Source organism: Plectropomus leopardus, chromosome 14 (assembly GCF_008729295.1).
Source record: "Plectropomus leopardus isolate mb chromosome 14, YSFRI_Pleo_2.0, whole genome shotgun sequence".
NCBI lineage: Eukaryota > Metazoa > Chordata > Actinopteri > Perciformes > Serranidae > Plectropomus > Plectropomus leopardus.
The window spans coordinates 20664773-20808951 of record NC_056476.1 but is presented as its reverse complement, the minus strand read 5'-3'; the positions used below and the strand labels follow the sequence as shown (position 1 = coordinate 20808951).

Sequence of the window (144179 nt, the reverse complement as noted above, 5' to 3'; positions counted from 1 at the left end):
TAACTTTGAGCTAATGTACTAACTGTAGCTGTGAAAGAATCACACACAGCCTGAGCTATGAGGGATTATTATCACGATTAAATCAATTAAATGATTCTCTGTAATTTGCACTGTGATTTCTTCACCTCAAAGATAGAGTAGTTTTAAGGGGCATTGTTCCTTTAATAAAAATATCACCATATATTTTATGAAAGAATAAACATCAAAATCATGATAAATTATCTAGTGCACTGTTTTTGATATCAAACGTAATTTATGGCAGCATATCCCAGCAACCCAAGAGGAACAAGACATATATTACAGTGAGGTAATAGCCTTTAAATCACAGGAAAACATTCAACCCTAATCTGGCTGCTTGTTGACTTGTTTACAACCTGTATGATTGTCTGAATGCTCTATCTGACTTCAGTGTGTCAATGTTGCCTTGTTCCCATACATTGGCAGCTGATGAGAACAATGTTATCATGACAAATAGAAAATAGTGGTCAATGCTACGAAAATAAGACCTAAGTAGTAATAAACTGCAATGACCACAAAATGCCAAACCAATAGAAATATTTCAATAGAGTGAAATGACTTCAGTGCAGATACACTTGCTTGTTGTTGTTTGTTGCAGTGCATCATTTTCTTGATGATTGCAATTCATCAGTGTCATTTAAGTGACAACATTGCATTTAAAATGCTAACAATATTCATAACAAAATTAGGTGCTTGTGATGATATACATTCAGAAGTCAGAATAGAGATTTTTTTTTTTTTTTTACTTGAGGCCCAAACGCACTGAAAGCATCTGACACATCTAATGTTTTAAATGTCCAAACACACAACAAAAAGTCTTATGAGGTGCAGTCAACTGTTTTGATGAAGACCCCCAAAGCTGTTTTTTGCAATCACAGTACCTACTTCGATAATAGGGATAAAAATATAAAGATTTTTCCCCTAGATGACGAGAATAATAAAAAAAAATTATTGATAATAATAGTAGCATCAGTCCATTTTCTGCAACTGCTTTTCATGTTCAGAGTTGCGAATGGGCTGGAGCCTATCCCAGCTGTCATTGGACGAGACGCAGGGCGCATCCTGGACAGGTTGCCAGCCTATTAAAGGGCTGACATGTAGTGACAGACAACTATTTACATCTACGGCCAATTTAGAATCAACAATTCATCTGACCTGCAAGGCTTTGAACTGTGGCAGGAAGCCGGAGAACCCACAGAAAACCTACAGTGACACATGCAAACTTCACACAGAACGGACCAAGCCACCAAGAGGGTTTGAACATGGAACGTTCTTAACCTCTGCACCATCCATAATCAGAAACTGAGCATACACAATATACTGCAAATGAACACTGACTACAGTGAGGTGAGCCAGAGAAGCGGACATGCAGCAGAGTGAACAACAGGGACATTATTCAAATAGAAATGTATAGAAAATTAATCTGGGTGCCTGTAATATACGAAATTTCTGCATAAATAGTGAGTGTTTCCTGAAACACTGCTTGTTCTGTGGTGCTGGCATTTCAAATCTGACGCCTGCAGCGCACCATAGGAGCATCAGTTGACACGTGTCAAATGAGGCGCGTCAATTATCACTTTCAGCGTGTTTGCCCCTTTACACATCCCAGTTCTAAAACTTTGGCTGTTTCGTGTAAATTGTGTTATGCAAAGTGTTGAATACCAAGCAGCAAAAAAAGTCCCATTCATTTCCTTTTTACACCTCCGTCTTGATCTACTATCCACGCTTTCCTGTTCCAAAGTGCAAACTGCCCCACAGACACCCTGCCAGCCTATATATAGACTGACAGCCCAATGATGTCACTGAGGGAGTCTGTCCAGCGGGCTGGTGGGGGCGGCAGGGGGTGGAGAGGGTGTGTGTGTGTGTGTGTAGTTGTGGTGGTGTTGGGGTGTGGGGGAGTGATTAATGAGGACTGGAATGTAGAACGTAAACAAACTCGACCTCGCCGTCACCTTTCATTCACAAAACTGGCTCGGCTGACTGACTTTTTTTTTTTTTTTTCTCCCCCCCTTAACCACTACCACCCCTTTGGATTATGTCACCCGCTGACACACACAGCCTCTCGTGTGCACACACATCAAACGTCAGCCACATGCCTCTCACACACACACACACTCACACACTTTTTTTCCTCCTCTTGCCTCCTCTGTCATTCTTTTCTCCCTCTAAATGTGGAGCAGAGGGCACTTGAGTTCACGCTTTCCTCCACCTCCCCTCCATCTTCGTAACCCCCTCTGCTTGGTATTATGTATCTGTCTGTCTGCCCGCCTGCTCTTGAGGAATGGTAAACCTCTTAACCTTGGCTAACCCCGCCATTGTTTGCACTCCACGTGTGAGTGCGCGCGCGTCCGTATTCGTCTGAAGCAGGCATATCGCAGGAAGTGAAGAATCCCTAATGCTCGCTGCCCCTTCCTTGCCCCTCTCCTACCTCTGCTCATCATCATGGGATAACCATCTCTCCCTTTCTCTCTCTCTTTTTCTCTTTCTCTCCGTCTCCTATGATGTAGAGGCAGGAGGTATCATTGAATAATTCAGAATTTGCATGAATTTTTAAAGCCTACGTCTTTCTTTTTTTTTCCCGTGGAAACGTGCGGTGCAGGGAAAGGCCACTGAGGCTGTTCCAGAGAAACTCTTCTTACGCTAAATGCTCATTAGGACACTTTCATATTCTCTCTTCCTCCGTCTTTGTCTTCTTTTAGCTGGAACCATCCACACTTTCCCATTAAAACGGCTTCTGGGAATTTGTATCCCCTGGTTTTATCTGGTTGGGGTTTTTTGTGTGTTGGGCTCTTGTTGCTCAGCTCTCTTATAATTTTCTAGTCATCTGAACTGAGAAATTCACAGAAATATGGTGTCATAACAAGAGAGCACACTAACCCAATTTTAACTCCAGCTGGAGTCTCTGTGTGAAGTGATGTATTGTTTTATGGGAGGTCGTTCTCAGGCTCCTCACTTATATTTAGGGGACATAATAGCTCTCACATAATCTGATTTTATAGAAACACTAATAGTAGACATATACACTATAATTTCTTCAAATAGATCTTCGGCCTCCAGCTCTGTATCAACCCCTCATCAAGTCTGTGGCAAACCTTAAGATTGCCAGCTTTAGCTGTTTTTCATCTTCCTAATAGCGATTCTGATAACTGAACTTACATACTGGTCGATACATAGTACCAATACTATTAGTATAATACTATCCAATACTATTTGGTAAAATAAAATAAAAAAAACAGCTGTATACTACTAACCCTGAATGGATGTGAACTGATCTTTATCACTGAGCATGTTTGCTTGCACAGCAGTTTAGTTTTAGCCCTTATTCTGAAAAGACAATATTCCTTCTAAGCTGTTTACATGGCTACTGAAAAATAATAATATTTATCACATCAAAATATAGAACAGTTAGGTCGCTTGTGCCACTTTTCTGCATTATGTTTTTCACAGGGGGCGGACTTGTTTGACCGTATGCACAAAGCCTCCCTCCTTCATTTCCTCAACCACCCTCTTGAAAAGGTTGGTGCAATGATATTTGCACATATCCAAAAACCTCTTAATATCAAAGACTTTCATAAAGTTTAAAAGAATGTTTCCTCTTCTGACCAGAAATGTTGGCTTTTCATTTGGGCATGCATCTCTGCCACCACGCCTTGCAAAGCCATGTGTTGCAAACTCCAGTAAAAACTCTGAAAACTATTCCGAATTGGCTGTATAAATGTCCAAAGAATGCTATTAAATCTGAATAATATCAGCATATTCCACATGTTTTAATTGGAAAACGCTACATTCGGAAAAAGGTCAAATTCAGAATATCTAAATAGAGTATGCCGTTTACATGACTCATTTAAATTCAGAATATTTTCATATTCTGAATAATAGTTGAACAATAGTGTGCATGTGAACGAAGCCACTGTTGTATGAATGGCTTTTTGTTGAATGGTTTTACAAGATTGCTGGTGACAAAATTGGCCACACTGGTGCCACACCTCTACACTTTCCAGTGTCAAATCATTTAAAATTGCAGATATTTGCTGATGTTACACTATTTTGTGGAAATAAGTTCCTTTTCACTGTGCTAAAACAGTAGTTGCCAGTGGCAGCAAAGAAGAATTCATTTCTGGGTCTGTAACTACTTTAAGTGTGTTAATAAATTACGCTGCATCATATCTGTACATAGACTTGCATAATCACCAATACCCGATCCAGCATTTTAGGCAGTGTCAGAGGTATTTACAATACTGGTGTTGATACCAGAATAACTTTATTCCAAATAAAGAGCTGTTGTGCGACTGCTCCTGTGGACAATTCCCCCTGTGAAATCCTTCCCTTCTCTTCATCCTTACCTCCTGCCTTCTTTCCCTCCTCCTCTTCCTTCTTTAAGCAGTCCCTCCGTACTCATCTTCCCTGCCCTCGCACAGGCTGTTTGCTCGAGCTCACTTCTCATGTAGGGTAACACTTAGTGCTTTGGCCTTAAGTCCAAAGTTATCTCTCTAATACAGCACTTTGCTGCAGCGAAAAGCCCCACTATGGCCGCTCTTACTCAAACCAGCTTCAAGATCATATCTGAAGACGGGTGAGCCCCACGGTCTTCATGTGTTACAGTTTTTTTGCTGTGAATTTGGAATCGTGTCTAGCTAGAATGATAATAAAAAGGATACTTGTGTCTTCTAGCTAATTCCGGCGGCTCCCTCCAAGGCCCCCAGACGCCACAGTCCTCGGGCAGCAGCTCTACAGCGGAGGCAGCGGGAGATCTGAAACCCCCCACACCTGCCACCACCCCTCTGGGACAGGTCACACCGCTGCCCCCTAACAGGTACCACACACACATACTGCACTACTAACACTGCTCCTGCTTCATGTGATGCTGCTGCTTTTTTTTTTAAATACTGCACTACTATTACTATTATTACTATTACTGCTTCTGCCGTTCTTGCTAAAAACAGTAGTAGTCTCATATTTTCTATGATCAATTTTGTCGATTCTGTGAAACGATTTGCAGTAGGATATTCATTTCATTCAGCACAAATTGTTCCTTGTGTATTAACAAGGGTTTTATGTTCATATATGCGATAAAGCTACGGTAGTGTAATGAAGCAGGTTTTAATTAACCTTAATCCTAACACCTGGATCAACATCAGTTTTCTTCACCAGCGTTTAAACCCCTAAAACATGAAAAAACTTGTTTCATTTTCCATTAGATAATATCAAAAACATGTCAAAAAATGTCAAGAAAACTCTATTTACAATTCTCTAAGTTATATATTTAAAATCATGTAACAGGAAAAAATACATATTAATTCTTATTTAGAACCCTCTTTAGGGGTCATTTGCTTTTCCTTTTTCTATTTTTTCCCTTATTTTTCAGGTAATTTTCTTGTGACGTTTTTTTGGCCATTTCCTGCTCGTCACTATCCCATGTTTTTGACAGAAATCAAACCGATTTGTTCAGGCATCAGAGGGTTTAAAGGCAAAGCTCTTTGTGTGCACCATTATGTTCAGACACATTTTTAAAGCGATTTAGCTGAGATTGAAGACAAAATCTGTATTGTGTGGTGTCGCTTTTTACATGATGTTTTGAAGGCTTTTACTTTTTTTGGATAATGTCCTTCATTTCTGCTGATTACTTGTTGTGTGATTATAAAGGATGGGGGCCTTTTTTGTGGCAGATTTTATTTGCAGGCTGGGAGAGAAGACACAGTTCTTTGTTTGCTTTGTCTGTGATATTATGTGTGAGAAGTTGTATTCTTAACAAGTGGTCTTTTTATCATTGCAGTTGAGTATTTGGTGTCTTTTAAGCTCATGTTGGCAGGCCACTTGTACATGCATGACACAAATCAAATGAAAACACACACAGTGGTGGAAAGTAGCAATATAGATTTATCCAAGTACTGTGCTTAAGTTTTTTGAGATGCTTGTACTTTAATTTAGTATTTCTATTTAGTGATACTTCACTCCACTACATTTACTGGATAGCTGCTTTTAAGATCAGCGCTTTACATACACACATATTATCAGTTTATAAAATATGATACGCTGCATTGATTTCACTGCGTAACAGTACAAGTCGTTAAAAAGCGCTTTACTTTTTACCAGATGAAACATAAAGTGCTGCATATAGGCTTACAGTAATGCGTCTGTAATAATAATCCAATACTATCTCACTGACCAGTGTCATTTTGCACCAGGACGTTTAATACATTAAGTGCATTTTGTGCCTAGTACTTTTTTTATTTTAAGTTATTTGAATGCAACAGTAACAACAGCTACTGTTTAAGTACATCTTCCACCACCTTTGATTTTACTACTAATTTGACTATTTGGCTATATTCTTACACTATCTGAAGTATTTCACATCTAAATGAAACATCCATCATTTAAACAAATAAAAAAATGACAACACAAAATTATCTTTTTCAAAATAAAAGCATAGAATCCCTTCGCAGCACACATCATATCCATATTTTCAGTGTGTGTGATCCATGGTCTCCACCTCCTCTCTCAAACACTTTCTCCACTCTCTCTCCTCCCTGTCTCTCCATCCCTGTTTGTCTGGTCCAGGAGCAGCGTGAGCGTACAGGACCCCTTCTCGGAGGTGAGCGACCCGGCCTTCCAGAAGCGCGCTACCTCCCTCCCCCCCTCAGCTCCTTACCAGCAGGGCCTCAGCATGCCTGACATGATGATGAGGATGCAGTACGACACCAAGGACCCCTTCGCCGGGATGAGGAAGAGTGAGTGAGGCACCTGCTGTGACACCCTTTCACCTAAACACCAAGCCCTACACCTAAAGCGTATATAAAGATGGACGGCATGACAGCTCCCCGAAAGTGAAGCCAAAGCATATTGAGCGGCCCCTGGTGGCTGGCTGCAGTATAGACCATAAACTCTGCCCCCTCCATGATAGCGGCTGAGACGAACTGAAAACTTAAAGTGCACCTCAGTAACATTTTGGAGGATGGTTTCTTTCATTTTAGGTTGTTATCACCCTGCTGTTTGTTCAAGTGTTTGCTCATCTGATAAGTTTAGTTTCATCAGTTTTTAATGTGGAAAAAAAAGATGTGTGAAAAAAATAGAGGTCCACACACTGGGGAGCACCCCTTAAAGGATTTTATTCAGCGAAAATAAGTGATGCTTCGAGCTAAAAACCGCTCTTCCTCAGACTTAAGTTTATTAACTTGAAACGTCACATATTTTCGCGGATAAAATTCTTTAAGGGGAGCTCCCCAGTATACGAACCTTTATTTTTTTCACATTTTGGTTTATCTTGCATCCAGCACTCACTACAGGATGTGCGTATCTTTTTGAATCTCTTTGAAAAAAAGGATGTGTGACATGATCGAAAGCTGTCTGTGCCACTCAACATGTGCCAATTGATCGGACGGGTGTGTCGGCAGGAACATGATACCACAGCTTCACTTCCCTATTGCTTCTGCACAGACTTTGGCTCCAAATGACGTCACATGCGCAAGATGGTAGCGCCCGTATCTGGGATATTTTGGCTTCATTTTTGTACAGTGGGATGAAGTGGAGTCTTGTTGTCCATCTTTATATACAGTCATTGCCCTAGACACATTTCCCTAGTTTCACAGAAAATTTTGAGACTCACAGGAATCAACTATTTTGTATTATCATAAAAACTTTAAATGATTTAAATTTCAAACTTCATCATAAAACTTTACATAAACTTACATGGCACTTTGTCAAAATGACTCATGTATCCCAAGGCCATTGTTCTTTCGTCTGACGCGTTGGTCTAATTCATTGTCTTGTCAGGACAGATGTGTGTGTGTTTTACCACCAGAACTATGAAAGGAGATGAGAACTGTTTGTTACGCCACACATCCCTTTATCGGAAAAAAACGCACCGGTGCGTCTGATGTTCTTGTAGCTTAGCCTTCGTCTCATCCTAACTTTGTTCGTCCTTTTCATCCTCCTCGCTCTCAACCTTTCATCCTTTCCATCCTGCTGAGAAGCACCTGTTTTGACCAACTCGTGCGGTTTAGTTTTCAGAACAAACAGTAGTTTTAGAAAGGATGGCGGCTCCTCTGAAGGCTGGAGAGAATGGAGTCTGAATGAATAATATGGTGGATGTTAGCTGCATAACAACAGTTGCAGCCCCAGAACAATAGGTTTAATCACCAAGAGTGGTGAATATTCAAAGAGAAATGCTGCCACCTGGTGCTCAACAGAAAATACGTTTCATGCATATGAAAGAAACGTTAAGCCTCTGTTGCATGGTTGCAGGGAATCATAGTAAGTTGCTTGTTAAAATAAAATCTTTTTTCTTTTCCATTTCGTTCATGATAATATTAGATAATTTATCATGCCTTTACCTTATTTGCTTTCTTTCTTTACAGTGGCAGGAGCCGATCCCTACATACCAGGCCAGATGCCCGGTGGGGGCATGCAGGACATGTATGGTCGACCCCCGTCAGCCTTGAGCATGAGCCAGAGGTCGCAATATCCATACGGGCCTGGCTACGACAGGAGGTAGGCACACAAGTCAGAGCAGAGGAAGGTGAACCTGTAAAATCTCTTTATTTCTTTGAATTTTCCCTAACATGAGCCCTGTAGTGTGGAATTTAAAAAATGTAAAACATTCAAAAGGTCCTTTCCAACCTCTATTAAGATTTGGATACCCTTTTTGGATTGTTTTCATTTGCTACAAGAACCCCTTGATAAAGAGTAGATTGGTACCAGTAAACGTTTCATTACAGTAGAAAGCCGTTTTGCTTTGTCATTTTGTTTATCTATTTATTTAAATATATTTTATATATATATACGTATATACTTTCCCCTCTCTTTCTGCTTTTGTTTGAGCAATTTGTACAATTATTTGATGAAGTTGTGCTGTTTTCCCTCCTTCACCTGGATGTATTTTGTAACCTGTAGTCCTGTGGGTGGGTGAGCAGGCTGGCAGGGAAGGAACGGTCGGGGGGACGAATGATTGAAATGGAGACAAATATACATGATTTGTACCCTTTTCTGTGGCATACAGACACTGAAAATCAATAACACATATTTACAAAAAAAAAGAAACGAAAAGAACAATTAACAAATATAACATGTTTTTAAAAGCAATTAATTGGAGGCATAAGAGATGGTAGAACAAAGAGGGGAACAGGCACAGTAAGACGATACAAGATATGTAGGTTGCTTTTGATAAAGTGACTTTGTTTTCTGTATTGAAGTCTTGTCTTTGTTTTATAATGTGTGTATTTGTTTCTTGTTTTGTCCTAATTCATGTTTAATTTGATCAAGGTGTGTGTGGTGAATATTGGGGCAGAAACTGGTAATATTCATGTTTAGAATTGGGGGGGTTAAATAAAATTGGAGAAAAAAGGTGGTAGAACTTAAAGTATAAGTATAAGTATAAGATAAGTATTCACTTCCTTCTTCTCCTTTTTGGACATGAAATACTTATGTTGTTTACTGAATATTTCCAATAATTTTATTTTATTCTCCCATTTTATTTGGCATGTTTGAAAAAAATCTAAACTTAAACTAACTAAATTAAAACAAAACTATTTAATATATCTGCTTATTATGGGCAGCACAGGAGATACATTCTAAATAGAGGTTTACAGTAGAAATTGTGTCAGTGATGATGACTTTCCTGTTGTTTGATCCTCAGGCCGGACCATGTCATGGGGATGGAGGGGAACATGGGTCCCCCTGGGAGTCAGAACAACATGGGACCTTCTAACAGCGAGGGCAGCATGTACTCTCCCAGTAGATACCCGTCACAGCAGAGGTCAGCACCTGTGTGCGGCATAGCATTATCATTTTTATCTTTCCAAAAATTCTAATCATATTTAACCAGCGGGTGACATATTCCTCTTTCGTACTGTTTTCTGTTTCAGACATGATGGCTACAGTCAGCAGTATCCCAGCATGCCATATGGGATGCATCCATCTGGGATGTACCCGCAGCAACAGGTAAGATAGCTCATTTGTAAGTAGTAAACAGAGGATTTTATTGTTCACTGTGACTTCATGTATTGATAATACACAGTATAACATATTTCTGCCAAAAAGACATTGTAGCGCATTGGGCTTAATTATAACCGTAAATAATTTTCCATGCCTGGGATTTAAGTCATCATTCAAAGAAAAATACATTTTCTCAGTTTTTTTTATCCTGTGTCTCTGTGTTAATTTTTTAATTTATTTCTTAATATATATGTCAAAAATCACTATCAGAGTACTTTTACATCAACATCTCTGTCTTTATTGCTAGAAAATTGTTTCCAGTATTTGGTGACTCATCCTGCACTAAAGGGGTGTTAGCAAAAGTTCATCCAATCAAATGAGACAACTAGCTAGTGTGTTTGGATATCAGTGGACAAAACTTTTGTTTTCTCTGGTATAGCTCTGCATTGCGCTAAACTCGCTCTGCACTAAGCCTTCCCAATCTTTAGCGCTCCAATCAAATGCAAAGGATTTAATTTAAACCCCTCTTGTAACAGTACATTGCTCAGATATTCCATTTTATTTGGAAATACGTCACAGTGCAGAAGCTAAAGATGCTCTGACTTCAGTTCATTGGTATCTAAAAAACATGGAAAAGTTGCTGTTACTATTATTATTAGTATTAGTAATAGTAGTAGCAGTTGTATTGTATACCACCACTGTAGCTGTAGAAGGATGAGAATATATTCTCTATGGTTGTGTGTTTTTACTATCTACACTCTTGCATCAGCAGGGCTACAAACGACCGATGGACGGCATGTATGGCCCCCCGCCCAAGAGACACGAGAGCGACATGTACGCCATGCAGTATGCCAACCAGCAGCCGGAAATGTACAACCACTACGGTGGTGGGTACTCGGGCCCTGAACACAGACCCATCCAGGGACAGTTCCCCTACCCTTACCCCCGCGATCGCATGGCCCCCTCCGGTCAGAGCCAGCACAGTATGATGGGCGGGGGACCCACTCCTAACCATGCCACCGACGGCCCCAACATGTGGCCATCCAGGACAGATCTCGGCTACCCCTACCCCAACAGACAGGGGCCGCCGTCACAAATGCCGCCTTACGGCTCAATCGGTAGAGATGACATGGACGGGCGGCCGGGGCAGGAGCAGTGGCACCGTCAGTCTCCCTACATGTCATCATCAGGCGGCATGGCTCCACTGTCTTCACGCCAGCCGTCTTCTTATTCCAACTCCCAATCCATGGCCAACCACCTGCCCAGAGCGCCCAGCCCGGGGGCCTTCCAGCGCTCCATGGACTCAAGGATGTCGCCCAGCAAAGCACCGTTCATGTCACCCATGAAGATGCCAAAGCCTGGGATGGCCATGATGGGCTCACAGGGAGGTGGACCCCTGGGTCACTTTCCTCCCAACCTGCGGCGGGACCTCAACTACCCCCCAGGATCAGTGGAGGCCAGCATGCCGATTCTCAAGCCTCGACGCAAGCTCACCTCCAAGGACACTGGTGAGACGGAGTGGTATTATTACTGTTTTCACTCAGGCTGTGAGGTTGATACAAGGTTCTTGAGGCGCTTGAAGTACTTGAAGAACAGAATGATGAATTATTTTATAAAATGTATTAGATAATTATTTTAAACTAACCATTTTAAACTGTGTTAGCGCCAATCGATGGCAAACCCCAGTAACTGGTCAGCACCAGGATGTTTTTCCTAGCCTGCAAAACACTCACACTGGAGCAACGTCAGCCATTAGTACGAGTTTTGAGCTGTAATTCAGCAGAAAATCAGCAGCAGTTAATTAATAGAAATTGATTTTAGACTCTGGTGGCATGTATTTGCTCCATGTACAAATTTGCACAATTTTCTAGCGACAGATGGTTGTGGAGGAAACAATTTCATCCTTGAAAATAAAACTGAGTGCTTGTAAAAGCACTTGGAGGTCCTTAAATTTGACTTGCCGCTTCTAGTTGTGCATTTAGCTTGAAAATTTGTGGATTCTTAAAATAAAGACACAATTTCATCACATGGCTAAACCTAATTTCCAGGTACAGTGAGCCCAACATGAGGTAAATTTTATGAAAGGAATTACAACGATCTAATCCGTTCAGTGTCCTCTTTTATCATTTGGACCGTTGTCTGATCACCATTTTTTTTCATCCTGGTTCCAAAAATCCTGCTGTGTTAACCCCAGGAACGCCTGAGGCCTGGCGCGTGATGATGTCTCTGAAGTCTGGCCTGCTGGCAGAGAGCACATGGGCTCTAGACACCATCAACATCCTGCTGTACGACGACAGCACCGTGGGCTCCTTTAACCTCTCCCAGGTAAAACCAATTTCATGTCGACACCTCACTTCTGACTGACAGAACGGATTCATTTAGCCTGCTGGAGCACGCTGTGACGGCATGACACAGTGTGTCTCTTTAGACCTGATCTTCCAGGTTAACCTTTTCTATTGTAGTAAAGATCCATAAAACTCAATTTGTTTGTCTATTTAGATCTCCATTAGCTTATGCATTGCAGATATTTTTCCTGGGGTCTACACAGATACATGATGACAATATAAAAATAAACATTCACATTACAACATACTATACTCACCATTTCATCACTTGTTAGTCTAATCTAAATGATTCAAGACAATTTGAAAAAAAGCTAGATTTCCTTTGCTTGAATTGTTGTTATCTCTGTCTGACCAGCTGCCTGGATTCCTTGAGCTGATTGTGGAGTACTTCCGCCGTTACCTGATTGAGATCTTCGGCATCCTGGAGGAGTTTGAGGTGGGTACCATGGCTCATAAAAGTCTTTTGGAGCCTGCTGCTAACCACAAAGAAGAAGCCGCCCCCAATCAAGAAATAGACTGTACCACTCAGCCTGAAGCTGAGTTAGCTCCGGCAACAGAGACGCAGGCAGATCAAGCAGGAGGCGTCACGGAGGAGGCTCTACCAGTTGCTGCGGAGCTGGAGTCATCTGAGGTGAACGGTGAGAAGGAGGAGTCTGAGGTGAGCATCAAGAAGGAGGATAAGGATGAAGAGGACAAGGAGACAGAGGGAAAAGAAGAAGAAGAAAAGAGTGAAAAAGGAACAGAGAGTAAAAAGGAGAGTGATGACCCGCCTGTCGCAGAGCTCAAACCTAAACCGAAACAAGCCAGTAAATACGATAAGCTCCCCATCAAGATTGTCCACAAAGACGACCTGATGGAAGACATGACAGAGCACTTAGGTTACGTCACTGAATTCACCAGCGGGTTGCTGCACTGGCAGGCAGGTGGAGGCGATTCAACCGCACACATTCAGACAAAGTTTGAACCCCGGAGTGAACCACCGGTCAGGGCAGATGTAAAGACGAGAAAAGATAAGGAAAACAAGGTGGACGATGGGAAGAAACACCCACTGAAACATATCACTGCTACTATCGATGATGTTCTGTGTGCTCGGGTTGACGCCCTTTCGTACGCACACCCTGCACGCTCCTTGCCATCCTATCCCTTCAGGGTGCATCAGGATGGCGAGCAGGACTACATCACCTTGCTGGAAGACGAGCCTCGCTGCCTGGACGAGGCTCCGCTCTCCACAACCTCTGCCTGGCAGGACACGCTGGCCAAGCGGTGCCTCTGCGTCTCAAACATCGTTCGGAGCTTGTCCTTTATCCCCGGGAATGACTCGGACATGTCGCGCCACCCTGCTCTGGTTCTCCTTCTGGGCAGGCTGCTTTTACTGCACCACCAGCACCCGGAGAGGAACAGGTCGCCCCCTAGCTACCAGAGAGACGAGCAGCAGGAGCAGGGGCTGTCGAATAGCAAAGAGGAGTGGTGGTGGGAGTGTCTGAGTCTGCTCAGGGAAAACGCCATGGTTACTCTGGCTAACATCTCGGGTCAGCTGGATCTCTCCACCTATCCGGACACCATCTGCCTCCCCCTCTTGGATGGCCTTCTCCACTGGATGGTGTGTCCTTCAGCTGAAGCCCAGGACCCCTTCCCATCAGCAGCATCCCACTCCCAGCTCACCCCCCAGCGACTGGTGCTGGAGTGCCTCTGCAAGCTGAGCATTCAGGGCGGCAACGTCGACCTCCTGCTGGCTACTCCGCCTTTCAGCCGACAGGAGAAACTCTTCACGGTCCTGGTCCGCTACGTGGGTCAGAGGAAGACGCAGGTGTACAGGGAGATGGCGGTGGCTGTGCTCTCCCACCTGGCACAAGGAGACCCCACAGCTGCGCGTGCCATCGCAATGCAGAAGAGCAGCGTGGGCAATCTGGTAGGCTTCTTGGAGGACGGTGTTAGCATGGCACAGTACCAGCAGAACCCTCACAGCTTGCTGCACATGGGGCACCCTCCCATGGACCCGCCGAGCATAAACATGATGTGCAGAGCAGCTAAAGGTCTGTTGGCGATGGCGAAAGTGGAGGAGAACAAGACAGAGTTTGTGCTGTACGAAAGCAGATTATTAGACATCTCCATTTCCTCGGTGCTCAACGCGGGGGTGGTGGGTATTATTTGCCAAGTTCTCTTCCACTTAGGGAAATTATGACAGGAGGAGAGGCGGGACTCACACGGCAGGCGCTGAGGCGGACAAGATACTTCTGTGGTTTTCTATTTTTATTTATCAAAATGACAGAAAATGTTTGTTTTTTTTAAAGAAATATCCACATAAACAAAATATCTCTATATATGTATAACCCTGTTTAAAAAAAACAAAGGTGGGTTTGGGATTTGAAAGCTCATTTTAATACAAATATTTAATACCTGCTGGTGTTGGATTGCTACTTTCATTTGGCATTTGTTTTTCGTTTGTTTACTTTTTCAGCCAAAGCTGCCACCAGATGTTGGTGCTGAATTAAGTGGTTCCTTTTGAGTGGTGGAGATGTTTTTCAGTTTTTATAAATGCTAATATACTCATCAACATTTTGTTAATGGAGAGTATTTATTTAAAATGTGACACTGTACAGTAGTTTGAACTTTTTTGCCAACAGTGGGGGGAAAAAAAACACTGACTTTTCAAATTGAAATGTATATGTTTCCATCGCTGGAAGATAAATTGTGCAATAGGACTCGAGAGCAAGTTGTCCCTTTTTTTTTTTTTTTTTTTTGAGAACAAGAAGGTGTAAATCTTTAATGACACCTGCAGTGTGTGCTTTAGGCCATGAGGAGGCAGCATTGCACCAGCTAATCAACATGAGAGGAGAGCATCTGTCAGAAGAAGTGTCTAATTTATCAATCATAGCCTCAACAACTTTCGCAGATGAACTTTGTGTTTCCTAAGCACTTGTGTTATGTCTGTATTTTTTCATCACTGTGTATATAAACCGTTGTACAATGGACGCACATGATTCTTTCAGTCTCAGTCAAGCATAGCAAGAGACTTTCCGACTATTATAACAAATGCTTTTATTGTTGGTAAATTTGTTATTGTTATTATACATATTTTGTTAATGGGGTCAAATATTTGAACATGGCAGATGTAACTGGTGTTTCAATGTAAAAATTCCTGTATGCATTGTATTATAGCTGAGAAAACAATCGCTTTGGTAATCAAACGTGGAAGTGCCAGGGTGAGAGGATATCTAGGCGAGGTTACATGAGAAAACTGAACACATTTCTGTTCGTTACTGTCCTCCATTCATGTCAATGGGCATATTTTTGAATCGAGATAATGCTCCAAAAGAAACGCGTGAAAAGAACCTTCAAAAATGTCCTGAAAGCTCATTGTAAAATTTGCCTTTTTTGTATGACTCCATGTCTCTCTTTTATTCAGTATACACATTTATACTCTGTGCTGCACATGTCACAAATAAATGTACGATGAACATCGTTAAGCACCGGAGACGTCGCATTATGTCCAGACAATCTTAGGCCAATAAAACAAACATCAACTGCTTACATGGACTGCCTTTTATTGATTTCATTCAAAATAAATACATCACAGTCACAACGGACTTACCCGGCCTTTTAATTAAATCATCTGTGACTGAAATTCTGCAAGACAAGATGATAAGATGATCTGATAGTTTTTTTATCTGATCGCATAACTAGCTTGACTTCAAAATTTTGTCTTAAATGTGTAAGATTTAGAATGATTTTGGGACGTGCAGTAGTGAGAATTGCAGATTACAACCAGCTGAAACTTCTCCTGGTTAGAAGTCCTGTAGTGTTAATCGTTCAGGAAGTTTTTTTCAGGAGTTGAGTCGTCTGCAGCGGTCTCTTCCTCTCCAGTAACACTTTAAAAATTCTGTGTTTCCAGCGCTGCTCGTCACAAAGGGGCTGCTAACTACGGTGGCAGAGGCAAGTTTTTAGTGAAAAGGCTAGTCCCTTCTGCACAGTCAGCCATGTACTGACTGTAATATATGGCTGTTCCAGCTCACAAACTTTTGAATAAAACCATTTGAAAAGGACAAACAGATGAGACACTGACTCTTTCCCATAGATGATTTTGCATTATCATTTAAGGCGTTGATAAAGGTGAAGCTCTTTGACCATGCTTGTATTGTGAAACTTGGCAACCCCCCCACCACCACCACCACACACACACACACACACACACACACACACACACACACACACACACACAGACACACACACACACACTCCCCACCCCCAGATTCACTCGCAGGCGGAGCAAATAGCCACTCAGGGACACAAGTTTGATGAGAGAAAAAGAATTTATGGTGGGGTTAATAGTTAAAGATAAGTTTCTACTTTTATTGTGTCCAGGACCAACTCATTCATAGAGCCACTCAGTCAGTTTGTTGATGACATTGTGTCACTCCTGCTATTAATAGTAGTCTCACCATCATGGATGAATGTAAATCAGACTAACACGTATTGACCAAGAAGATACTCAAAATGAATACTAAAAGACCGCAAAGAGATGCAAAACAACTGCAAAGAGACGAACTCTAACTACAAAAAAGGCAAACAACAACAGAAAAGATACCATATTACCTCAAAGAGACACAAAATGACTACAGACAGAGATACAAAATTATCTGAACGAGACACAGAACAACCAAAAAAAGCTCATTAATTATTAGGGACACGAAATGGCCAAAAAGGCACAATTAACACAAAGAGACACAAAATGACTCTATAAAGGTGCAAAACAATCAAACAAAAGACAAAGCAACACCAAAAAAGGGAACAAAATGACTACAAAGAGATACAAAACAACCAAAAAGATGCAAATTAAACATAAAAAGGGGCAAAACCACCCAATCTGTGTATCCGCCTGTGCTCACCATAGTCATGTTTATTAAATCCCTTTAAACTCTGAAATAAGGGCATCAAATTCATGCCTTCTCCAACTTTGTACAATATATGGGCAGCTTTCAGAAGGAATGCAAAAAGGATTTGGTTAACCCATTTACTGGTGGCCTGATACTGCTATATTAATAATGGGGTTTTTCTGTTGTCGTATAAGTACAAGGAAAAACTATGTATTATGAATACTTATTGTACTCACAAAACTCCAGCTGCAGTTTTCATAATCCCCTGATTAAAATAGAGGCCACTGACCTTTCTACCACCATTCTGAGCACGTGCAGTAAGAGGTTTCTCCTCACAACCTCGTACCATCCCAGCCCTTAAGGCACATGTATTCTTGTATTCAGGAAGGACATCACCTAAAATTTCAGAGAGGCTCCTGTGACGAAGTGAAGGATGTTTGTTACTAGGCCCATTGATTAAAACTGCATGTCTTGTCTTGCACCGTTGACCTGTATCTAACAAAAGTAAAGAGCACGTACGGACGAGCATCATTTTCACAGGAGACATTTTAACATGTCATCGTGGAAAAGGCACAGGGGTTTTAAATATCATTAAAGATAGATCTGTTCTATTCAAGTGTCCTAGTACGCCATGAGAGCGTGACATTAATCAATGTGAACAACATCAGGACCCTGATACTGAGGCAGCGAAATGGAATTCAGCCATCATTAATTGTATTATTTACACCTGTGCTTTTTCTACTGTGACGTGTCAAATGTCATGAAAAATGTTTACGGTGAAAAAGACGTATTGCTCCCATGAGAAGCATAGCTAGATAGACAGATAGGCAGACAGAAAGGTAAGTACATAATGGTAAACTGACACGTTTTAGCTCATGTTTTCTCTGTATATAGTTCTGTGTTGTTGAATCCACATTCTACTTAAGAGTGTAAGATGTTTTTGTGTGTCCCTGGTCATAAAATACTGCCACTTTGTCAGTGATTTCGGTGTAAAATACCAAAACTAAATGTCACCGTTTGCAGCAGTTGCACCAGACAGCACCTAACAAAGCAGTATGATGACAGTCGGACGGCGTCAGTTGATAACATGGCCGGTGACGATGTAATAATAAAGAGCATTAAGGTCCCTGTTTGGTGGGCAGGAGGGACTGGTGGCTTCCCAGAATGTCAACAGCAGACACAGTAGGATACCTAGAGTGTAATATGTGGATGCGAAAGTCCACTGACAAAGCAGTGATATGCGACAACATGGGATGACAGCGTGTTGCAGCGTATGAGATCATGTTATTTCCCTCCCTGCTGTCGAAGAAAGAGCATTGATTCCTCCACACGTCACAAAGGCTTTCTGCATGTTAATCTATTGCAAGTTTTGACCTGCTTTTACACTGTGGTGAATTTAAGACTTCCTGGAGACAAGGTCTCGCTTCTTTATGTAGTGTTTTTGTCCTTTTCCCCCTTTTCATTCATAAAGCAGTGGTGGATGAAGTGCCTAAAAGCCATACATGAGTAAAAGCACAGATATCTTTCCAGAAAATGACTTTGGTAGAAGTTAAAGTTAGCTATCAGAATATTACTTGAGTAAAATTTTTGAAGTATGTGATACTTTCTGCACTTAAGTATCAAAAGTAAATGGAATATTTATATTATATCTAGTAAGTAAAAAAGACGCATAGGGGAAATGTGGAGTAAAAAGTATACATTTTATCTAAAAAATGTTGTGCAGGACATGTTCAAGTTGACAGAAATATAAAAACCCAAGTTAAATATTGATACTCCCGAAAAATACTTAAGTATTATAGCAAAGTATTATTACTTTGTAACACTGTTCCACTTTTAAACCCCATGACTAGATTTTGTTTGGCCTTCAACTGCAGCCTCTTCAATATTTTAGAAATATTGCTTGCACTACTAATCTACTACTACTAAGAGATTTCCCATTATCAAATCAAAGATGATATTATTATGATGAATCAGCGCACTTGTAGTTTCATATTTATGGTTCAAACTGTTTTTAGAATTTAATTTCCATTCTTGTGTTTCTTATTATTATTGTATTTCTTATTTAAACCTACTGTTTGCTGTTCTCCCCGGCTCGCGGGTCTCTCTTTTAATGAAGGTATGAATGTTGTTTCGAGTATAAACAGACATCAGGGAGGAATTTCTTTCAAACGACGTAAACATGAGACAATCTCTATTCTGCAGTCAACTATACTGCCTCTGACTTGTGTGCGTTTTCTAGCATCAGTTCAGTTAGAAAGAAAGAAAAACACAACTGCCGACAACCCATTTTATTATCATCTAGTGTGACACATCAAAGGCTGCCTTTAATGTGGATGAGTCTGACAGCACAGCTACTCTCCATTATTCTCCTACTTTCTATTTATTTTGTCTTTGAATAGAGTATCTAGAATGATTTCCTCTTCAGTTGGAATTGAAAGCATTTTTTCCTCCATTCCTTTGCCAAGTCCTATTTTAAGCTGCCTTAAATAATAGCATTCCTGAGGTTGACAACAGGCTGAATCTCAAAGTATGATTGTAAGCTGTGCTGCTTGGCTGCAGAGAGGCTCGATCACTCATCTTCATCTTGTTAAAATGTTACTGACACCTTAAAGCTAATTACAGCAGCTTAGAAGGTGGTTAACAGCCTGATTGGTTTCCAACTCAAGCATGTTTCTGCGGAGGAAGAAATGATTCATACTCTCTCGGGTAACTCTTGGCGTCATAACCCTTTGAAATCTGAAAAATTGGCTTGATTTCTTTAAAAAAACATGGGAAGAGGTCAATGAGCAAAGTAAAAAAAAAATGATCCAACAATTAGAAAGAAAATGACCTAAAAATTGGTTCAAAATGAAACAAAATAAAAGGAAAGGAAACTAAACTAAACTAACAAAATAATTAAAAAGAAAGTGAAAAAATGCAAACAAGGCAAACAAGACAATGAAAATGTGCTTTAAAAAGTTTTATTTTAAATACATAATTATGACAGTCAAATATTGTTTATCCCTGGCTTTTTTTCATTTGTCCTTAGACATTTTTTACTAGCTGTTTGTTGGGGGTTTTTTTTAAGAAAAAAATAATTCTCTAAATCTACTAATTTCTTGCAATTTGTGAAACATTTCGAAACAAAACAAACAAATAAAGAGAAAGTTTGGGAAAAAGATTTAGAAAAAGTGCTTTAAAAATTATGATAATTCTGTAACGTAATTTTAAAGTTTGTATGGAAAGTGAGTTTGTTGTACTTTTTTGGTGATGGAGGATGCGTTTCACGTAGGCAGCCAGCCGCAGGAGAAAACCTCCCACACTCCTGTGCCTCTGAGAAGCTGAGTCATCGAGCTCTGAAAGGATGGATGTGGTGGCTGAGAGGAAGCCAGGCCCATCATTGGCTACCGCTGGCCTGGGTACCCTGCCCTGCTGCCTCTCACCGCTAACGTAGGTAGATGAATGAGCATTGGGTGAAAACAAAAGAGACTGCTCTGACCTTTCGGGAGATATGTTACAATAAATGTGTGGTGAGTGGTGTGAACATGTTTACCAGATCAGGCCAAGACCAATAACTGTAGCTTTGGAGAGTACTGGCCTCTTGATGAGGCTTTGATGTCACTGTGCACTTTCATCCTGTCCAGCTTTCTAAACGAAACAATATTGCCTGGATGAGGCCTTGGCAGGATGTGATTCAGGCCCATGTTGTTCTTGGATCGGGACTCAAAGGCCCTATCACGTCCACTTATTCCCCAACACAAACACAGCTTCAGCCATATGTCATCACATCGCTTAACGAGCGCCACAGTTAAGGAATTAGTCCGGAGGGCTTACAGATCATTAGCAACCATTGAAAACATCCACAGCTTTCCAACAGATTAAGTGAAACATGTGCCAGTTGATAGCTTCACACGCCCGGCAGCGGCAGCCAATGATGCTCTCAGCCGGGCCGCAGATGCACGACACAACAGGAAATCACGCCTTAGAAATGCGTCATTCAACTCTGTCTATTTAGTAATGTACACTGTAAAATCTGACAAGCTGATCTTACTGAAACAATAGAAACAGATTATACAACTATAAATACAACTATAACTCTTTATTTATGTTATGTTTGTGTCTAATTGCTAAGTTTAGTTGAAATTTTGTTGTATTTAATTAACTGGTGAAGTTCTTACTTAAAGATGACAAGTGAAATTAGCTTGTACTTTCTAAGTGTTAGCAACTTCAGTAAACCAAGTTAGTCTGACTTAACTTGATCCTGACAAAGATGATTTTGCCAATGATGAAGTTGGGAGATCTGCAAATTTTGTTTTTTTAACATGTTTAAGAAGATATAAATATGACTGACTTGTATGCAGCCAGCAGAATACAACGTATAAAGTAAACATAAACTAAGACTAATAGTTATATTTACATTCTTTTTTCAAGGCAATCCGTCTTCTAGATTTTTTTAAAGTAAAATTAAACTGTCCTATTTTACAGTAGTTTTCCGAGATGATTTGTCGTTTAAGATCTGATAAGTTCAACATGCCTAAAATCTCACTTTAATACAACAAATGCACTGGCAGAACATAAAAGCATGCTGAGACTAAATGTTTGATTCTGAACAATTAAGTCCTCTCACATTACACGAAATGCAGCCAGACTTCTCTTCAGAGAAAGTGGATAATTGTTTGGCTGTGGGAGTGAATGAGCTAATCCGCTCGGGTGACTTCAGGACTGAGATGAGGAGGCGTGTGTGCATGTGAGCGTGTGTGCTTGCGCACGTGTAGGTGTTCAGAGGAGAAAAGATGACAGAGGAACTGTGGGCTGATGATGCAATCATCTGTACCAATGCTCAACAGGAAATTGCATCATCAGAGAACTGTACTTGGCACGAGAGGGGGGCACGAGCCATGTGGCGACATCACCACATGTCTGTTTTCAGTGGAAACAGAGTTCATGTGACTCATTGTCTCCCCATTTATTGAATGAATTACTGTCAATGATAATGTTTGTTTTTTTCAGTCCTCCTTTCCAGTAATTTTATCATCTTTCTGAATCAAGTTGATTCATGCAGTAATTGTGCCTCCTGTTTTCCACAGAACATTATTGAAGAACATTTTTTGTGCAGGTGAGAACAGGTCAGTATAGATGCTTCATGTTATTTATCACCATGTCCAAGTGTGAAATAATACTACATTAAAATATATGTCCTTTTTCTCTAGAAGACAGCTTAAGAGTCCTGTAGCCACACGCTATTTTACTGTCCTGACTCAGACCTCAGACCTGACTTATGGATCACACTTAACTGGCATTGTGCACATACTTATGAAGGTTTACACGAAGGGCCCCATAGTTTGAACCAAAAAGGCAAACTCTTCTCCTCCAACAATGGCAGTGCAATAGCTTCACTTTTTCCATTGTTACCTTTCACAATTAAAGCCCCAGATATATACGTACACTTCATCACAGCTGATCAGAGTAAACTTCTGTATGTGCTGAAGCAGTGGTGATAAATTGTTCCAAATATTTTAAAGATTTGCTTCAGATTTTGCTCTGGCCTCGTCTTTAAGTCTGCATTCAATATAATGATAGACAGTACATTATTATTTCAATTAAATGTACTGAAACAAATGTATTTATGAAATAAAAAAAGGATTTTTTTTATTTTGACTGGTTAAAATATAAACTTGACCAGTGGATTTTTTCATCTACCTGCCACCTTGGCTAACGCGTCAAAAAGTAAATTTAATTGTTCACATGCCTACTGGGGTAACGTGCAAAAAAGGAAAGGTCTTTTTAAAAAGGCGCACAATAGCCTTTGACCAGGAATGTGATCTAAAGTGCTAAAAGGGCTTTGTTTTGCATTTTGTCTCGACCTTAACTTGCAGTTGTGCACTCATGCGTGATGATGGTGCTCTGAAACACAGTGTCACCACTGGCCCCTCCCTGAACACGCCCCTGCTAATATGGACGCCTGGAGGTCCCTGGACCACGACTTGGGAACCCCTGTAACAGCCCGTCCTCGCTTTGCACCTCGTCAGTAGTGACTTCAGCCTCGCTTGGAGGGGGAGGAGCAGGCTGGGAGGCTCTGCTCTGCTCCCATGTTGATGTTTGTTGTTTGCGAGGGTGGCAGCACTGTGTGTGGAGAGAGGAGGGACACAATGTGAACGGAGGGTCGGCCTGCCTGCACGCTTCTTGGAGAATGCTGCAACTTTTTCGGGAAACGCGGCTGAATGGTGAAGAAATGTGCTGATTATTGGCTGTGAATCACTTGGACATATGGCTGTAAGGTCCTGCTCGGCTCGTGTTGTGCGCAAACACTAATGTGTCTGTGAGCGACCGCCAGTCAGGATGCTGGAGCTCGTCTGAGAGAGCACCCCGTCGTGCGGTCTTTTCTCCGGATTTCCCTTTTTTTATACGAAGTTCTTCATCGGTGCCAATTTCGAACTCATTTTGACCCTCAAACTTCTAAAAATGGTTTTCTTCGCTTCATCCTCGGCTCGTAACAAACCTGGATAACGAAAGGAGCAGCTACGCGACAACACCCCAGCACGACGACCAGCGTTACTTTCCTTCGGTAAGGCAGCGTTTCAGCTGTCGCCTCGGCAGGCAGAGCACACAAACACAGCCGGGATGGTGTCTGTAATATTGTGTGCTTGACAGCCGAAGAGCGCACTTAAACCTTCATTTTAGCTCCTCTTGAGCGGGGAGAGTCAAAGTAAAACAGCCGGGTCAAAGCGTGTAGTTATGTCGGTGAATTGAGTGGCCAGCGAGCTAGCCGTTAATTGCAAAGTTGACCAACGGCTAACAATAACTTAACAGTCATTTCATCAACTTGCTAGCCGTGTTAGCTTTAGCTGCACTTTAGATTGAGTTGCTAACCAGGTTACTTGCTAACAAAGGCGATAGTAACGATTAGCGATGGTATGTGTGAGCACACATACCGTAGCGTTTATAGCCAGTGAAGTTATTTGTCAGGTAAGCTAACGTTAGATTAGCCAAACTTGCTGACTTTATTTGTAGCTTTACTGCCTGAGGCTAGATCTTTTAAAAGGCTATCGTGTTAGCTGTATTCTTTATATCAGGAAGTGTGTCTTGCACTTTTCTCAAACTTTTTAATTTTTTTTTTTTTTTTTTTTTACTCCCAGGCATTTTTCTGTAAAGTTGTGCTCCCAGCCTGTAAACGAAACTGCTATACTCTCAGTGGTGTAATGTACCGAAATAATAATGTTTTTTGTTTTTTTTTCACAGCACTTGAGTATCGATACTTTACTTGAGTTTTTATATTTCAACTTTCACTTTTACTACTCTATTATTTCCTAAAAATGTATAGGGTGAAGTCAGGTAATTTTAGACTTCAGGTACAATGGGACAAATACGGTTTTACATGTTGGGCTCTTAAAATATTTGCAGTCAGTCACCAAACATGCCACTGCGTTAATATTGCAAATGTCCTTTGCATGAGACAATCATTTTTATTGATTTGAGATAACTAGAATGGACATAGCCAAAAGTAAAAAGAATGACTGGTCCCTGAACTTGCAAGCAAAGCCATGCTGCATGTTGGTTATCTCATGCTGGTAATAAGAGTCCTGCATATAAAATAATAAGGAGGTGTAACAGAAATGCTTGTAGGATGTTGTATTGTATTAATTAGTCGACTTTTAATCAAAAATAGTTTCACAATACTCTTAACGTTTATGAGAAAGGGTTTTGAGTGTGTACTTTATGTTTTCAGTTAAAATGGGACATATTTAGTCACTGAAAACAGCATGTTTATAGGCTACCAGGGGCCATAAAATCATGATCTATGCTACTGTGTGCCAATCTGTCATATTCCAGACATTTTTAGTAAATATTAAATACTGAACTTATATATATATATATATATATATATATATATATAAGGTTACATTAATGATTAAACTTCTCCGTCATGCAGTGAGTCAGTGTCAGCTAAAAAAATTCCAGAATTAGCCATAACTGTTACACAATGCAAGTGTACAAACATGTCCATTGTAGACAATATGGCACCAAGGAAACAGACAGCGAAATATCAGGGAAAGCATGACGGAGAAGTTTAAGAAATAGAGGTTACATTAATGATTAAGAAATTTATGACTTAAGTGATAAATAGATTTTACTATTTAAAAGGCAAAATCAACATGACTGTCCCATTTTACCTAAACATGTCATCAGAGCAAGTAGATATTTTAATTATAATGTTTTCTGTATAGAAATGTAGCAGATAACCATAAAAAGTTCTAACATAAAGTTCTACATGTAACACTCAAGGTAGTATTTTTCATTTTACTTCAAGTGTAGGTACGCTCAATTTTTAAGGTGGTGTATGTCATGAATAAGTAAACATCATAATTCTCAAATGTTGCCTTTTATTAACAGCATTTACTTGTACTTTTACTTTTAATACTTTAGTAAATTAAATATAAAACTACTTTTGATACAAATATAGTATATAATATCAGAAACTTTTAGGCTTTTACTCAATTAATATTCTAATAGGTAACTTTAACTTCTACCAAAGTCATTTTCTTATGCAATATCTGTATTTTACTCAAGTATGGCTTTTAAGGTACTTCATCCACAACTGTTTATTCTCTCCACAGAGGCACATCTGCCTGGGATTTATCCTGCTGTGGGGATATTAATCAGCAATTGATGCATCTCGGGGTATCTGAGTCCATGAGAGAGTGCGAGTACAGCCAAATAAGCACTCGCAGCTCCACACCAATGGAGACCCCTTACAAGAAGAAGACCCCAAAGAAGAGGAAGTGGGAGTCCTTCCCGGGTCGGAATAAATTTTACTGCAATGGGAGGATTATGATGGCCAAGCAGACAGGGGTTTTCTACCTCACCCTTGTCCTCATTCTGGTGACTTGTGGACTTTTCTTCACCTTTGAGTAAGTATTGTCCCTAAAGTATGTTCAGTCCCTTTGTGCTCAGATTTGCTTTTTACTTGTGCACATTGACATTGTGGATTAGGGATTTCATTTCATGAGCTCAGCTGTCAGATAAAAAAAGTTTAGATATAGGTCAGTTATGTCACTGGCGTCACTCTGGAGTGGGTGTATTGCCTGTGATCTCCTCGGGGCCAAAGGGAGATGTCAGGAGAAACTGGTTGAGGATTAGACAGACTTCTCTGTTTCAAGTAAGTAAGATATAATACATAAAGTGTCTTTAAAAAGGCAGTGTGTTTTGCCAGGGGGTGTTGCTGATGGAAACTACTCTGTGCTGTGGGTTTCCTGTTTTAATTTGTTTTTTTCTACCTGCCCTTACATGATGCATGCCTCTTAAAGAAGTATTTCACTGTTGGAAAGATGCTGTGCTTCCCAGTACCCATATTATGTAAAAAAATTTTTAAAAAAAGATTTAGTATGTCCTAATAGTGTCAAATGCACCATGGCAAAAATACCAGGATGTTCTACAACATCTGGTCATATTTTGCAGTATGCAAGCCAGCATGCTTTTCTGGCTGTTCTTACCCACAATCCTCTGTGCAGCGGCAGATGTGTCACATGTTGACAGCTGATTGACAGCTGTAGGAAGCCACAATGACGGCTGACAGCACATTCAAGTGACTGATGACCAGTCGAATAGTAATATTAGGGATATGAATATGAATTTAAGTGAGCAAAATAATCGTAGAAATTACAAACTCAAAAACATTAAAATTACAATGATAGGAGAAATGCGTGTTGGCTAATTTAATGCATAAAATGTTAGAATCCACAATGCATGTAGTTATGACTTTAAAGTTAAACCTTGTAAAGTTACAACTGCAGAGCCCTCTGGTTTGATATTCGTCTCTGACAAGTTTGGCGAATGGCAGTTTGTTTTGTTTACATCATAACTGACATATGCGAAAGAGAATCAAAGTTTAGAGCGCAGTGTTACGAAAAAGTATTTCCTGATTGTGTGCATACTGCACGTAACAGTGCATACTTTGTAAGGGCAGCTATAGTACCTACTAAAAGTAAAAAGAAGAAGTAATGCGATTCAGAATGCTGTCCTGCTATGCTCTTCACACTCAGTGTGTGCGATGGCAGGCAATATGAAGATGTGGGAATACAGCCTGTAGATTGAGCAAAAGTCTGAGAGCCAGTGAAACTCCACCGAATGACACATTTTACATCATTTGGCAGCGTTTAAATGGGGAGGAAACAAGGAGACCTTGGCACTGGTTAGATGGAGAGAAGTTTACCACAGTTCATTACTACCCACATTGTTATGATACAAAGCTGGATGTTAATCAGCTAAGTATACCTTTAATAAAGGGGCAGGCAGCCTTCTGTTCCATATTTACCATTTGTGTTTTGGCATGCTGGTCTTGTATTTAGAAAGCACCCTTCAGCTAGAGAGCTCATCTCCAAACCACTGTCTGCAAACATGTATTAACTTATTAAGTATCCCTGAGCAAGATCCTGACCAGTTGCATGGATGCTGTCCTGTAGCTAAGGTCCAGGATTTTATGTATACTGTGCTGTATTTTGACCTTTAAAGTGACAACATGATAACTAAGCAAAGGGTTACCTTCCACCTTTTGTGTCTCTTTGGTTTCGAATCAGTCACCTGTGACTTAAGGAGTAGATTACACAGTGTCAGTTGGCCTATGTGTGCCACTTGCACTCCCTTAATCACAGCCCCACTATCCTCAAAGGAGCCCTCTGTCTCTCTCCCACTGGTGGAGCAACCTGTAATCAACAGACAGAATGTACGTCTCCACACTGTCTCAACCAGCCCTTCATCTTTACCTCATCCCGGATGTCCCAGATTGGCTCACTATGACTGAAGTGCAAGATACAGCATGTAGACACTGACCTGAGCGCTGGAGTGTGTACCAGGAGAGCGAGAGAGAGCATTGTCTCTCTCTGCTCATTAGTCCAGAGTAATCACTCTGTCATCTATCATTTTACAAACCCCATCCACACTAGATAAAAATCCTGCTCCATCATGAGATTTGTTGCTCATTCGGACAGTCTTTATCAGGCTAAAGTGCTCCAGAGCCAGAGAAAGCTTAATAGGCAAAATATGTGCTGTGGTTGATGGCTGCTGTTCAGATTGTGGACTGTATGCTTTAAAGATCAAGCAGTAAATCAATAGCCAGTGAATAGTATGTACACAAGCACTACTAAGATCAAAATTGTTACTTTATGTGATGCTTATGTGTAAAACATTGTGTCCTTGTATAATTTCGAACATTTTGAACATACTTATTGTGATGCAGGGCTGTTGCAGCAAGGGAATTTTAAGGGTGGCTAAACAGTGTGACATGCGATTGCTGGGCTATTATCAGCTATATTGTTGCTCTTTAAATGACAGATATGACACAGTTTTAAAACAGATTAAATATGTGTTGTTGTTAGCATAGTTGTTAGCATAGACCACAAAAGGCAATGAGGCACAATAAGGGGTGAAGCTGTTTTTCAGAAAATACGCTCTGGTTGCGCCTGGTTACTATGATAAAGAATATCAACAGAAATTAAAAATGTCAGCACAAGGTAGAGTACTTCCTCTGGTTGAAGGAAAGGCTGAAGCACAAAGGGAGAGAGGACAGACTTCTGTTGTTGTTGCTGTTGTTGTTGAGCAACATTTCCTTCTCTGATGTGATTGGACGGCTGGGTAACGGTGATGAACACAGCATTTTTTTGCCCCACCCATAGTAAATACATGGTTCTTCTATGAAAAAAAATCTAAAAAACACGAACACAACAGTTTGCATGTCAATAGCATGTTATTGTAATATTTTGATTATGTATTTTTTTGAACGATTAGTTGAGTCATCAGTCAATACATAGAAAAAAAATCATATGCTTTTAATAATTAACTATTTTTTCAAACTTATTTTTTACACAAAAAACAATATTTGGTGCAGCTTCTTCACTGCGGAGACTCGCTGTTTTTTTCTTGTATTCCCAGCTAAACTGAGCATCTTTTGGGCTGTTTGTTTGACAAAAAAAACACGACATTTAAAGATGTCGCTTTGGGATCTTTCTTTTATGTCCTATTCCAAACCACTGCCAGTTTACTTTTTGCGTGTCCTGTGCGTGAAGTCATTCACAGTGCTACACATCTATCAGCAGTGACCTCTGGACCACTTCATCTTTCAATACATCGACACCTCAGCAGAGATACAGACATAATCTGTGACCAAAGGGCAGACTGCTCGAGAGAGGCCAACACAGACTAAAACTCCCAGCCCTCTTTATGACGAAACAGTTGATAAAAATACTAAATTGGGATGGAAATGTACCACAGTGTCCATCTGAACCTGGATGTTCCCCAGCACCCACATGGAGGATGCCAGATGCTTCCTGATGATACCTCTCCCCCCCTCAGATAGCTTCATTTCCTAAACTGTGGCCAATCAATGGAGCTGGGCCCAGTGTACTGTCCTGTGTTTGTTGTGACTACAGGGGACATTTTCAGGAACACCATGCAACCACAAAGCCACTTTTCAGCTTGGCACTGTCCTGCCCGTTCAACTGTCCATGTCCCCAGGGATGACCGAGTCCTCCTGGTTTTCCTCTCTCACTGTCTCCCCTCCACTCTTCCCCTGTCAGCTGAAAGGAGACATTTATCGGACAGGGCGATAGTCAGCAGACCTGCACATTGGCTTTTGTTGTCATTAACTGTAATGCGTTTCGATTAGATGTGTTTTTCTAACCCCATGCGGCAGTTGTCAGCAGCATAGTGGAGAACAGCTCCACATTTGGTCTGTCTTTTGAATTACTTATGTATCTAATTATGGTATTTCAAATTAGGCCGATAGCACCTGGTTCATATCTGTTTAAAGATGATGTTTTGATTTGTGGAGTCCAGAAGGAGTCAACAGATGGCGACTGTTTAAGGATGGAGACATGCACACAACATTCAACAGAGATCTTTCTTCGTCTCCATATTTCCTCTAGCTTGTTTTCTTTGTCTGTCTGAGGGGTGCTCAGCCATGCACAATAAACTCTGTTAGTGACCGGCAGACTTTGGTCTGTTTATTATTCTGATGCTGGCTCCCCCCAGACGTCCATGTGTGCTGTTGTTGCACATGTTGCCTTCTCTCCCTTATGCCTCGTAAAAGTTCACTCAGACAGATGTTTGAAGCCGTGTTCTGTTCTGCCGTTTTGTTTGATGTGAAAATTGATCTGGGAAACACAGTTCTGGGCAAAGAGGATGCTTAACACTTCAGAGGCTACATATGTGGTGATTACTGAAGGACCCTTTTCTAGTGCTGAATAAAATGGCCGCAATAATACAGCGTTTTGATTCAAAGCATTATTTCACTCATTCACACATCAGTGGCAGCAACCTCGGGGGTTCAGTGTCTTGCCTAAGGACACTTCGATATCTGGACTGTAGTAGCTGGGGTTTGAGTTACCAACCCTTATGAGTTACTGTTATCCCTCAGCGGCATTTTGTGTTGCAGAAGGAATAACCGATCAGTTGATCCGAGAAGAGCTGACCAAATCGACGGATGAGAGGAGCAGCTGCTGCAGAGCCGAGTGAAAGCAAATATTGAGACCCAGTGCAATGAATGGTTATGTTTCAGATTCACGGTGCCTGGCATTCTGCTGCTCCATCTGTTCCCAGAGAAAGCTCTGTGCTCCGAAAATGTGGTGCAGTTTATAAAAAAACAGTATACACAGTATATTCCAACAGTGCTCCTAATAAACGGTCCCTCTCCAAAAATAAAATATTAATACATGGCTGCAAATACTATTATTGTGGTGGGGCCAACATAAATAAATATGTCTGGGAAACCCTTGGATTTGCCTAGCAACGATTTCTCTGGCATTTAAACAGAAGGTTAAACTTAGACTAGTCGACCAGTCTAAAAGAAAACATTCTTAATACCATCAGGATGAACACTATATCATCATTAAAACGGTCTAAAAAATGAATGCGCATATTTCGAAAGCCTTTTGAAATCGTTAACCAAATATCCAAATCCTGTTTTGAATGTCACTGAAATGTGTGGCACAAAATGACAAAACCCACTAAATAACAGTTAACAAATAATATTTATTGGAGACAGTTTTCTTGAAGAGAATAAACCTGTCTATTGGAACTGTGCTGGATTATTACAAAGGCATTTTCATTGGAATGAAAGCAGTCTCACGAAATAATAACTTAAAAAAGTAATAACCAACCAGTACTTCCAGCAAGGGTAAGAATGTTTAATCAGCTGGTTGTCTGATTGTGCACATCCCTCATTTTGTTATCTTTTTTTAAGCAGAGAAGCCAAGCAGCCCCTAAATGTGAGGATTTGCCTATTTTCTTTGTCCCACATAAAAGTAAAAGTAATTGCAAATCGAGTTTTCTTACATTTGTGATAACTAAGTGCTGTGTTTTCTAAGCAGGTGTAAATTTGTGAGTGTTCACATACAACAGGAAGAGTACTGTAAAGGGTAATTGTTACCTCAGTGGCATGTTTTCAGTTGTTGCTTCAGCTTCTGTGCAACTGTGAATGAGAAATCTTAAGCTTTCTTGCAGTGTTATATCTTACAAAACTGATTTATAAATTATACAGTGATGAGATTACACATACAGGTCTCGCATTACGATATAAAAGTGCTCATATTATTCAATGTAAAAACCACTGAAACTAAAGTCTGTCAGGAAATCAGGACGGCTCATCTACTTGATATCGGCATTTGTAGGCTACAGTCCATTTCAAGAATGTGTTAAGCTTTGACACATCTAATTTATGTCTCGGAAAGCTGCTGCAAGGGAGTGCGTGCTGCATGACAGGTTTATTTCATGGGTAAATTCTTTGTCTAACAAGACTGCTCTCAAACAATTGGAGATAGTGTTTAATCAAGTCCATCAAGTTCTTTATACAGTCATACTTTTCCCGCATGCTGTTAGTTCCTTAATTTTACTGTAGTGTATTGCAAAATATAAAAACGTTGAAACGCCACGGCAGACATGCCTTTTAATCCAGAATAATTATGACAAAACTGATTTTTTGGAAGTTGTCCAACCTACTTTTTGGCTGTTTAGGAGATTGATTGGCAAAAATTCTGGTTTCATTTATTTTTTTTAAAAAGCTACCCACTTGTGGGATGTGATTTGCTACTGTGATCCTGTCATGACTGCCATGAAATGATTTTAGCTTCTAAAGAGGACTGACGGGGTCTTACTGGCAAACTTACACTCACTTGACGCGGAAATTCCGTAGAAAGATTGATGAGTAATCCACTTAAAATGTAAACGGTGTATTAGATGTTTAGATGACTATGAAGTTGTTTTACAAGTGAAGCCACGTTCATGATGAGGTTTATTAATTACCTAAATTCTTGCTCTCTGGCCACACCCGTTTTGCACCTGCCTAATCCCCATCTACATTTGTACTAGTCATGATGTTGACATGATAGAGAAAGAGACAGAGGTTGCGTGAATGTGTGCCTCCTTCATAAACCTCTGTAAGTATGGGTTAAGAATTGACTAAAAGCTTAATAGTAAGACAACAGTATAACAGAAAGTGATTAAACTTTGCAGTGAAAAAATAAAGACAAGGTAAATGTTGCGTATAAAGAAAGCATAATAACAACTGTGTTTTTTTTGTGTCCTGTTACAAACATTAAAGTCCGAATAAAGCAAAAACTATTTTTTTTGTCAATCACATTAAATATGTTAGGAAACACTTGCATGTGAAAAGATTGAGAACTGTATAGTATTTTATTGTGGAGTAAGAGGAGTTCTGTTTTTACTGTTTTCATGTTCAGGATTTTTTGGGCATGGCTTGATGATGCATTGTAGCATCTTAAACATAACCCCTTCCCCACTACATAAAAACTATTACTACTAACATGAGATTAATATGAGTGTTATTAAATTGTGTATTTTAGCAGCGAGTTTGCTTCATTTCACAAGCTCTCTTAGCTCTTTATGTATAACATATACACGAATAAACATCTTTTTGAAAAACCACAATCATATAAACACAAGCTAAAAAGCCAACACCAAAGTACCTTTAACTCTTTCAGCCTGAGTTGGCTACCTGGGCCGTCAGTCACTGCTTACTGTTGTGGGCGTGTGCGTTTAACTAACATAAACTACTGTTAGCTGCTAATGAGTGTGTCGCTGTGGGGCTGCACTCGTTCTTTGGCTCAAGGGTGTGTGCTGTGATACTAAAGACTGTGTGTGCGACTGGGTTAACTGCTGAAGAGATTCTGTAGATGCATGGGGGTTTTAACATTAACATTTTAACATGGGGGTCTATGGGGACTTACTCTGTTTTGGATCCAGCCTCAAGTGGCTCTCAGAGGAACTGCAGAGTTTGGGTCCTCTGTATTGGCTATATTATTTAATTTAATGGCTAAACAGAAATCTGGACCAGTAGGGAAACAGAGATGTAGATCACCCCGTAAGTTGCCGTCTAGTCTAGTGATAAATTATGTTTGAGGAAGTTTTAAGGCCCTGATACACCAAGCAAATATTTGGCACAAGGTCACTGTTGGGCCGTCGGTGAGTGCCTGTCGCCCTAGTCTTTGTGGTATGTCCTGCACCATCTGCCCTCGTCGGCCCGTGTCGGCTTTTTTGAGCTTTTTAGCAGACATGCTTCCTGATGGTTTATGCTTTTGTTCACTGGAGCATGGTAAATGTGCTTTGTTTTTTCAACATTACATTATTTGTTTATATGCTGACTGGCTAACTGGCATGACGATCTTTTGATTTCTCTTTTTGAATTATTTTTGCAGACTGCCGCTGTTTGCTGGTGTGGAAAGTTATTTCCTCTTATGAAAGGTCCAGAATGTACATGCTGTTTGGGCATTGGTTGTAGTCTCTGCAGTGTGTTCATGTGCAACATTTTGGCTGAAACACAGGTGACGTGAGGAGATGCAACAGTCGGCTTTTGTTTTTGCTGGTTCTTTAATGCCAGTTTGGTGTGTCTGTGCCTTTAGAGTCTCCCTTTGCACCAGCAGTTAATCCTGGTAGCTCAGATGCTTTGGATGTTGGTGAAAAGAAATCTGCTCAGAAATTGCAATGGCACAAAACCACCCTAAGCTGACATAATCATGTTTGTCCACAGGTTTAATAAAGTGGCCTCTTAAGAACACAAAACAAATAAGTAGGCAGAGGTCAAGTTCTTTACAAGTGGTCTTCGGTCTTCTGTTGTTAATAGAATGAAAACAGACTTTTTGAATACCCCAGGCATTTTATTTCCTGCTTCACTCAGATAATACAATAGCTCTGAAGACCCCTCAACAAGCACGTCATGTTTTGGCTGTCCTGTTGTTACAAATTTAATGCAACGAAACCAGTGAAATGGTGACTGTTTCTTTCTTATACAATGTCAATTCGACACAGTGCTCCAGCAGAATAGTTAACATGTTTGCAGCATGCTGGGACAAAATAATAAGTCAGCTTTTGGAGTGTCATAATGCGCGCTGTTGCGAAAGAGTCTTTGTCCACATAATTTGAACAGTCACACCCATGGTAGACATGGTTTCCTCAAGACAAGAAAAGCATTCCTCTAAAGCCGAGCTGTCAAAAAAGAATTTAGAGTAGTGTGCCAATCCAGATTTAGACTCACGGGCTTACACTTAATTAAATAAAGGAAATAAACTTGCCACACATAAGCCCAACAGAAGAGCATAAAATGCTAGGATTTTGCTCCTTTTTCAGGTGGGTAAACCAAAACAATGAGCATGCTGTACTTGAGTGTTTAATCATGTATAAATATCAGCTAGCCAGATCTAGGTCATTTCAAAAGTGAATGTGTTTTGGATGTGACTTTAATTCCTCGCAGGACATTCTGTTGGAGGCTTTATTGCTGCTGTCTGTTTTGTTGTAGAATCAAGAGGCCGATCTGTCACCTAGGCTCATTGAAACCAGGAATCATGCCCAGCTATTTTGCTTTTTGTAGTGCGATTCCTGTCCCCGCCTAGCTCCAAGCCTTCAGTTGACCCAGCACCCTCTGTTTGTCACACAGCTCTCCTGTGCTGGCACATCCACTTCCTGTGCCAGCAGTAATTGAGTGCATGGCACATGTTGGAAGGTTATGCTAACAGATTTGGAGAGTTCTCAAATGCACACATGGCCACTGCGGTCCTCTGAGGCCTTGTAGGTGACACTTATAGTGACATCTGTATGAAAGGTGGCGGGAAATCATGATTCCATGAAGTAGTCTAAGCAAAAATGTAAGCATTTGCAAAAGCGTGTCATGTTCAGTTGTTTCATTGACAAATGACTTGGCTTACGGCTAAAATGAGGCTCATGTTCTGCCCTTGCTTGCCATCAAAAGCAATCAAAATGTAATAACAGGCAAAGCTGACAAAGCTTTGTATCCATGTAGCCAGATGAGTAATGAGACTAGAGTGAGAGGCCACAAAGCCAAGTGCTTTAAATGCAATTTCAACACAACGTTAAGCACATTTTAAACACATTCACATATTTGGAACTGCATCACTGTTGAGTAATATCCCTCTGTAAGCTATATCTCTTCTCAAGCAAGTACTGAGGAGAATTGCAGGCCCAGATGCTATGTATGTAGCAGGATGGATGATCTATGTTTGACAGACCCTTTTCTGCAGATCATAGGATATTGATTGCCTTCAAAGCTCTGTGGCTGAAGAAGAGAGTAAACAAGGGTGCAGTTTATCCCAGGTGACGCTGAAAGGACAGCCAGTAAATAGTGCTGTGCGCTTCACATGGTTGCATCAAGCAGAGATGAAAGTCCCCCAGGCTTAACTCCCAGCTGAGTTTTGAAAAACTGGTTGGCATCATAAGAGGATTTAGTGGGAAATGTGATAACGGTAATCTGGATTGGATTATTGTTGAGATTAGTGCACCCTTTGGGAAACAAATGAGTAGGAAAACCTCGGGAGACCCTATTGAGGTAGAAAGATTACCTTCGGTATTCTGTGAAAATAATGAATATGTCCCAGACAGAGGACACCTGCTGAAAAGGATGTATAATGCCAGAATTTTGCGGGGTGATGGCACTAGCAGATTTCATGTTGAATTCAATTTATATTCTTTATTCCGATTGCCAGGATACTTTCTTATAGGCTTATAAGAACTGGTAGAAAGTTGTTTTGAAACATCTCCTTTAGGATGTATTTTTGTAATCAAAAAAATATTTTCATCACAGTCAAATCTTGTTTTGAGAGGACTCCTCTTCTTCCTCTTCAACTCTTAATGATCAAGACACATGAGCAGAGACACAATTGAGTGCTTTTTCATATAGATTGGTTTTATGCCATATATTATTGTCAATGATAAACATTGAGTGACTTTGCTGTGCCTCGTACATTTCCTGTTTGAGAATTTTAATGATTCCTTCTCGGGGTGAAGCTTAATGTTCAAGTTGACTTTGGCTGAGAGTTAGGCAAACCTGAGACTAAATTAGCATCTGTAAACTGTCTTTGTGATTTTAGTAAACCTTTGGGTTTACTAAAATAGAAAAGTTTTTAGTGGTGTGCAAAGTCTAAAATTAACATTTGCCATTTGCCAAAATACCAGTAAATTTAGTCTTTGGCAAGTACATTATGGAGACCACCCACCAGTGAGGCTGGTTGAAAATATAGAACTTCCTACATGAGCTGGAGAAAGCTGCTGGTTTGCTGTCACTTCAGTCTGCTAGACCTGCTGTGCTGCATGTGCCTGCATAGTTCATAATTGCGTCAGTCATCAAACTATTTTGTTACCTTGTGTAATGTATTTTTTCTGTCATCTGGGCAGTTGGAAAAAAAGAAACTTGCTCACTAGCCCTTAATGAAGGATCCTTCTTGTACTCAAAGGCGAATACCACTGAATTTGTCAATTCAAATGTCTTACACGTTAGAAACAATATTCAACATACTGTAAGTTAGTACTACTGAAAACCTTTTTTTAAATGTGTCAAACATCACATATGTTTGCTTTTGGGCTTAGCCTTTGCCTCTTTATTTGGTAGATTTGGTTATAGCTTACATAATAAGAACATATTAAATTGAATTGGCCTGCTTTACGATTGAGACAGTAAAAGCTAAAATCAAACTTAATCTCCTTTCAGTTTGCAGTAAAGCAGATGCATAGATCTATGAGGGGCAAGTGTATGTGACCCTGTGAAGCTATCATGTAGCGAACTTTACCATGTGTTCTTCAAAGCATTGTTCACGCACAGCTGACAGCTGTCACATTTCAGGAAACAATGGCTGACGTAGATAGATGAAGTTAATTTTGGTGATCTCAAGTTCCTTTTTCAGCATATGGAACTCAAGAAATCCAAAGCACTGAGAAGTCAAGGAATTCTGAAAGTCCTAAGTTTCTTAGAAGTGAAAAGTTTGAGACTATCGTGACTGATATTATGTGTCCTGATGACCTGTTCAAACAGGCAGTTGCTACAAAAGGCCTATTTAATAAGGCTTTAAAGCAATTGGGCCTCATCTTAATAGGAAAATTATTTGCTAGTTTTAATTACTTTTTTTTTTTTCATAATGTTATACCTTTAAAACAAGGAAACTATCAATGAAACTCTGTTTACATTTTGAATGGAACTCTATGAGAATCATGAAACTTTGGAACACAGTTTTGGCTCAGTATGCCCATAGAAAGGCATGATATGTATGGGATGAAAAATGTAAATCTCCTTTGATTGCTCTCCTGGCAGACGATTCTAGGTACCTTTTTAAACTAATCAAAGGCCTTTCACACCAATAACAATACCTATGACAATAACTGTAAACATATTTTAAAAACCATTTTAAATCAAGTAGATGGCGGAGCCCACACCTCAATTAAAAAACAAGCAATGGTGATTATTGATGTCAATGAGATCACTTCACAGAGCGATTTGATGAACGATAGAATCTCTGAAAGCCAATCAAAATCTACCAGGATTTACAGGTCGTCTCATTCAATATGGCAGAAGACATGGCCGAAAGACTTATCATTGTTCATCAGTGTGTTTTTATTATTGTTCTTGGTGTGGGTGGACTTTAATTCTAGTCGAGAAGACGGATACTGTGTAAACTTTGTTCCCTTAATGCTTAAGGGAACAAAGTTTGAATCCTCTGGATTCAAAACCTGAACCAGTTGTGTATTACATAATCTGACCTGCTAACTTTTCTGCACATCAGGCTCAAGTTTGTCAGTACCAAGTGCTTCTGGCTGCAATAGCAACATCCCTCCAGTGGAATGAAAGAATGAAGCAATTAGCATTTCTTATTTAAATACACAGCAAACATTAGGTTTTGCTTTCGTCAACATAATGTGTCCTGCTACTGCTTATTGCCGTCTGAATGCTTGTAACCAGCCTCTGATTTAAATCCATTACTCACAGTGCATTATGCTACTCTTTGCTCTACAGAGACATGCGGTTGCAGAAGCGTTAACCATACATCATTACGGTGTTTGTTCTAGGAATTGGCTATCATATCTTTATTGCATTGCCTTCAGCAGCCAATAATTCACGCACATTATTCACATAATCATGCTGTACGCTTTTAGAAATGTGAACCTTTCGATGAGTAATTATCTGTACACGCTATCAAAGAGCAGTCATCTCAGACCTTTGCTGAAAGTTGTTTGTACACTTGACCTGTTTCAAACCAGCTATCATAGCACACAGCTTCAGCTTTGATTGTTTTCATTGACCAACAAGGCTGTTTGTATTGGCCTGTTTCTGCTGGGATTTCTGTGAGTTGGAAAAGAGTTTTGACAGTCGTTCCAAGATGAGTTTATTTTTTAATATTTTCCATTCTGAATGTTTGGTTAACTTTATTTAAGATGATCCCACAATAACCAATCATAGACCTGCCTGCCTAGAGTTCTCTGTATTGTAATTTCTACATTGACCGCTCAGGGCACAGTGTGTACGTGTGAAGGAACTGGATTTCTGTTTTGTTACTTTGTTTAGGCCCCAGTCTCTACAGTTACCCATAGCTTTTATTTTTTAGAGATTGTTTTTGTTTTGGGCTTATTTCTTCTCAGTATTGAATGAGCTGGGATGAAATTTAATTCTTTTTCCAACTTTAGGCCAGATAACACAGGTTGACACATACTTATATTTGCCATCTAAGTGTTTTTAGGCTTAATCCAGTATTTTAAGAGAGCAGAGTACTTCCAATCTTGTTTTCTCCTAGGTAGAGCTGTGACACTATGGCTTTTTAAAAAATTTTTCTTACTGCTGCACAACCGCCACCCACCAAAAATTTCTGGTCATAGTTTTTGATTGAACTTTACAGTGCCCCTGCCTGCACTCGGTGCCCTACACACAGAGTGTAATGTGCAGTGTACCTGATAAATGTTACTGTGTAATTCTCTGGTTTGTCAGTGAGTTGTTTGAACTACATTGCAGACTGGATTTTCCACTAACTGTGACAAAGAGTGACAGTAGTGACAGTACAGCTGACTCATATGAACCATCCGACCTGGATTGAATGCACAACCGTAGTTCCGTGTCATACTGTATATCTGGTGTATGAAATGTCTATATTATCGCTATCCTGCATTTTTATAAACTGTGATTATCTGGTTACATCTCTCGCTTGCGTCTAGGGCGCCGTCTCACTCCTTCTTCCTCTCGTTGCAGTTCTTGTACTTATACAACTGAGGTAAGGCTGGGCATTATGGCTTACAAATAATATTCCGTTATTTATGTGCTAACACAACACAACATATATATCTCAGTATTAAGAATTTTTCTCTAAACTACTTTATACTAAAATACAAATTATTAAATGCTATGGACAAAAGTTGCAATTAAGTTAATTTATTAAGTAACTACTGTTTTAATAAAGTAAAAACACTGCCTAAAAAAAGTCTTGATGTGGTTGTCGTCTCAGCTCTAATCCCAGCCTACAAAGTTACTGTCTTTGAGATTGAAAATTACCAACTGTAAAAAATATGCAAAAAGCAAAGAAATATACAAAGATATCTCGATCACCTTAGTCCTCATTTAAGATTATGTCTGTGGACAGTACCCAGTGACATCTTTCCATCGATTCTGTAATAAAACCAGCAATAATTCCATTTTAATCCTCATCAACCATATTGTTTGCTGAGACATTTAAAAGGATTGTAATGAATGTCATCATGCCGTCTCTATCTCGCTGAATGTCTTTGTTTCTTTCTTCTTCCTTGGAGGCATCAGCTCACTCATGTGGCTGTTTCCAGGGTAACCACATTCCCTTTCAAAAATTTACCATGTCTGACATTGGATACTGTCCGTCTCCATGGCAACAAAGCCCTTAAAGTCCCAGTTAAAGATAAGATTTGGTATATAAATAAAAATAAAATGAAGATCTTACTTTGGGAATGTCCGGTTTCTTGTCAATATCCACTCTTCCCATTAAAAGGAGAGAGGGATTCTGAAATTGCTCATTGTCCTCACCACTCATGTTCAGTGACTGATAAAAATTGATTCCCGGGACATTGTCTTCAGGGGGATCTTAAACCAGGCAAAATGTTGCCTACCTGCAGCTCGTCCACGTATCTCTATTGATCCATGTCAATAGAAGAGGCAGGCTTTATGTGGCATCTATCCTCCCTCTCTAATGGCTCCAGTGTTTAATCTCTGCCCGTTTCTACTGACCTGTCACTTTCTATCACACATGACTGCCTTTTCATTATGTTCCCGATGTCCGACACATTGAGACACGGCTTCTGAGGACAGAGGCAGCGGTTTGTGCTGCTCTCTCAGCCATTGCCATCACAGTTTGCCACATGACAAGTTTAGAAATGTAATGTTTTCATGCATTTTTGGTTTTCCCTACAGGAAAAGAGAACATGCAGGTCATTGACTCGATTCTGTGGACATGTAACCCTAAATGACCTTTGCATATATTTGGCATATGCGTAGGGCTTCATTTTCTCACTGACTGCCTTAAAATCATTCAAATCTTGGCTTTGGGTTAATTGTTACAGATGTAGCACCCTCACTCGAGTCCTGCCAAGCCTTTTACAGCTGCAGTGATTTCCCATTAGTGCCCCTAATTGGTGGATTCATTAATGTGATGTGTGACCAATCAGACAAAATAGAGGACAGATTGAATGGGTAGATGAATAGATGCCGGGTAATGACATCAGACTTCAAAATTTTCTGCTTTCCGGGGGCAGATGCAGACAGACGGCTAATACTAATATGCAGACTTGTACACAGTGGTTGTTAGAAACAGTTAGGCAGGTCTTTTCCTAACAGACAGCCGTTTTGGAAGGGCTGACATGTAGCAGCCGAGTTTCACTGTGTGGGTTTTACCATCACTTGTTCTGAGATGCTAGGAAAAATACATGGTAACCATGTGTGTCTCCTGTCTCTCTTTTTATGAAAGCTCCACCAATGTTTCCCTGATTTTATTAATTATGAAAAATGATTCTTAATTTCTAAAATGAACCTGCTGCCAGCTCTAATTTATTTGAATTAATACAACAATGAAAAAACAATAATTCTTCGTATTGACAGAAAATCAAACATGTTTGCGCCATAGACGTTGATTACTTTGTGCCTTTTTTTTTTTACCACTGGTGTGTGGAGAGGAATGTTACGGATATTTTGGCCATCAGAAAATGTACACAAATAAAAAGAAAAGAAATCTTCACAATCATAACAACATTAAAAAACAGTAAAAGAACGGGTGGGGAAACAGGCTTTAGTGTGGATATTTTTGTTTACCTAACAGCTGGGGTGGGTTTTGTTTGCTATGCAATGATGATGATACATTTTTCATGCACTTAACCCTCCAGACAGGAAACAAAGAACTGAATTCTTTCCCTGCATGACTGGAGTAGTCATCTCTTTTCAGCATTTCTAAAGGAATTGTCCTCTCAGCACTGCCTAAGTGGTCAGAAATCTGCTGGCATTCTCTTGTTATTTGTTTCCTTTCTGGCAGCTGAAGTAAACTGGTCTTTCTGAAAACATAGGTTTTGCTCCTTCTGTGGCAGTAGAGCAAGAAGATATAATTCGCTCAGTCATTTTATTTTTACCAGCTCTTTTCAGGGTATATCTCAGTTGACTGTTGCTCTTTACGATACACTCTGAGACAATATTGATAGCTATAGCTATAGAGTCGCTAAAGTTAATGCAAGCCTATCATGAAGTGGTGATTGTGCGATGTGATGCTCAGTTCTGTTGTCTAGACAAATAGTATTAATGAGGTTTAAAAAAGCAGGATGTGACATAGAGAATTTTTTTAATATTGTTGTCAAATGCGTTCAGAATGGATCAAAATGCCTTCCTTTAACAAGGATTATTAAACAGTATTGAAGAGAGGTGGGGAAGAAACAATTAACCTAATTATTGTATCTTCTTTATCTATTTATTACAGTTTTTAATCAATTTTTTCATGCTTGATCGAATATAATACAAATGCATAGGTGGAAAGAAGTTGATGCTTTTATTCTTGTAATTAGTAACATGATCTCATATCTATTTCAAGACCAACAAAGCAGAAGAGTGGGCGCGACGGTGGGGTGTGCTGGCTGGTTAATTCTTGTCTCATTTATGATTTGATAAACAGAGAGAGAGCAAGACTGGGGTGAGGAGGGGCTAAGCGAAGCAATGCGCTGAGTGCAGCTCTATAATAAAATAGGAAATTTTACCCATATTAAATAGTAAATAAGAACAAAAACAAAATGTTCAAGTCTGTAAGTGGTGGTATATGCTTATGTTGTGGCAGCTACCACAAATAAATTAATGTATGGGAAAAAATGCAACCTTGATGAGCAGTGACAGCTATATGTAAAAGTATACTTAAAAAATACAGAAAACAATTTGAGTTATTCTTTTGTGCATGTAACGTACATTTTAGCAAGTAAGCAAAAACTATTTTTAACGTGGCACCTTTCACAGAGCATGGTCACAAAGAGCTTCACAGGAATTAAGTTGTTGAAAATTAGACCACAAAAACACTTAATAGATAAATAAATAAACTTTATTTACCACTTTACTGTTCAATATATGCTGCTGAAATGAAAAACTGACTGACATATGGTGTGCATTGTTTCTAGAGTTATACTTCGTGATATACAGTCACTAGATGTGTACGATTCAACATTTCCCCATGGTGGAATCATAATACGTTAAGAATTACAATATGTCAAAAATGCAAAACATATCATATTGCCAATCAGCTATCATGATAATATTGAATCAAGCATATAAGCATATCCCTCATCTCATCCCTAGTCTTGAAGATATCTGTTGAAGACTTCTGCTATGTTTTTGAATAACCTACATTACCAAAACAATACAGTTGCAGTAGTAATTTACAAAAGTAACAATATGAGATAATACAGGCTAATACTTACTTGGTTGTGTACTCATGTCTGCTGTGTGATACGCATGAGTTTGCAGACAAAATAGTAACCCAAGGGATATATGCAACTGGCACATACAGTATTTTTGATTTGCAGGAGCACCAGAGCTGCTTTCTATCTAAACAAAGACAGCAAGATTTGGAAGATTACAAGACCAAAGATGGTCTGTAGCCCTGCCTCAGCCAGAGATGGGAATATGTTCTGTAGTGGATTACAATCTCGGGACACAGTGCTGGATGACGTGTCTCCACCACCAGTTTGGAAGACTGAGGCTGGGGGAAAAATCACAAATCACAGAGGGCTGTAAAACGGACGCTCTGTTAGCAAGTGCCAGACATAAGTTGTGTATATTGTACATTGACACAGTCAGTGTTCAGTACAATGACCTTGGGAACCTCCAGGCGAGTTTTAGTTGGAGGAATGTTTGTGCTGCACAGTGTTGTCCTGCCTGCAGCCTCCTGCTGATGTCCCAGACAACCTAGTGTTTTTTTGCTTAGTTCAGTCTCACTCCAGATGTAGAGAAGCAGCAGGACCGGCATGTGTCCATTTAGATTGGGTAATGGCACGAGTTGTAGACAATGTGTTTGTCACAGCGTTACTATTCTTTAAAACAGCTTAAGTATTACTTCCGTTTGATTCAAATTTTGCCTTTTTTTGTTACAAAAAATCAAGTGAACTGGGTTCTACAGTGTACGAGCAAGCTTCAACTGAAAGCACTTGAGAATATGACATAATGCCAGCCACTTACAGATTAGTGAGCCTTTTTACTGTTTGCTTGGGTACGATGTGTTGGCTGACCTTTTTTCCCCCACCTGAAGGGCAGTCATCTCCAACAGTTAAGGTGAAAACAGCATCAGATGTTCAAACCCCAATTAGCACAGATCAGCAAAGTAAATGCTCCAGGTCCACATTTACATCCTCCCTATCCGCCAACGTTGATGGAACCCAACATGGCAAGCCTAAATATAGTTTGGCTTGGTTTATCAGAATAACTGCTGTTGGCATAGATCAGCGGATGTGACTGCCCTCCCAATGTGATACCATCTGAAGGCTGTTTGGATAGTGGGCTAGTGATATTGTGTCCATCAGCAACCTATCATACATTTCGCCCTTAGAGCAGGACTGTACAGTGTGACATTTGTGTGAAGAAAAGAAAAAGATGTTGAATGACTTTAAGGCTGACAAAGTCACCACAATGGTTGACCTGTGTCACTTAATTACAGCGATTAGTGTCCTAAGCTAGAAAGTGCTATACAAATTAAATGATTTTATTAAAAACAGCTTCACCTTTAAGGTTTATTGTTAAGTGTAATTTAGCAACATATGGTGCCTCTCCTCCTGCAAGACTCAATAATGTCATAAATGCAATAACCAATACCAGCAAAAAAAGCCAGTGTAAAGTATTCCGATTTTTTTTATTTGCTCTAAAATATATTCTAATAAAAGTCTTTTTGCAGAAGTCAGTGTTGTAGATGTATTTTCAAACAAAAAAAAAGGATAAATACTTAAAGTTTGATGAACTCAGCCTTTTTTCATGTGGCCCTTTTATTTTAATAAATTAAAAAGAGATCGTTACTGTGAACCTTGCAGTACTCATTTGCATTCCTCAACAGCATCCCTGTAAACATATGGTCACCCCATGTTCGTTTAGTTTCCCTTGTGTGGAGTGGCTCCATTTGCTTACCCCAAACTCAATCCAATAGACCAGAGACTGACAAATGAAATGGAATGCGGCAGCCTGTGCCCCACCTCTGTGGGACTAAATGTGATTACTGTAATAAGCACCTGCGCTGTTGGATGTTTAATTGGATTATGCCAAAATGTCTCAATAAACAGATTACAACATAAGGGACCTTACATGTGCACCCATGTGTATATCCATCTACTGTTTATTAAGCAAAAATTCACAGGTACTAACACTGCCTAAACTTCATGGCTTTCTCTCGACTACCAGTAGAGATCAGTTTTTCTCAGTTGTTTTGCACAGACTAGTTTCATACAAATATTTACCCTAAGAAGAGCAGGTTGTATTTGGGCAGACAGACACATACCCCTCAGGCCATCAGCTGTTGTTTGTTCAGTAATCTTCTAAAAATACTATTTGAACTTTTAGGTATTTACTACATAGCTGAGAAATACTGGTCAGGCAGGACCATGGTCTCTTGTCTACTATTTGCTTAATTCTCTTTCTCTTTAAATCTCTCCCTGTCCTACCAGTTGTCCGTTCCTGGCGCTGCAGTTGACCCCAGTCATCCCAGTCATAGGAGGTGTGCTGTTTCTGTTTGTATTGGGAACACTCCTGAGAACCAGCTTCAGTGACCCAGGGGTGTTGCCCAGGGCCACCCCAGATGAAGCAGCTGACCTGGAGAGGCAGATAGGTAAGACTCTCTAATTAAATTATTTTAGGTATGAATAACAGGTCATTATTTACATTTCTTTGCATCTACATTTTTGTGCTCATCCCATTTTCTTACTGTTTCTGTATTTTCTTATCACCCGTTTACGCTTTCACCCTCTATGTTCAGTTATTGTATTTTGTATCTCCAGGCTCTTGCTCTCTGTCTGAGCCCGCGGTTACCTTTTTATCTTAGATACTGTATTTGTTTTCGAGCAAGCCTCTCTGCATGGTACTGATCCATGGGAGCTAGAGTGTGCCTTTACAACCTCCTGTAAAGAACGCCAGATTATTTTGCTTATGTGTCTGGAGTTTGTTTAGCCAAAGAAATGCGGATCAAGCTTCCAACGTTTTTACTGGCACTCTGCATTGAGGTGGAGGTAAAGCATTGGTGCTACTTTGACCCAATGGCTTTTGATCTGTTTATTTCACTTAAACTTCTCCAAAGGTCCTGGTCTGATGTAAAACCTGACTCACAAATTTCATCTGGATAACTTCTGAATCTAATTTGTGATGTGAAAGGTAAAACTGTTGGTGCATTAGGAACCACTTGATATGGTGTAAGTGAATTACCTGCATCACAGCACTGACTGTAGCTCGCCATGAGTCAGAAACAGCTGAGACAACAGTTTGTGATGTGGAGTCAGTCTGTTCATGGGATTCATAGTTGCCTCACTGTTTGCACTTTATTACATCATATAAAGAGAAATCAGTTATATATTTTAAATTAAAGGAACTAATGCAAGAAACTTAGTATCTGGATGCAGCCCATGCTGAGTGATTTCATAACTGGTATCTTCAAAAAATTGAAACTGATTTTTGTCAAATGGCCATTCGCAGATTCCTTTTTTTAACCGTTCTCTTAATTGGCATTATATATGATAGCATGGATAATGGACTAGGGCTGGGCAATATTGAGACAATAAAATATATATTGTTTTAAACCAAAAAACATCTAGCAGTTTTGCACTGTATAGGATTGACTATTGGTGCTTTCACAAAATATTTACACAATGAGATTTTTGATAACTAATCATCAGTAGTGTGGATATAATAACTTATTGGGTACAGGCAAATAATCAAACAGATAGAATAGTCTAATAAGTTACTAATAAAACAACGAATACAGCTAAAACAACAGTGAAAAAAATAATGCACCTATTCGCAAATTGTATGAGGTGCACATAAATGCAGCTATCATGATTGAATTTGTGACTGTAAAAGTAATCCTCTTTCAGAGGAGGTAAGGAGACAATCAAGGGCACTTCAGACTGGAATTTACACTGGAAATGATGCCAGTTCAGTAAATTGCAGGACTGAATCCCAGTCTCCAAAAGTGTCCTGCTGCCCTGTAGCTAAATGGATTATCACCACTTTACTCAAAGGTTTAACTTTTTAAACCTCCTTTTCTGACCCCACCCCTTTTAAAGTTTTGGCCCTTTTTATTTGTAATGTGATGCTTCTATTTCCCAGCGATGGTCCTTTCCGTGCCTCAGGCCACTGGGGCCTCATTAAACAAACTCTGGACTGGCTTAATTAATCTCATTAGGAGACTTAAAAGCTTTTGGAGCGAAGGTAAAGTACAGAGAGCTCGGAGCAGTGGGCTGAAACAGCACTGTGCTGAAAGTACCATGCTATATTGGCAAGTATTTTTTTTATCAGAGGATAAACAAATTAAAGGCTGAAAATTTGAACAATGTTGACCCAAATACCACACTCTGCACCCCTCTCCACCATCATTTCATCCCAGTCGGCTTTTGTGCTGTGCATTTTCAAACATAGCAATTGGCTGTTTCTAAACTTGAATTTCTTGTTCACAAAGGATTGTTGTCATGCTGTTGGTTGCCTGTAGCTGAATGCACTTATAACAAATTAGACCTCACCTAATGGAAATTCTGTTGTTTTTATTTACAACATGGTTTATATTTTTGTAGCTTTCATTCACAGTGGTTATTGTAATATTTTTTTTCAGCAGCTGAGATGGATGTTTGCAGGGACTTGAAACAGCTTTGCTCTGGAGCCTAAGGCGTCACCAGCACATGCATTCAGACGGTCAAAGAAAGGGTTTAGATGCATGTTTAGATTCATTAGGTTAACTTGTGTCAATTGCATAATAGCTCGTGTTGCACTGCCCTTCGGCATCTGTCCCTGAAACATCCACATCCAATACCGTGGCTGCCAGTAGACTAATAGACTGCTTTAGTGTTGGTGCCATTATGGGTCCCATTATCTTCCATTTGAAAGAACCTGGCTTGTAATAGCACAAGCATTTTATACACTCACAAACACACACATAAATACTTAAGATGGTTTGTATCCTTCAGCAAGGAATGTTAGATTTAAGCTACTGTTGAAGGTCACTGCATTTTCCCACAACTAGTAAAAAAAGTACAGACACATTTTACTCTTACAGTTGGTTATTACATTCTTGCTCTTTCTTCCTGTTTTTCTTTCTGTCTGTGTTTGTGGTGTAGTATCTCTGCATACACCTCCTATTGCTGTGTCTTTCTGTTTAAACGAACTTCTTTGGTTTCTTAGTCTGGACCTGTGCCGTGCAGCACTGTTTGGTTCAAGCCGTTGGCGTGGCAGCTTGACATGCAAGACATTAGTAGCACATCTGTTAGCTCTTAGCCTCATCATCCAACCTCATCCCAAACACCAACTAGCCTCACAATGTCTTCAAAGAGGAAACACTTATGCTTGTCTCTTTCCATGTCTCTCTTCCTCACTTTCTTACATTCTTTTTACCACTTGTGTTTTCTCTGTGCCAGTTTGTGCTGCAGCAGTGATGAAAATGCATTTCTGAGCTGCACAATTGTTGAGAATATTTGCTTTCGCTGCTGCTAACAGTCTTACTTATTCATGTTGTGTGTGTGTGTGTGTGTGTGTGTGAACAGAACATGCTTGCAAGTGGTTTACATTTCTCGCCCTCACTCATTCCTAGAAGCTTCTTTTTGTGCTGCATGATACGAGGAAAATGTGTGATACGCACTGAGCATTTCTGAATGTTGCAATGACAATATTACGTAAGTGAACACATATAGATAGAAATGTACGCAGTGTACTCAATTAGCACCAATAAAAAAAAATGTTTATAGTTACGTTTTTAAGTGTAGTTTTCTACTGATACTCTTTCAACTAGTGCGAAAAATCGAGTGCAACATCGTAGTCTTTTGTGATGTGTTTATCACGCAAGTCGACATTGCAATTGCAATTAAAAAAACTACAGCCCAGTTTTTGCTCTTCTGACTGAGACAACACTAGTCCATTTTTTCACTCACAACTTTTTTGCTTTTAAACTAACATGGCCTTATGTATCTGTGGAGACAGTGCTGATAAAGAAGCAGCCGACAGGCTTAGCGTGCAAGTGTAACTTTGTTGCATGTCAGTGCTGTTTTACTGTAATGACTCTTTATCATTTCAAGCTTTGTTTCCTATTTTTTTAACTGATACTTTTTTATTTGCAATTTAGTTTATAGCACTCGTTCTCTTTTAGTTCACATAACCATCAAACATTTGTCTCAAGTAAAATTATACATACAAAATCATAATAAATTAGAAGTTATCATTATTTAGGGTCACAAATGAACAGCTACCTTAAATAAATATGTATTTTAAGAAATTATATGAAATAGTTGCACTGAAGTTACTGATCACAGTAGAAAAGGGGAAAAAAGTTGAAAAATACAAAAAAGCTTCAAATACAACACAAAACAAAACATGAAAATAATAATAATAATAATAATAATAAACAGAATTAGAACTACTTCTATTTAATTGTATTGTAATTATATTTTGCATGCACATCGTGCATAGGTATGAACGCATATAGCTTTTTTAATATAAACAAATACCCCTAAATCCCTCAGCCACCAGTTCCAAAATAAGTTTTGCCATTCAGCAGCAGCCACATAAATAGATGATGATGTTTTAGTCACACAAGTGCTACAAGGCTCAAGTTCGAAACCTCCCATTGATCTGTTGACTAAACAACCTGGTACCTAATGTCTGTACAATATGAGACATCAAGGTCTCTCCTGCTCTCTGTACTCTAGAAGGGAAAACTGATAGTCAGGCTTCCGCTGTCTTTGTGAGCAGGTATCTGCTGTCTGCCAGATGTCTGTGAAAAAGAGGTTAGAGTGGGTGGTCTGAAGTATAGCCTACCTTAAAAAAAAAAAAAATCAAATATAATATGTTTGCGTCATATGAAACCTTGACACTGTATATGTCCTCCGCATTCTCTTGTCACCCTGCAGTGCACTCCTAATGCAGCAGAAATACCGTGTGCATCTATAAAGGGCCAGGGTACAGAGTGTGAGGTCAGGAAAGGTAGCACAGCTTGTTGTTTATCCCCACATGAGATGGAGACAAGAGTTGATTTCTCTTCAGTGTGCCGCGTTTGATGTCTATGCATGTCTGCCTGCCTGCCCAATATGTCAGGACTAGACAGGCTGGCATCAGTTCAGCTACCACATGCCAAATCCAAAAGACTCTCTGAAGCATTAATCAGAGTGAGAGATGGTCAGAACTGCCCGTTTCCTTCCCTCCACCTAATATGGTCCAAGCTAGCTGGTGAATGTCAGGGCAGCCACACAGTTTTTCCAAAGCTGCCAGCCAGACTCAGGGCCAGCAGAGGAAATAGATTTTGGAAGGCTTAGAGCTTGTGCTGCTGGAGGAAGGATGGGCACATGGGTAGAGGATGCAATGACATTTAGGCTTTTCATGACTGAAGGAGCAGTCAGTATGGGTGTTTGAAGGTGGGCAGTTCAGTGCTCTGAGGTGCATCTGTGTGGATGTTTTTAGGGTCTACTAATATGTTTTTTTCAGAGTCTATTCTGATACAGATGATTAGAAATAAAAAAAGAGACTAATAACCAATGTTTGGAACTGATATACAGTGAGCTTAGGCAGTATCTATTTTTTCATAGCTTCATACCTTCCTAAAATTACACCGGGGTATACAGTGTATGACAGTATCAGTGCGGGACGCTAACACCACCTCCCTATAGCGGACGGTTTGCTCCGTTCTACAGGCTGTCTTGCCATTGTCAGTCTACTGAATAGACAATACACTGACTCACAAGATGCCAACAAAAGGTTGATATTCCACATCGCGGAACCTGTTTTTGTTTTTTCTGTGGCACCTATGTTAACATGTTAGAGCAGCCATGCCTGAGCAGCACCACTCAGGCATCGCTCGGCTGCTTCTCAGCTGTGGTACATCTACGGAAACAGTCCTGACGATATTTACCGCATCACGCATGGTTTCAACAAAAATTGATTGTGAAAATGGTCTTCTGGTGATCATATTGACTCTATATCACCTTTTACAACAGTTTCAATGTCTTTATCCATTACAGACATCAGGAAATACAAATATATCTGTTTTACTAAACCTTCTCTGTTTCTGTTACAAAACAAAAGCCCTCTGACAACATTTCTGTCGACAGAACCCCTTCAGTTGTCGACACAAGGTATTTTACTGTGAAGCATTTTATGGTGGACCTTTTTGTTGACAATGCAGTAGCTTGCACGGCTTCATAAATGAGCAGAATATGTGCTTTGTATTGTGGAAATACAGTAGTTATAACAGTAGGCAGCTCTGCAGCAGCGTTACAACAACAAACGCTGCCAATGTGAACACACTGCTCAGAAAACAGCGTGGCCCGGTCGTAAACTTCAGGGCACTTGAAGTTAATAGAAAGATTAGGGTCCATAGTTTTGACGGTATGTAAAATCACACTGTCGGGATTTCCAAATACCCTGGTAGAAAATAACACACTGATACGGCTCATGCCTAATATACAGTAAAAATGAAAAACTCTGTGTCAAAATGTAGAATAACAAACACTACAACACCAACACAAAACTTTGTTAAATGCCTTTATTTAAGTTTTCTATTAAATCAGCTATTTGACCAAAAAATACAAAAACTAAAAAATCAGATAATTCTTAAAAATGCTGAATTTCACAGCTGATTAAAGGTTGATCCCTAGTGTTTAAGGCATGCTAAGTAAAGACAAGAATATATCCATTTAGTATGTGAGGGATAAAAGTGGTAGTTGTAGTTTTGGGGCTAAGAGTTTGGCCCACTGCTTTGTTTTTGACTTTTGCTTTGTGGTTTGGTTCTTACCACTGTTGGCATTGCACCCTGACTCTTTCCACTCTGCCAAAGTGTATTATATCATAATAAACTAATAATGTAAGTGTCCTTCTAACATGAGGCTTAAGCCTTGCTGAGGGGTCAAAAGCTGGACACCCTTGTCTGTCTCTGATGCAGTCAGAGATACTTGACTGGGTTATGTGATGATAGTCTGTATAAATGTTTGACATTAAAAATCCTAGCACAAGTGAAAAGGCAGTCATTAGGATTGTTATGAAATGTTGATTTGGGGAAATTGAATGTGATAGACTCATCTAAATGTTAAAAGTTACAAACCAAACATATTATGTTCTATTGAGGATTTGTCTTATCAAGTGAGTTTTTTCTTTTTTCCGTGTTCAGATTTTCCTACTTCCTTTTGTATGGGCAAAGCCATTAATTAAACCCACATAATTTTGTAGCTTGCTCCGTGTTTTAATTACTTTGTGTTTATCATCTTTGTTTGTTGTTGTGAAATGTTTTATTGTGGCTGCTTTTGTCAGTGTTCATTCCAGAAACTTAATTTAGATGCCAAAGTCTAATACGCAGCCCATCACCAGCTCAAGCTATTCTCTAAGACGAGATCAAGCTTAATCACATTAGATACAGCTTCCTCTCTGTGTAGCGATTAGACACTGCGAAACATGCTTGTTGGATTTTAACACCTTGTAGGTCTGCTTGTAGGTCTGGCTTTGCTTTTGGAGGCAAATGTGAGGCTTTATTATGAGTAAACTAAGGTTATTTTCATTTTGAGCTGTGTCTTGAATATCACAAGTGGTGGCTACTTATTTTCATCTTGGCATTTGTATCCCATAAATGCTGACCACTGCACTGTTGCATGCCACTAAACCTCAAAAAGCTGGCACCAATCTGAATTTATCATGTAGGGCAGTCCACAGGGTTGTATTGATTCTGACCTCCTGTTGGCCTCCAACTCAAGAAATTAAAAATGTGAAATATATCAGCCAGAATGCACCAGTGACTTTAAGATGTGGTCGCTCACAGTGACGGGGTGTGTCAGAAGCACAGTCTCTTTAACTCATGTTAAAGCCTCTTTTGCCCTTGCCAGGACAATATACTGTGTGTCTTTTTGACATAGTGCAGAGACGTTTGTCCTGTTGCAGTAAAGAATGAATTAATACCTTGTTTTGAGTGACAGTCCAATCATAACTCATGTTGGTACTTAAATCGCTACGCTGACTCTCTTCCTCCCTCCTCTCCCCTCTCGGTGTAGCCAACCGCCCTGGGTCACATTCATGTTTGACTTCATTGTTATTGACTGAATAATAAGTAATAGGTGCGCAGCCAGTGGAAAGAGGCTCTATTACGAAGCTACTTGACATCTCAACTTCTACATTTATGAAATTCTTGTACATAGACCTCAGCCTAGCCTCTCTTATTGTGACTGACAAAGGGGACATGTTGACATGGGGACAGTAAATGTCTTTAACACAGTTATATTATTTTTTACAGTTTGGCTAAACTGATATTGTAAGCATCAGTATTAGTCCAGAATTGTACAGTCAGTGCATCCTTGCTTTTTGATCATGTGTGCTGTAAAGAGTCATTTTCTGCTCTTTAATGAGTCTTAGGAAAAAATAACTTTCTTTTCTATTTCCTCTTAGTCTTCCTTCATTCTTGGCGTGTCCCCAGGCTTACACTGACATGCACATGAAAGACTGAGATAAAGACATGATAGTGCGTGGATGATAGAGCTGCAGGGTCAGGGATAGAGGAGTGGAAATGTACAGGAATAGAACTGTCTTCCAGGAGATTATGAAAAACAAAGTTGTTGTGAGGTAATTACCCTCGCCTGGAATGACCTAAAATGCTGATCATTCACTCTCACTTGCTTCATCCATTATGCCTTCATTAAGCCATCTCTGTCTTTCTCTCTCTCTCTCTTACAATCACACACACACACATTTTATCTCAATACACCTCAGTAGCATAAAGAATACTGTGTATGCAGGAAAGTGAATGGTGTACACTTGTTTTTTACAAGGAGCAGATTAGGGCTGCCCCTCGAAAGTCAGGGATTCGAATCATCAGTCGGAAACACCTCAGTTGACTGAGACTGCTTCAAGTCAAGCAGCCTTGACTTTTAAGCTACTCTTTGGGAGCTATGGATATTTGGCGCAGAGGAGTCGAGCCATCTTGCCTAGGAGTGGTAAATTTCCACCTCACAGGAACTTAATACAATACAGTCTCTAGCTTTTGTTTGATATGTGGCATGGCAAAAATGTTGCACATTTCTGACCTGTCGTTAGCTCCATGAACTTGTTTACTGTATCATGGGAATGCTGCTGTCACACTTTCAGCCTTTAAAACGCTGCATGGAAAACAAAATGAATAGTTGAATATTTATATTGAACAGCCAAATCTAATTCAACTGCCATAATACTGAGTCAGGGACAGACCTAGACAGATTAGGTCATAGTAAAGGTACTACCACATGACCAAGAGTACCCCTAGTAATAATTTTGTTTTACTTCTGTCACTTGTCTTTGCAGCAGCAACAGCAGCAGGTGTGTTGTCCTTCTTTGCACTTTTCTGAGATATTCTGGCCCCGTTGAATATCTGACCACGTCCTCACTTGTCATCCTTCACTCAGACAGATGTCACATGTCTCTGGATCCAGACTATTAAACCAGTCCCTCATGGTCTTGGCCAAGGTCTCTGTCAGCTCAGCACACAGTGACAAAATCTGAAGAAGAGGACATTTAGCGTGTGATTGCCTTGTTGTTGAACAGAATAAAGTTTAGAGATTTTGAGCAATTTTATTTTCATTATGTGGCTTTACTTTTGATTTGTTTATACTGTCAGCTGCCTACTGATCATAGTTTTGTCTATCTACTTTGGTGCCCTGCCCCTCATTTTATATACACTATACAGTGTGTGAATCAGTAATGATTTGCTGCTGCATCTGTTTTGAGTTTTGGTGCTTTGATTTGCCGGGAAGTCAGCTGATTACTGCGTGCCTCAGTTCAGACAGACTGTTCCACATATTTTAACACTATGCTTGTTTTTATTATCATAGCTATAGATTTAACAGGAAGTGGTCACAGTTATAGTTGAAATGTTCTGTAAAAAGTTGGGACATTTCAATAACTTGGATGTAACAGTGGAGCATCACATCGGACTAGAAGAACATCTGAAACACTGCTGTGTTTTGCATGACTTGTCAGCCCACACTAATGCTGCTGTTTTGTGTTGTGGCTACATCAAAAATGATGCTCAGCAGCAAACCAAATCAAAAACAGGTGGCACAGCGACCAACCAAAAGTCCAAAATTCCTCTGAAGAAGCACTGGCACGTCTATTCAAACAGCATCCAACAAGCTCTGCATTTCAAATCCTCAACAGTGCAAAGTTTCAGGTCTCGACCTCTTAGGTTTAATCGAGTAGGCCACCCCGTCAGTATTTTCCTTTTGAATAGCTGAAAAGATTCCCTCTGTGTTTTTTAACTGTGTGACAGGTGTTACATTTCTTGGCTTGTTTCAGAGCAAGGACAGATAGGAAATATCTCTGCAGTGAATTTCCAGGGACAAAGTGCTTGGCTAAATTAAATTCACTTAAGCTGAACTAGTTAATGTTACTCAACTCCCAAATTACTTCCTCAAATGTAATGATGTTACTTTCACTTGATGTAGTCAATAGCCAAATTCAACCTGCTCAGCCCGCAGCATGGTGCAATCATTTTCAGAACAGATTTGATAAAGCATACATATAATCAAAAAACAATGGAAGAAAGAATTGTTCTATGAGGATATTTACAGCAGGAAAATACACACGTAATATCAATTTGTTAGGTAGGTGTTACTCAGATATCATCTATAATGTGCATCTGTTGGCTTAGCTTTCTTGTGACTGCTGCACTTCTTTGCATGTCTTACACTTTCTCTCTGCTTTTCTTAATCTGATGTTTTAAAGCACCTTTGGTGATTATCCACATACCATAGATCTGTCTGTGAAGAAATGTAACATGCAGTGGAGCAACAGGCAATGTAGTGTCAGACTCTACAGTTATAGACTAAATACTCACCACAAAAAGCTGCTTATTTGGTTAGTAAACCAGTGATTAGCCTTGATTTAGCCATCAGCTAATCCTTACTTAGTCATTCATTTGAAAAATTGGACTGACATCAATATAAACTGGTGTGCTATAAAGCTTTTCCTATTTCAAGTCTGAAATACAATAAGCTTTATTATTATTTTTGAGCTTAGAACCAAACAGCAAAAGACCAAAGTTGGATATGAGGTAGATTGGCAATTGCAGCTGATCCAGCATTACCACGACTGGAATTGTCTCAGAAATAGCAGTGTTTGCTATAATCCATTCAAAGAAGAAAATAGAAGTGCTGTTATTTAAAAAAGAAAGGGCACCTCAGCATGACTTCATTTTTAACAGTGAATAAGAGGCATGAAGTGATGTGAATGGGAAAATCTGATGTTTTTGAGAAATTGATTATAGGACCTTTTTTTTTTTTTTTTTTGCTCTGGAGTGAATGTGTTACCAGGGTTCCTACAGTAATGATTTTCTGAAAAAGTTATGAAATTAGAAAAACTGTTTTCCAGGCGTGAAAATGGTTTGGTATTAACAGAATGTTTTGGAAAAGTTTTGTGTATATACATTATTTTGGTTATTGTGTAGAATGGAAAAAATCCTAAAACAATAAAATAGAATGAATTAATACCTTGTTTTGAGCGACTCTCTCCTAGAGTCACCGTAGCGATTTAAGTACCAGCATTTAACTGCATTCATCTACTACGTGTAGAAATGCAGAAGTAAATGTGGAGTAGGTCATTCTGTCAAATACAAATAAATATATATTATTAGTTGTATATATTTGGAGTAGGTCAAATAGGTAGGACTACTACCTGTGAAAATGTAGTTAAATGTGGTGTTGGTCCTTTGTCATTTATATTGCTCAGAATGGATTATTACCTTTATACATGTAGAGGTCATTCTGTCAGATAATTAAACAAATGCTTGCCCCCCCACCGTGGTGAGAATAACCCTTATTTCATTTATTTTATTCACCAAAAATGTTGTCTTTTTTTTAACACAACACCTTTTGTACTTGCACTGGAGAGTGCCGTATGAGCTATGAGCTCTATCACAAATGGTACGAGACAAGTCACCGTCAACCTTTCACTGTGGCTTTTCTAGAGACATAATGTGGGTAAATGTTCCATTTAGACTGTTTGTGAAACCAGCTCTTCTCACCACCATCAGATACTCTACACTGCTATGTCTGTGCACTGTCAAATTATATAGAAGGAGCTAGTCTCTCCTTTTAATATTTCTATTAGGTAAATCTCTCATGTTATTTGAACTGGGCTTAAGATCTTTCATTTTATGATTGATGTTCACCCTTTTTCAAGTATGATTGAACTCGCTTTTCTCTCTACTCAGCAGTTTTGTGTGCAAGACCTTGAAAAAGCTGCTTGACTGAACAGAACTTGCTTGTGCCTCTCTGGGTTTAGTCCCACATCTTGGCAGGCAGGTTGAGGTCAAATCCTCTGTTAGCCATCATCATTGTATTCAAGTACACTTATCCACCGGTGAAGGTAAAGCTTTCTCTCCTCCACACACACACAGCAGGATAGCAGTTATTTTCCCTTTATACCTCAACAGGCAACGCCTAGCACAGTTTGGCTGACATTGAATCCTCATTTAGCTTTGTGTATGAGGGTGTGAGTGGGTACAGTGTGTGTATGTATATTCTGTTACCTCACTTCCTAGTCTACCTGGCCCTGTTTTCTAGCCTCCAGCTCTTATGCCTGGACTATCTCTCTGAGGGATCTCCCACTAGACACTGATGTAAGGCTCAGCTTTGGATGGTAGTGTACAAATGGCTTTGTTCAGCAGAAAAGATACTTTGACACTTCCCTCTAAGCCACTACTTTACCGCAGGCATCCGTGAAGAAGCGTAGTGAATGTTGATGGGCTGGTCAAAGTGTACTTTGGTGTGACCACAGTTGATTTACAGGACGGTGTACGGAAATACAGGTATTTAGAGTCAGACCTATAAGTAGACTATTGTTTTTTTTAACATACAGAGGCTGCAGAAGAGCCTTGAATTGAAAAGATTGAAAACCTCTAATTCCAAATTGAAAACTTCATACATTATCCAGGATGCTTCCTCCTGTTCCTACTCTCGTGTTTACACCGGACAAATAGAAATTAAGCCTAAATTAGATATTGTTTTAAAATGATAATTGTTTATTAACAGTGACATATATGAACACACAGTTGTGTTAATACTGATCATTTAATGTAGGTATTACTGGCAATGGCAGTTGCTTTTCACCAATTTTGAAACTGGTTTTTGGACACGACCCCTGTATTTTTAATTTTTTATTTTTTATTTTTAAATGTTATATTTTTTGTCAATGGGAAATGTGGTAGCCATCAAAAACTAGAATTACAACTAGAAGGGCTGGCATGGATGTTTTTTCCCCACTCAGCTGTGTCTAATTACTTAGTCTGTATGATATGACTAATACGCATTATTATCCATCTTTGCCCACCTGCCAGCATTATTTGCAGAGATCTCAGAATACTCTTCAAAGAGATGCTTCAAAGCATCCTACACTTGGTTTAGTTGTCATGGCTCTTATTATGGAGTGCCATGTAAATCAATATGAAATATAGAAATAGATGAGCCTGGAAATAAATAAAGTTGGATATGAAATAAATCCTCTAATAAATTATGCGTTTAATATGTAAATAAATGTAAATATATACATTTGTTAATATAGTTCAATATATATAGTTTTTGTTCTGTTAAGGATGTTGTCCAAAGGACTACTTATATTTTTTTGAGGAAACTTTATAAGACGCTGTTAGAATATATAGAGAGCATACTCTGGGCATAGACGGAGCAGCAGAGCATCAGGTGAAGTAAAAGGAAAACTTAATTGTTCATTGCACTGGGTCTAAAAGTTTGCTTTCACTGGCCTCTGCAGCAGCTGCTCCTCTCATTCAGCTCACTTCTCAAACTACTGCTGAAAAAAAAAGTCATAAAGAGTTCTACCTGTACTGTGTTCACAGACCAGCAAAAATGTCTGAATTTAGAGAAGGGACACAGAATGATTTTAAAAAAAAAGGGGGGCATGCACACGCACACACACACACACACACACACACACACACACACACACACACCCTGATAGGCAGATCATCAAACTTTGTGTTGCTGTTGCTGCTGCTTTTATTTATTATTGATTTAAATTGCATTTCATACTTCATTTCACCTGACAGAAAGCTAATATCACCAGAAATCTTTACTGCACTATAAATACATTGACAATGTGACATCTCCTGGTGGTTTAACACTGTGGTAGCCAAGTTGTTCTCAGAATTTTTCACACACTCTCCTTGTCTGTTGTCTTCCTCAGAGGAGTCTGCTGAGAGGGCAGAGGAACAGAGGGAGTATGGAGGAGAGTGTAGAGCGCTCTGTAGGCATTGATCACAATAGAGACGAATTCAATACAACAAAACTCACTGGCTGCGTTTCCTCTGCTCTCCTTTAGAAATGTCAAACACCCACACAAGCCTCTCAGTCCCTATGCAACCCCCCTCCCCACTGACACACATATACCACTCTGTTAGCAAGGATACAGGCCACTGTGTAATGATCTTCCTACACACACCATCTCCTACTCTCAGGGTGCGTGAGAGTGCTCAAAGCAAGCTGAGCAATAATAGGATACAGGCTCTACCTTTTATGGCTTGAAAATCACTATCATTGCTCTCATCCTTACCGTTTAGCCTGTCATCACTGCTGTCTACTCCACCAAAAGTCATTCAGAGCAGTTTGCTACCATTTTCTTTTTTGTGTTATAGTTTGAGGACCGTTGTTTTAAGTGCATGTTGAATTCCAGACTTGTTCATATTTCCCCGAAGTAGGTTAAAAGTTTAGTCACTGTAGCAGCTGACTACATGTTTTTCAGAAAAGACAGGGTGGCTAGTTTTTAGTGTTCAGTGGTACAAAAGGTTGGTTCTGGTTGGCAAGTTTGACACTGAATCTGTAAAGCCCATACAAAAGAGCTAAAATGGTGGGGCTAATTAAATATAATGAGCTGTGTGGGTTGTCCATGTTCAAGCCTTTTAAGCTACCGATAGCCTGACATGTGCTTTTATCAGAGCTAAAGATAATTGCAGATCAGGAAAGATTTCACTTCACCACAGCCTTATTCTCAAGACAGTTTAAACCAGACAACTTGAACACATTGCAAGACAGAAAAATCAAGTGGATTCTACTGGCTTATCTTACGAATAAAGAAATGTCTTCTCTGCACCTTTTATAGTGCCTAAAAAGGCATCTTTTACAAATTCCTTTTTATGATGTTAAAGAAAAACCTTCCAAGTATGAAATTATTTTTAGATTGTGTTTTTAGGTGTTTAAGCCAGCATGAGATTTATTCAAGGGACAGTGCACTACAACTGTAAATTTCCTTACTATTGGTAACCTGTAGCTTCCATATAGGTAGTGCTACTCTCTGTAGTTTGGGCTATATAATTCATACTATATGTAAGGTGGAGGTTGTTATAGAAACAGAGTGGTGCTATATTTAAATTTATTCATTTATTGGGCTTTTCCTTCTTTTCTGTCATGTATATGATGGATGTTGGATTTTTATATTAAATATGGCCAAGTATGGCTAAGTTTCAAACATCATAAAGGTAAGGTATCATTCAGTATTGAATTTATACCAGTGGATTTGTTAAACCTTACCTTGCAATATATTACATTTATTGTAACTTACTGTCTGTTCAAGCTAATCACCAATTTGATCGTTGTATATTTTTCGTGTGGTGGACATGTTTGATTTTGTACTGTAGCCAATTCTCCTGGCCTTTAATGCACTTTACTCTCAGTCTGTACATCCCATCCAGAGGTTTGACAAATTAATGGATAGTATTTTTTTGCCACTGAAATATTAATAACACATCCGTCTCATCAATGCTGCATCTACATTATAGTACTGTATATGGGAGTGTATTAGGGCCTGTGTGAAACACAGAGAAAACACTGTGCACTTGTGTTGTTTTAACAGTGTGTTCACTTAGATTTTTATGTTTCTCTCTTGTTTTTCTCTCTCTTTGATCTTCCCAAGATGTGGCTAATGGCAGTACAGGCTACAGGCCTCCTCCCAGGACTAAGGAGGTGGTAATCAACGGCCAGACAGTCAAGCTGAAGTATTGCTTCACCTGCAAGATCTTCAGACCGCCACGTGCCTCCCACTGCAGCCTCTGTGACAACTGCGTGGGTGAGTGAAAATTATATTCTCTGGCTGCGAGTTTGTATGTTTGGCTGATATTTTTCTGTTAGTACTCTAGTTTTCACCACATTCATTTTCAGAAATTAGTCTAATTAACACAAACAGCCAAGACCAACACCAAACCATCCTCTATCCAGTTTGTGGTTTGTTTAAATTACACTACTCACTACCCATTTATATGTATGTTACTAAAAAGTCAACATAAATCTGAAAAGCAAACAAACTGCTGCCTCACTGAAGTCTGTAGGCCTATCTGAGAAAATCACATTTGTTCACTTATTTCTTTTTAGGACAAACTTGGGCTTGATACAAATTCTGGCATATCTGTCTTTCTACGCCCCATCCACACATTTTAACACACAGACCCCACATTTGCACACAAACACACGCTGAAGCACACAGAATTCACACAAATCGGACAAATCATGTTTAACCTGATTATGCAAAAGTTGCATCTGTAGTTGAAAATACAAGCCAAGGTAAATGTTTAGTTTATGATGCAAATCTGCTGGGAATATTTTGTACATACGCTTAGAGGGAGCGAATAGTTACAATGAGAAAAGTGAGTTCTGCTGCTCTTCACAACCACATGCGCCGTCTCTGGAGACAAAACGAAGACCACAGCCTGGCAGTCACTAAAAAGATAGAGACAAAGATGCAGGGACCTGTGTGTCTGTATCTTTCTCATGAAGGTTTTTGTGCTGCTCACTCATCAGAGACAACTCCTTCTTTGAATGTCTGTTTCCTTGTCAGAAGTGGGGCTGACTGAAAACCTGGGAGACAAAGATGAGGAAGTAGTAAACACAGGAAAAAAAGACGAGGAGGTGGTAATCAGATGCAGCAGATGCGAGTTGACAGGAAGGAAGACAGGCTGGCAGCTGAACAAAAAGATGGGAGGGCAGTCATTTTCACAAACAGGCTCTGTCCACAAAAGTGGATATTGTTCACATTTTAAGTAGATTCCAAAAATGAAACTGGCAATGCTCACTTTCAGATTAAAATGTAATTTAAAATAGACATCCTGCTTAAAACAACTAACAAATTTGGACTAAGAGGAGTTTGATCTTATAAATATTTGTGTATAAGGTTTAAAAATTATGTTTGGATCATCGTTGAACAAAGATGATGTCATAGATGGGAGGGAAAGGACAAATGAGAAATAGGCTCATAGTTGGACTGTCCATGGGCTGGAAGCAATAAACTCCACTGATAAATGTCAGTTGTAATTGGTATCTTTTTTGCTAGTACTACTCTTCCCTCTGCCCTTAAAGCTCCAGCTGTCCAGCCAACATGACTCCACATCCCCAAAGTAAAATTTGGAGTCAGTCAGTCCAGGGTTCGTTATGAAGTTTCAGAGATAAACTGTATAAATCACGGTGCAGGGAACTAGGTCATATGCAGGAGAAAAGGGCTAACATTCACATATATAATCAGTTTCAGGCCTTTTCCAAAAACTGTAGAGCAACCCTTTTCAGCTGACGACCTGCAGGTCACTGATCAGTTCTGTCTACAAATAAGTAAAACTTTAAATCTGAATAAGAAAACAATTATGCAAATAACAATCATTTTACTGCAATAAATCCTTTAAACCAGCAGAGTGCTCCTGTGAAGTTGCCCAAGTTGCCTATGAACCAAACAACCCACCAGTGGGTTTGAAAGACACATCTTCTTTAAAAAAAAATTTCCTAATTTCACCATTTACCATGAGCAGAAACAGAAATATAAAAACAGACATAACTGTCAGATTTCTACATTTCCGATGGTTCTTAAATACATTATGTGTGACAGATACTTCCATCAGTAAATGCAACCAAACCTGAGTGTAAAATAGTGATATTCAATTAAAATAACTTAATTCTACATGCAGGGTTTTCCACACATTCATTTATTTATTTGTGGCAGCCCACCACCAATAAAACATCTGCTGCCATGTATTTTATATGATTTTATATTTTTGGAGTTGGACCATTCATTAGAAGCACTAATGGAATATTTTAGAATGAGTTATTCTTTCACAACACCTGGAGCGCAGAGTGTACTCTGGGCACAGATGAAGCAGCAGAACGGCGTGGTTAACATAACCGTTCTTTCTGTTGAGTCAAAAAGTTTGCAGTCATTCCCTTCGTCTTAACTGACAACTCTCGTTAAAAGTTTTGCCAAAAAAAAAAATAAAAAATTTATAACCAGATCATGTAAAAAATCCCCACAAAAACAAAACATAAGAAAAAACCCATAAATTCGGTGCTCCGTAGTGAAACTGGGAAGCCATTAATGTCTCAGCTGAGACCAAAAGTCACGTGAAAAAGATTCAGTGAAACTTTGACTGAAGTGCAGGCTGTTTACACACAGGAGAGGACAAGCGGATATGAAAATGTAAATGTTAAAGTTTTGAGTGCTGTATCAAGTGTACATTCATAACAAGAATAACAGCTCAGGAACATGTCTGGGCAAGGGGCCCTTAGCATTCTGAAAATGTGGCCCCCTGATGATCAGTATTGGAAACAAGTTTGATTGCGTTTTCTCTTAAATGGGAAATGCAGATCACATCGACAGTGAAAAAGTGCTTCCCCTGTCTCTTGACTTCTCTGTCTCTGCGTGTCTACCTCTGGTGCTGTAAACGCCAGGGGGCTAACAAGCTCTTAAATAAGTGAACAGCCAGAATAGATAGATAGGGCCCCCCTCGTGGAAGTGCAGAATAGGAATACGGTAGAGTCACTTCCTTTTTAAGCGGGTTAGCCCCATGGTAGTGATGGAAGGAGCTTATAAGAGCGCAGAATTATAACACACACACACACACACACACACACACACACACACACACACACACTCTTTTGCCCTTCTCTTCCTCCTCTTTTCTTTACAGTACATATGTGTAAAATAGTTTTACTGTTTGTGTTTCAGTTCCAGTTGTGGTGTTCATAAATATTGGTGCTTGTTCTTTGTGTGGGATTTTGTGATTGATTTTTAGAGCGATTTTAATTCTTTGTCTAATATACTTAATTAAAGGACACTAGATGAAGATTTAATGACACTCTTGGGGAAATGAGTCTGTTATGTAAGCAAACAATAAAATGCTTCAAAAGAATATTGGCACATAAATAAGAATATATTACAACATTATGAAACTGTTAGGGTTGTAAGCTTTTACTTTAAAGCCCTCATCAAAGGGATGTTGTTACTAGGTCAGGTGCTTAAAACTCTCTTTAGATTCATAAATAATCTGCGTGTATGCACAAAGACAGAAATATGCATATGCGTTCTTTCCATCAGGTTTATTAGGAGAACAGGAGTATAAACACACACAGAAGAACATTAAATGTCTAATTTTTCCTCTCCTAGCATCGTTGGTCCCTTAATGTTAATGACCTTTGTGGAAAGGCTATGATATCAGATTTGATGAGTAGAGTTTGTCCCCTTTCATCCAGTCTGACTAGAGGCTGCATTTCCACAGACACACTTCAACCAGGCATTGATTAATGAAGACAAAAGCAGGTCATTTCACTTCACTAAGCAAATAATGGCACTGATTAATTAGTTAAGTAGCTACCACTATGCACAGCTAGTAGTTCACAGTCAGAGACCGGATTGTGGAGTTAGGACTGATTGGATAACCATACTAACAATGAGCCCTCCACTCTTGGAGCAATCAGTAAAAAGATAAGTGTGCTGCAGCAAAGTTTCTTTGATTAAAATATTACTGACTAATTTTCATCTGAAAGATTTCACATTAAAGTTATAAAGGAGTTGTAGACTTCAGACTGCATTCTGATACATATTTTGTGTTTTGAGTACATTGCAGAAAGTATATCTGAAATCCAGACATTTTATTTACTTACACAACAGGGGCTGGACACGAATATTCAACTGTTTGGATATTTGTTTGGTATTTGGTTTTCAATTTTGAGATTCTGATTTGTTTTTTGTTTTTTTTGAGAAATTACTATAAAGAAATTATATCAGTGTTTCCTGTACATTGATTTGTTTGAGGTGACCTGCCACAATATAAACTTTGACCGCCACATGTTGATTTTCTCCCCTTTTTTCCCCTATATCTTAAACGGGTAAAATCCTATTTTATTGTACAGTGTTTATAAGGTCACCCCGTGCTTGTTCCCCACCTTGTCTGTTTATCATGAGCACTACGCTCCATGGACGATAGGTGAAAGTCTGCCCGCATGCACACAATAATAAGGCTGAATGTTAGCATCACACATCTAACGTCATCTAATAGTTATTAACTGTTTTAACAGTGGAGTCGAGCCATTTCAGAGTCTGTGTGAGTTTTTTGGGATTGGGCTGCTGCTGCTGTGTTAAACTGCCTACTTGCCAGAAGGAGCGCTGCTCTAAAGATGGTCTTTAACACTGCTCCTAACCTGTGTAATAGAAACACTTAATCGTGTAAATATAAATTTCAAATTAAATTTTTTTGGAACTAGTATGCCGTTTCTACAACACTGTTTCATAATGCTTTGTCAGGAGTTGTCTTGGATTTAGAGCCCATTGTTATGAACATTTATGTAGGTCTAAAATTCACCCACAATAAGAAAGAGCACAAAAAATGCTTGTTAGGATAACTGTATAAACAACACAGACATTCAGTTGAAAGAGGCTCCTCTGTGCACCACAATAACACTGTGTACTTGCACAACTCTTACTGTTCTTGTCTGCATGATTTCTGTGGAAGGAACCCAGCAGTCTGGACGACACTTTCACTTTACTTCCTCTCTTCATTTGCAATTCCTGAAATGTCTTCAAATATTCTTAAATTGATGTCTTACTGGAGGCACTTTGTCTGTTGACCTTGCAAAGTGCTTCTTTCACCATCTCAACCTCACTCGGACCTACAGTGACAGGGAGTTTTTCAGCCATACACAGTCATGTCTGCGTCTAACTTTTATTTGCTGGTTTATATAAATAGCCAGTTTGTGCTATGTGAAAAATTTGTATATTTTTTTATGCAAGACCCAGAGGGACACTTCCCCTTTCCCCTAATTTCCCACCGCTCCGAACTCATGCATTAACATGCATTGAAGTGACCTGGTTATTTTCATTAAATGTCTCAAAATTGTAAAACCTTTTTTCACTTATTTGGCATTATTGAGAAAACATACACATTATCTGGAGAAACCAGATTTTTAAGCCATGTGTACATAGCTGCGTTTCTCTCGGGGTTTTTACAAGATCACATGTGCATGACAAAGACTTTTGACGGGAGAGATGTCACTGTAGCAGCAGTGCAGCGGGATAAAAGGAAAACATTGTAGGTGTGAGTCCTTGTATAAAAAAAACCCAAAACCCTGTGTTTACTTTTCCTCCATCTGTCTCTCTCTGTCAATGCAGAACGTTTTGACCACCACTGTCCCTGGGTGGGGAACTGCGTGGGAAGAAGGAACTACCGGTTCTTCTACATGTTCATCCTCTCCCTCTCCTTCCTCACCATCTTCATCTTCGCCTTCGTCATCACACACATCATTTTACGTAAGTAGCTGAGGGGCGGGGGGAAAGGACATGTGCTCAGGGATGGTGCAGACACAAGCGCAGACACACACACACACGCACACACATACACACACACACACACACACACACACTTTGGCTGTGTTCTTAGTGTGTTTCGAGCCAGCAGGTTGTAAGTGGGCGTCGTGAAGAGCTGCAGCGTTCTGGCTTGTTACCATTTTTCCAGCTGGGAGCAGGCAGCGGACTGTAGGCCCCCCATTAGAGTATGTGTGTATGTATGGTGTGTGTGCGTGAGTGTGTGTAAATGAAGGCCAGTGGATCAATTTTTCACTGGGAAAGATATATTGGCTAAGATTAGCCGCCGGGAAATTATATTGCTGAAGCTTACAGTAGGCATACAGCATGGTAGTGGTAAAGCCTGCTTGTCAGTGCATAAAACATGTTTTTGCATTCTCTCAACAAGTTTTGCACAGATGCAATTTTAAAGGAAAAGTGCAACCCTAATGTCAAAAAAGTTGTGACACCAAATATACACTTATGCTTAATTTTATATCTGCAACACGCTGTTAACTGATGACACTTATTGGAATTTAAAAAGTAAAATTCTTCCCCATTCTTGCTTGATATACAATTACATTTGCTCAACAGTCGGGGGTCTCAATTGTTGTATTTTGTACTTCATAAGGTGCCACACATTTACAGTGGGAGACAAGTCTGGGCTGTAGGCAGACCAGTCTCGTACATGCATTCTTTTACTATGAAGCCACACTGTTCGAACACGTGCAGAATATAGCTTGGCATTGTCTTGTTGGAATAATAAGGAACATCCCTGAAAAAGGCATCATCTGGATTGGCAGCATATGTTGCTCCAAAACTGTATGTACCTGCCAGCATTCATGGTGCCTTTACAGATGTGCAAGTTAAGCATGCCACAGGCTCTAACACGACCCATACTGTACTGATGCTGGCTCTCATTTTGTTTCTCCCGTCCAGACTTTTTTGGAGCATTTTGAAGGCATCAAATTCAGAATTAGTGCATATTTTACAAAAGGCTATAAAGTGTATTAGTTTGAAAAGTGTATATCTTGTCTTTGTGCTGTATTAAACTGGATGCATGTCAGAACACTTGCAAATCATTGTATTCTGTTTATATTTACATTTTACACAACAGCCCAACTTTTTTGGAATTGGGGTTTTGGGCTGAATTGAGCCACAGAGATATTTCACAGCCACAGAAAACTGGCCCTATATAATTTTTGCTCTTTCCTCTGTCTTATGTTCCCTTCATATATGGAAGTTAAATTGGGGTGCTAATTTCAGTGGACACACTCTGTCAAGCTCAGTCTGTATTGTTGACACTAAAACTTTAACAGAGAAAGGGTCTGCAGCAAGTTAATGGCTCCAGTGTGTGTAGTAGTACCTAGTATCTGATAGTTTGCCACAGTGGGTGTTGTTTAATGCTGATATGTACCACTGTGTGAGATGATGTGTATGTAATTATAAACTCGATTGCATTGTTTCTGTTGTGTCTCTGTTCACAGGCTCCCATCGAAGCGGGTTTCTCAACGCCCTTAAAGATAGTCCTGCCAGATATCCTTTCACTGAAAATAGGCCTTTTGGCACTGACTGTGGGTATATGTCTGTTAAGTGTGATTGATTTTTGCTGCTGTCAGTCCATGATTCTCCATGACTAGACTAACTGCCCAGCAACAGCATCATTCAGGTCATCCTGTAGGTCAGAATTCATTTGCATAACATGACTTTTCAAAGCATTCCCATCAGTTACAGTACTTGCGTAACTGCTGTACGTCTGATTAGTCCTGTTCCATCAGGGTAATACAGCACGCAAGGCAGCTCCTCACTCTGTCTCTGTCGATTGATTCAGTTGCTGTTTGATTCCATCTGGCTCTAGCTTGCCCCCACTCCCTCTACAGAGATGTCGTGTGTAAGTGAGATTTGATATAAGTGTGGGTATGTCCGTCTGTGTGATTGATGCCAAGTGTGTGTGAGATGTCTTAAGCTGCAGCTGTTACAAATACCCAGTAAGTCAGCTTATTGTCTCAGGACAGCATCAGTGTTCATCATATTGAATGACATAAATCCAAGCAAGTAAAAAAAAAAATATTAATTTGCAGTTAAGTTTGGATTAAGTTTTTTTGCTGTAAATCTAGGCAGTTAAGGTTGTAAGCAGTCTCCTAATGTCAGAATTAAAATGTATTGTCACCTCACAATAGGGGTGTGCCATATATTGTGTCCACAATAATACCAGTGTAATATGTAATATAAAAAAAGTTTCATATCGGGATAAAAGCAACATTTTTGTGTAGGGGTGGGCGATTAATCCAATATACTCGATGTATCACTACTTGTGATACATCACGAACATCGAGTATAAATTGTCTTGTTTTTTTAGCAACTGGCAAGTGACTTTGTGTTATTGCAGTAGCTACTTTATTTGTAACTGTACTACTGTAGTTCAGTTAATAATTTTGTATTTTAATAGTTTACAGTAGCTTAAAGGAGATTTCAGAATATTGACATATATATTATGAATAGCGATATGAATACGATATAGCATAAAAATATTGTGATATTATTTTAAAGCCATATCGCCCAGCTCTAATTGGATGTAATGATGTCATACCATTACGCAGAGCAACAAGCATGGCTGAAAGTGCAATTGCTGCCGGCTTTACCGTCATTCATTGTTATGAGTGCATGTCAGTTCAAACTGGAGCAAGACCATTAATCCGTTCCATCACTGAAAACACCACTAATCCAGCCTCCACTTTGAAAAAGACGGTAAAACTAGCTCCTGTGTTGTTTTTCAGTTTGTGTATATAGACTCCTTCCAACTTTACATTCTAAATGGATGTAAGTGTAGTTTTTTTGTTGAAGTGTTTGTTATTGTAGTAGCTGACAAGTAAACTATAAAAAAATGTTTATAGGTTACTTGGTAGCTGCCAGGAAGTAGACTAGGACCAAAGCTGTTGCTCTAGTAACAGAATAGCATCGCAGCTGTTTATAGTAGGCACTTCAGTAAGAGCGTGTAAAGTGACTACTGACTAAAAAACTTCTGTGGAATGTGAGAGGCAGTTTCACATTAATCAGTCAATTTGTCAGAAATACATAGATAAATAAATAAAACATCTAAATGCATAAAAAATTAAATGAAAAGTAAAGTAAAAGTTAAAGTATTTAACAATAAATTGAATGAATGATCATTTAAAAAATAACTGCCTGAAACTGTATTTCAGAAAAAATTTGAATTTTAGTTGCATGAATAATGAGTCAAACCTGATAATAAAGAACACATTGCCAAAGATCAAACTATGAAATGACTGTACACCACCTCGCAGTGTCACTCAGACAATATCAGATCATTATGATGTGTAGCTTCAAAATAAAACCCTCTAAGATGTTATAAACAAGCTGTGTTCCCTCTTAAATTCAGATTAGTTTACAAGAATGATCCCACTGGTATCATCTAGTAGGGTTAAATCAGTTGTTTAAGAGAAAATATGAAAATATTGAGATAAACATTGCATCGCGGGATAGCCAAAAAATATTATTTATGTATTATATATTTAAGCTATATCGCCCAGCCTTACTCCCCAACACTCTATTTTTGAGTACAGAGGGCGATTAACTTCACCTTCAAACTAATACATTTTGATTCTTAATGACCAAAATCTGCTGAAGATGAAAAAGTGTTTTTTCACTGTATTTTAGATTTTTTTCTGATTTTAAATAACACAAGAATGTGATCCAGAATCCTAAAACTAAATAATAAGCAAATGTAGAGATCAGAATTGATGGAATCTAAATGATACTTAACACTGTGTCTAAGCCACAAATCAAGTGGCGAGCTTGGAGCTATGACACTCTCTCTCTCTGCCCTTTTCTCTATGGTCGAGTGAGATAACTGTTTCTCTGGCAGAGAAATGTGTGCCAAGCCAAGCTGATAACGGCCCGTGTCCTACAGGACTTTAATAAAGGGGAATTGCAGTCGATAGTATCGTAGCAGTCCTTTGTGCGAGGTGAATGATGACACGTTTTGTCCTTGCTAAGGAGGAAGAGAGAAAAAGAAGAGGGAGATTAGGAGAAAGAAAGGGGGAGACTCGGGGTATTTAACTGATTTTTACAGTACAGTTTAATAGACTGGCTCATGGTTTTCGAGTTTGTAATATTATACTGACCAACTAATATGCCCACGTGACCTTATCTGTACTAAATAGTGAATTTTAAGGAGTTTTTGTAGGTCTTTTTTAGTGAATAAGATATTCTTTTAGGGACTGTATCTTAGGATGTAGGATGCTACTGTTTTTAATACAGGCAGAAAGCTTCATTTTGAATAGTGTCTGTGTGTTCGTGCTTTATGTAGAGCAGAGAAAATGAGCAGCGTCCTGCAGTCCCAGCCAAGTGAACTGGTAACTAGGAACTATTGGCAAGAGAAGGACAGCCCTGAGGCTGTAGGTCAATATGCTAGCTGTTAGAACTTGAACTATATTGTGTCCATGCTGGCTCCATATGGGTCCATCATGTGTGTGTGTGTGTGTCTTTTCCTGTATGTGCTTTTACCGTTTTTATTTAATCCATTCTTTCATTAAGTTAAACAGTTTTCCCTTGACTTAATTGTGTCACTGTGCTGGAAGTGGTGGTGTGTTTCTTCTCCGTCTGGTCCATAGTGGGCCTCTCAGGATTCCATACCTACCTGATAAGCTCCAACCAGACCACCAATGAAGATGTGAGTATAAAATAGACATCATTGTGCTTCATACACTGCTCCTTAAAATATGAACTACAAAATAATGAGACACCCTCAGTAAAGCAGGAAGCATTGCTATAAGTATGTTAAATTTACAGTTTGGTACAATTTACTTTTCCTGTGAGGATCTGAAAAACCATCAGTGTTTGTTAGTTGCAGTTGTTGGTAGGAGTGTAATTGCATAACTTTTCTTAACACATATTGTGTAATATAAGCAAAAAAGGTTTTCCTTACTGATTAACATTTTTGTTGGAATTCAGGAAAAATAGTTATGTTTTTCACAGGTTTTTCACAGGTATAGATACAAGGCTTTTAATCTAAGCATTTTTTTTTTAAATTTGGAATTTCTTGTGTTTATATTATTCTTCACTTTACAAACAGTGCTCTGGAACATCACTCAGCTACTTTTTTTTGTTCACGTGAAGACATAAAATATTTGCAATTTGCATAATCCAGTTGAACTTCATATACACTTTTTTAAGCACTTGATTCAGTCATTAGTAAAGCATTTGTCATGTAACAGAGCCAATAAAAACAAATGGAATGGTCATAGTTATTATATTCCAGGTTTCCCACAAATTATTTGTGGGAAATAGATTTTCTATTTTTGGAGCTGGACTTTTCATTTGGAGTGCTATTCGAACTTATAAACCATTCAGTCATTTATGGCACCTCATTGTCAGACCATAGAGGGCACTCTGGGCACAGATGGAGTAGTTGAATGTCAGTTGCAGTAAAAGTGAAACATAACTGTTAATTCTGCGATGTTCAAATGCTCCTTTCTTCTACCGATCTGATTTGAAAAGCTCATGGAGAGTTTCGCCTGCGCTGCCTTTACGGACCCGCAAAACACAACAAATTTAGAGAGGCGACACAAAAAAATGTTAAAGTTTGTTGCTGTCGTTATGCCGTCACCACCCACCACCCCCTCCACACCCCACTCCCCCATTCCCCAATAGTCAGCTACCGCCACACATACACTAATTCTGTCAGAAACACAGATATTGACCTTAAACATGTAATTAGTTCACAACTTGAAATACATGCATACATACATTGAGATAAATGCTTGAAACATTCCACGTTAGAAGTTGCTGGTAGCTGCTCTCGCTAGCCTTTTAGCATCACAGTGAATTAAGTAATTTTTTTCTCAGTCTATCTAATAACTAGTAAATGTATGTAAATTTGCCAACATAGGGAGAGCGGTTTCACAACCTTCAAAACGAGACACAACTTCATGCTTTACAGATGTGCTTTGCTACTTAACCAAATAGCACTGCTGCTAAAGACAGAACACACAGTGGCCAGTCAACTCTGTTAGTTAAAGCGTGGCAATAGTGTGGAAAAACCGAGGGCAGTAAATGCCAAGGTCACAGGTTCAGTCCCTGTACCAGCCATAAACATTTTTAGCCCTAGACTAGACACAATACACAAACATAATCTTTCTGTTAGACAGTCTTGATTATTTTTCCAGTGACACTGGAGATATTTATCAGTGCTTTGTGGTCTCTTCCAGATTAAAGGTTCGTGGTCTTCTAAAAGAGGGAAAGACAACTATAACCCCTACAGCCATGGCAATATATTCACCAACTGCTGTGCAGCCCTGTGTGGACCCCTACCACCGAGGTATGTGTGAATGTGTTTTCATGAGGTGATTTATGCATTCCCACATGCCCATATGATGACATATAACCCCTATCATTCACTACTCTTAAGAAAACCCATTTAGTAATTGTTCACCTTCACTGCTATAGGTCACAGCACCTGTTACCCCCCCCTCCCCGTTGTAATTTAGCGTTTTGTCCAAAGGCTAAAATAGAGCTGTTAGTCAAGACTCCTTTTGATGTGAGGAGCTGCTTTGAAACGAGCCTGCCGGAAGCCTTTTCTCTATACATAGCTACCAAGATACTGCACAAGTGGAAAGGATTTCAAGCCCATTTTAACCAAATCCAAGATCAAAGTTGGCTTGATATATCAGATTTCACACTTTTTCTGTTCATGTGATTTAACAAAAATACAGGCCAACTGTCATAGCTACTTTCTCATGTCCATGTGACTGTAAATGTCAGTACACATTGCACATTCCCTCCCAGCTTCTTTCAGTTTAGCATTTTGCCCAACAATTCTCAGTACTCATCTGTGAAAGTGTGCTTTTTGATTTCTGCGGCCGAAACTGACCCTTTTTTTTTCATCATGCTGTGAAATGCAATCATGCTTACCCACTGGGCAGAGATACCCACTATCTGCTCTTATCTTTACTGGCCACCATACCCACTTTTTAGACATAGCACTTACAAGGACTTTGTCAAGACGTCACAAACATCTCTTAGCCTTTGGAATTTGCAGCCTGTAACTTTGGGCATGCTTTGCACTCATTTAAGCGTACAAACAGAAAGTTAGAAACATACAGTCTGTAGTAAGGCTGCAGACTTGTTGGGCACAATCTGGCACCACAATGAGTCACTGATACCTGCTTTGTGATTTGCTCCAGTAGGTACCAGACATATACAAACTGGGGACCTATTAGCACCAAGTTTTGTTCCCCAACTCGAGCTATCACATCACAAAATATGATGTAAGACGTTCAAAGCTTCATTTGAAAACCTCAATATAGGCTTTGAATGTGGAAAAAAAATGTAATAGGTATAGCCCAAATACATCTATCAGGCCACAGATTGTCACAAAGTGTAAGAAGAGAAATGATGGAGGTTTTAGGCAACACTATATCAGTGTAACTGTCTGTACTGTGCTGTGGCCATCATAAGCCATAAGTCACCAATAATGATTCCAGTGGGTGGCAAAGGAAAGTCCTCAGTGCACAGGTGGCTGCCATCTGGGCATGTGTTTTTGTGTGTGTATGTGTCTGTTATGTGTGTTTGTGGCCAGCCACAGGCACTACACAGCTGGGTCCACTAGCAAGAAAGGAATGTTTCACCTCAGCCTCAGACTATGCAAGCAACGCTGCCTTTCTCGCACACACACACACGCACACACACAGACAAAAGCCCCTTGCATTGCATTTCCTGCTGAGACATTGACTCATATTTTCGAATGCATCATCCTACATGTTTTTATGCTCATTTCCTCTTAACAGCATTTGCAGACCTTCCAGTATTTATTACTGGCAACACTAGCCGCTGCTGTAGGTTCCTGGAGTTTGTCTCAGTGATTCTAGCAAACCATTTGTACCTGAATGTAGCGCAGTCCCACTGGAACACACTTTCACACTGTTAACTCTCTGCTAAATGATTACCCTGCTCTCATGGTTTAACACCTTAACTGTCTGTGTGTGTTTGTGTGTTTGTGTGTTTGTGTGTTTGTGTGTGTGTGTGTGTGTGTGTGTGTGTGTGTGTGTGTGTGTGTGTGGTAAAGACTCTTCTGTGTCAGATGAGCCTTTATCTGGCTGACAAATAGCCATTATCACATACATCTGGCCCATGACCACACGTGTGCATATGCATACCAGGAGTCTAGCAGGTCATAGTGTAACCAGCTGTGTCAGAGCTCTGCAGCATTAACGATGGATAAGAAACTACGATTTTCTCTGTGCTCCACTGCAGAACCCCTGTAACTTATTACCTAGTTGTGATTTTACATGTCTGTGTGTAAGTGTGAGAGTGGAAGATATTCAGACACCAATTTTAAGGCTGGTGCACAGTAATACATCACACAATCACTTACAGGCTATTGTCTGTTTTGCAGTGAGGTACTGTCAACACAAGGTCATGTGCACTCTGCTAATCCCTGCTTCCTAAAAGTAAACCTGGCTGTTGATACAGTATTAGCACACTGTTGCAATCAGTAAGAGTGTCTGGTTATTTCATTTGACCTGTGCTTTAAAGCTTTCAGTGTCCTACTGTATTTAATCTGTTACTGTGTAATACTATCTGGTTTGTAATATTTGTGAATGAATGCCCACAGACAATGCTTTTCTCTCTTTGTTTCTCTCTGACAAGTCTCATTGACAGACGGGGCTTTATCCAATCAGACACGCCACAGCTGGCACCACCAACCAATGGCATCACTATGTATGGCGCCACCCAGTCTCAGCAGAGCCACATGGTAAGACCTGACTGTCATTTCCTAAAAATAATACTATCACATTAATTGCTTTGTAGGAGTAAAAACGCGGTTTGATTCGTCACGAGCGATCTGGATTTTCATAGCTGATTAGTGTGTTGGAGACTTGGGGCTATTCCTTATGCTTCCTAGTACAAAGATTTTCTCCAGGGGACGAAATTTTTAGAATTATGATGTTTTCTAAGATTTTTTCCGCAAAGTTAAGATTAGATCCTGGCAAAGATAAAAGTTATTCACAAAGCACCGTAGCCCTTTAGAGAGCTCCTTTAAGTCAGTAAGACTTTCAAAATGGTTCAAACAAGATGCTTAAAATGCTTGAATTTTAAGGGGGAAAAATCAAGTACCTTGTAAATAACTGCTTTTATAACAAAGTGCCTAAAAATTCATTGAAATTAAACACCCAAATAACGCTGTTTCATATTTTGACCAAAGTTTTGTTCAAGTTGTTATATTTAAATGGCTCAAAATCAGAAATAGCGCAGCTATTTCTTTTATTAAAATTCTGATGCGCCACCGTCTTGCACTACTCCACGATTGTAGTGCTCTCTCTTAAGGCAAAACTTAATGTGACTTCACTCAGTGAGCCAGTTTTTTTACAGTGATTTCTCTCTTCAACACTGCGCTGATGTTATAGCTCTGCTAAGAAGAATATGAAAGTATAACTTTTTTTTCAGCTGGCATAATTTCCTTGTGCTGCATTCATTTTGTTCTATGACATCCAAGGTTTTGTTGAGGATTTTATTTTATTTGCTGTGAGTGAAGTCATTACAAATGAAAAAATATTGCTTGAAAAAGTACTCGAAAATCCCTGAATTTCATTTTGAAATGTCTGAATAAAATCTGTTTCAAGAGGCTTAAGAGTTTCCTAAGCAGAGGAGAAAGTAGCAGAAAGACAAAGTGGCTGATAGAGAAAATATTCTTAAAACGGTGAATGACGGTGAGTAAATAAAATGCCACAGATAAGTTCATGCAGGAATAATGTTTGTTTAGTCTCATTAGAGATGCGCACACATTTCTCACCCAGCGATGTAAAGCCAGAAATGAAAGTGATAAAAATGGGGTGTCCAGTAGGTCACCTGGTAGAGTAGGCGCCCCATGTACAAAGGCTCATCCCCTCCTTTCGCACTAATTGCTGTCCTATCAAATAAAGGCAAAAAACTAAAAACTAATCCTAAAAAAAAGTGATCAAAATACCAGGATATTTGGCAACTGGAAAAATGTAACAGTGCAGCAGTAATGACTTGGGTCTGTCTTAATCTTCTATCAGCAGAGTGATCATACAATTACACTGTTTTCACAGTCTCATAGTGGGACACAGTTCATTTGATTTTGACTGGATGTCCATACTTTGCAGGCTCACACAATTACGTCTTTTAAAACAATTTGTCATACCTAGCGACATGGTTAACCACACCACCTTACTATGATAAGTTTCTGTCCCTTTCTTAACAGAGTTGCTCTGAGGATTTTACTAAATTACTCCTAAGATAAGACTCTGTTCAAGATTTTTTAAGGCAAAGTTAGGAGCTCTCTATGAGTATTTTCTGAATGTTTGTGAACACGGTTCCAGGAGGACTTTATGGATGAGTTTAAGGATTAAAATGGGCATTGATTAGGGGGACAGGATACTTTTATATCTATCCTCTGTTCACAAAAGCTTACTGGCATTGCCTCACAAATGAAATTTTAAAGGTATAATACTGAAAATTTCAGACCTTGTAAATTCCTGGTGGTACTAACTTCTGGCTCTTGTACTTTGTCGGGGATGTTACAATTATCATGCGCTACCGGGACGTATGACTCTGCAGTAGTCAGAGGTATTTATCAGCTTCTGCTCCAGTCAGCAGTGATAATAATACAACACACTGGGGGACACGATAATTTTCCAGAGCGCTTGCGATGATGCGCCGCCACAAAATACCACTTGTTTCTGTCCAAGCAGTGCTGGAACATCATTCAAAATTATTTGAAAGAGAGACTGAATAAGTAACAGATAAAAATCACTTTATCACTTTCCTTGTGTGTTCATGATGCCAAATGTGACACACCAATAGAAAACAAAACAAAAAGGCACATATGTGTACTGCAGAGCCATGTCCACTGAGCTACTGGGAATGAGAACATAATCTACTGCACATTTCTAGTGGGTTTACAGTGTTTAAAAACCCTGCATGTACGCACTAATTTTGGTAGGAAAAGGGTATTTGTTAGAATTACAATAGAACAAAAGATGCATCTGTTTATAGTGTAGCCAAACAAACTCATGTTGTTTTATGAAAGAAATCTGGTCAATAAACCTGTATGGGAATGGTGAACTCTTCCATCAGCAATGAAGAACACTGTATAGAGAGGTAATTACAGAAGGTAAATATTTTGAAATAAATACTACCAGAAAAAAAGCAAACCATAAGTACTAAAATAAAAAAGGGGGTTTAATTTCACAAAGAACAGAGGACTGTGATGTTAATAGACATTTTGAGAGTCATCTCAATTCACTGGCCCATAGTTCTTTGGCTGCAATACTTTTTGGCCCGGTGTCACTCAGGCCGTACTGTGACTCCTGCAGGGCCAGGCCTTTGTCAGCATGACTCACAGAGACAAAGCACCTTTCACAGCAGCCTGTCTGACAGAGTGGATCTCCAGCTGTTGTCTTATGTTCATTTGCCAGAGAATCAGCTCTCACAAATTTAGGCAGATGAACTTAGCCCCATGTCACTATGACGAATTCAACCGACGCTGTGGCTCATATTGTTTTGTTTCTGATTGTAATGGATAAACATTTGCTATTGGTGTAAGGTCTGACCTTGATAACATGGCCTAGGAAGAATGGGGTAAAGGCCAGATAAATGCAGACTACCTTAAACAACTGCTTCACCTGATTCTCAATGTACTGCAGAATCACAAACCAGCTGCACCTCGCTCTCTCTCGCTCGCTCCCTCTCTCTCTTGCTCTCTCTCTCTCTCTTTCTATATATCTCTCCATCCAGACCTGGGAAAGCAAACCCAGTTAGTCTTTCTCATCCCACCACATTGAAACTGATGAAATTGCTCTGGCTTGCAAAGAGGGAGTCAGTGATGTTTTCAATTTTGCATGTGTCGCTCCATGTCGTCTGTAAATTAGGTCAGCATTAACAAGGAAGGAGGCTGTGTGTGTGAGTGTATGAGTGTGTGTGCGTGCCTGCGTGCGTTCGTGCGTGCGTGTGCTGAGGTGGCATCGCACTCTGAGCTGTATTATTTAACTCTCCCTGATTTCAGTCACTCTCTTTTCTCCCAGACTGCCTATCACGATAATTACATTATCGTCTTATCGCCCTATTGCCTGTTGTGTTAAATGCACATTTGTTTACAAAAAAGAATGTCACCAACATTTTAGCCAACATGACACCAGATTAAAATGCAGGGTTTCCTCGACCATTGTATGACGTGGGTGCAGTGATTCTCCCTTTTTTTCTCTTCACCCCATGTCTGCAACAGTCCAAAGAAATCTAAAATTGCACCTCAAAGATGACATACCGTAGCTTACAGGTAACTTGCAGCTGCAGTGGAAGAGGTATAGTCTTAATAATCGTAAGCTTGCCAACCCCTGGCAACTAACCGAAGAGTCTGTCATTTACAGATTTATCTTCCAACAACTTCATCCGCAACTCTATAAATCCAACAGCAAACCACCTGGCTCCAAGGCTGGTCACCCCCCCGAGCCAACTAGAGCACACAGGCCAGATTATGAAGCTAACTGCGGTGTTTTTGGAGTTTCACTAAGCTTGTCTATTCAGGGCCGGAAAAACCTTCCGCATTGAACACCTGCAGACAGCTGTGATCACGCGGATGCGCATGCAGATATGCATGCATGCAGAACTGCATGCAGATGTGCATAGTGCAATTTAGGGGCTGGGAGGTGACTTAACCATCCTCCTACTGCCAAAGGTTGGAGGAAAATACTGCTGGGTCTAGAGTAAATGTCTGTCAAAATATCCAACTTAACCACAGTGCAGCTGCTGCAGTAGCAGAGATTGGAGCATGTGCAGTCTGCTTGCTATGCTGTATTCATGTCAAGTGGACCAAAGTAGACCCAGCTGGCCAGACGTGGCCAAACGTTTTTGGTGAACTTCGACAGAGGTTTAAGTTAACCAAAATTTAATGTCAGGACACCATCTGTTGCCAATGTCAATTTGACAAAGAATACTGGCGTTAGATGACTTTAATATTTTGTTTGTTTGATGCTGTGTTGTTAAGGGGGTTTCCCCCTGCTCCTTGTGTGTGAAGCGGATGGCTTACAAGAAAACGCCCTCTTCATTGTTCCTTCTAAGGCAGAAGCCTGTGGTTCAGACATTTGACTTCACAGGTTCTTCAGGTAGGCACCCCCCTGTCACTGGTGTTTCATCGATTGGCCCACGACACCTCAGAGGGGGGACCAGCATCCTGGAACCACTCCCTCAGTCCTTTTGGTCTGCTCACCGCTCTGCCCTCCCTCTCATTTGCCAGCATGGTTGCCCCACTGGTCACTCCTTTTCAACCAGAGCCTTAATGCTGTCTCTGCCCACCTGATGATTTCTGTGACCAACTTTTTGTGGACAGGCCCAGTAACTCCAAGAACTCCTAATACTCTCCAGAGTGTGCCCTGGGAGGCCCGTGCAACCGACTTCGACTGGAAGGTTTCAGGCTTTCTTCCCCCTCTGCTGGCTGTGAAGGGTGAGGGACTGGTATTTTCCTCAGCTTACGCTCATGTGCCCCCTGAATCCTTTCCTCCCAGGGTACCGTCAGCGATTTCTTCTGGAAATCTGAGTTACTTTCCAGGTCATCTGTCATTTCCCAATCAACTGCTGTCGCAAGAACCCCTGTGTCCCCAGGTTTCTTTCCTTTCTTCTCCCCTGGCTTGAGGGAGCTGATGAAGCGAGGACCTTTGGATTGCAGCTTGATGTTCTTTTGTTTCCTCGCCTTTTCCAATCCATCGGCCAGCTGGGCCAGCACCTGAGCATGCAGCCATCTGAACCTCCCCTCTGACAGGCTTGTTTGGCATGACGACAGGATGTGCTCCAGGTTAGCTGGTCTCCCGCAACTTGATTCGATGTCTCTTCATGTGCCAAATGTCCTTCAATCCCAGAGAGCCTCGCACGCTGCCCCACCGGGTCCAGCTGCCTTGTTGCCTCATGGCCACCACCCTGATCTCCTTCTGCACCATGCCCCGCCGTTCCTTTATCTCTGCCTTCCTCCAACTTGCTCTAGGGATGCAACCCAGGCCTAGCCTCCCCGTGGTCACCGTTCCCATGATGTCAGCGTGTTGCAGCCGCTCCTCAGCCTCTCTCAGTGCACGAGAGGCTTTCCACTTGTGTCCTGTCCAGATGCTGATCTCTGCCTGTTGGATACTTCATCCAAACTGTCCTGCAGCATCATAGCCAGCCGGACTTTTGCTGTCTTGTACTCCTCTACAACTGATGTCAACTGCAGCTGCAGCTTACTCCCTGAACTGTACAAGCCTATTGAGCAAAAGCTTTTAGAGACAGACAGCCACCTTCTCAGAAAGTTGTTAATTTTCCTTTTCAGGGCTTACGTTATTATAATATTGAATTATCATTTTATTAGTAACATAAGGTGATACCAAAATGACAAGAATATTGTTGCTTCAAATTATTTCTGTGTCAATATATGGGCCAACAAAAGTAGTGACAGGTCTAACTGTATGTATGATTAAGGGTTACCTCTTCTTGCTGATAAATCAAGTCTTGCAGTAATCCCAAGAAAAACAATGAGCAGGCATCGTGGAGCGATAATACATAATGCATCGGACCATTTTGTACAAACAAACTATCTCATAAAGTGAAAGTGCACCACAGTCAGTAAACAGATATCTCCTGTAAAGTTAAACTGTCTCTGACTGTCTTGGAAGAGAATACGGGTGTTGTGAAGAGGACATTGTACTGACCTCACTGACCAGTTTGCCTGAATAGAAGCAACAAGTCTACTGTTGTTCAGTTCAGCCGTTAACCTCACATACAAGATTTAAGGCCTATTCACACACACAGCTACTGAATGTCTTTCATTGGCGCCCTCCCTGTGCGCCACAGTTGTCTCATTGTTCTCATCCTTACTCAACCTCATCCTGTCAGTTCTCACTGAGACGCTGAACATGACTGTCATCTGTCTTCAGGTCCTAAATGTGTGGACTACTTATAATGGGCTGAGAGCCATAGGAACATTCCCTTACATTAGCACATTCAGAAATAACTGCTGTCTGTTTTCTGCTGATGATTAGCAGCTAGAGTTGTCCTATTGTGCCGGCTGCTGGCTATTTATCAGCACGCTGATACAGAGTCAGCTATTTACTTAGTGTCCATTTGTTAACATGCCACACTGTTAACACATCAGCAGTGACTATTTGTGAGTACCCACCCTGACGCCTACTGATGCAACTCACTTCATTGTCCTTTGCTTGCCGTAAACATCCAGTGCAGGCTAGACCACTCATTTAAGGTCCACGTTGTACTGTGACATCAAGTAGGTTTTCGAGAGGCAGCTGACGGCTCGTTTTAGTGAAATCGTTCAAACCACTATGAGTTAAAGTCTCCTTTCACTTTTGTCTGTTTACTACAAAGGTGTGTGGGTGGGTACTATTTGGGGAGAGTGTGTGAATGTACATGAAGTGTGTGTAAGCGAGAGATAGAGGTGACACAGAGACAGCAGAGAAGCAAATTATAAAAGAGAAATGTATTGTACTTCATTCATATCTTTTACAATTTTAGCTTTTTAATGTAAAGTAAAACTGACTGTGTGGAAAACACAGTAAAGACAAAGATAGTCCTCATTAAAAGACTGTGAATCAGACATGTCACAAATAAGTTGTGCATGGATAAACATTTATGGAACCCGATTTGCATGGGTATGGTAATCACCTGGGGATCTTTTGTAATTTGTTGTAATTGCGTCTGAAATCTGTCAAGTAAAAAAAAATCCACAGCAAATTACCTACCATCTTTTGTAAAACACATACAGTAAATAGTGTGATAAAATTAGTCCCATACGGCATTTTGTTTATGATCTGTTCGTCTGTCCCTCCAGTTCTTGTGAATGCAATATCTCAGAAACATTGTGAGGGAAGTTCTTAAAATTTTACACAAACATCCACTTTGAGTCAAGTACAAACTGATTAAACTTTGTTGGTCAAAGGTCAAGGTTGCTGTGACCGTGCGTCTTTCTCACTCTCATTAACCCCAACTTCTCAAGAACACCTTGAGGGAATTTTTTCAAATTTGGCACAAACAACTACTTGGACTCAAGAATGAACTGATAAGAATTTGGTGGTTAAAAGTAAAGGTCAGTGTGACCTAACAAAACATGTTTTTGGCCATTTTATATGCAAAAGGTCATCTTATATGTTACTTTTTTTTAAAAAAATTAGCAAAAACACTTTTCTGGCCATTATTGAATGTTATAATTCTGGAAGAGAAGGGGAGACATTTGGTTAGATATTGAATTAGTAACACGAATACGTGAATAACATGAACTGATCGTATAGATCATCTGTGCTGCCGGTGGAGGATGTGTGTGAAGAATCCTTGTTTTAGTAGACATGGATGTAAAATTTAACTGCAATGGGAGTGGTTTGCAGAGGCATAGAACCAGAAAGCGCTAATTCCAGTTTGTTTTCTCTGTGCCTCTTTTCTGTCTCTTTTCTGTTTAAGAATTATGGAAGCTGCTTTGGCAATTCTAAAAAGTTTTTACAGCATTTTGGGTCATCTTGCTACACAGCGTGGAGACCCATTCACAGAAAGAGATGAGGATATGGATGACATGTTTGTGGAACCCACATTTAAAAACAAAATAAAATAAAATAATGAGGAACTGTTCACTACTGCTAGTAGTGCTGTGTATTTCTTTGTTGTGAAGAGTGAAATTACAAATGAGTGTGTGCATCAAATCTGGGGGCTAATGTCAGTAAATTAGAGTAAAATATAGACTTTGCTTGTCCCGTTCGAATGTGCCACACGGAATACAGATGTGCCGTAGGGGGGTAATTTCTAAATCACATGAGGTTGCCTGGTAATACTAGTCCTCTGCACGAAGGGCTTAACCCTTAAGATGGGAGAAAAGAGATACAGTCGATGTTATAGTGGCATTTTTACTAGAAATTTAGAAGAACTTAAAGGGTAACTTAAATATCCCTGAAAATCTGCTTCTCCATTGATTTGACTTGATGTATAGGTGTACTCCAGGACACAGTGCCAACACTTTGGCTGGTTGACATGCTTATTTAGCTGAGTTTTAGAAAGAATGGACTTTGTATAATCTAATCTCTGTTGTTGTTTTTGTTGTTGTTGTTGTTTTGCCTGTCAAAATAAGGCTGTTTTTATAGTACTGTGTTGGTTAATGCATTGAGGTTGCATTTGCATTTAAAAGCCCGTTTTTTTGTGGCATACTTTTGTCTGTAATGCGGCTTAAAATGACGGCCCGGTATGTGTAAGCCTTGTAAGCGGTTGCCATGGTAACAGTGTAACCTTGATAACATAAAATTTCCTTTGGGTATTTGACAGGGTCGTGATGGAGGGTGCAGTGTGATTGACAGCAGTCATCATAGCCTCCAGTTAAAGGGTTAGTTCTGGGGTTATTCCATTTTCCAATACTTTTTAAAATATTTTCCTGACAAAAACAAAAAAATAAGACATAAAAATTGAATCAATAGATCAAGCAGAAATAATACTTGTTCGTTGCAGCCTTACTTACAGATATGTTTCTGAGATTTTTACCTCCAACCCAGTACAATGAAGTTGAAACAGATTAGGATAATTGTTTTTGTTACATTTCAATGTTGTGGTCTTTTATTTACATTGCAAACCAGAAGGGATCTTGCAGTGCGCAGACCTCTGCCAAGGCCGAATGCCCTTTCTCGCAGTGTTAATGATGTATATCCGCCCTGTCATTTGGATCCACTCCAAATTTAATGGGTTGCTCTTTGGCTTATGCTACACACCTCCACCAAGTTTCATGAAAATCAGGCCAGTAGTTTTTCTGTAATCCTGCTGACTAATGAATAAACAAACCAAACACCTTGGTAGAATTAATAAAACCAGCAACACCTGCATGGGTAGATACCTCTGTGAGCCAGTGAGAAAAATGTGTCCTCTTTTAGTTTGACTGAACCTCTCATGGTTCACAATTTGCGTTGGCATTGTAAATATTCCTATTTTTGGCCTTGTCTTCCTTCCTTTCCTTCTTCCTCTGTCTAAGTCTTTTTCCTTTATGAGCTGTGAGCTATTTTTGTACAATACACACACACACAGACACACACACACACACACACACACACACACATACACACACACACATATACAGACACAGTGCAACAACATCAACCACCATTTCCTTGTTGATGAAGTGAGTGATGAGGGACTGACAACCACAGCCCTGTTTTCAGTTTCACCGCTCTTTTACTTCCTTCAGCTGGATGAGTAATGGTGTTACAGTCATTGAAAATGCCAAACTCTTTGTTCCCATAAGAGCTGGATACAATCAATATTCAGAGCATGACAGTTTATTAAAGATGAAATAATGAACTGAAAAGTGGCAGTTTCATTTTTTTTCTTGCTCAGGACAGTTCAACCAAATGTACCACCTTAGTGTCGGCAAAGTGGACAACTTATTACTATCAGCCACAGACAGTTGTGTGTTTTCAGGAATAACACAGATGGCTGGAATCTCCCAGCTTGTTGCTGGATTCAACCATCTCATCTCGATGCGTGTTAAAAGATGAAACATAGATGGTGTCAGCTAGAGGATTTTTTTTTTCACTTTATTTGAACAAGGTCATGTTCATCCTCCTCATGACCTTACAGTTATTGAGTTAAACTTAATTGTGGCTGGCTAGAAAATGACAGGATCCCCTCAGTAGTAGTGACATTTCTAAAAATCTAAATTAAAAGCAGAAACTGACTGGAAAATAAAGCTGCCCCAAGTATCATTATTGGGGCCCTGAAGCTTCAGTGATAATTACCAGTGAATATTTGAAGCTTCGACGATACGTGACGGGACCAGCTGAACTTGACTCTACTTTGGTAGGAGTTAGTGCCAGTGTGTGTGTGTGTGTGTGTGTGTGTGTGTGTGTGTGTGTGTGTGTGTGTGTGTGTGTGTGTGTGTGTGTGTGTGTGTGTGTGTGTGTGTGTGTGTGTGTGTGAGAGAGAGAAGAAGAGAAGTCAAAGGTGAACTATTGCATGTCGTGTTTATATAATTTATCAACAACTCCGAATGCTGCAGGTTGGGCTGCATCACTAGATGCATGCATTTCACTACAGCTGCCAGCGTCAGAAACGTTCTGCATCTTCATCTCACCTGTTCCTTTTTCTCGTCAGACAGCCAATTTAATTGCCTGAATCGAGGGTCGGTGACTGCAGGAGGACACTGGCCTCATTCGTGTACGACATTTGCCACCTCTTTCAAATTTCCTCTAGTTTACTGATGGAAAAAAACAACAACAAAGCATTCAAATACTGATTTGGACATCAATTACCATGGCAACGGTTTAAGCTTTGAAGCTTTTAAAGCATTCAGCTCTACTGGAAACCATCACTGCAACTAATCATTATTTTCATTGTCAATAAATTGTTTGGTCTGCAAAATGTGAGAAAACGCTCAAACAATATCATTTGCAATTTCCCAGAGCCCAGTTTGATGTCTTCAAATGACCTGTTTTGTCCAACAGAGCCTCCTAAACCTAAAGATATTTACATAAAAGAGAGAAGCGGCACAGCTGAGTAGCTGGAAGATGAAAATATTTTTCATTTTTGCCTTGAAAATGACGTGCAGGATTTATTAGAAAAATAGTCGCTACATTAATTTTCAGTGGATCTACTAAATTAATGGAAGAATCTTTTGAGCTGTGCAGGAAAATACTGCATTTTAGACCCATTACCATTTTGTATATTTTAAAGCTGCAACAATTAATCGATTGGTTTCCAACCATTAAATTAATCACCAACTAAATTGATATTCGATTCATCGGTGTGAGTAATCTTTTGAGAAAAAAGGGCAATTCTTTGATTCCAGCTTCTTAAATGTGAATATTTTATGGTTTCTTTTCTCCTCTATGACAGTAAACGGAATATGTTTGGGTTTTGGACAAAACCAAGCATTTGAAGTATTCATTTTGGGCTTTGGGGAAACACTGACATTTTTTGACATTTCTTTCATTTTTGACCAGGCAACTTTTTATCTAATCCATAAAACAATCAACAGAATAATTAATTGAAAAAAAGTTTTTAGTTGCAGCCCTATTTTATTTTTCTCTCAAAATTACTCTTTGCTACTATATTGATTAAATTTTGCAGTTGTGTTGACTTATGCACACAGTTCAGTTATTAAATCAAAGTAGAAGATGTAAATGTGTGATTTAATTTTGATGACAGAAAAAGCTCTCGTCTTTGTTGTTTTATCACTGCAGTGTGTGAAAAACAACCATAACTTGGCATGTGCTGCTTCACTCGCTGTTTGTTATCCAAGGTTAGTCTATCAGCAGTCTATGTACATACTGTTCCTTGTAGTTGTGTGTGTCTGCTGTGGGGGATGGACATTGCTGAGTCAGTCTGGCTGTGACTGTTTATAAAACAAGCCTGAAAGTAGAAAGAAAAGGAGAAAGCGCTCAATCTCTTCATTCCCCCTCTTCATTTTTCTATCCAACACGCCGCTAATGATGTCGCTCTGCTGGGCAAATATGGCTGTAAGCGAGGTTTCTGTGTCATTTCAGTCCAATAACCCTCGTTCAGATCCATCTTTTCAACCACCTGAAGTGAGGCCAAGCTTGTAAAGGTGATAAGTCGAGAGCAGTTGATACGTGCAGCTGATTAAAGGATTGATAATGCTTTGAATCACACCTCTTGTGCTGTCAAAGGTAGCTCAACTTCTGTTTAAATCACATCTGTAATCTGCTCTTTTTAGGTCAGTGAGATTGAGACAGAAAGGTGAGATGTCCGGGACAAGTGTTTGTGCATCAAAATCCTTGTCAGTCAGACTTTGGGAGTGGTGTGGGATGAAAGGAGGCATCAAAATGCTCATTTGTTTGTATGGCTTTTTAACTCCTGCACAACTTGCAAAACTTAATCTGCAACTGGTCTCTAATAAACATGATTGCTCTGTGGTGATAAAGGGCTAATAGGGTTAAGGCTAATCTCCCTGAAGCTAATGTGTGCTATTGATTACTCTCCGTGTCCTAACCCAGTTGCACTGCTCCACTTTTAGACGTGTGATTTCCACTCTAAAGCAAGGCAACGGAGATCAATAGGTTGTGAGGCAGTGACTTAATAGTCCTGTGTTTTCATCTCTGTCCACTGACCTCAGCTCTGTTTTTACTGGGGCGGATGCACAAGCTGGTGCGGGTTCTTTTTCGTGGGCTCTGCATCCTAACGGGGTACTAACATCCTTTTTCTCTTTCTCTCCCATATCCAATCACCTTCCCCCTTCTCTGTTGTCTTTCCACATATTCTTTTCCTTGATCCCATGTGTCATTTCTTCTTCCCTCCATCTAATTTTCAACACTGCCTCGCTGTTATTTGTTTTCTATTTCCGTCCTTCACCTCCGGCACCTTATCTATCTGTCTACACCCCCCCCTCCCATATTCTTCCCCTCCTGCTTTCTGCTGCTTTCTCTCAGTGTGACCAAGACCAGTGCATTCAGAGCACCAAATTCGTTTTGCAGGCCGCTGCCACACCCCTCCTCCAGCAGCAGAGCAGCGAGCCTGTCATCCTCACGGCCTCCCCCGAAAACGGAGGCTCTCTGCCCGGCCGCACCTCCCTAACTCTGGGCGGCCCATGCACCTCACTGCCCCTCGGCCAGCCCACCCCTCCAACGTCCACTCCCAGCCTCAGCTGCCACGAGGCCACGGACATGATGCCAATCCATGGACACAGCCACACACACAACCACAGCCACCCCCTCCAGGAGCCGGTGGCCCACCACCACTTTCTCACCCCAGAGGAAGTGCCGTCACCGCCAGGTATGCTTCCTTGCGGCAGCCCCCTGGGTCACAGCCACACCATGCAGGCCGGCTTTTACAATCCAGCCAGCCAGGACTCGCTACACGAGGACTCTGTCAGAGGATTGGTTAAGCTCAGCTCTGTCTGACAGTGGGATATATGCCCCCTCCTCCCTCCTGATAACATGCATCTAACCCTTGAAACTCTCCCGTGCCACATTTGGAAAAGCACGCTCTCACCCAGAATTAGTTTTCCCTTCTCACCTCAGCAAGACGTGAGAACTGAAAAAAGGCTGCAGTTTAAATTCAGCTGCTGGAAACTGAATGGGATGTAACTGAACCGAAGCGAAACCAGTTGTCCTCAGCCAAGGTCTTGCCAAACCTCTCCGTCGAAACACGAGAAGATGTTTTCTAGCGTGTTGGCCTGTATGACAACTCCAACATACGCTTTTTATTTTTACTTCAAGGGAAACATAATCCATTCTGGAAATTGGACAGGAAGGTTTGTTTTTCAAAGTGGCAGATGTCTGTGAGCCATGTCAAGCAAAAAAAAAAAAAGACTTGATTTGACAGTACGTGACATTTTTGGTCAAAATTATGGATTTCTGTCAATGGATCACAGGTCTGACAGGATTTTTTTGTAAAACAAACTTAAGCCTATTTGCCTGTTGCTGATTGGACATTGTCTTTTGCCTTTTTTTCTCGGACATTCTCAGCAGTGCAATGGTTGATGTCATCATGTTGCATATCATCCTGCTTTTTCTATGTTTAAAAAAAATATATGAGAGACTGTTGTACTGTACCATGGTTATTACAAATCTTACAAATTATTATATTTCCTGTGGATATTAATAAAACACCAACTTTTTATCAGATACATTTGCGTTGACAGTAAGGTTTAGAAGGCATCATTTGTGCTAATGTGAGAGTCATGTGGCAATGACATTTCCTTTAAAGTTCATCTTGTGACTGAGGCCTGTGGTCATTAGGCATAAATGACAGATTGTAAACAAGCATGTCTAAATGTTGTTCAACATTTATGAGGACTTTCTGTGGTCCGTTAAGACCCCCATTCAGGCTGACTAAAGTCATGGAAAGACCTCAAGCACCAATCTTCAAAGAGATACAGACTAAAACTAGAACCGCGTTTGCAGTAATGTTACTAAGTCATTTTAAGTTTATTGGCAGGGAATGGTAAAGATTTCTAGGTAGTAACTTATAATCAGCTTTCAATAGTCTTCTGCCACCTTGTGGTTGACAGATAGTACTGCAGTCAAAACTGAAGTTTTTTTCTTATTAAATTACATTTTAGCCAATTAAATACTATCAGACATAAAGCAGTTAATTGCACCTACATTCTAATACAACTTTAAGATGCCTTAACCGATATTCTGATTTTGCGTATCAATCAACATGACATTGCAAGGACTTACAGAGATTGAACAAGACTGTACAGTTCCCTTCAATGCTACACAGCATTTTAATGTCAGCAACGGTCGCGGCCGGAGCCATCGTGATTCTGGGTTGTCCCTCCCATTCTTGTGAGCTCGATATCTCAAGCAGGACATGAGGGAATTTTTTCAAGCACAAATCTCCACTTGGACTCACTGATAAACAAATCAGAATTTGGTGGTCAAAGGTCACTGTGACCCCACAAAACATGACATTTTATATCCAAAAACCCAAAGGTCAACTTCAACAAGACATTGTAATATTCTGCAAACAATTTACTGGACAATATTCAAAAAGTACAATTCAGATACTAAATTGGTGACTCTTGAAACTGCTTATTGTATAGCTCTTCTGTGCTGCTGGGTTGCAGATGTGTGCAGTGCATCCACATTTTAAAATTTGTAGCATCCAGTACACACTGACATAACTCCTAATGAATGCCAATGTTGCTTTAGGTCTGCTGGGTATGTGAACAAGCCACTTTTTGCTAACACATTCAGCCTATAAACATCAAAGTGAAAATATCTTAGTGTTGTGTTTACAGCCTGTTGTGCTGCCCCCTTGTGGCCAATAATATCAATAAATGCAGACAAAACCATACTGACATTAATCAGTTGATACAAAATTATAATAGTAACACATTTATTTGTTATTAAATCATTTATGATACATAGGGAAGATTTTTCATACATATTTTACAACAAATACAACAGACAATGCAAAAAGAAAAGAAAACATTGACATTGGAAAAGAAATATCCCAGATTTTTTTTTCATGTTGGAGCATTGCTCATTGCAGCACTGAGTGAGAGAGCAGTGAGACAAGAGATGATCACAAATGCAGAATTCTACAATATTCTACAGCTTGCATAAAGATTGCAAAATGTCATCATTACTTTATTGAAATAGGTATATTTTTAAACAGACCCTGTACTGCACTGTGCTTGAGTTCTGCTGCACCATTGCATGTTAAAATGATTTAAATGTCGACTGCATGGGATGCTATCATGTGTTAAAGAATCCTGAGGATTAATGATTTCTAAAGCAAACTGAATTAAAAAATAAGAGCGAAAAAAAGAAAAGTGGGTATACCCTAAATAGGCACGCCCTATTCAATTTAAAAATAAAAAATTGCAGATGAAAATGATTTTGAACCCACATTTAAAATGTTTTGATTAAAAAATGAAAAATGTTTAAAAGCTTTTGAAATTAGCTGTACAATAAATTATTCTTTATTGGGCTATGCTCCAGAATAATGGAGCCATTCAATTTGATTAATTGTTTGTGTTTGCGGACTGTCTTGGCATTTAAACAAAGCCAAGTGCTTATTGACATTTACACATATTTCCTGTTTTAATTAAACAGTGCACTAAGGGCGTATCACAGCAGAGATGCACTAGAGACAGAAGAAGAAATGAACCAAGGCAAACCTAACTTGTAGCTGTAAACAGTCATGGTGGCTCACAGCCTTACACTCCAGATCAGCTAACTCTCATGCATCACTCATCTCACATGGACCATTACTACTCCATGGTTCAGCCTGTCCATGGTCCTTAGTCACCAAAAATGCTAGACTAGCTTAAAATCAGTGGTTGCTGCAAGACTAACCAAGACCTGAAGTCAGAACAGGGTTTGCCGTCTTCAGCATCCATAGTCTGGGTCATTGCAGCTAAGCTAATTTAGCATTAATAACCAGAACCCAAGAGTGTCTGTAACGCTGGCTTCCGTGTAATTCTACAGTCCCAAGTCACCACAGTTTCACATCATTAAGCTCCAGATCCCCCATGATCTCCAACTGGTCAATGCTCCTCAGGTCCTGCACCCGATGTCTGAACTCAAACAAGTGTGAGCCGTTCACTGCCAGCTTGAACTGATGGGGCTGACACAGGATGAGAATCTGATGAAACAAAACACTAGGAATAGTCAGTCATTACAAACATATTGAGAAATAACGAGCAAATCGTGATTTGATGATCATCCAACACAGTGGCAGCAGACAGTAGGGTTGGGTCAGTGTTAATTTTTTATAAGTATCTCAGGGTTTTGTTCATGACTTGGGGTAAAATGGAGTGTGACTGCATGGTGAAGACAAAGCTGAGCCGGAAGGCGAAACTTTTCATCTACAGCCAACTCTCACCTATGGTCGTGAGCTTTGGATGGTGACAGAAAGAATGAGATCGAAGATATAAGCGGCCAAAATAAGTTTCCTCCAGATGGTGGCTGGGCTCAGCCTTAGAGATAGGGTAAGCAGCTCAGACATCTGCAGGGATCTTGGAGTAGAGCCGCTGCTCCTTCGTGACAGAAGAGCCAGTTGAGGTGGTTTGGGCATCTGATCAGGATGCCTACATGGCGTCTCCCGTTAGAGCTCTTCCAGGCACATCCCACTGGCAGGAGGTCCCGGGGCAGACCCAGAACATGCTGGAGGGATTATATATCTCATCTGACTTGGGAACACCTTGGGGGCCCGCGAGAGGAGCTAGGAAGCGTTGCTGGCGAGAGGAACTTCTGGAGTACTTTGTTTAGCCTGCTGCCCCCACGACTTGTCCCCGGCTAAGTGGATGAAGATGGATGGATGGATGGAGCAATGATGGTCTGTTATACCAATTTGATGCACTTCACTCAGCAGTCGGTCCGGAGTTCAACATGATGACGCCCTGTCCTAACAGCAAACTTGGGCCCAACTATTATCACATTTTATCATGTAACATTGGAGCTTCCTGTCCACACTGAATCGATTAAATATGGACTTCTGTCACATCATGTAAACAAACCATGTAGCTATCAGCTGCACATTCAAGATAGGACCTTACGTGGAAGCCCTTAAAAGATAGGTAAAAAGCCGACTTGCTATCTTCCTACGTTTGTAACGTTAGTTTTTAAAACAGACAACACACATTTTACATTATGAAATGTACTTGAAATTGCATACAGTATAGACAAGAGCAAGTAGCCTAGGTTATTATTAGCAATGGCCATTTAGCAAAAATATTCGGCTCCCTGGCGCAATCTCTCTTCTAATCTCCCACCTATGTTGTTTTTTGAAATAAGGAGGCCTTATGTAGATAATTACTTATTTTAACTATGTGAATTATCTGTTTTTCATCCATTATGGCGCTTTCCAAAGCAAGCGACAGATTGCGCGCCGCGGCCAGTTAGGACACCTCTTTTGTCAGCTCCAAATCCAAAATGTTGCCATATTACCTATATACTTATACACTTTTCATTATCTTAAGAGACTCACATTGCCATGTCTCCTTTCGTCACCCCCCAAAACACATGAATGCACTAGTAAACAAACATGGCTTGTGCAGCTCTGCCCCTCTCACCTCTGCTAAAATTTGATCTCCTTCATGTTCCCATGTTCAGCTCACGGCCTGTCAGACACTACTGTCTTCGGTAGTTCGTTTATAAACATAATATTCTGTTCAACATGCAATACAAGTTGGATTTAGCATCAAATGCTGTCAGCAGAGATTGCTGATGTAGGCAACCTTTTAATTGGCAAGAAAGTGAAATAAAGACAAATGTTGGTTCAGTGGCTTTGCATTATATCAAACCGGTTTAAGCTTGTACACTGGACCGGACCAGCAAAATTGTTGATTAACCTATTTGTGGCAGAGAGCAGAGGAAAGTAAACCTTGTAGGCTGACGGTGGTTCCTACCTCAAAGTATTCCCCTGACGAGAAGGGAAAGAAGGGCAGCTCCCGCTCCTCCTGACCCCAGGATTCACTCAGGTACGAGTTCCTGATGAACATTCCTGACTTCATTCGAGGGTTCAGATGGAGGGCGATGTTCTCCGTCCTGCTGTTCCGGAGGTTCACTGTAAAACTGGAAGAAACATGGAATTAAGGTAAATCTCTCTTCTTCTTTTTTTTCAAGTGATGTTACAGTTACCAGAGAGAAATGTACATTAATAGTTCAAACATATGATTGAGACATCACATTGCTTTATTTATGTCAAGATAAATTTAATCAGTTATCACTTTACCTGTGAGGATACATGCTGACCTGTCCTTTGATTGTGATGTGCTGTCCAGGGCTCAGTCCTTTCAGTATACTGCCTTTGTAAGGGAGGCTCTGGAATGAGAATATCACTGTTGATACTTTTTAGGATATTTTATTATCCATTTATCTGCAGATTATTTTCTTGCTTAAGCATTTGCGCAGAAAAATGTATAAAAAATACCCAATTTATTTCCAATGTGATGTCTTCATATGCCTTAATGCTTCAACCAACAGTCCAAACCCAAAGAAATTATCATATATCAGCAGTATATAAAGCATTAAATCCTGATATTTGAGAACCCTGCATCAGTAATTATTTGTCATTTTCTCTTTAAAAAATTACAACAAAAAAAAATCAAATAAATTAATAAGCGAAATAAACAATTAATCAACTAATCTTTGCAGCCTAAACTCTGAGCCCTCTTAAAATACACTGCCACAAAAGTTTGATTGGGTACAGGATGTCAACCTAAATCATCTCCGAAAACAGGTTAAAAAGACAAAGTTAGAAGCTAAAGCCTAATGTACAGATCACAGTGTACAAGTGAACCACCACATAGACTGGCATTTAGGACAGACAGAAATTAAAGTATAGGGAAACTTTGCAGACATTCACCCAGCCGTGTGTCATCGCAGTTAGTGTAGCCGAACGGTGTTTAGTTCTGTGTTTAGACAGTTGCTAAATAGTGGCTAAATGAGACTACAGAATGTCATTACATCAAGTTGCTCCAAACACTATTTTACAGCCTGCAACTGTGGTGTAGTTTGTTTTAACCAAGCATTAGCTTATTACTTCTGGCGACTGCATTTAGGCTTCAAAAATCCTGATGATAATTTGTAAATGTTATGTTTCTGAACAAAACGGAAATATCACAAACATTTGTTTACCATAGGGATTATTTTCTGCAACGATCTAAAATCCAATGGAAAAATCCCAAAGGCTTTTTGATTAGGGAACCACTGAAACTTTTCCCTCACTTGTTGAAGTGGGAACCTGGTTGGCCTACAGAAAAACATCATTGCTGGGGCACTCTGTTAACAGGGAATATGCTGTTTAGCAAAGCTTCTTCTAACTTCACAACAGAAACACAAGGTTAGCTTCGCAAAATGTTTAGAGCCCAATTACACCACTGTGGTTCAATAATGATGGAGAAATGTTGAAGACCCCTGATCTTAAGTGTTTTCAGCCTGTCTGACTGCCTGAGGACTTTGTTGTTGCAACATTGTTCCCAAATCTCAAAAATGACTTTAATAAACCAGAATTTCCTTTAAATGTCTGAGGGCTACGATCTACAGTGCACATACAAAGGATTCGTTTAAGAAATGTGATCCAGTTTTAATGGCATCACAAGATCCTGGGCACATTTAGGCTCAAAGGTTTAATGTAGATGACGCAAATGAAAAAACTCACCAAGTCACCTGATTCTGAATATATTGCCTAAAAGAGAAAAAAGCTAGATTTAGAAACAATTGATCAGATATGTTTATGAAAGAAAAACACATCTGAGCAGCTTGTGAGGACAAAATAAAGCAAACAAGTAATGTGAAAGGACTTACTGAGTTTGGGATGTAGCCGATAGCGTGCACCCTGACTTTCCCGGAAATAGAAAAAGTGTCGACCCTGTTTAGTGGGATTTTGTGCTTGTATTCCAGCAGGTGAGTGCCATTTACTGCCACCTATGAGTGAAACAAGCATTTAAATCACTTATTTTTTTAGTAGTCCAATAACTTTTTCTGTTTTTTCTGTATTACACAGGGTTATCCACACCTTCCTCCTGAACAGCATGGGTTCACTGACCTTGAAGACATCTTCATGCACCAGGATGATGGTCTCAAAGGGAGCTCCGCGTTTGTAGGGCAGCTGATGGAGCGTTTCCTCTTTGCCCCAGCTCTCCTGCTGCAGTGTGTTACACACCACACAGGGCGAGCCTTTGAAGCGAGGGCTGAAGTGGAGGGCGACATCAGAGCGGGGCTTGGTGCTGCAGCCGCTCGACAGGTCGATCTGAAACCTGCAGAGAGGATGCACACCGAAGTTGGTTTATTAACCGGGCAAAGAGGGCAAGAGTGCAAGGGCTTCAAAATTCTATTTAAGTCACATGGTTGGGCTGTTTGCACCTATTAAATATCATATCAGCAAAGGCAGGTCCTTGTATAGAGGCCCTGTGTCAAAGTCTTAGTCTAGTTTGTTTAGTTTTATCAAAATTTCTACATATCAGCTACAACTACTGTTACAAAAGGGAAAATTAACTTTTAATTTCAAATATATCATTTCAGTTTATGCTGACATGGTGCATAAATGGGGTTGTTTTTAATCACTCTACAGCAGATGACTGGGTTTTTTGCTTTTGTTTTTGTTTGTTTTTTTTTTTATTTTTTGGCCTTTATTTTATAGGAAATGTATAGCATGACAGAGGGGAGAGAGGAAACGACATGCAACAAAGGGTCGTGGGATGGAGCCACACCCGCGGCTGCTGCAGCAAGGTCACAGCCCCCGCACTTGGTGCGCCCACTCCACCAGGTGAGCCACAGGGCACCCTGACAAAACAGCATGTATACGAACCACAGACATCAGTTGTGATGTGTCGTGCTGTGATGTCCAGAGTTGAACAACACAAACACAATAACCAATCGAGGCAGCCATAGACCAGCAGGTCCTGTGTTCAGCAATGGTAAATCACTCTTTATACTCTCAATATAGCGTACACTTCAACTTTATATCATTTTTTTAGGTAGAACTTTTTTTAAATGGCTACACATTTTGCTTCTGCCTTCCTCCACAGCAGGACTTTTCTTAGTTTCCATGTCGTACTCCAGCATGCTTCTCCAAACTGGGAGCGTGCTGATTCACAACTACTGTTTGCATCACACTGACAAAGGATAAGTACTTCATAAAACCCCATGGCAAAATATTCAAACTAGCCCTGTGAGACAACTTTTAGCAAGAGGACACAAGCATTTATAATGCGTAAGTTTATTTGAGCAACATACTGTTCCATAGCCAAACCTGACCTCTGACCTTCAGGTGGAGGAGCAATAGTTAAAGTTAAAACTGAGCTAAAATTAATTCAGAATGATCTTTCATTGATGTCATTGTAAATTCCTTTAAAAGCCAAATCTTTTAAGGGGAAATATTTTGGACAAAGCCAATGCTGCACCACTGTCTGTTCAGATTATTTCATTATGACTTTTTATTGAACATTTTTTGTATTGCTGCCTGAAAAACAAGATAACATTAAAATGAAATGAAAAGAAATACACTTAACCAACTGTAGGTACTATTTAAATTAACTGCAAAACTACACACAAACATAAATTAGTTAGTTTACTTTTTTTTTTTGCTTGATTTAGAATATACCTATAATTTAAGTTAATACTGATGCTACAACAGTTGTATTTGCTTTGGTGCCATGGTTTAAAAAAAATTTGGGGACCACTTAATTTCACACAACAGGGTTTATATGTTTTTTATTTCCAGATTTTAGTATCACATTATTTGGGTTTACAAATCAAATCTTTGTCAATAAAGGTGGCACTTCTTCTGCACTTAATCACCTCTTACCTGTCAGCATCTGGGGGCACAGTGCCCTGGATGATGATGATCTCCCCAGGGTGCAGGCCTCCAGGTATGGGCCCTGTGTATGGGATCACCTGAGGTGGAGAGTTGAGGTTAAAGCACTGATACCTGCACTGACAGCAACTGAACACATGCTGCCTGCAACAAGGGAGCTGAAATGAAACGCCCCTGTGTTTCATTCATGTGCAAGATTATACATTGACAGTCTGATATCTCGGATACGTTTAGGTCCAGAGTGCAGGCCGTTTGTAGAGAGCTGCTGCTGCTGCACATAGCTGTATTATGAGCTACATGAGGGTCTATTTATAATTGCATGATGGCATCAGAGGGCTGATGTGTGTAATAACAATCATCATAATAATAATAATAAGAATGAAAAGCCTCTTACCGGATTCAAGACAGTGTGTTTCGCATTTGCCACAGACATCGGGCTTCTTGTGTCAGACTACAACATGCAGCTGTGCTGAGAGACAACAGAGTCTGTGGTGTCTGCGGTAAACGGGACCGGTCTGTAGCTCTCCTGCGCTACACGGGGATGATGGCAGTGTGCATCTTCTCCATAAGCTCCCAACACCGCGCGCATGCGCAAATCCTACCACATGATCAGATCCGCGGAGCAACAACGGAGGCCCGCATTGTTAAACCTTTATTTTACCAGCAATGGCAAAATAAAATAAATAATCAAATGAACCGTCTTATCCCATGCAAACATGGTGTTGAAATGACATGATGAAGCTGTATCTTTATTTATCTCATATGTGCTGATGTACAATTTAGACAAAATCGGTTCTTATTAAGAATCTAGAAAATGCTGTAATTGATTGATTTAATTGTAGAAAAACACGTATATATAATATAATATTCTCATAATATATATATATAAATACATATAAAATGCAGTGACAGTAACAATACTGCCACCACTACTACTACTACTACTACTACTACTACTACTACTACTACTACTACTAATAATAATAATAATAATAATAATAATAATAATAATAATAATAATAATAATAATAAAAAATCACAATCATCATCATAACAACAACAATAATAAACTAAAATGAAAACCGTTATTATGTGCGCTACTTTTTGGATAAGGATGAGTTTCACTTCCTGTTACTTAACAAGGAAACTATGTAACGTTAAAATTTTATTTTATTCTATTGTATTTTTGCCTTGTTATTTGACGACACATTCAGATCACAGAAATGACTTGCTGGCGCCATCTTGTATTCAGATTTAGAAATAGTGTCATTTCTCAGAAAATGTAACCAGAGCCCTTGAAAAGGCAAACGCCCCCAAGAAGCCCAGAGGAGGATTAAAACTCAGCACAGCCTCAAGCTCATCGGACCAGGAGAATACATGGACTCGAGTGAGTCACTGTTTTAATATTGGTTTTAAATAGTGGTAAGTAAAGCAGATGTTTTTTGTTTAAACCAGATGAACTCTAAATGTTGATTTTGGTCTTTATTTCGTGTTTCAGAGTCAGCTATCGCTGTTGGAGTAGGAGCAGGAGCAGGAGCGCGTAAGACTTTGGAATCACCTGTGTTCAGAGATGGGCAAAAATGCATCAATATACTTCTTGTTACAAATTACAAATACTTGCTTAAAAGTCTCGAAATAAAATAGGCCCACAAAATACTGGCATGAGAAAATACAAATAGCAAAATACTAAAAAAGTAATTAAAAAGTAATTACATTTTAAATACATTTAATGTATTATTATTATTATTATTATTATTATTTGTTTACTTTTTCAAATCTTTAATATAGAAAATCTGTTAATCAAAGATGCGCATGATGTTTTTGAACTGTCTGCTTACATTGTGCAGGATCCATTTTTATTTGGCCTGACACATTAGCACACCATCATAAACAAAGATTCCTCTGTTGTGCATCTGCAGTGCTTGCTGCCGTCGGGGTCCCTGTTGTTCTGGGAGTCATAGGTTTCACCTCAGCTGGAATAGCAGCAGGTTCATATGCTGCTGGGATGATGTCAACAGCTGCAATTGCTAATGGAGGAGGAGTGGCAGCAGGAAGTCTGGTGGCTATTCTGCAGTCAATAGGTAAAACACCGTTACTTGATTGAGAAATTTAAATCTTGTAGTTTTAACTGTTTGTCAGAAATGTAATTAAATAAGTATGTTTTATTTAATGTGTAATCACGTGAAAGTAAGAATCGTCATGCTTTGGTTACCTTAGAATAAGGCCTCTAAATAAGGATATAAATGCTTATATATACTGTGTCCGTCAACACGATGAGCAATATCGGGAAAAACATTGATCTATAAACATAAAATGGCTTAATTCAGTATTTTCACCGCTTTGAATAACCTGGTGTGTTTGTTTTGGAGAGGAGGAGTCCTCTGCAGACAATTCGACTCCTAAAAATTTATAATTCGTAGAACTAGATGCCACCAAATCCTCCTAAATTTTACACACCCGACCTTTAAAGGTGGGATGATCATTGCTTAAAAAAAATAAATAAAAAATAAAGGGGGAATCGCATGTTGTGTAACCTGTTATGTCTGTCAAAGTGCAGCAACATAAAATCATATAAAGTCATGTTTATTTAGAGCACATGTAAAAACAACAAATGTTTACCAAAGTGTTTGATGTTTATGTAAAATTGTCACAATAGAGATTAAGAAATCTTACATGGAAAATTGGTGCAGTTTTCAACAAAATTTTATAAAGTGTTTTGGTACAATTGAATGATACTGTTGTATACATTGATGCCAATAACATCACTGTTTAACTCTGTCTTTTACGTCGAGAACAACACTCAGCATCTCTGTAAAACCTGTGTAATCTTTCTGCAGGTGCAGCTGGTCTGTCAGGAGCTACCACTGCAGCTGCGTCCACTGTTGGAGCAGCAGTGGGATGGCTGGTCGGCCTTATCCGCAAAAAATCTTAAAGGAATATATGGTTCAGCTGTGATGCTTTTCCCTTTTTCCAGACAAAGTAGCCATTTTCCAATTTTATCAGCTCACTAAACCCTTTGGAACCTGGGTTGACATCACTTTTCCGTGCTGCGCTAAGATGCCTTTCACAAGTACTGAAACCTTTGAACTCTGAGCAAATTGGTTTGATTTCTTTGAAAAGCATGGGGGAAAAGGCAGTGAGCAACTTTGCAAAAAATGCCAAGGCACATCACAAGAAATTTGTAGATAAAGAATCTTTTGTAAGCCTTGGGAAAATGTACAAATAATTGTAAATATTATAATTATATATTTAAATTTATGTTACAAAATTATTTTTTATCTTAAATGATGTTGAAGTGATTGTTGTTTTTGACTTTTCCCGTTTCCCTTTTTTTTTTTTTTTTTTTTTTTAAACTTTCCTTGTTTCTGTACTTTTTCTTTTTTCTGCTTCTTTTCTCAAGTCCTTGCTAATTTTCGGGTAATTTCTTCTCAAGTTGTCATTTGCCTTCTTCCAATGTTTTTGAAAGAAATTAAGCCAATATGATCAGGTTTCAAATGGTTTAAACAGCACTTATGTGATCTCAGACAACAGAAATGTTGTAGTTTTCTGCCTCCAAAACATTATTTATATTAAGCTTCCGATACATCGCTAGACATGAACATCAGTTCTGCATATGCACCTGGATTTGGAGCTTCCTGTGGGAAAAGAGACAGTAAGGTCCTTTAACCTTTAGCAGTGTGTTGTCTCTTACCACTCCGGCTCTTCCCCTTATACACAAACAGTTTCACAGCTTTCTAATTTTTAATCCTTCCATTGTGATATGTTCAAGACTTCATTGTCTGGGACTATTGTGATCAATATTATCAGTAGTTACTGTGTAGTTTGTTATGTCTACATATATGCTGTGCTGCTGACGCTATACTGAGCATGTATTTATGATGTACCAAAAATGAATTCAACCGACGCTTGTCACGTGGCCACTTATGCCACTTATCCTTATGCTAGAAGAGTCAGTAGATCAGTAAGATCAGAGGGCTTCGTCCAAATATTCATGCAAAATTTTATGAATTTTTTTTCCAGTAGTCGTTGAGATATTTTAGTGTGGCCTGTTTCTGTTTTTTGTGAATGCAGATTTTAAAAAATAAATTTCACTACCTGAAAGATGGTCTTTTCATAAAACTAGTCTGTCTGTGCAGTAGAAAGATGCAAATGCATTAGAAATTACATGACCAGAGAAAACAGAGAAAAAGGACAGTGGCATTTAATTTTGTATTTAAAAAAAAACAAAACAAAAAAACAACCCTACAACTACCAGAATGCACTGCACCTCACCAAACCAATAAATGCCACCTTAGGCATTTTTTGTCTCTAAAAGAAACTATATAGCAGTCGACTGGTGACAAACAATTTTGAATTACAGGCAAACGATAAGCTAAAACATGTTTCTGAAAATATTTGAGGCATGAATTAGCCAACACAGTAATGTAATCTTACTTCATATTTGATCAGCACTGCTTATTTTTACAGTTTGATGTTTGTTTAGCCTTCATTATTATATAAAAAGAAACACGATGCACCCTTCCTGTTTTTTTTTCTTTTACCAAGGAAACTGTACTCTGCGAGATTAGCAGGGAGATGTGGGCACAGGTCAGGTTAGATGGAGGGAAGTTTTACCATTTTAACACAGTTCATTTACACTTACAAACCACATTGTTGTGATACAAAAATTAGTTGAAAATTAAAATGCAGCCATGTCTGTCATGACGCTCTGCACTGGATGTTTTCACCTGACAACTGAACAGAAAATAATTAAGATATCTCGCATCTCCAACTTTCTGTACACAGAAAATGAGCCTTGATTTTCACACAAACACAACATCTGAACTTTGGGCTGAGGGAGCTTTGCTGCTGCGCATATCTGTCATATAGCAGGAAAATACAGCCCTTTACTGATAAGAGTTTAGTATCACATCGAGGTGTTTTCACAGATTGACTCTGGCTTTAATTGTTCATCTTTTATTGTAAATAAAAGGATGGAGACGTGAATAATTATGACTTCTGCCATATGAAGTGGCTTGACTCAATTTGCAGATTGCATTGAAATCTTCACTTAAATTGTAATCAACTGTTGGTAGACATCAGCATAAATGTTGAAGATATTTTACCCTCCAACTAGCTGCAGGGTGTTTTTGCTTATAATGATAATAATAAAAAGAATAAATAGAAACGTGCAAATAATATTCATACCCTCTGTAAATGGTCTTAGGTGTTGCCCATCATACTTACATAACCTGTCGTTTACTATGCTTGTTCATTTCACAGATTGTGTTAAATTTGTCCCGTTATATTCATGGATGTATTATAAGGAAGTTATATTTCAGAGGCTGCTGCTTTTGTTTTGAAAGCGTCATTTTTTCCGGTAAAAGTAGTGCACTCTGGGTAAAGGAAAAAAACGATTAATTTAACACGGAGCTGCATCTTCCCGGAGAAAAAGCTGAGGTTTGTGCCGTTTTGTATGTTTGTAGCGCATAACGGCACAATGTTTGTCAGTGTTTTGTCTCCTGTTGTGATTGTTATTGAGCGACATTAAAAATGTCAGCTGGTGTGCACGATGACAAAGATGTGTATATGTTTCATTTGCAGTAATGCTAGTTCCGTTTAGCAGTTCCGCTGCAGTGGAAATAAAACCTGTAGGTCTTTAAGACAGCAGATACAGACTGCGGCTCATTGCTGTTGCAAAGGTGACTAAGCATTTCAGGTAAGCTAATTAGGCTACTTGTAGCGCCCAGTCAGAAGATGTCATTTAGCTAAAACAAAGATGGAAATCGGGGCCCGAGCACACTGTAAGCACAAGGCACTGGTGTTTTTGTAAAGACTTCTTTTTCTTGCTTCGTAAACCTTTTTTGGGGCCCAGGGAGCTCAAAACTCGCCAAAATTAGCACACAAACACCAACCAGTATGGAGCTAAAGTTATTATGATATACACGAACTTTTAGTGCTCTTGTCTTTTAGAGCAGTTCCTTGTTTTCTTCTTAGCTGACAGTGTGTTGTATTATAGAGTATTAACGGCACGTTTTTGAAGCTACAATATTTACCATAAAGCTTTTGTGAAATGTCAGTTTGGAGAGATGTTAGACCTTATCCTTAAAGAAATGTTGAAGGGAAACTTCTGTATCTTATCCATGTTTTGTGTCTAAGTGTGTAATGGGAACAACAAAGGTTGCTGTTTTTAATGACTGTGATGTAACTTTCTTCAATGCCAGATCTTTATTTCAAATGCAAATGCTTCAATGCCAAAGTTTCCTTTTTCAGTTCAGGTTTTGTTTTCAGTGACAAATCATATTTTTAATGCCAACGTTTACTGTCACCTTATTCCAGCTGAGTGATGTTAATTGTTTAGGTGTTGTTGACTGTTAATGAAATTAACCTGTGTGGGTCAAATGAGTTTGAAGAGTGTGATTTGATTCAGTATTACCATGTGTGGCTGCGGCTATCATTCACATTACTGAGTCAGATACAAAAACATCGGTCTATAGGATCCTGAATGACTGATAACACGTCTGGCACCCTCTTCTGTTTACGCTCTATCAAAGTTTTGTTTCTCAACAGACTCCAAAGGTCAGAACAGTTCATCAGACAAGTAAAGAAATGGGTCCTGTTGGTAAGTATTGCTGTATCTTGACACTACTTCCACATTGCTTCCAAAATACTGATACTTGCACTTGTGCTTTTTTATTTTATAAACAGGTAACCGAGGCAACTGCGTTTATATTAAGTGTATGGACTGTAAATGCTGATTTCAGTTTTTATATCTGTGTTTCAGGGACAACTGTCGCCATTGTAGGAGGTGCAGGTGAGACTTTGTACCACGCAGCCTTTATGGATGAGTACTTTTTCAACTGATTTTAAAGCACTCGTGCTAAACTTACATCATGCATGATCCATTTTAATGTGGCCTGAAAAGTTAACTCTCTACCTTTAACAGCAAATTTTCCTCTGCTGTGTTCCAGTTGTTGGTGTGGTCGGGGCTCCTGTTGTTCTGGGAGCCATAGGTTTCACCTCAGGAGGAATCACAGCAGGCTCTTATGCTGCCGGCATGATGTCATCAGCTGCGGTTGCTAACGGAGGAGGAGTGGCAGCAGGAGGTCTGGTGGCCACTCTGCAGGCGGCAGGTAATCACTATTGATTTTTTAAAAAAATGAGTTTTAATCTTGTTTTAAGTGTGCATGTCACAATAGTGATTAATATATATATACGTGTGATACTTTATACACTGTAATGACAACAATGCAGCTGTTTTATTTTCTTTTAGCTTGAGAACAACATTTTCTGCTTCTCTGTGTCTCCATACCTTGATATAAAATCCACTAAATCTTTGTGTAGGTGCAGCTGGTCTGTCTGGAGCTGCTAATGTAGCCGTGGCCGGCGCTGGAGCAGCAGCGGGATGGCTGACTAGCTTCATCCGTCGCTAATCACAAAGAAACAAAATGCATTTACAGTGTTTCTACTTTGGCCAAATTAAGGTTATTGCAAATTACATCAGTGTTTTTACTAAACAGTGCAAGAAATCTGTATAACCTGTGAAAGATTCTCATTCAGGGTGTCATCTGTAAACATCATTGGATGTTTTCACCTGACTGATTAAACAGAAAATGATTCAGATATTGAGCATCTCTACATTTGTGTAAACAGAAAATGAGCTTTTATTTTCACCCAAACACAACAAAAAGAGACTTTGAACTGAGGGATCTTTGCAGGTATCTTTCATATAGCAGGAAACGCCGCCCTCCACTGTTCAGAGTGTAGTAATGCATCAAGGTGTTTTCACAGAGTTTAAAATCAGTCATTTACTTTAAGTGAGAAGATGGAGACATGAAGAACTATGAATTTAGCTATTAGATGTGGCTTGACTCAAAGTGCAGCTTTCAGAAAATTTTCCACCTTATTGCAAAAAACTGTTGGTGTATATGAATATTAACTAGTAACTGCAAGTAGTACAGGCTGGATTATCACTACCATAAGTTCTTGAGTATAAATACTAAGTATTGTACTTAACTAAATTTTTTTCATCTCACTTAGAGCCAGGGACCTCCAGGGCCAAAAAATATATAAATATCGTTAGTGCTATAAAGATAAAAATTTGTCCTGAGTGCAGGTTTGAAGGAGCAGTCAGAGCTAAAGTGGCTCAGCAGCTCTTTAGTGTTCCTGTCGTTTGTTTCTCGTCTTCTGTTCCAAATATAGAGATGACTTAACACCTCGGACATGTCCGATATTTGAATCTATTTGTGTTGACTTCAGATGTGTGAGGGACTCTGTGACGCCCTCTACTCTTCAAATTTGAATAGTTTCATTTCTAAAGAAACAATACCTGCCCACAGTATAAACAACTCAACCCAGTTCATGACTCATCAAAACAAAAACGAGTGCAAAGAGACAGAGATCTGCACGTCATTTTTGAATTTCTCATCAAAACAAAAAGACATGGATCCTGGTGAGTTTTACTGTGTCTTTCACAACACTGATATACATCTTTTAATGTGACGACACTTTTTCTAATACATACTTCTCTTTTTCATCTTGTGTTTCAGGGACGGCTGCGGTAATTGGAGGAGGTGAATCTTTGTCCAGCCTTTTTTTTTTTTGGATCCTCTGTTTTTTTACTTTTTCCAACTGATTTTAACACACTTTAATGTAGAAAAAAAACATTGAAATGCTAAACTTAATCATGCATGATCCATTGTGGAGTGGTCTGGCAAATTAACACGCCATCATTAACAGTAAAATTTCCATTGCTGTGTTGTGTTACTGTGCATGTGCAGCGCTTGCTGTTGCTGGGGCTCCTTTCGCTTTGGGAATAGCAGGTTTCACTGCAGGAGGAATAGCAGCAGGCTCCATTGCTGCAAAAATGATGTCGGCTGCTGCAATTGCTAATGGAGGAGGAGTGGCAGCAGGTAGTGCTGTGGCTGTTCTGCAGACAGCAGGTAAACACCGTAACTTCATTTTTAATGAAGTTAATTTTTGAAGTTTAATTTTAGGGACTCTTTGCCCCCCCATGATGGTTGTGGGAGGGGGGGGGGGGTTACATTATGTTTTTTGTTTTTGCTTAGGGGAGGGACATTCAACTTAATTTAACTTATTTTAAATCAACTTCTTTAAAATTGTCCACAATTACATCATCTACAATAACCAGAAACGTTGGAACATGGTTATAATAGTGGAGGGGGAGTCATGCATTATCCCCCAGTCAGTCAAGGAGGCGCAAAGAAACATTTGTAACTGATAAATAAAGCACACTCCCTTAATCTTGTGGTATTATGTTGCATTTTAATGGTGAGATAATAATTGTTGGAATGATAATGACAGGAGCATCATGTGCTCTATTATGTCTTTATGATGTGCAAACAACACAAAAATCTAACTGACAGAAACAATAATTTCCCATTGTTGTAACAGATTTAAGCTTTGTGCTTACAATACAGTTTTAGGTAGAATATAATGTCACTACAGTGTATAATATCATTCGGTATTTTAGTTTGAGAACAACGCTTTTCCGGCTTTCCTGGATCTCCACACCTTGATTTTAACTCTCTGTGTAATGTTTTTGCAGGTGCAGCTGGCCTGTCAGGAGCTGCCACTGCAGCTGTGGCTGGAGCCGGAGCAGCTGTGGGATGGCTGACTAGCTTCATTGTATGAAAATCATGAAGAAACAAGACACACTTAAAACATTTATTTGACTTGCCAAATCAAGGAAGCAAATGCAAATGACTTCAGCTCATTTACTAAAAAGCACTCTTGTCATCTCAGGAAACGGAAATGCTTTTTGCAATAAATCTGCGTAACCCGAAAGAACTACAGGTCCACTGTCATCTGTGGATGGTGTGCACACAAATAAAAAAGAAAAAGGGAAAAAAAAAGCCTTGCAGAGACTGTTCTCTGATTTAAGATGAATGCAGTTATTAATACTAGCCCACTGAATCGTTTTTTTGTTCATGTTGTCAGGTGATCATATCCAGTGATGAAAACCTTAACAGACAGGACTGCAGATATTGAGCGTCTCGAACTTTATGTAAACAGAAAATTAGCTTTCGTTTTCACCAAAACGAGACTTTGAAGTGAGGGCTTTGCTACTGCTGGTAGCTTTTATATAGCAGGAAATACCACCCTCTGGTGATAATAGTTTAGTATTGCATCAAGATATTTTCCCAGAGTTTTAAGTCTTTTATGGTTTACTGTAAATGAAAGGATTTATTTGTTCTAAACTGGTTTAGCAGCTTAGTGTTCTTGTCTTAGTGACAAATAGTGACAACATACCACCTCAGGTATTTGGATGGAAGAAACGAACTCACAGACGCCCTCTTTGGTTCATGACTCAGCAGTTTCATTTCTGAAGAAATTGCGCTCATACAGTAGATAATTCTCAACCCTGTTCAAGACTTATCAGTAGCCTGCACTCTACAGCACGAGATGGGGCTTTGTGAGTATCACCGTTCCTCTGACATCGTTTCAAGTGCTGATACTTTTACTTGCATGCCTTTCTGATGTGAATAACTAAAAATGGTAGTAACCTCAGCCAAATGCACTATAAATGCTGATTTCAGCTTTCATCTTGTGTTTCAGTAACATTTGTGGCTTTAGGAGGAGGAGCAGGTAAGACTGCAGTCATTTATATGTTAAACGTATCATGCATGATCCATTTTAAAATGGCAATATATATATATATATATATTTATTTATATATATATATATATATCACTATGTCCTTTAACAGCAAATTTTCCTCTGCTGTGTTCCAGTTGTTGGTGTGGTCGGGGCTCCTGTTGTTCTGGGAGCCATAGGTTTCACCTCAGCTGGAATAGCAGCAGGCTCTTATGCTGCCAGCATGATGTCGGCGGCTGCTGTGGCAAATGGAGGAGGAGTGGCAGCAGGAAGTCTGGTGGCTGTTTTGCAGGCAGCAGGTAACATATACTTTATTTTTCAATTAAAGTTTAATCTTGTTTAAAGTGTTATATCTTAATGATAAAATGATCATCTTTTATTGAAAAAATATCTTTTGTTTTTTTTTTTAACTGTTTAATCTTAATGGTAATTTAACATTTGTCATAATAGAGGTTTGTAACTTTGGGCTTACAGTGTATAACTTGAATATAATGACACTACTGAGAGTAATAATGCTACTGTTTACTTTAGCCTTTTAGCCAGAGAACAAGACTCTCTGTGGCTGCTGCTTTGGTGTAAAACCTGTGCAATTTTGCTGTAGGCGCTGCTGGTCTGTCAACTGCTGCCAACTTGGTTGTGGCCTCCGCTGGAGCAGGTGTTGGAGGGACAGCATTGGGCCTGGCTGCGCTCATCTGAAACTCATGAAGGAACATGATACATTCTCTATGATTTTACATTTACCCAAACAAGGAAAAATTGAAGATTAAATCAGTTAGGTTATTTCAGAATGTTTTGTGCAATAAGTGGTAACTAATGATGTAAGGTAATAAGGTAATAATATTGTAGTTTTTAGAGTATCTGTAATTTACTTTTTTTTAAAAAAATATTTTGGTCAACTTTTACTTTCACATTTTCTAAATAAAATGTTTACTTTTACTCCAATACGCTTCCCCAAAGCATTTTTTTATACAATTTAAGGAAGGGAAGGAGGAAAAGAAGAGGGAATGGACAGATAAATGAAGGAATGGGAAGGGAGGAAAACTTAATTTTGTTAAAGTGTAATATATGCTCCATTTCCAAGGTGGTGTATTTTACATAGAATCAAACTTAGTAAGTCTAAAAATGCATACAATTACTTTTGATACTTAAGTACAGTAAATATCAGATACTCTAAGTGTTATTAAATGGCAGGTATACCCCTTCCTTTCCAACAAGGAAACCCCGGGTAGTTGGGCTGGTGGTTACCTTCCACTTCACCACCCACTCTAAAAATAGCAGCCTGAGCACAGGCCTCACTCTCATTATGTCCAGCTTTTTACAGATTGTCAAAGAATCCACTGACAGGGGGCAACAGGAGCAGCAGTAAGAGGTTGTTGGATCACCTAAGTGTATACGCTGCTGAGTTGTTTGCAGTTCTGTTGGCACTAGAGTGGGCAGAGGATGTTAAACAAACAAAATTCTCATTTGTAGTGACTCGGTTTCATCATTATTAAGCACTGACACAAGAGCGGCCAGACATCATCAAGTATTAGTTTGTGAAATTTTGGTTATGAACGCAAAGCTAACCTGTCAGGGGAGGGATTTAGTGTTTATGTGGATACCGACACACCGTGGAGCGTGGATAAGTTGACCAAGGAGGTAGTGAAGAGAGGACATGTGGACACTAGTATCAAACTTTCAAATTCAGAGGGGAAGAACATCATTTGGAGGGGAATAAGCAGACAGTGGCAGCAGTACTGGGAAAATATGACTAAAGGACGACACTTACATGCTACACAGAACAAAGTGGGGGGAGGATGGAAATAGAGGAATTAATAGATGGGAACATGTGATTTTCAGTAGACTGAGAATTGGTCACAGCAACCTTAACAGTACGCTCTTTGTGATAGGGAAACATTCAACTGGCCTGTGTAGCCGGTGTAATGTGGGGAAAACAGTGGAGCATGTGCTTCTTTTCTGCAGAAAGTAGAAAAGAAGCACAAACAGGGAATTGACACAAACAGAGAGATTGTGTCTAAGAAACCTGAAGACAAGTTGGGCAGACTCCAGCTTTAATTCGTATGCGTCTGAAGATGATCACCTTGGTGGAGCCTCTGGACCCACTGCTCCATGGATATTCACTCCTGCCCCACCCATCTTAAGGTATGCAGACTCCCACACTAAATTGCTGTCAACACCTCCACCCTCATCTTAGTTCTCCCACAACATTATCAAGGGCCTCCCAAATCCTTTCAAAAGCACCAATACTGCCATATTTAGCTCCTAGCAGGCTACTACTCAGACTACACTGCTGTCTGACTCCCATGCATCTACCCAGGCAATCCCCTCCACCTTTCTACCTGTACCACTTCCAGTCACTACCCAAGCCCCCAGTAATCCTGCAGCCGTGCCTGGTCCCAAACAACCCTTTGGTGAGATGCTGTGCCTGAAATTACTTATCAGTTTCAAGGTTTTGAACTCACACGTCTGCAACACTGGGGGGTTGGACATGCTGGTAAACAGTTTGCATGGTTGCATTGGTGCTATACCATCAGTGACAAAGCATAAATGTCACCAGTTACGTAAGGAAAAGTTTGTCCTGAATGCAGGTTTGAAGGGGCAGTCAGAACTAGTTCAGCAGCTCTTTGGCGTTCCTGTCTTTTGTTCCTCTACTTAATGTTCTAAATATAGTGAAAACCCACTCCCTAAAAAAATGTGTAATATTTGAATTATTTTGGGTTAAATGCAGATAAGAACTCTGTGACGTCCTCTTTTGTTCAGATTTGAATCATGTAAGGATACCTAACCTTCATACAGTATATAAATATCTGTCCAGTTCCATGCTCATCAGTATAAAGCGAGAGATAGGGCTTTGTTAATATAACTGTATCTCTGACAGTAGTGATACATTTCTTTGAAAGTGCTGTTACTTTTACTTTTTGTCTGATTAAAAAATATTGATAGCAGATTTGGCCAGATGGGAAAAATATATATATATATATTCTAAACTAACAACAAAATTAACAACAATGTTTCCTCTGGTGTGTCTTTGACTATCCCTGTTGTTCATCGGTTTCACTGCAGGAGGAATAGCAGCAGGCTCCATTGCTGCCAAAATGATGGCAGCGGCTGCAGTTGCTAATGGAGGAGGCGTGGCAGCAGGAAGTACAGCGGCTGTTTGCAGGCAGCAGGTAAACACAAATTTAATTTGAAATTCGATTCAATCTGTGGTTTTAAGTGTCTTCTCTTAAGATAATCGTTCATTATTGGAATGATCATCACAGGAGCATTATATGCCCTAACGTGTCTTTCCTGAGGCAACAACAACAGCACAAAATCCTACACAGGTGTCTTGCAAACCTGGAACTAAAGGAGACAATAATTTTAAATTGCTATAGCACAGATTTGTGGCCTTGGGTAAATAATACAATGATTAGAATATAATGACACTACTTTGTTTTGGATTAAGATCAAGAATTTCTCAGCTTCTCCAGATCTCCACACCTTAATAAAACATCTGTAATCACCATCATTGTATAAAAAAAGCATGGCAGAACAGGAGATACTGATTCAATGTGTCATCTGTTAATTCTTCCATTCCTCATCATCTCCACCAGAAAGGACTGAGTGAGTGAATGGATGAACGTGTCAGCAATATCATTTTGACACTAGGAACTGACTCTTTGTATGAGGAAGTTTTGGGACTATGGCCTCTGGTGTTCATATGATGTTTTAATCAGCGGTATGGTGTCTGTCTCCCCCTGCTGCAAGCAGGAAGAATAATTTTGGCCACCATCAACTCTTGCTCCTTGCTTTTTATTCCAATTCTTGACAGAGAGTGAGGGGTTGAAACTCTGAAAATCAGTGAACAGTAATCACTTTTTAGAAGTAAAAGACAGGAAAGAGTTTTTTTTTTAAATAGTCATTTTTACTGAAACACAAAAACTTGATTGCATAACAGTCCACAGTACTCGTCTGGCCCGAATTAAGCAAGCTTGGTCGTATTCAGTAATCAGTACCAAGTTGCTTCACAGTCATACACAAAACAGTAGAGCAATAACAACACACCTAAATGACAAAAAAAAAAGACAGACATGCAGGCAACAACTACAGAGACACCAAACTTTCGGCACTTTAGGGACAAGTAGCAGAAATGACAGTTGCACATAATGGCATTCAATTAATGCTGCATATGTTCAAACTTATCATCATCATCTTGAAAAAAAATAAATATTAAATACATAGAAAGTAAAATATTCCAATTTCACCTACTTGCAATCTTACAATACATTCATATACACTGATCAAACGACCACAACATAAATATATCAACAACATGCAAGATGGACAAAAAAATTCAACAATAGTGGGGGAAAAAGGCACCGGCTTTAAAAACTCTTAAACACACACACACACAAACATTAAAGTGATACATTTGTATAAATCCAAATTAAGATTCTGCATAAAGTGACTGCTGTGTAACTTCTAATCAGTTTCCAGGCTGCGATCAGACTCCCTCTTTATCAAAAATAGTGATGTTTACTCAGTAACCTGGCATCTAAAGAAATACTGTTTAGAGTTTGTATGTTTTTAAAATGCTTAGTATTTGGCTCTGCTTGATTTTAAATATACTTATTTCGATTTTTTTTGGTAATTTACAGGATTATAGCTTGATTAAAGATGTGTATAAGAAAATATATAAAAAGTGAAGATACAGTAATACTGGTTGCTGGTATTACAGAAGCCCTGAGAGGCAAGTGAATTAAATGACATTAACACATCTTAATCATCATTAACACAAAACAATTGTTGTATTGCCCCAGTAAAATTTAAGATAGCATATCATAGTGTTTAGAGTGCATTTAAAAAATCAAAACTCACCTGGTGAAATATGATTGCTTTTAGTTTTCTTTGCAGCATGAGGCAGTGTTGTACCTCAGCCTCTTGTGGCCAAAATGAATGTTACAACTACAAACACGAATAAAATTGATTGTGACTAAAAAAAAAAAATGAGGGAAATCACCAAAAAAAAAAATCACCTGCCTTAACTTTTATTTTCACCCACTTTCACACATGAAGAAAACTTCGGACAAAGTATCCTGGCAAAACTTTTTTCACCTGGTTAAACTTTTTCCAACCTGTTTTACATGTTTAACAAATAATGAAAGGAAATTTAGAAAGATTATCCTGATAATTTCTTTTTTCACCTATTCTTAATTTGTTAATTAACACGGGGGAGAAAATAATTTAGATCGGACTTAGAAAATGGACCAACAGACTTTTTTCTCATTTGCCTCTCAGAGCTTCTATACTAATATCCTATGCCAAAAGTTTTCAAACAAGTGGCAATAAGTGTCACTTTCTAATAAGGTGATCTTTATGAAGGGTTTATAAGTCACAACTAATGGCTTTTTAATGGTAAAGAATAATTTACTAATGTTTTATAGATTGGGTATAAGCCATTAATAAAATCAAATATTGGATTGTGAATAATCCCTTTTACTGATTTTAATCCTTTAAGAAATGCAATTTCAATTGTTGGTAAACCATTAGTAAGTGGTTAATAAATAGATGGTTATATGGACCAATCAGTCAAAGACATTTTCTACCCAAACATTGTCTTTAAAAAATGGCTTATAAATAATCCATGAAATAAACTGATGAAATAAATTATTCACTATAATAACGTAACATTTTTTTTATAATCAAATTAGTATATATTAATATTAGTCATATTGCATCAGCTAGGTTTTGTTACGTTGTAACAAACTTCGAAATGGGTTGTTTTCTCAACCCATTTTCAAAGTTTTAAATAAAGTTGTAACATCAGCAAGAGCTGAAAGCCAAAATTAAATGTCCCTTTAGTCTCAGTGATGTCCAGGCTACTTGGGCGCTGAAGAAGTCTCACTAAATCCTTTCGTGATAACTCTCTGAGCTATCCCATAGGGCACATGACACGCTACTGTCCCCATTTCTGCTGCCCCCTCCACATGAAACATCTGGTCATCAAAGAATATGTGCGGCCTGATCTTCTCAAGCATGGGGCCCTTGGGTGCCCCTGCGAGAAAGAGTGCCTCGTCGATCTCCAGACCCCATGAGCGCAGAGTTTTTAGGGCTCTGGTACCAGAGCTGGCTGCGCTGCGAGCCGTCACCAAGTAGGTCCGGATTGGACAGTCCATGCGCTGGCCTTTGCCATAAAACTTCTTCTGCAGCTTTCCTAAAGCCTCCAGGAAGCCTTTCAGTGGTCCCTGTAGAAAGAGGAAGGAATACAGTAAGATGACAATCTCCATTTGGTTGTTTCTACGTTAACATGTGGCTCATTACACACTAAAATCTATGTAACTGTTAGAATATGGGCCGAAAGCCCAAACTTATCACAAACTATACTATATATGCAGAGCTCACCAGCTACTTTTTTGTAACTATTGGTATGGTAACATTATAATTACTAAGTTAGTTCCTGAGAGTGTTAAATGTGACGACATCACGCAAAAAATAGCCAGACCGGGCAAGAAAAAGATTTATTACAAATCCTCAGATTAACTAAAAATTTATTTCAGGGAGAAAGTGCAAATTGTGAAATTATGAGTATTAATATGTATATACTGTACATGGTCCAGAGGCTTGTTCTCATGTGCCTTCTCGTGCTCAAAAAACTTGTCTAGTCCATGGGCCTTGTAAATGCGCTCAGACTCATCAGAAAAGAGGACGGCGTCACCATCAAAGGCGACACGCAGCTGAGTCTCCGACACTTCCGTTATCTTCTCTGGGGTGAACATGGTGGCTGCTGCTATACCTGAATGGATTATTGGGAAATAGGTGTGGATAACTATATCTTACATAGCATCAGTAGACATAAAGGTTTGCCATAGATTAGTATTACAGCTTCTCAGTAACATTTACCGTCTTCCAGAGCTTCTCGAACCTTGACTGGATCAGCAGACAGGTAAAGGTTAGTGTGGTAGGCCTTCAAGTAGCCTATGGGACTGTTTCCCCCGGTCATACAGAAGCGCTCGATGAACAACTCTGCAGAGAGAAGAGATCAAAAGGTTGGTGAATCAGGGGAAAGGAAGGATAAACCCAGAGTGACATGAAAGGAAGGAGTCTGAGATTTTCTGCTTGGCTTGACTTATTCAGTGGGACTGCAAAACTCCTGCAAAGAGCCAGGATTGCAGATCCCCAACTCCCACCACTTATTCCCAAGGGTCATAGTTTGGTGTGTGGACCATGAGAAAGATCCCCCCATAACTGTTGTCAGTCTCCCTGCTCATCCACAGGGAAGAGAGTGACCCCTTATGGGAGGGGGGGGGGGTTTGTCGACACTTCAGAAAGGAAATGTTGGATGTTAGCTGCTGATGCAGCAGCTGTGTAGTTGGTGCTTACTGGGCAAATGTTGAACTGACCATTGGCCGGGAGGATAGAGGCTCTGGTGATGGCTAAAAAGTCAGCTGATCTGGCAGGGAGATGGGATGGTGTGGGATGAGACCTCCAGTGCAAAAAATTGAACGCAGGTATTGTTTGACTGGAGATGTTTTGATACCATTTGGTACCGAGTTGTTTCAGTCCATTCCTTAAAGGTATCGAGTACTGAGACCTAGCCCTTGGTGTCAGTTGGGACTGACTTGCTTCTGGAGCTGGCCCCAAGTGGCCAACGATGTTGGCTTCATTTTTTAGCTCCCGAGGTTGCTGCTTGGATAGGACAAAAAACTTTACTGGCCAGATCTGTTCATCTGTCTTTCTCTTCCTCTTGCTGAGCCAACTGAGTATTCTGTGATGTCCTGAGTGGACTTCATGTCCACACTTTCATGTCTGCATGACCTGTAGAGGGACACTGGGTCATGAAGTCACTCTCAGTGTGGGAATAGAGGCAACCAGCTGTGCGGAGCAGCTAGCGGATGCAAAGCACGGCGGCACATTGCCAGTGTCCAGCCCCCTCTCAGTGTGTTTGTGTGTCAGTACCTGGACTTGTGGTCGGTCTTGAGCTATTTCAGGAGTCATGATTTTGTGGCTGGCACTGAAATTGATATAAAATACCTGCAAACTGCCCAAGTCAATGACTGCATATGAGGATGGACAATGTGTCTCCACTTACTCCCAATATACAAAAATTAAGTCAATATATTCCGGATTCAGCCGCTGTCATGTTTGTGACGACATTTGGAGCCATAGTCTGTGCAGAAGGCAAATTTGTGAATCCTAGTATAGTGAAGGAATGACCCGTCCTACTCTCCCTATGATTGGCTAGTACTTGTTGCCTTCTTTTGTTGGGATTGATTAGGGTTAGGCAAGAGAAGTGGGACTGGTTACGGTTAAGGTAAGAATGTCAGGGTAAGGCAGTCATAGGCAGAGTAAGGCAGGCCATTCCTTCGCTATCCTAAGAAAGACAAACTTGCATGCGTTAGCAGCTGCTGGGGTATAAAATTCCCGCCCATATATCCATCCGACCTATGGTGACCAGTGCCACTGATTACGAACACACCAATTGGCACACAGCTGTCTTTCATGTCTGAAAATCCCTTTTTGATAGCACTTAATAACTAATTAAAACCAAACTTATCAGAAAAATGAACACATCAAGGAGATAAGAACTGCTTTAAATGACAGAAAACATTTTTGGGAAAAATGCATTTAACGTGCGCTTACATCTTTATGTAGAGTGTATGGTCCAAGTATGCACATTGTATACTGACTTGCACTGTTGCATCCACACATACAATATACTAACACCTAGTTCTGCTCACAACTATTGATCTCACCGCTGCCGACTTCTAAGAAACCTACTCAGCAGGACAGATTTGAAGCTGTATCAATAATTAATTGACCCTCCAGAATGAAAGCTGTGTCAACAATCATTTGTTGTAGTAACTGCTTGAAACCACTCAGCAGGTCAAAAAATGAAAATGAATAAAAATAAGAAAAACACATCGTACATTATTCACATTGTGGTGCTAACGAGCAAAGATAAGCCAGGAAAGGATTTGAGGATAAACACCAGAGTAAGAAATATTTCATGCGTAGGCCTTATAAGTGTTAATCATTCATGTGTATTAGTAACTCACGGTGATGATTAATGGTATTGATGAGTCTTAGGCCAACGTATGCGTGGTTGTTGGTCATGAGCACAACATCAAAGAGCTCCTCGCTTTCGGGGTAAAGCTCCCTCAGCCGAGTGTTCACAGCCTCCAGAGCCTGGCAACACGACAAAACACAGACTGAAGTCAGAAAAAAAGACTATACAATATCTTGGCAGTGGGGGTGGAAGTGTGTGTGTTTGAGTGGGTTGGTGTTTTATGCTTATTACTGATTTGCCGCCTCCAGAGTCACGACCTAATGCTGATGCAAAGGAGACACTCTGCATTGGGGTTGATTTATTGTGTGTGTTTGTTTCTGACCTTGACAAAGGAGAAGGCAGGTCCAGGGCTGAAAGGCTGTGTTTCATGCTCCACCTGATACTTGATGTACTCTTCCAGGCCTTGCTGCTCATAGATGTGCTGCTCCTTCTCCATGTTGAAGAGGACTCGTGCAGACACGCCGATGGTGATGGCATTCTCCGGCTTGGGCTTGAAGAGAAGAGAAGAGGTAAAAAAAAAAAAAAAAAAGAGTTTCATTTACACCCAGCTGTAAATTGTTCTTCACCAACACATTTGCCTTATTTCAATGACTGTTGTTATCATGTCAGGTTCAGAGTTGTGACTTTGGTGCCTGCAGGGACACAGTACATTACTCATAATATTGAAGCCAATTGTTTGCTGATTTGCTGACAGTTCCCCGTGGAAAGGACTGCTTTATTAAAAGCTTTATTGCCAACAGTGGGTAAAGTGAGTGAGCTGATTCTACAGAATAGAGGTGACAGTATCAGAGATGAAATACTTTCCTCTGCAAGACTCTGATAGTGTAGGCTCACATACCAGACTGGCTGACACCTGTTAACCCTTTGGAGCCTGGGATACCAATGAAAAAATATAGCACACTATATTTATAATAAGGCTTGAAATGTCATATGTGTGATAACCATGACAAAATTAGATGTTTTTCTGGTTTTGTAATACATTTTAATTGGTTATGAGTATCCTGAACTTGGAATAAATAATAGTGTAATTCCAACAAGATTCAGAGGTCTAGTGTGTTGGAGTTAGCAATCCCTCTGATGCACAAAGGCAGCCATTGGCAGTGGTATGATTTTAATTTTGCAATGTTGCAAAATTAAAATTTCTTGGGAGCTTTTAATACAGAGTGCAGATCTTTTGTTTGACTCTTGTAATGGATAAACTGACATGCAATCACTGAATATCCAAAACTGACATGGTATGGGTACTTAGCACAATATATATTTATGTGACAGGCTGCTGACCAAGTGTTGGTATTTAATAGGTTGGGAGAATGTGTTGGATGTAGTGGTATCTAGCGTTTAAGTTACAGATTGCAACCAACTGAGACTTCTCCCGTGTGCCTAGCATGTAGGAGACCTACAATGGCTGATGCAAAACACTATTGACTGTATATAAAGATGGACAATGTCCTCCTACTGTACAAAAATGAAGCCAAAATCACCCAGATATGGCTGCTGCCATTTTGTGCTGGAGATGTCATTTAGAGCCAGACTCTGCACAGTCTCTGTGAAAGTTCTCACTGTCCGACCAATCATAAGCAATGCCTTTGATTGCGGGTGCTCAGTTGTCACACACTGCTGAACATACATGGGTTTTTTAGTTTGTCCCACCTGCTAACATGATGGGAGCATGGTATGTGATCTATATACTGCAACCAGCCACAAGGGAGTGAGCCATGTTTTTGGCTTCACCTTTGGGGAGATGTCATGTCATCCATTTTTATCATACAGCCTATGGACAATGCAAAAACGTGAATGACCCTACCCAGAACCAGTATTTGATTTGTCCATTCTCAGCTACTGTAGAAACATAGCAGTGCAACGTAGTGGACTCTATGGACTTGAGTTGCATCAATATCTTGTTTTTAAGGTATATCGTGATATGAACGTTAACAATCATCACAACAAGTCTTTTTTTAATTTATTTTCAAAAGGGAGACTTTTTACACATGCTTCCATTTAAGATTTGGTCTCAAGTCTTAATAACTTTAATAAAACATTTGTTCAACCAAAACAAACCTTCTGTATTCATGCCTTTAAAGGGTCATTCTGCCTGGTAATACAAACCATTCTGTAATATCGTGATACCATGAAACAGCATTGTCTGAGACTGTTATCGTACTGTGAAAGTCTCATACAGTTGCAACCCTACCATGGGTGAGGAACCGCTCTGCATGTTGATATAAACAGCTCATTCTAAGTTAACAAAAACATGATTCTTAGCATCACATGATTGTACACTAATATTAAAGAATATTTCTACCATTACATTCCCCAACATCCTACATACTAGACTTATAAAGATGAATCCATAAAAACTGGTAGTTTCAAACATACAACCAAGATAACTTGCAAGCATCCTGTAAGTACCTGAAGTTGTAGTTGTGGCATCTCTTTTAATTTTTTGATGCATCCTCTCCAAGTAAGAAATCCAAGCATGGAGAACCATGATCTGAAACAAGAGCCCTCTGTGGTTTGCTCAGGTTCGGAGTAACACAATGAAGCCTCACTGAGCCTCTGTATCCTGTTTCAACCAACTACACCTCTACTTTACTTTCTTTCACTAAGGCTTCAAAATGCAGCACTTGGACCTGATAATAAGCCTCCTGTTGCTTTTACCAGGGCTAGACTTTGATAAAGCTAAAAGGACTGGGGGCCTGTCTTTTCTCATCCGTCAGTCATCATGTGAGTCGTGGCTACTGTGAAATAAACAGCCTCGAGTGGTGATAGTGTGTCTGTCTTGGCAGGTTTCATCTAACAAGTAAAAGTGACATAATTCAGCTCCAAAGTAATGACAACAATTTGACCTCATATTTCTTTTGTATATGTGCAATAAGCACAATTTTAATACTTTTAAAAGCAAAGGAACTCATGCGCCTGTTAATGGATGCTGCATAAGGAGGCTGTGGGAATACTCACTGGTTTAGGTTTCCTGGTGGGGGTGGAGGGCTTCAACACTGTCCTAGCATCTTCCCAGGAGGCCCGGCTGCTGGTCAAGTCCTGTCCGCTGGTGGTCAGAGAGTGACCATTGTTTAGACTCATCTTACCTCTTCGGCTCGCCCGTCTATCTCCCTCAGGCCCACACTGAGTCCCAGTGTGTCCCCTGATGGCTCTCTTTTCTCGTCTCTCTCTCTCTTTGGCTGGAGTTTTCAGTAAAGTCCTTACTCACTCTTGTAGCTGCACAATTTGAATTCAGTCTTGGTGCACTCAGGAGATGAGATCATTCAGACTGCAGCTGCAGAGGCACTTCATTTAAATTCTCCAAAAAAGGAGGTGAATGTGATGTTACAGAGAGATGAAGATTCATAAAAAGCTGTTAATTCTTCCTCTTATCTCAAGCATCACACGCACTGTATTCCTCGCTCAGCTCTTCTGTGCTCGTCTTTTTCAGTGTGTTCCTCTCTCTCTCACACACACTGCTGACTTCGAGCCATTTTGCATCCTCCCCCTTTTTAACCCTTTCAGTGTCTAATTTCCTGAAGCAGCAGCAGAGCATTTGATTTAATGTATGTGACAACTGGTTCGCCAGATTGGAACAGACGGGTGTGTCAAAGCACCTCGGTGTCATGATGCTTGTAATGCATACATGCTTCAATTCACCTAATAGAAAGGTGGATATTTATATCTTTGGACATAGATGCAGAACTCACACAATGCATTTATATATCGTTGAAAATGAAATAGGTTATTATTATTTCTGTTTTAGATGTTATTACTAGAAAAAAAAGAGCTTAGGGTCATTGTACAACATGAGGTCTTTATATGTCCAATTGTACGCTAACGATTCATATTCCTGCTCAGCAGTGTGGGAAATGGAGTCCATCCTGGGTCATTTACCTCCCCCTGTGCATCAGAGGATAATTTTTCCTCTTGTGAACCCCTGCAGGATCGTTGCATGAATTGAATTACAGAGCAGCAGTCCCAGTTGCCAGGCAACGGCCAGGGAGTCAGACTGGCTGGGACACCCACATCTATGATCTGATTGGCTGTGGGGACACCAGACTGTATATATAGCCCTCTGAATATGGCATCAATCAAAAATAAAAGATGCAAGGTTTGACTTTGAAGAGTATAAACAAATTACAGATTATATTATCTCATGCTTTTATGACAGCAAACAGGCAAATTTAGCAACTATAAATGTTTTCTGGAGAAATGATATTGAGCAGACATGCAAGGACTCAGGGAACAAAACAATAACAGAGGCACACTCAGCCGGGCACATACAGCCATCATCTCTATATACCTGTAGGCATTGTAGAAAATACTGCCTGCTGACATCAAGATTATGTTTGTGAAAACCGATTTACTAACACTTTAGGTTACCAACACAAATTTACCAAAAAAAGTGTTGTTTTTTTTTTTTAAAAAAAAAAAACAACCCTTTATGGTCATCATAAAGGAGAATTAAAGGATTTTTTCTTAAATCGTTTATTTTCCTTTGAACAACAAAAAAATCTGTGTTTATTTCTTTTTTTTTTATTTTAACATTTTTATTAAATATAGGTCTCTACCAAATGGTTGAGATGGCTGTCATGGTAATGGTAAAACAGAGAGAACATGTTACGATGCTAACAACAACAATTTGTGACCATGTAATTAGCAATATTACCACATATGTATTCTAGATATCTACCATTACAATACTTTGAAAATATGTCAGAAATGGTGAAAAATTCATACTGATATATTTTTTTTCATCAAACATATAATGGAATATAATTAAATGTATCGTATTAACAATAGAGAATATTCATCTTATTTTTGTTGTATAAAAAGATTTTAAATATTATCTTAGCATCCCTAAATTTACCATAAAATAACAAATCAACTCTTTGGTTGTGCATGGCTTTAGACAGTAAAAAATCATACTTATGAAATTATTTCATCATTTATATAATGGCTAGCATTAAATGTATCATTTAACAAAAATGGATGATCAGAAGGTCTTTTTTATCTTTTAAACAAATATTACATTTAAATTGCATTAGCTTAGCGGCACTACTACTACCATAAAAATTAAAATATAATAATTCAAAAAATTATTTGACTCTTAAAAGATTTTTATTTTCTGTATAAAGTTGCATTTTTTTTAATGACTAACTTACTTTAGGGAGCAAACTAAGAGGGTACACTGCTTAAAGACAGTGCAACATCGAGAGGATCTTCTTAGCATGACATACTTAAACTGAGTGCTAAAAATATTTCAATGAGTTTGAGATAAATCCAACACATTTTTCATTAAAATATAGTTACTTGAAATATCCTCTACCAAACTGTTGAGCAGAACATTAAAGGGATAAACTACTTCTTGGTGTAAATATATAGTGTTTCTATCTATTCTTTCCAGGCATTAACTGCAAGATTGTGTTAAATTACAAAACAACAGTGGTCCATTACACCTATCTATTCAATACACACAAAATTGACAGTGCAAAGTGCAGCTTGCAATTGTGAGCATGTTACCATCAGGATAATGTGTCTGGCTATGACCACACTCTCCTCCAGGCTCTCTGGAGAGCAGACGCAAAGAGCTTTTATCGATTGTCTGAGGACAGCTGAAGGATTGTGTGTCTCTTTCCGTCAGGAACCTGAGGAACTGTAGACACATGCAATCAATTTTCTCTCTCTTGCAGAGATATGTTAGACGTTATCAGAATCAACAATCATGTATGTGTAAAATCTGAGACCTGTGGATATTTTCCACATATTTAATTTAAATAGTTGAGCTGCTTCCTTATGTAGAGTGTCTCAGTATTAAATCTCAGTCATTTCCTGCATTTTGTGCTCACAGCCACTAGAGCGTGGTAGAGGATTAGCTTTTTAGCCTTCCGGTGTGGTCCTGAATACCTCACTGTTTCATTCATTTCTCAGGGCGTTGCAGACAAAGACGGTGTGAAAGAGAAACTCTGAGTGTGAGAGAGGAAGTTGATCTGAAAACCTGACTTTTTGTCTGTCTTGAACCACTTTAACTTCGTTTTATGGCCATAATACACTTCTCTAAAGAGACTTTCAGTGTTTGTGGTAATTAATATTCATTTTATGAGTGAAAACTTATGATGTTACCAGAATAAATCTAATATTTTAAAGGTTTGTTAAAGAATAACAAACACACTGTTTTATTACAGGACGGATGATAAAATGGGACAATATAAAGCTCCACATGATGTGGAAATACCAAATTTCATGTCTGAAAATAGTCTTTAGAACAGCAGTAAACTCAAATTAGTAACATGTTTTTAATCTGTTTCACTGGGGAAGTAGACTTCCCATACTACTGCATGTGTGGAACATCAGTGGTACTTGTACCCTTTATGTGGCTGAACACTGAGCCCACACTTTTTCTCCGCCTTTGTGTCTCTGCTTTCTAGTCTGGAGCTCTGAGGGGGTTAACAGGACATGGAGACAGTTGGGCCGCACCCACTGAGCTGATTTGAATAACGCCGGCATTTGGCGCGAGGCTCAGAGAAGCCAGCCTTTCTTCATACCCGGCTGTGACACCACTCCCCTCCCCGCGCTCCCTGGAGTGGCGGGAAATGCTGGAGAGAAGGAGGCATGTAATAGAGAGAAAGAGAAGGGGGGCTGCACTGGCTGCTTTTGCACATCTTTTCTGTACTTGCAGTAACTTGGGTGTGCTTGAAACATCAGACACAAAATGTACATTGGCGGTAAAAAAGGAAATAAAGAAAGAAAAGACAGGAAAAAGCAACACGCCTCTCTCTCTGTTTTGGCGCGAGACGGATAGAGAGATAATGCTCTCTCAGTAGTAGACTGTGGGTGGAGACAAAAGCAGGCATGAGAGGAGTGGGTCAGAACAAAGAGGGTAACAGCCTGGACTACCCCCCTACCTCTTATCAGCCCCCACCCCCGCTAACACACAGCCTGAGGGCTTCAGGCAAGGCAGATGACTATTATAACCTTAATCAGTCCTTCAAAGCAACCACTCACGCATGTTTGCCACCACCAGATTCTTTGTTCTGACTGGGGTTCGACTTAGTTTTAAAACCCCCAGCCACACATGCTGTTACCACACACAAATATGAGGCTCTCTTCCTTATTTTCTAGCTGAAATATGAGCTGGCGTTCATCCGCCTCCGAGGTAAAGCGCTCATATGAAGGTCATTTGCTGAAGTGGCATCGCAGGCCATTAACAGCAGCCACACCGGGCTCAAGTGACATTATTGGATTTGTTGTTATTGGCTTTCAGAGAGGCAACGGTCTCGTTTCACCCCACGCCCCTAATTCTGTATAGTGGGTGGCAGCTGACTAAGCACCGGCATCTTTTTCGTCTGGCAAAATTCACCCATCAGAAACAGAGCAGAGCAGCAGTTCCTCTCACTTCCTGCCTCCAGTGGGTTCAACACAAAAACAGGAAGTCTGTGCTGCCTGTGTGTTTCTTAGGCCTTATAACAGAGCCTCTCTCACACACACAGGCCTATAGTGGGGAAGAGGAAAGCAGGGCACTGATTATTACATAAGCCCCACAGTGGTGGTCACCAGGGCCGCGACGAAAACAGCAGTCACATTCAGACGCAGGCTGAAGAGAAAGAATTGTATCCATGCAGGACAATCAGAGGCATCTATACACTATGCATTCACTATCTGATAAGAGACGATCTGATAACACACTGTGTGGGGGTGAATCTGCATTTTGCATTTAAATGTATATTGATGCAAAATACACACTGCAGTAATACTCTCACACTGCAGTAATTGGTCAGTAAATTGGCTTTTGATGTGCATGTGTGTGTGTGTGTGTGTGTGTGTGTGTGTGTGTGTGTGTGTGTGTGTGTGTGTAAGAGAGAGTGGGGGGAGACAAAGAGCACAATCACTGAGTTGGAGATCTGGAGGGGGGGCAACTGTGAGGTCTGCAGGGGGTTAAAGGGGACTTGGGGGAGGGGTAAAGCCCCTCTCTGAGTAGCTTGGGGGGACGGGTTGGGGGTGCCGAAGGAGGTGGGGGTTGGTGGTGACGGCACTCAATGGGGCTACATTCAAAAGATGCAGCAAGTGTCCCAACTTCAACTGAAGCAACCTTACACCGCAGGCCCAAACAATAGAACATCTGCTGGCTGACAAAGCTGTGAGAGCAGCAGTGGCTCTGATTTAGACTGCTACTCTGCAGATAAAACCCCCAACAACAGTAAAAGGTTTTAACATATTTCTGAGATCATAAATACTTGTGTCAAATCACTTCCTTTGGCAGTCTGATGAGACTGCTTCACTTTATTTTGAAAGCATAAAATGGTGCCTTTAAATTTTAGGGGAAGTTGACTCCATTCGAAAGCGGTTTGGGAACATGCCAAATTCTGTGTTAAATGATATATTTATGAGAATCTTAGTTTTGATCTGGTATTTAGCGTATCTAGGTTATGTGTTGGTGCATACTGTACAAACTTTACATCCTGATTTCAGGAACATGGATAGGCCCCTATCCCAGTTTTGAGAAACTAAGAAATGCTAGTTGGGAGATGCAGTGGAATATAAACATCTTATCCAGATTTCTAATTGTTTTCTATCATGTGCGCAGTGGTATCTTCACCCTGAGTTGGACAAATACTTTATCCACAAAATGATTATATCTATCTTCATTAATCAAGCTTGACCTTGAGTTTTTGAAGAAAACTTTCTCTTATGCCATCACGGAAATGGTAAGCATTTTGATTTATTGTGTGAGAATTTGTAATCAGATGTTTTTATAGCAGTTTAATAGTTTTGCTGTTGTTAAATACTTCCCCAATCAACCAATAGGTTTACTGTCTTTTGAGGAGGCATGCGAGTGTTCCTTTAAACCTGATGTAATTAATTTTTTGTCCATTTGGGGGCAATGCAACCAGCTGTGAACATAAATTCGACATATCATGTCATAAAGTGAGTTTGGCAAACACTTTAGAAAACCTTTTTACTTTGACAATAAACAGACATGTACAAGCATTATTAATTCTGAGTTGTTTTGTCCACTTGAAGAATGTCAATCAAATATTCACTCTCATTTTAGCTCCGTTTTGGTCTCCACCAAGCTGCTAAGTGCTGTGTTTATTCATAAGGAGATAACTCTTTCTGCAGTTTGGTGCTTTGCGGGTAGTGCACTATAGTGTTACTGAAAGCAAGTTTCACGTATTGATCTATTGTGATATATATAAAAATGTTGTTGTCACATTTTTAAACACAATATATTATTTTCATTTGTCTCTGGTGTTTTATTGCAGGTGACATGATGAAGAAGCCAAACTGAACACAGCGATGTAGCAAGTCCAGGAGGCCAAAAACCCAACTGTTTTCTTCCTCATCTACCAAAGGTACAAACAATGACAGGACAAAGTCTATCAGATACTGTGGACAATAAATCATGAATACAACATCATAAATAACCAGGATTTACATCATACAATAACATCGTTCGCTACGGTTGTTGACTGTGACTGACATCTTCTGAGTTTATGTTGTAACATAGATCACATGATGTGACCATAACATAGATAAATTATGAATGACCAACTCCATGTAGTGTGAGATAGACATTCTGTTAATACAAAAAAAATCTAGAGGCAGGGATCACATCCATTTGGTGAGGTTAATCATCTATCATGAATGTGAAAAAAGTATTGGCAGATTATGCTTGACCAATCTACGTTTTGATTTAAGCACTTTTTAGGCATACAGATTAAGGTGCCTTTGGTGTTGGCATTGTGACTGAGATTATTTTGAAAATTATTTCTCTTGGTGTGTATGTTTCAGGACTTTTGGAAGAGTAGAAGAAAATAGAAATTAAAAATCATGTCAATCCCCAATATAATTGAAAAAAAAAACCCAAAACAGAATTCGACTCAACACCAAGATGCTAGAGTGCATTTATATACTCACTGAGAGCATACAGCCAGCTTTAGTGACACACTCACAAGCCATGACAACCTCTCTCACCCATTCAGTGTGTGTTGTGAGGGCTGGTGGTGAGGGAGTTGCCTGGGTGAGGGTAGCACAGAAGATGTCAGTGTTGAGGCCCCCCTCCCTCTCTCCTTCTGCTTATCCATTAACCAGCACCATGGTTACATCACTGCAGCGCTTACGTCTCCAGTGGCCAAAGACCCTATAGAAACAGATTACTCATGTTTATGTCTATAGACACTTATACATAATTTGTTTGGCTCTTTTTTCTAGTCTCCTATCCTAATTGCCTACGTTATCAACAGTTGCTCATGTACAGTGTTGGCTATGCATTTGTTTGTTTACCCATAACTGTTGGACTGTCCATCCTCTGCATGATTGTGTCATAAGCCCAGGTCAGAGAGTTTAGCGTGAGCCACTGACAGCTCACGCAGTGTGATGGTTTGAAGACCTTTTGATGGGTTCATTATAATCAGAGCTGTGCTGTGTCTGGGCCCAGATGGCAGCGGTGTTTACACTAACGGGATTAGGATTAGCTCCAGATTAGACAGGCGAGTTGAAAGGCCTGCTCCGCTGACACGACATGGCCGCCTGGCCCCACGCTAACCCTCCAGAATTTATCTCAGATGCTACTAACCCACAACAGAATATATAGCTGTCAGCTGAGGCAGCCCAGTCGCCAGAAGAAAATGTTGGTAGTGTGCATTTTGTACGTTTTATACATATGATGTAGATGAGATTACATGAATGTTAACTCAGTTTCTTATCAAGAGGAGGAGGGGATGGGGGCTGACATGACATCTAGGTGAGACGGCCGCCAACAGCTGACATTGGCAGACCAACAAAAGTGTGTTTGGTACGAGTCCATCTGTGTTCCTGGCTACAAAATCAGGTGTTGTTTTAAAAAGAGTTTGGTACAAATCTGTATTTTAAGTTACAAAAGGGATGTTTTTTGAACAAGGGTTTGGGACATGTCCAGCCGTTTTTGAAGACACAAAAGTGGGTGTTTTTTTTTAATGAGCGTTTAAGACATTTTCAGCCACTATTACAGCTACAGAAGTGGATGCTTTTTAACAAGAGTTTGGGACATGTCCAGCTGTGTTTATAGCGTCAATAGCGGGTGTTTTCTTTTTTTAATAAGAGTTAAGGACATATCTAGCTATGTTTGCTGTGACAAAAGCAGGTATTTTTTAACAAGAGTTTGTGACATATCCAGCTGTTTTTTGCAGTGGCAAAAGCAGGTGTGTTTTAACGAGAATTCAGGACATGTTCAGCTATGTTTGTAGTGATAAAAGCAAGTGTTTTAACTGGATATGGGATATGTTAAGCTGTGTTTGTTGCGACAAAAGCGGGTGTTTTTTAAGAAGAGCTAGTGACATGTCTGGCTGTGTTTGTAGTGACGAAAGCAAGTGCTTTTAAAGGAGAGTTTGTGACATGTCCAGATGAGTTTTTAGCGACAAAATCAAGTGTGTTTTAATGAGAATTCAGGACATGTTCAGCTATCTCTGTAATGACAAGAGCAAGGGTTTTTAACTGGAGTTCAGGACATGTCCAGATGTGTTTGTGGTGACCAATCTGTATGGTTCAAGCCAAAACACCCTAACCAAGCGTTTCTTGTGCCTAAACCTAACCATACATTGATCACAGCACTGTCACATCAGAACATTGAAAACGGAGACATAAAGAAACATAATGTTTTGTCATACCTGCTACTTGTAAAATGTACAAATGTAACATATCTGTGATTTGCTGTTAGAAACAAACAATGCCAACTTTATTCTGAAAACTGCGTTAGCTAAGGCCAAGGAAGGTTTTTGTTAAAGAACTTAAGAAAAAAATCCACAACAAATGCATTTGTACTGTACAACAGGTGCTGCAGAGGAACTCCCAACACCTCGTGTGTTTATTTGGTTTTAAGGCAGCCAAATTTGTCGGCCCGGCTAAGGTCTAAAGCAAAAAAGTAGTTTGACACCAGTCAGCAGGGGCCAGATGTATCTAGAGAGAGAGGAACGTATACAGTATGTTCCAACTGAATCATCACTGTTATGTAACACTGGCCTTAGGATGGGGAGGGCGTGCAACACAGAGGGAGAGAGAAACTGAGCTCAGAAGACTGACCTAGATCAGCAAATGGTGGCGATAAGTACCTGAGTGAGAGGAGGCAAGGGGAGGACAATACAGTTTTGGTGTCTGAGGGGGACTTTCATGGGAGAAAGGGTGTAGTGAGGGAGATAGGGGAAACGATAGGACAATAGAGACAGAGATGACCAAAAAGAACAATGCAATTTCTTGCATGCCAGCATATCCATGTGGTTTTTCAGTGGTCGGCTTACAGCCTCATTAGGATCAGATGGACAGTAGCCGCCACAGCCTCGGCTGAGTTCCAGTGACACAACCAGGCTGGAATGTGGGTCAGTAGGCAGAGAGATGAAGGAGTGCGACCAGGAAAAGTTTCCTGTAAGGATTTATGTTTGTGTGTGTGCCCTCATGAAGCAGACGTGTGTATCCGCGTCCCTTCCCGCTTGTGTTTTCCTCATCTTCCTTGACTGTCAGCTGTTCAATAAATAGAATAAGGGGAAGGGTGTGTGTTGACTGTTGAGTAAGAAAAGGGATGACACTGAGTCCACTTCTCCTCTCATCAGCTGATTCCCACTGCGCATGCACCCGAAATCTCTCAGCACAACCTTAACCAGGCCTCCTCATGGAAAAAGATTCAATTTATCTACAGCTCATTCTCACACAGGAGATCATAAGGTTATCCTTAGAAAAGCCTATTTCTCTTACACCTATATTCTGTGTCCTATATTCACCTGCATGTAGGTCAGAGATAAGCAGGCAGTTCAACCATGCTCTTAGAATCACAAACCAGTGTAGTGTGCTCATGGTCTATTTCCTCCTCTGCCCCACTGTGTAAACACGCAATATATACATGCTATACAAACCAGGCCAGTCAGAACACAACCAGTTAATATGGTGGAAATATTGCTCAATCAGCCTGTGTGTCTGTGTTTTTTTTCTCTTTTAAAGTGCAGAGGTACGAGATTCATCACAGTAACAGCAAGGGGATCTTGACAGTTGCGAAAGTTTATCCTCCTACTTCCCAAGAACACAGATGCACTTCATGTGTTGCTCAACTACAAGTTTGTTAAGGTAAGTTTCAGTTGTCTCATTTTTTCAGACACTGGCTTGATCTTGATGGTGCAAGAAAAGCCAGAGCGACAAGTATAACTGGTATTGTTTCTCCTCATGGAGTCCTGCCAAAGATAAGACGTGCTCATCTGCTTTTGTGTTTTCCCGCCAATGTTTATAAGGTTGCGCCTTTGTCCTGAGGTGATGAAATTATGTGTCAAAGGTAACATATACAAAGAGATACACGTTCACTCTTTGGCCATAGGGTGATTTTTTTTCTTCTTTCCACACATTCTCAAAAAAGGGAAAAAAGATGAATGAGACTGCTTTTTACATAGGACAAGTGAGTGTGAGAGGAGAATGTGAAAGTCAGAGAGAGGCTGCGCACCACCCAGCCAAATCATCGATTCTCCACAGCCCCACCCTGATTGCACACATCACACACACTTCTGTTCGACCACCAGCAATTCTGTCACATTCTGTCTTGTAGCCTGGTAATATGTAGACCTCTGTGACACAGCCATGAACAGATCTCCTCTTACAAACGTCCAAAATCTAGCATAGGGGGCAGCAACAGGTTGCAGATGTTTGGGACCAAAAGGCTTACATTATTGCGAAAAACCAATGTAGCCTGCAGATGTGAGAGAATAAAACACATATGCTGTAAAAGGCTGCGGTATGAGCATGTGTGTGAAAGTGATCACACGTGCACTTGAGAAGTTGCAGCTCGGTGTGGGCGTTGCACGAACTTGAGAGCAGAAAATCTAGTCTGGCGAGTTAACCGTCAGAACGGAACGGAGCATCCCACAGGAAAAAGAGATCCTCTTACCTCATTATTTCCTTCAGGGAAAACCTGTTCTGTTTTTCTTTGTCTTTTTTTTTTTTTTTTAACATAGGAGCGCCACAGATACCAAGTGTTTGTTGCAGCGTTTGTACAGATGGGGGCGAGACAAATTCAAGGACTGTCAAGTATTTTTTCAAGCACTTTTATTTTCAGGGATGATATAGTTTTGTCCACAACCATCCGTCGTGAGAAAATTGTGCAAATTTTAAATGGAGCAAACATTTATCTTATACATTTCATAAAAAAAAGATATCATCAGAGTATTTTTTCAAGGACCAAGTGAAAAATGTCTGAGTGTTGAATTCAAGGACTTCAAGCCTCCTTAAGCACCTTGTACGAACCCTGTTATTGTCACTTGTACACGCTGCTATTGAGAATACCATACCCATTTATTTGTTTTTATGTTTCAAATGAAGAATTACAGTCTGTGAGTCGAGGCAATCTTCCTTTAGGAAGTAAGGTTATCTAGGTTGCCATGATAATGGCAGCACATGTAAATGCAGCAGCCAGTGGCTCCTCAAATCCTACTTTTTTGCTATATTTTTCCATTATTTATTTATTTTTTTTAGAGCTGTGTTGGGTTTGGACTGAATACAACAGACTACAGACTATAAGAGGATCCCCACCAACGGCATATGCCAAGCGGTCAGTCAGACCAGAGAGGAGAAATTAAACCGAAAGTGCCACGAGAAGAGAATGAGGAGAGCCAGCATCAGGGCGAGGCTGACCCGACTTGGACCGAGAGAAGCTCCTCTACCGAGGCCTCTTCTGGCTATATCCAGTCACAGGACAATAAAGTAGATGAGATGCAAGTGAGGCTCACTCAGCAATGGGAAACCAAAGACTGCTCTGCACACAGAGACATGGTTAACCCCTAACATCCTGGATCAAGCTGTTGCACCGGATGGTCAGACTTTGTTCAGAGCCGGCAGGACACAAGACTCCTATGAAAATTTCAAAAATGCACTGCAGAAAGTGGATGCCTTTTTCATAGACAACTGGCAAAAGACTTACAAATTTGGTGCTAAAGGGAATGGTGGGTTACAGCTCTGAAAACTGTCAAAATTCTTTTGGGTACTTGGAATGAATGATTTGTGCAACATAATGTTATTTATTTATTTCAAGTTATTTTCTTTATATATATTCTTTGTTTTCTGAGCCTGCTTAAAACTTTTGGGCTTTTATGATTATGTATTTTAAGTGCTCCATCACTGTTAACTGTAATTGTAATATGTGTTGTATGTTATGTGTTTGGGATTTAGGTGAGACATTTAGTTTCCGTGGCCAGTGTATGTTTCCTGTGCTCTTTCATTGTTCAATTTGTCTGTATGTGTGTTGAAAGTTAAAAGGTATAATAAAGATATTTGGAGGAAAAAAAATGCACTGCAGGAATTGTATGATAACTCCAAAGAAGTAGCAGGATCAAAGACAAATTTTAAATCTATCTTGTACCTTAAAAATCTTGCTCAAGACCAAGCCTGTTTTTATTTTACCCCCCCCCCCCCCCAAAAAAAAAGGTGAAAAAAGCACATCCGCACACTCAAATCCATGCAAAAATCATGTTTACCATGCAAGCTTTCGGTCAGAGACCCTCTTCAAGGCATAGCAGGTATCAGCAGTATAAGGAGCTGAGAAAACATCACTTGATTAGCTTTAATGCAGAACAGCTCTTTTGGATCCACACGTTAGGAAAACTCCAACCACTGGATCTGAATGAGGACTTTGACATGAGCGTTTTATTATGAATAAATTCTAATAGATTTGATATGTTTTATGTTATATGATGGCTGATGTCTACATAGCATCTATTTCCACTGATATTTATACTACTGTAAATATGGTAAATGTTGTAAATATGTTGCACTTGTTCATTTTCTAACTTTGCTCGGTGTTTCACTATGAGGAATCGCCTCAGCGTGACCAACCATAGAAGCTCCAGTGACACCTGGTCTGTCAGTGACAGATAGGTCGAACTGTGCTAGGGCTCGCCCCCTTTAGCTAACCACAGTCAACCGACCACTCCTAACTCATTCTCGCTTTCTTCCTGTGAGGAAAACTAAACAAGCTCCCTCAGCACATTCAGGCTAGCTTGGTTAGCTGCTTAACTGGTTAGCTGCTTAACTGTGCCAGACGACCCATAAAGGATTCATGTCACCGAACGCATTTCTGGGCTTCAGTATAGATTTGCTGAGTAAGTCCTTCGCAAGAAGTATAGTTTATTGTTAAGTTACACAGTAGAGCAGTGTCCACGTCAAGGTGAGCTGCTCCGCCGGCAACTCCATATTAACTTACCAGTCCAGCGGCGACTGTGTAGCTTTTCACCATATAGCTGTGTGTTGCAGGGGGCCGACCGGAGTTCAGTTAGCATGAACTTTTTAGCTGTACCAAGTGTCCGGAGTTTTGCTAACATGTCACGACGAGCAAAACACAGGTAGCATAGAGTTACCTTGGAGTAAATCCCTGGAGCTAACGCTAAATGACCGGCAGGCTAAGGCGTTACAGCACACCTATCTCGGCTAACCCCATGTCCTTGGTTACTACCCTTCAGAACTGAAGGCCAAAGAGGCTGCATCCCACCTGTGTCCTGTGTCATGTTGATCGTCCATCTTGGGCTTCATCTGATGTGCATAGCCTGCAAGGATGCTAAACACACTCAAGCATCGCTAGCCGATCCCCAGTTATGTCCTCACTGTGCTTCAGTGCCAGAAAAGATATTGGAAAGGAGACAGAGTGGCGGTAGCCAACAGTCAAGACCCATGTCTGTCAGGAGCCACAGGGAGCACCACAACTAGTACCCATCAGCTGCAAGCCACAACGAGCTGGGTGGACATGATGGAGGCTGAATTCTCTGACCTGCTCGACATGGATGAGATGGAGAACGAGGAGGATGACTCCATGTTCCCAGTTCAACAATTCAGACCCCCCCCAGTGCATCTGACACTGTTCCCCTATTGAATATCAGCTTGTACTAGGTGTGCAAACGAGCTGAAGCCAAATCGGGAATACAGTGGCCTGCAGCTCAGGAGACTGACAGGGCAGAGAGAGACTCACACATGGCCAAACAGGCTACTCTATACATTCCCTCCTCTCAGCCCAATCTCCCTCACCCTGGCTAGGACTTGTCACTAATCTTGATAGCGCCACGTTGGCCATCCAAACACTGGGTGGCGGAGACAGTCCAACTTCAGGCAGGCGAGCTGTGGCCCCATACGCCTGGGATGCGTATGGAGAGAGGCCACCCACAATCAGACTGATTGGCACTCTGGGATTGGCCTGTTAGAGGTGGGACCCGGTGGGTCCCCCTGAGAAAGTCATTGACACCATTCAGTGCAAGAGCCCCGTTCACTCACTCCCTTTATAGTGGTAAGTGGCGGGTTTTTGAAGAGTGGTGCGACTTGTGGTGCACCATTCCTTTTCAGTGTTCCTTAGTTGATCTGCTGTGTTCCTTGCAGGAACTGGTCAACAAAGTGAAGGCCTTCTCTACAATTAAAGTGTATTTGGTGGCCATTTCAGCCAGTTGTGTATGTGAGCAGGACAGCAGGGTTCAGGAAGGGGGATCAAGAAGCCTTGGTAGAGGAACAGCTCCCACTCTGAGTCAGGCCAGCCTCACTGTGATACTTACTCTTCTCCCTCTTTTCATCTGGCACTTTCAGATTAATTTCTTCCCTCCAGACCAACTGGCTTGTGGGTGTATGCCGTCAGCAGAGACCCTTTTGCGGTAGTTGAGCCCCACACAACTTTTCTCGATGCTGATAAGTGCCACTCTATCATAGAAAAGTCGTGCTTCAGCAGAAGGGGCCATGGCGTTGGGGGGGGGGGGCGTGCCCTAGCATAGTTCGACCTTTCTGTCACTGACAGACGTGGTGTCATTGGAGCTCCCATGGTCGATCATGCTGAGGCGATTCCCCATAGTGAAACACCTCACTCTGTTATCAAAGAACCAGGGATTACATTATGTAACCCAACTTTTGAATGTCTCTGTAGTGACACTTGTTATTTTTGTAGTCATTTTTCCAAGGACTACAATCCACTTGATGTCCTGCTACTCAGGACTCTGTGATTGCATTAAGGCTGATAAAGTGATTAGTGATGTTTCCTCAGCTCCTTTTACTACTGATGCCACTAGTTAACTGTTATGCCTTGAAGAAGGTCTCTGAGTGAAAGCTTGCACAGTAAACATGATTTTTGCATTGATTTGAGTGTGCAGATGTGCTTTTTTCATCGTTGGTAACGATTCAGCGTAAGTCCCATTACTGGGTGTGTGGTGTTTCTTCCATTTACTTCTAAAAAAATGGCAACATGGTGATCTCTTTCTCATACTATAGCATGTCGTCTTCAAACCTAGAGTACTGTAACTGATATCCTACGCTTACGCTGCATCACTTCAGATGAATTTCATTGTCAGAGGGTAACAGGAAATGTATGAGACAGGTCTCTCCTATCTTGTCCAAGACCTGATATCTGATTCGTGCTTTCACTTCCTGATGTTGTATGAAGTACAACAGCACAGCTGCAGCCGATGTCAAACTAATGTTTCACTGCTGGTTGCTGTGACTAGTTTTCATCCCAGGTTCACGCAGGTTTGCATTACCTGATATGTCAGTCAACTTCTTCTCAGTTTACCAAGGAAATATGTGGTCTACAAAGCACTAAGTTCTGCAGGAATATTAGAGATTTCTTAATTACATGTAGCAAAGACAATATTGTTGCGGGGTCTCAGTCATCTATTGTGTGTGGATGGGATCATTTTACCCTCTCAACTAAGCCTCCTGAGACCACATGCTGATTTTGAAAAGGAAATATTCAATGGTGCCAGAAAATAGTGCCCTCAGGGCCAACTATGGGGCCCAGAGAGTGAACGCAAGTTGTCCCAGCCATAACAAAGGCCAGCAAGGTGTGAGACGGTTGGAGTTTAGGGTGTGCCTGGCTCGTCTTTCTGGCTGTGCTTAAACGAAATGGTTGCTTTGACTTTATTAAACAAATAACTCCCAGTCAAACCTGAGTCATCCAGGCTTGCAGAAACTTGTCAATGAGGTCATCGATTGGGCAGCAGCATTGCACAGGAACTCAGTTTGTTGTATGCAAAAAGTTCCTACATGTTTGTTAGATTTATTCAGATGAATTCCAAAAAGGCTGCAGACATGAGCTTGCTGCCTTCTTTAAATGAAGGAAATAATGTGCTGGCTTTGTTTTTTTGCACCGTAAAGAGTAGTGGAGGTGACTTCTTTTCAACATACTGTACCCTAGACATTTTTTAGGACATACCATTATGACATCTTGTAACCTACTACACCACAACGTTATTTTAAACACACTATACTATAACTTTTTTAAGACATATACCAAAGATTATAATGACATACTATACAACCATTTTTATTTTCAACATTCTATACTGTGGTATTTTTTTATTACACGCTACAATTTAACTTTTTTGGACTTTAGATTTTTTGGAGTATATATGAAAATATTGTGATATACGATATTATGTCAAACTGTACGATGAAATTTTTTTTTAGAAATACTATATTATGATGTTATCATGAAATACTATTTTATGATTTTTTTTTAAATCGACTGTAGGATGACATTTTGTGACATGACACACAATGACATTTTGTTGAACAGAAATGCAAAAATATGATGTTTTGACTTTTCTTTTTTTAACGTTGCATGCTATGACCTGTATCAACCAGCTATAATATGTTGTTTTCAGCCATTTTTTAAAACATGTCAACATTTAACTATTGACGGTGAAAGATGTCAAAATATTACATGGCCAAAATACAGCTGAAAACCACATTAATTTTCAGTTGTTGATTGGACATGTCATATTTTGACAGTTTTCACTATACTATAGTATGGCATTTTTGGTCATTTTTTTAACAGGCTTTATTATGTTTTTTTGAAATGTTTTTGCAACATCCTATGCAATGGCATGTCTCGGCACGCTATTTTACGCTGTTTTGAGGTGTTGTAAGCTGTTTTTGGGACATGTCATATTTTGATATTTTTCCCATACTATAGCCTTGCCTTTTTGGTCATTTTTTGGACATGCATAATTAGCATGATTTTTGCCATTTTTGCAACATTCTATGCTATGGCGTGTCTCGGCACACTATTTTACGCTGTTTTGAGGTGTTTTAAGCTGTTTTTGGGACGCGTCATATTTTGACATTTTTGCCTTACTATAGCCTTGCCTTTTTGGTCATTTTTTGGACATGCATAATTAGGTTTTTTCGGCCGTTTTTGCAACATTCTATGCTATGGCGTGTCTCGGCACGCTATTTTATGCTGTTTTAAGGTGTTTTGAGCTGTTTTTGGGACACGTCATATTTTGACATTTTTGCCTTACTATAGCCTTGCCGTTTCGGTCATTTTTTGGACATGCATAATTAGGGTTTTTTCGGCCGTTTTTGCAACATTCTATGCTATGGCGTGTAATGGCACGTTATTTTATGCTGTTTTAAGGTGTTTTAAGCTGTTTGTGGGACGCGTCATATTTTGAAGTTTTTGCCTTACTATAGCCTTGCCTTTTCGGTCATTTTTTGGACATGCATAATTAGCATGATTTTTGCCATTTTTGCAACATTCTATGCTATGGCGTGTCTCGGCACGCTATTTTACGCTGTTTTGAGGTGTTTTAAGATGTTTTTGGAACACGTCATATTTTGACATTTTTGCCTTACTATAGCCTTGCCTTTTCGGTCATTTTTTGGACATGCATAATTAGCATGATTTTTGCCATTTTTGCAACATTCTATGCTATGGCGTGTCTCGGCACGCTATTTTACGCTGTTTTGAGGTGTTTTAAGATGTTTTTGGAACACATCATATTTTGACATTTTTGCCTTACTATAGCCTTGCCTTTTCGGTCATTTTTTGGACATGCATAATTAGGGTGTTTTTGGCTGTTTTTGCAAAATTCTATGCTATGGCGTGTCTCGGCACGCTATTTCATGCTGTTTTAAGGTGTTTTAAGCTGTTTTTGGGACGCGTCATATTTTGACATTTTTGCCTTACTATAGCCTTGCCTTTTCGGTCATTTTTTGGACATGCATAATTAGGGTGTTTTTGGCTGTTTTTGCAACATTCTATGCTATGGCGTGTCTCGGCACGCTATTTCATGCTGTTTTAAGGTGTTTTAAGCTGTTTTTGGGACGCGTCATATTTTGACATTTTTGCCTTACTATAGCCTTGCCTTTTCGGTCATTTTTTGGACATGCATAATTAGGGTGTTTTTGGCTGTTTTTGCAAAATTCTATGCTATGGCGTGTCTCGGCACGCTATTTCATGCTGTTTTAAGGTGTTTTAAGCTGTTTTTGGGACGCGTCATATTTTGACATTTTTGCCTTACTATAGCCTTGCCTTTTCGGTCATTTTTTGGACATGCATAATTAGGGTGTTTTTGGCTGTTTTTGCAACATTCTATGCTATGGCGTGTCTCGGCACGCTATTTCATGCTGTTTTAAGGTGTTTTAAGCTGTTTTTGGGACGCGTCATATTTTGACATTTTTGCCTTACTATAGCCTTGCCTTTTCGGTCATTTTTTGGACATGCATAATTAGGGTGTTTTTAGCTGTTTTTGCAACATTCTATGCTATGGCGTGTCTCGGCACGCTATTTCATGCTGTTTTAAGGTGTTTTAAGCTGTTTTTGGGACGCGTCATATTTTGACATTTTTGCCTTACTATAGCCTTGCCTTTTCGGTCATTTTTTGGACATGCATAATTAGGGTGTTTTTAGCTGTTTTTGCAACATTCTATGCTATGGCGTGTCTCGGCACGCTATTTCATGCTGTTTTAAGGTGTTTTAAGCTGTTTTTGGGACGCGTCATATTTTGACATTTTTGCCTTACTATAGCCTTGCCTTTTCGGTCATTTTTTGGACATGCATAATTAGGGTGTTTTTGGCTGTTTTTGCAACATTCTATGCTATGGCGTGTCTCGGCACGCTATTTCATGCTGTTTTAAGGTGTTTTAAGCTGTTTTTGGGACGCGTCATATTTTGACATTTTTGCCTTACTATAGCCTTGCCTTTTCGGTCATTTTTTGGACATGCATAATTAGGGTGTTTTTGGCTGTTTTTGCAACATTCTATGCTATGGCGTGTCTCGGCACGCTATTTCATGCTGTTTTAAGGTGTTTTAAGCTGTTTTTGGGACGCGTCATATTTTGACATTTTTGCCTTACTATAGCCTTGCCTTTTCGGTCATTTTTTGGACATGCATAATTAGGGTGTTTTTAGCTGTTTTTGCAACATTCTATGCTATGGCGTGTCTCGGCACGCTATTTCATGCTGTTTTAAGGTGTTTTAAGCTGTTTTTGGGACGCGTCATATTTTGACATTTTTGCCTTACTATAGCCTTGCCTTTTCGGTCATTTTTTGGACATGCATAATTAGGGTGTTTTTGGCTGTTTTTGCAAAATTCTATGCTATGGCGTGTCTCGGCACGCTATTTCATGCTGTTTTAAGGTGTTTTAAGCTGTTTTTGGGACGCGTCATATTTTGACATTTTTGCCTTACTATAGCCTTGCCTTTTCGGTCATTTTTTGGACATGCATAATTAGGGTGTTTTTGGCTGTTTTTGCAAAATTCTATGCTATGGCGTGTCTCGGCACGCTATTTCATGCTGTTTTAAGGTGTTTTAAGCTGTTTTTGGGACGCGTCATATTTTGACATTTTTGCCTTACTATAGCCTTGCCTTTTCGGTCATTTTTTGGACATGCATAATTAGGGTGTTTTTAGCTGTTTTTGCAACATTCTATGCTATGGCGTGTCTCGGCACGCTATTTCATGCTGTTTTAAGGTGTTTTAAGCTGTTTTTGGGACGCGTCATATTTTGACATTTTTGCCTTACTATAGCCTTGCCTTTTCGGTCATTTTTTGGACATGCATAATTAGGGTGTTTTTGGCTGTTTTTGCAACATTCTATGCTATGGCGTGTCTCGGCACGCTATTTCATGCTGTTTTAAGGTGTTTTAAGCTGTTTTTGGGACGCGTCATATTTTGACATTTTTGCCTTACTATAGCCTTGCCTTTTCGGTCATTTTTTGGACATGCATAATTAGGGTGTTTTTGGCTGTTTTTGCAACATTCTATGCTATGGCGTGTCTCGGCACGCTATTTCATGCTGTTTTAAGGTGTTTTAAGCTGTTTTTGGGACGCGTCATATTTTGACATTTTTGCCTTACTATAGCCTTGCCTTTTCGGTCATTTTTTGGACATGCATAATTAGGGTGTTTTTGGCTGTTTTTGCAACATTCTATGCTATGGCGTGTCTCGGCACGCTATTTCATGCTGTTTTAAGGTGTTTTAAGCTGTTTTTGGGACGCGTCATATTTTGACATTTTTGCCTTACTATAGCCTTGCCTTTTCGGTCATTTTTTGGACATGCATAATTAGGGTGTTTTTGGCTGTTTTTGCAACATTCTATGCTATGGCGTGTCTCGGCACGCTATTTCATGCTGTTTTAAGGTGTTTTAAGCTGTTTTTGGGACGCGTCATATTTTGACATTTTTGCCTTACTATAGCCTTGCCTTTTCGGTCATTTTTTGGACATGCATAATTAGGGTGTTTTTGGCTGTTTTTGCAACATTCTATGCTATGGCGTGTCTCGGCACGCTATTTCATGCTGTTTTAAGGTGTTTTAAGCTGTTTTTGGGACGCGTCATATTTTGACATTTTTGCCTTACTATAGCCTTGCCTTTTCGGTCATTTTTTGGACATGCATAATTAGGGTGTTTTTGGCTGTTTTTGCAACATTCTATGCTATGGCGTGTCTCGGCACGCTATTTCATGCTGTTTTAAGGTGTTTTAAGCTGTTTTTGGGACGCGTCATATTTTGACATTTTTGCCTTACTATAGCCTTGCCTTTTCGGTCATTTTTTGGACATGCATAATTAGGGTGTTTTTAGCTGTTTTTGCAACATTCTATGCTATGGCGTGTCTCGGCACGCTATTTCATGCTGTTTTAAGGTGTTTTAAGCTGTTTTTGGGACGCGTCATATTTTGACATTTTTGCCTTACTATAGCCTTGCCTTTTCGGTCATTTTTTGGACATGCATAATTAGGGTGTTTTTAGCTGTTTTTGCAACATTCTATGCTATGGCGTGTCTCGGCACGCTATTTCATGCTGTTTTAAGGTGTTTTAAGCTGTTTTTGGGACGCGTCATATTTTGACATTTTTGCCTTACTATAGCCTTGCCTTTTCGGTCATTTTTTGGACATGCATAATTAGGGTGTTTTTAGCTGTTTTTGCAACATTCTATGCTATGGCGTGTCTCGGCACGCTATTTCATGCTGTTTTAAGGTGTTTTAAGCTGTTTTTGGGACGCGTCATATTTTGACATTTTTGCCTTACTATAGCCTTGCCTTTTCGGTCATTTTTTGGACATGCATAATTAGGGTGTTTTTAGCTGTTTTTGCAACATTCTATGCTATGGCGTGTCTCGGCACGCTATTTCATGCTGTTTTAAGGTGTTTTAAGCTGTTTTTGGGACGCGTCATATTTTGACATTTTTGCCTTACTATAGCCTTGCCTTTTCGGTCATTTTTTGGACATGCATAATTAGGGTGTTTTTAGCTGTTTTTGCAACATTCTATGCTATGGCGTGTCTCGGCACGCTATTTCATGCTGTTTTAAGGTGTTTTAAGCTGTTTTTGGGACGCGTCATATTTTGACATTTTTGCCTTACTATAGCCTTGCCTTTTCGGTCATTTTTTGGACATGCATAATTAGGGTGTTTTTAGCTGTTTTTGCAACATTCTATGCTATGGCGTGTCTCGGCACGCTATTTCATGCTGTTTTAAGGTGTTTTAAGCTGTTTTTGGGACGCGTCATATTTTGACATTTTTGCCTTACTATAGCCTTGCCTTTTCGGTCATTTTTTGGACATGCATAATTAGGGTGTTTTTAGCTGTTTTTGCAACATTCTATGCTATGGCGTGTCTCGGCACGCTATTTCATGCTGTTTTAAGGTGTTTTAAGCTGTTTTTGGGACGCGTCATATTTTGACATTTTTGCCTTACTATAGCCTTGCCTTTTCGGTCATTTTTTGGACATGCATAATTAGGGTGTTTTTAGCTGTTTTTGCAACATTCTATGCTATGGCGTGTCTCGGCACGCTATTTCATGCTGTTTTAAGGTGTTTTAAGCTGTTTTTGGGACGCGTCATATTTTGACATTTTTGCCTTACTATAGCCTTGCCTTTTCGGTCATTTTTTGGACATGCATAATTAGGGTGTTTTTAGCTGTTTTTGCAACATTCTATGCTATGGCGTGTCTCGGCACGCTATTTCATGCTGTTTTAAGGTGTTTTAAGCTGTTTTTGGGACGCGTCATATTTTGACATTTTTGCCTTACTATAGCCTTGCCTTTTCGGTCATTTTTTGGACATGCATAATTAGGGTGTTTTTAGCTGTTTTTGCAACATTCTATGCTATGGCGTGTCTCGGCACGCTATTTCATGCTGTTTTAAGGTGTTTTAAGCTGTTTTTGGGACGCGTCATATTTTGACATTTTTGCCTTACTATAGCCTTGCCTTTTCGGTCATTTTTTGGACATGCATAATTAGGGTGTTTTTAGCTGTTTTTGCAACATTCTATGCTATGGCGTGTCTCGGCACGCTATTTCATGCTGTTTTAAGGTGTTTTAAGCTGTTTTTGGGACGCGTCATATTTTGACATTTTTGCCTTACTATAGCCTTGCCTTTTCGGTCATTTTTTGGACATGCATAATTAGGGTGTTTTTAGCTGTTTTTGCAACATTCTATGCTATGGCGTGTCTCGGCACGCTATTTCATGCTGTTTTAAGGTGTTTTAAGCTGTTTTTGGGACGCGTCATATTTTGACATTTTTGCCTTACTATAGCCTTGCCTTTTCGGTCATTTTTTGGACATGCATAATTAGGGTGTTTTTAGCTGTTTTTGCAACATTCTATGCTATGGCGTGTCTCGGCACGCTATTTCATGCTGTTTTAAGGTGTTTTAAGCTGTTTTTGGGACGCGTCATATTTTGACATTTTTGCCTTACTATAGCCTTGCCTTTTCGGTCATTTTTTGGACATGCATAATTAGGGTGTTTTTAGCTGTTTTTGCAACATTCTATGCTATGGCGTGTCTCGGCACGCTATTTCATGCTGTTTTAAGGTGTTTTAAGCTGTTTTTGGGACGCGTCATATTTTGACATTTTTGCCTTACTATAGCCTTGCCTTTTCGGTCATTTTTTGGACATGCATAATTAGGGTGTTTTTAGCTGTTTTTGCAACATTCTATGCTATGGCGTGTCTCGGCACGCTATTTCATGCTGTTTTAAGGTGTTTTAAGCTGTTTTTGGGACGCGTCATATTTTGACATTTTTGCCTTACTATAGCCTTGCCTTTTCGGTCATTTTTTGGACATGCATAATTAGGGTGTTTTTAGCTGTTTTTGCAACATTCTATGCTATGGCGTGTCTCGGCACGCTATTTCATGCTGTTTTAAGGTGTTTTAAGCTGTTTTTGGGACGCGTCATATTTTGACATTTTTGCCTTACTATAGCCTTGCCTTTTCGGTCATTTTTTGGACATGCATAATTAGGGTGTTTTTAGCTGTTTTTGCAACATTCTATGCTATGGCGTGTCTCGGCACGCTATTTCATGCTGTTTTAAGGTGTTTTAAGCTGTTTTTGGGACGCGTCATATTTTGACATTTTTGCCTTACTATAGCCTTGCCTTTTCGGTCATTTTTTGGACATGCATAATTAGGGTGTTTTTAGCTGTTTTTGCAACATTCTATGCTATGGCGTGTCTCGGCACGCTATTTCATGCTGTTTTAAGGTGTTTTAAGCTGTTTTTGGGACGCGTCATATTTTGACATTTTTGCCTTACTATAGCCTTGCCTTTTCGGTCATTTTTTGGACATGCATAATTAGGGTGTTTTTAGCTGTTTTTGCAACATTCTATGCTATGGCGTGTCTCGGCACGCTATTTCATGCTGTTTTAAGGTGTTTTAAGCTGTTTTTGGGACGCGTCATATTTTGACATTTTTGCCTTACTATAGCCTTGCCTTTTCGGTCATTTTTTGGACATGCATAATTAGGGTGTTTTTAGCTGTTTTTGCAACATTCTATGCTATGGCGTGTCTCGGCACGCTATTTC

General features: G+C 39.8%; 7 protein-coding genes and 1 long non-coding RNA gene across 18 annotated transcripts in view; 6 read left to right on the top strand and 2 right to left on the bottom strand.

Moving 5' to 3' along the window:
* LOC121953429 (AT-rich interactive domain-containing protein 1B-like) overlaps window positions 1-14515 on the top strand; it is a 246244-nt gene extending 231729 nt beyond the window's left edge. For 5 of the 6 annotated variants that reach the window (XM_042500529.1, XM_042500525.1, XM_042500527.1 and 2 more), the window contains 8 exons: window positions 4690-4831; window positions 6577-6746; window positions 8373-8505; window positions 9650-9769; window positions 9879-9954; window positions 10718-11456; window positions 12143-12273; window positions 12649-14515. In XM_042500529.1, the coding sequence (XP_042356463.1) occupies window positions 4690-4831; window positions 6577-6746; window positions 8373-8505; window positions 9650-9769; window positions 9879-9954; window positions 10718-11456; window positions 12143-12273; window positions 12649-14475 (3338 nt within the window). In that variant the 3' untranslated portion in view covers window positions 14476-14515. The remainder of the gene's footprint in view (window positions 1-4689; window positions 4832-6576; window positions 6747-8372; window positions 8506-9649; window positions 9770-9878; window positions 9955-10717; window positions 11457-12142; window positions 12274-12648) is intronic. The other variant, XM_042500524.1, reaches the window with a different exon arrangement.
* Window positions 14516-23170: 8655 nt separating this feature from the next.
* LOC121953391 (palmitoyltransferase ZDHHC14-like) lies at window positions 23171-89353 on the top strand. Of its 4 annotated transcripts, none has more exons than XM_042500457.1 (11): window positions 23171-23711; window positions 25762-26055; window positions 45608-45768; window positions 61056-61208; window positions 66561-66698; window positions 68219-68267; window positions 71322-71424; window positions 72962-73071; window positions 75402-75507; window positions 87445-87467; window positions 88202-88391. In XM_042500457.1, the coding sequence occupies exons 2-11, from the start codon at window positions 25814-25816 to the stop codon at window positions 88299-88301; spliced, it is 1185 nt and encodes a 394-aa protein (XP_042356391.1). In that variant the 5' UTR covers window positions 23171-23711; window positions 25762-25813; the 3' UTR covers window positions 88302-88391. The 4 variants fall into 4 exon arrangements, with proteins under 4 accessions (XP_042356391.1, XP_042356390.1, XP_042356389.1 ...); XM_042500456.1 differs by having other exon boundaries at window positions 88157-88391; XM_042500455.1 differs by lacking the exon at window positions 87445-87467 and having other exon boundaries at window positions 23177-23711; window positions 88202-89353.
* Window positions 89354-90994: 1641 nt separating this feature from the next.
* Window positions 90995-98141, bottom strand: LOC121953393 (galectin-8-like). Its single transcript, XM_042500458.1, has 8 exons — window positions 97897-98141; window positions 97494-97582; window positions 95733-95943; window positions 95492-95611; window positions 95346-95372; window positions 93918-94006; window positions 93592-93757; window positions 90995-91826 (listed from the first exon to the last, which is right to left on the bottom strand). The coding sequence occupies exons 1-8, from the start codon at window positions 97933-97935 to the stop codon at window positions 91677-91679; spliced, it is 891 nt and encodes a 296-aa protein (XP_042356392.1). The 5' UTR covers window positions 97936-98141; the 3' UTR covers window positions 90995-91676.
* LOC121953394 (interferon alpha-inducible protein 27-like protein 2A) lies at window positions 95885-100589 on the top strand. The gene is made up of 5 exons (XM_042500459.1): window positions 95885-96452; window positions 98780-98889; window positions 99001-99042; window positions 99422-99583; window positions 100340-100589. Exons 2-5 carry the CDS (start codon window positions 98880-98882, stop codon window positions 100432-100434), a joined length of 309 nt encoding a protein of 102 aa, XP_042356393.1. The 5' UTR covers window positions 95885-96452; window positions 98780-98879; the 3' UTR covers window positions 100435-100589.
* A 2246-nt stretch (window positions 100590-102835) lies between these two features.
* LOC121953269 (interferon alpha-inducible protein 27-like protein 2A) lies at window positions 102836-105102 on the top strand. Of its 2 annotated transcripts, none has more exons than XM_042500260.1 (5): window positions 102836-102941; window positions 104052-104103; window positions 104266-104295; window positions 104453-104614; window positions 104826-105102. In XM_042500260.1, exons 2-5 carry the CDS (start codon window positions 104091-104093, stop codon window positions 104912-104914), a joined length of 294 nt encoding a protein of 97 aa, XP_042356194.1. In that variant the 5' UTR covers window positions 102836-102941; window positions 104052-104090; the 3' UTR covers window positions 104915-105102. The 2 variants fall into 2 exon arrangements, with proteins under 2 accessions (XP_042356194.1, XP_042356195.1); XM_042500261.1 differs by lacking the exon at window positions 102836-102941 and adding an exon at window positions 103095-103200.
* Window positions 105103-107647: 2545 nt separating this feature from the next.
* On the top strand, window positions 107648-109005 carry LOC121953268 (interferon alpha-inducible protein 27-like protein 2A). The gene is made up of 4 exons (XM_042500259.1): window positions 107648-107916; window positions 108060-108089; window positions 108236-108397; window positions 108700-109005. Exons 1-4 carry the CDS (start codon window positions 107907-107909, stop codon window positions 108792-108794), a joined length of 297 nt encoding a protein of 98 aa, XP_042356193.1. The 5' UTR covers window positions 107648-107906; the 3' UTR covers window positions 108795-109005.
* A 4932-nt stretch (window positions 109006-113937) lies between these two features.
* LOC121953267 (cytosolic 5'-nucleotidase 1A-like) lies at window positions 113938-120551 on the bottom strand. 2 transcript variants are annotated; one of them, XM_042500256.1, is made up of 6 exons: window positions 120106-120551; window positions 117470-117637; window positions 117137-117266; window positions 114981-115103; window positions 114689-114873; window positions 113938-114325 (listed from the first exon to the last, which is right to left on the bottom strand). In XM_042500256.1, exons 1-6 carry the CDS (start codon window positions 120226-120228, stop codon window positions 113960-113962), a joined length of 1095 nt encoding a protein of 364 aa, XP_042356190.1. In that variant the 5' UTR covers window positions 120229-120551; the 3' UTR covers window positions 113938-113959. The 2 variants fall into 2 exon arrangements, with proteins under 2 accessions (XP_042356190.1, XP_042356192.1); XM_042500258.1 differs by lacking the exon at window positions 120106-120551 and adding an exon at window positions 119557-119586.
* Window positions 117583-132036, top strand: LOC121953270. Its single transcript, XR_006106496.1, has 4 exons — window positions 117583-117656; window positions 126393-126482; window positions 130096-130218; window positions 131611-132036. It is a non-coding gene; the product is annotated as an uncharacterized LOC121953270 (long non-coding RNA).
* Window positions 132037-144179: the final 12143 nt, after the last annotated feature.

Bases quoted from the DNA above. Each gene is read 5' to 3' on its own strand.
- LOC121953391 (XM_042500454.1), top strand. From the start codon at position 25,814: ATGCATCTCGGGGTATCTGAGTCCATGAGAGAGTGCGAGTACAGCCAA. The intron at 26,056-45,607 runs GTAAGTATTGTC...CTGTCCTACCAG, and splicing joins GGACTTTTCTTCACCTTTGA to TTGTCCGTTCCTGGCGCTGC. The intron at 45,769-61,055 runs GTAAGACTCTCT...GATCTTCCCAAG, and splicing joins TGACCTGGAGAGGCAGATAG to ATGTGGCTAATGGCAGTACA.
- LOC121953393 (XM_042500458.1), bottom strand. From the start codon at position 97,935: ATGTCTGTGGCAAATGCGAAACACACTGTCTTGAATCCG. The intron at 95,612-95,732 runs GTCAGTGAACCC...TTTCACTCATAG, and splicing joins TGCATGAAGATGTCTTCAAG to GTGGCAGTAAATGGCACTCA. The intron at 91,827-93,591 runs GTAGGAACCACC...TTGTTTCATCAG, and splicing joins CGTCAGGGGAATACTTTGAG to ATTCTCATCCTGTGTCAGCC.
- LOC121953394 (XM_042500459.1), top strand. The intron at 99,043-99,421 runs GTAAGACTTTGG...GTGCATCTGCAG, and splicing joins AGGAGCAGGAGCAGGAGCGC to TGCTTGCTGCCGTCGGGGTC. The intron at 99,584-100,339 runs GTAAAACACCGT...ATCTTTCTGCAG, and splicing joins GGCTATTCTGCAGTCAATAG to GTGCAGCTGGTCTGTCAGGA.
- LOC121953269 (XM_042500260.1), top strand. The intron at 104,296-104,452 runs GTGAGACTTTGT...GCTGTGTTCCAG, and splicing joins CGCCATTGTAGGAGGTGCAG to TTGTTGGTGTGGTCGGGGCT. The intron at 104,615-104,825 runs GTAATCACTATT...ATCTTTGTGTAG, and splicing joins GGCCACTCTGCAGGCGGCAG to GTGCAGCTGGTCTGTCTGGA.
- LOC121953268 (XM_042500259.1), top strand. The intron at 108,090-108,235 runs GTAAGACTGCAG...GCTGTGTTCCAG, and splicing joins GGCTTTAGGAGGAGGAGCAG to TTGTTGGTGTGGTCGGGGCT. The intron at 108,398-108,699 runs GTAACATATACT...ATTTTGCTGTAG, and splicing joins GGCTGTTTTGCAGGCAGCAG to GCGCTGCTGGTCTGTCAACT.
- LOC121953267 (XM_042500256.1), bottom strand. From the start codon at position 120,228: ATGAGTCTAAACAATGGTCACTCTCTGACCACCAGCGGACAGGACTTG. The intron at 117,267-117,469 runs GTCAGAAACAAA...TCGTGTTGCCAG, and splicing joins CTGCCTTCTCCTTTGTCAAG to GCTCTGGAGGCTGTGAACAC. The intron at 114,874-114,980 runs GTAAATGTTACT...TAATCCATTCAG, and splicing joins TCGAGAAGCTCTGGAAGACG to GTATAGCAGCAGCCACCATG.